At 32.8% G+C, this 143,293-nt stretch overlaps 8 protein-coding genes, 1 long non-coding RNA gene and 2 pseudogenes across 11 annotated transcripts; 3 read left to right on the top strand and 8 right to left on the bottom strand.

Moving 5' to 3' along the window:
- Positions 1 to 12,121: 12,121 nt before the first annotated feature.
- Positions 12,122 to 14,216, bottom strand: LOC120184570 (ras-related protein RABC1-like). 2 transcript variants are annotated; one of them, XM_039188998.1, is made up of 7 exons: positions 13,972 to 14,216; positions 13,460 to 13,528; positions 13,018 to 13,083; positions 12,620 to 12,741; positions 12,409 to 12,537; positions 12,218 to 12,331; positions 12,122 to 12,150 (listed from the first exon to the last, which is right to left on the bottom strand). In XM_039188998.1, exons 1-6 carry the CDS (start codon positions 14,090 to 14,092, stop codon positions 12,224 to 12,226), a joined length of 615 nt encoding a protein of 204 aa, XP_039044929.1. In that variant the 5' UTR covers positions 14,093 to 14,216; the 3' UTR covers positions 12,122 to 12,150; positions 12,218 to 12,223. The 2 variants fall into 2 exon arrangements, with proteins under 2 accessions (XP_039044929.1, XP_039044928.1); XM_039188997.1 differs by having other exon boundaries at positions 12,148 to 12,331.
- Positions 14,217 to 16,747: 2,531 nt separating this feature from the next.
- Positions 16,748 to 33,863, bottom strand: LOC120184569. Its single transcript, XM_039188996.1, has 2 exons — positions 33,855 to 33,863; positions 16,748 to 17,801 (listed from the first exon to the last, which is right to left on the bottom strand). The coding sequence occupies exons 1-2, from the start codon at positions 33,859 to 33,861 to the stop codon at positions 16,801 to 16,803; spliced, it is 1,008 nt and encodes a 335-aa protein (XP_039044927.1). The 5' UTR covers positions 33,862 to 33,863; the 3' UTR covers positions 16,748 to 16,800.
- Positions 33,864 to 43,412: 9,549 nt separating this feature from the next.
- On the top strand, positions 43,413 to 46,204 carry LOC120184579. Its single transcript, XM_039189004.1, has 9 exons — positions 43,413 to 43,620; positions 43,895 to 44,070; positions 44,177 to 44,434; positions 44,600 to 44,687; positions 44,731 to 44,809; positions 44,952 to 45,071; positions 45,249 to 45,325; positions 45,439 to 45,555; positions 45,738 to 46,204. Exons 1-9 carry the CDS (start codon positions 43,413 to 43,415, stop codon positions 46,202 to 46,204), a joined length of 1,590 nt encoding a protein of 529 aa, XP_039044935.1.
- Positions 46,205 to 48,235: 2,031 nt separating this feature from the next.
- LOC120184580 (probable polygalacturonase) lies at positions 48,236 to 51,645 on the top strand. The gene is made up of 5 exons (XM_039189005.1): positions 48,236 to 48,581; positions 49,001 to 49,121; positions 49,862 to 50,036; positions 50,453 to 50,523; positions 50,643 to 51,645. The coding sequence occupies exons 1-5, from the start codon at positions 48,285 to 48,287 to the stop codon at positions 51,269 to 51,271; spliced, it is 1,293 nt and encodes a 430-aa protein (XP_039044936.1). The 5' UTR covers positions 48,236 to 48,284; the 3' UTR covers positions 51,272 to 51,645.
- A 258-nt stretch (positions 51,646 to 51,903) lies between these two features.
- LOC120184646 lies at positions 51,904 to 52,648 on the bottom strand (annotated as a pseudogene).
- Positions 52,649 to 53,295: 647 nt separating this feature from the next.
- On the bottom strand, positions 53,296 to 56,146 carry LOC120184658 (probable gamma-secretase subunit PEN-2). The gene is made up of 2 exons (XM_039189073.1): positions 55,813 to 56,146; positions 53,296 to 53,647 (listed from the first exon to the last, which is right to left on the bottom strand). Exons 1-2 carry the CDS (start codon positions 56,072 to 56,074, stop codon positions 53,496 to 53,498), a joined length of 414 nt encoding a protein of 137 aa, XP_039045004.1. The 5' UTR covers positions 56,075 to 56,146; the 3' UTR covers positions 53,296 to 53,495.
- Positions 55,911 to 76,454, top strand: LOC120184659. The gene is made up of 4 exons (XR_005522050.1): positions 55,911 to 56,017; positions 68,952 to 68,957; positions 70,731 to 70,747; positions 76,443 to 76,454. It is a non-coding gene; the product is annotated as an uncharacterized LOC120184659 (long non-coding RNA).
- Positions 58,436 to 68,068, bottom strand: LOC120184657 (GDP-mannose transporter GONST1-like). Its single transcript, XM_039189072.1, has 10 exons — positions 67,786 to 68,068; positions 66,385 to 66,537; positions 65,394 to 65,625; positions 65,172 to 65,311; positions 64,190 to 64,319; positions 63,676 to 63,774; positions 59,829 to 59,983; positions 59,452 to 59,568; positions 58,953 to 59,050; positions 58,436 to 58,865 (listed from the first exon to the last, which is right to left on the bottom strand). The coding sequence occupies exons 1-10, from the start codon at positions 67,794 to 67,796 to the stop codon at positions 58,807 to 58,809; spliced, it is 1,194 nt and encodes a 397-aa protein (XP_039045003.1). The 5' UTR covers positions 67,797 to 68,068; the 3' UTR covers positions 58,436 to 58,806.
- Positions 76,455 to 78,121: 1,667 nt separating the features above from the next.
- LOC120184644 (ABC transporter I family member 10-like) lies at positions 78,122 to 100,052 on the bottom strand. Of its 2 annotated transcripts, none has more exons than XM_039189058.1 (6): positions 81,207 to 81,276; positions 80,926 to 81,125; positions 80,530 to 80,616; positions 78,718 to 78,843; positions 78,497 to 78,619; positions 78,122 to 78,407 (listed from the first exon to the last, which is right to left on the bottom strand). In XM_039189058.1, the coding sequence occupies exons 1-6, from the start codon at positions 81,274 to 81,276 to the stop codon at positions 78,198 to 78,200; spliced, it is 816 nt and encodes a 271-aa protein (XP_039044989.1). In that variant the 3' UTR covers positions 78,122 to 78,197. The 2 variants fall into 2 exon arrangements, with proteins under 2 accessions (XP_039044989.1, XP_039044988.1); XM_039189057.1 differs by lacking the exon at positions 81,207 to 81,276 and adding an exon at positions 99,956 to 100,052 and having other exon boundaries at positions 78,132 to 78,407; positions 80,926 to 81,097.
- Positions 100,053 to 100,934: 882 nt separating this feature from the next.
- On the bottom strand, positions 100,935 to 105,167 carry LOC120184616 (protein artemis-like). The gene is made up of 5 exons (XM_039189030.1): positions 104,866 to 105,167; positions 104,660 to 104,765; positions 103,296 to 103,508; positions 102,002 to 102,706; positions 100,935 to 101,807 (listed from the first exon to the last, which is right to left on the bottom strand). Exons 1-5 carry the CDS (start codon positions 105,052 to 105,054, stop codon positions 101,263 to 101,265), a joined length of 1,758 nt encoding a protein of 585 aa, XP_039044961.1. The 5' UTR covers positions 105,055 to 105,167; the 3' UTR covers positions 100,935 to 101,262.
- A 2,702-nt stretch (positions 105,168 to 107,869) lies between these two features.
- LOC120184652 lies at positions 107,870 to 112,989 on the bottom strand (annotated as a pseudogene).
- Positions 112,990 to 143,293: the final 30,304 nt, after the last annotated feature.

Genomic DNA, 143,293 nt, shown 5'->3' on the forward strand with positions numbered 1-143,293 from the left:
AATACACGTGAAATGGGGTTTATATTTTCTCTTAAAGAAAAATGGGTAAACCATGAGTTTAGTCATTGAATTTCCTATACTTTATAAAATGATCTACCAACTTTACAATTATACAATTTAATCCTCAATTTCTTCCAAAATTTCAATTAAATTCACCACTTTATAATTTCTAAAATTTAGCCCCTAAATTGGGGTGTTACAAACATAAATATGAGTAACCATTTATATAATTTATCCTTATTATTTTCTCTCTATTAAGAAAATAAATCAATTATTTTTTTAAATGATTCCTTATAAAATTATTTTATGTGATAAAAATTAAAATATGAAATTGTCTGTTTTTCTCACTAAAGTTTCAAAAGTAACCATTTGGTCACTAAAACATCAAATATGTCATTGAACAATGATTTTATATTTAATTTATCCCAAAAGCTTAGAAATTGTCTGTTTTTCTTACTAAAGTTTCAAAAGTAACCATTTGGTCACTAAAAACATCAAATATGAAATTGTCTATTTTTTTAATTTTTATATATATACTTTTTAAATTTTAAAAATAAAACTTAGAAATTAACTTTTTTAGACATGAAGCAATCAAATATTTCTAATGGTAAACAAAAATTTTGGAATAAATTAGATATAAAATCATTATTCAATGACCTATTTCATGTTTTAGTGACTAATTTGTTACTTTTGAAACTTTAATGGGAAAAAATGAAAATTTACTCAAATATTAGTGATCATTTGTATAGTATACTACTTTTAATTTTATAAATTTTCTATGCCACATTAGCAATCCATTAAAGGTCTAATGGTAGTTAACCACATCTTAATCAAATAAAAAGTGAAAGTGATCAAATCTTAATTAAATGAAAACGAAAGTGACTAAATATTATGTTTATTGAATTCAGTGAGAAAAAGCATAAAAAACTTAAACGAAAGTGATCAATCATGTAGTTTATCCTAAAATTAACCTACTAAATGATATTCCATAAACATTAAATAGATATTGTATCCATATTGGTCACATCAAAACAAAAACAATTAATATTATTACATTTATTAATTTATGTGAAGTTATTTAAAAACTATAACGATAATTAATTATTTATCAATTTAACTTAAATGATACGAGACACAGAATATGATATTATTAATTTTAAAATTAGATAACAGAATATGATATTATTAATTTTAAATTAGGGAACTCCATCAAATGATTTTAGTGGTAAAATAAAATATTGTTTATCAAATGATTTTAGGGGTAAAATAGAAAATTATTCTTTTTAGAGGTTTTAATTTCAAATAACTATATTCGTAAATTAAAATTTTAATGAAATATTAGTTTATAATTATTCTAGACTATTAAAAAAATTAAAACCACCCAGAGGAAGAAAAGTCAGCCTCACATACATTTTCTTTTATTTTTATAATTATTAAATTAGATTAGATATGTAATGTGAGCTCTCTTTCTACGTTTAATATTTAAATTATCAATTTTATTTTATTTTAGTACTAAAACTTTCATTTGTGTCAAAATCATAGTGGGAGCATCGTTTCATTGTCGATACCATACGTAGATTACATACCATCAATTAAATTATTTTATTAGAAATAACTGTATTATATTAGATTTCAAAATATACTTTAATACATATATTTATAAATAACTATAAAATATATTTTATTAAAGAAATATATTTATAATTAAATTATTTAAACCCACTAAATTTAGTATAAAATCTAGTAATAATTATAATTGAAATATAATAATTTTCAAGGAAAAACACACACCATCAATTTACAAATTTTAAGAGAGGAATTAAGAATTAAAGTCGTAATCGTATTTTTATTGTTAGATAAAATTATATGAATAATCGAAGTAAAATAATTTATAATATAGCTTTTGGTTCCTCAATCATCATTATTCTTTTATATAAAACAAAATCCCAATTTGAATACCTTAATAAATAAATAAAATAGACATTTAAATAGGACGAAAGATGGAAAACAAATACAAAAAAAAAAAGTGTTCGAATGATGTGTATTAAATATAAACAGATTTGATATTTGGTGAAAACCGGTGACTGAAAATGCTTCGAGATGTACTGTTTGGGAAACATCGCTGAATGCGTCCACCGTCAAGGTGATAAACACCGGCTTCACGACAAACATATGGACGTGAAGAAAAGTGGCCATCTCCATAATCATACACTTGTAAGAAGTAAATGCAATTCTTATGAAATTGATAGGGATTTTGCAGTGCAAGGCAAACCCGGGTCCCAAGAATAAGGATCCATTACCCAGATCAGTTAACCTTGTTAAATCCACTGTATCTTGAGTTGTTTGGATCTTGAAAATCTGGAATTTAGCAGTTAGATAATACATGAATATGCTTTCGACGTACTCGTACTCTTCTTCTTCTACTACTTCTACTTCCCAAGTGCTCATGATATCCCATATTTGAGTGACCATTAGTGGTTGACCATTTGATTCCACCAAACATGGCCATCGAGAGCAGTCCTTGTAATACAAAATCATCTGATCGCCATATTCATCATCAAATATGCCAGGGGTGGATCAGGTGTGGAACAGATCATCTTCAGGTTCACGCGGTGGCTTCCTATTGTTATGGAATGAGTTTGAAAAGGAGGTGGCACTACAGCAAAACTGTTCTTTAGCGGCATTTTTAGCGGCGTTTTGAGAGTAAACGCCACTAACTTTAAACATATAGCGGCGTTTACATTCCAAACGCCACAAAATGGTTATTTTGGCGGCATTTTTTTACAAATGCCGCCACAGGTCTATATATAGTGGCGTTTTTTCAATAAACGCCGCAACATATTAGTACTTTAGCGGCGTTTTTATACAAACGCCGCAATAGGGTTCACTTATAGTGGCGTTTTTAAATAAACGCCACAAAAATTATAACTTTAGCGGAGTTTTGGTAGCAAATGCCGCAAATGAATCGAACTTTAGTGGTGTTTTTACAAAAAACGCCGCAATAAAATTATATATGGTGGCGTTTTTCAGTAAACGCCGCAAATGTTTTTAACCTTAGTGGCGTTTTTAATTAAAAACGCTGCAATTGGTTACACATCAGTGGCGTTTGTATTGTTAAACGCCGCAAAGTTGTTTTAAATCTAGCCCTAGGCATTTTTCATCTTCTTTTTTTGTCTACTTTTCGGCGTTTACAACTTACCCAAAAAACTACAGCAGGCATCTCCTTCACTGCGCCCAGCCTTCTTCGCCTCCAACGTCGTCGCTTCCAACACCATTCCTGGTGTGTTCTTCTCCCTTCACATTTGGCATCTCCCTCTGGTAATATCCCATATTATCTTTCTAAGTTTCCCATTCTCTCTCTCTCTTTCTCTTGGCTTTGGAGCACCGCTAATTTTAAGCTCAGCCCTTGTTCTTCGATTGTACACAGTACATATGGGTAAGCTTCATTCTCCATTAATTCTTCGTTCTATTGTTAATGGTGGAAGGAATCAAGATATGGGTAAGCTTTATTTAAAAATTTAAGTGAAAAGAAATAATAAAAAAATTCTTTTGCTCTTTTGTACTGGTGAATGAGTGATAATGATGATGATGATGTTTTTCTCGTATTCCTATTGTTTTTTTGGCATATAGAAAGACGATTAATCCCTTTTTTTATCTCAATTCTCTTCTCTAACAGCTAGATCTGTATAATTTAATCCACAATGCTTCTCTGATTCCATGAAGGTAAGCTTTCTTACTGCCATTGTTTGGATTAATGAGGTGAACTTTTTCTAAGGAAAAAAGTATATTTTATTTAATGATTTTTTACTTCTCTTTTTTGTGTTGAATGATTGAGAAATTTGAGGATATAAGAGGAAGTTGATTTTATTTTCTTCTCCAGTTGTAAAAAGTCAACTGAATTCGTCTACAAAATTGACTCCAGAAGTTGTTTTTTTGTTATTTAACAATTTGATTACTTTAGGAAACTTGAGAACGTGGAAATTGCTTTAAATTTCATCTTCTGTTAATCAATTTTATGACAATGTAGCTATTTCCGTAATTAATTTCTATCTTTTTAGCTCCATTTTTTTATTTTATTTTTCTAATTTCGAGTTGTTTTTTCCCCCTTTCGTTTTTGTGTTTCTTGTGTGTAGAAGCGAGAATTCCTTAGTGAGGTGAAAATGTCGTCGAGAAGAGGATCAAAACCGAAAAAATTAGGTTCAAGCATAATTCTTCTGTTATTATTTTTTGACTTGCTTTGAGTATTTTGTTTATTTAATTGTTCAATGAAGGCTTTGATTGCTTTTGTGGATGTAGTCGGAGGGAAATTCGTCTAGGCGAGGAGATTGCTTGGTATGCGGATGGGGAGACTATTGTTAGAAATGAACATAATTCATCTAAAGCTAAGCATAAGTTTGAAAAGGGAACTTTCTGTTGGAATCCCCCCTGAATTGAACATTATGGAACCTTTACTAGATTTGTATGGAATGTAATTGTAGTCATACACAGTTCCTGTGTTTTACCTTTCCATGGTTTTTCTGATAAAATGTTGCTACGTTGTCCTCACTTGGTAATGTGAATATGATTTTCTGTTGTCCTTCTTTCCTTTTTGGTTGAGATGAAGAAGAGATGCTTTAGGTGTATTTTTTAGGGTGGGGAACCTCCCCCCCCAAAAAAAATAAACTTATGGTTTTCCACTTTCATTTTTGTTAGTGCATTGATTTCATTAACAGTTGCAGGGAAAAGAAGATGAAAGGGAAAGAAAACAACAAGAAGAAGAAATTGAATCAGAGAAAAGCATTTCAAAGAAAATTAAGGTACGAGAGTATCACTTTCCACTTTCTTGTGTGATATAGAGACCTTCAAAAAAGAAAAGAAGAAAAGTAGAACCACTTTTCCATTTTCACCTTTGCATTCCACTTTTCCATATTCTAAGGATTTTTTTTATTTAGAGCTCAAATGTTTCCATCATAGTTGCAAACTTTTCTGGCTTTCTTGTTTGTATCTTTTTCTGTGCTTTAGGATGCTGCTTTAGAACCAAAATGGAAGGCATTCCAGACAGTTATATTTCTCGAGCGGGTAAGATGCCAATCATAATACCTTTGACAAATGAAGGAAGGAAAACTTGAATGCTTTCATGATAGTGGATGCTGAAGTTTAATAATTGGTCTAATCTTGCAGAATCTATCTATTTTTATTTATTTTAATATTTATGTCCTTCACTTTCATCATTTTATTTATTTGATTTTTTTGGGCATATCCAGATTCTTCTTACGTCGAGAATGTTCTCAACTCATTATTTATTTTAATTGAATTGTTGGCATGGAGTACATCAGTTAAGATGATAAGGTGACATGCCCATTTTATCCTCCTCAGGATGATGGTCTCCATGATTCTGATAAAATTGCTGCTTTTGATTTTGATGGTTGTCTGGCTAACACGTCTGTTAAAAGGTAATTCGTTTGCAGTTTTTTTTGCATTTAGTTATGGTTGTTCTACATTCTTACATCCGACATTGCATAAATTTGGCATGTACTGGCATTGGATGAATAAAGTAAATGCTTGTTTTTCTATCAGTTGATTTCACATAGTTGTTAAATGAGATTCTTGAGTTCAACTACTTTTGTTCTATGACATTGCATGCTCATATTTTAACTTATTTTTGGTTCTGAACGATGTTAAACTTTTTGGTTCTATATAATCCAAGCTTGTCGCAACATTCTACTGCGGTGTTCTAGTTGTCTTTACCTTACCTGTTTATTCCTTGAAATTGTGTACTTGTATTTCTCTGTTTCTTCCTGAGGTGCTCTAGTGCTGCACAACTATGTGTTTTGGGACCGTTACTATGTTGTACTAATATTAGTGATGATTCTGGAAATGGTCTAGTGCTGCACAACATTCTATGTTGTATTTTAAAGATGGTATGAGTGATGCACAACTATGCAGGTCTCACAATCTTCTGTTCTTAACACAGGCTTTATACCGGAATCCATGCAAAGCCAAAACCAAAATTCAAATCAGGAGCTAATTGCGAGTCAACTACGGCGTTGAATGTGGAGCAGCGTAACACCTCGGTTCTGAATGTGGAGCAGCGTAACACCTCGGTTCTGAATGTTGAGCAGAAAAATGCAGCAAGTGGTGTCGGGTTATCGTTGAATGTTGGCCTACATGGGTAAACAATATTTTTTTTAATTGAAAGTGAAAGAACCTAGACTAAATTATAGAGAATAATGTCAAACTACAATACATTTAATTGTAATGTTTATAAATTTTAATTTATTTTGTTGTTAAGTATTTTTCTGCATAATGTGTCTTAATTAAAATTTATGGTTGTTGTTAATTAAATAAAGCTACATGATATTAAATTTAGGTGATGTATTACATAAATGAAATATGCAAAATCAATTAATCTAAGCTAAAAAAGGAAATTAGCGGCGTTTGTATCCAAAAAAACGCCGCTATATATCTGATCTTTTACGGTGTTGTTCAAAAAAACGCCGCTATAGATCTGACTTTTTGCGGCGTTTGTTCCAAAAACGCCGCTATAGACCTCAACTTTTTGCGGCGTTTGTTCTAAAAACGCCGCTATAAATCTCAACCTTTTGCGGCATTTATTCCAAAAACGCCGCTATAGATCTTGACCTATAGCGGCGTTTTTTGTTCTCAAACGCCGCTACTTTTAGCGGCGCTGGTATTGCCGGCGCTTCTTGCGGCGTTTTTCCTATCGCCGCAAGTACTTTTAGCGGCGCTTAAAAACGCCGCTATAGGACTAAAAAAACGCCGCTAAAGAACAATTTTGTTGTAGTGTGGATGATTATTATTATTACTATTATTTTCTTCTTGATACAATAAAGTCGAAACGCTGGCATATAGTTCTCCGTCAAAGAAGGTGATACTACCATATGAATATCCCTCAACTAATAGCCCTTCAACGATGGTCCACCCCTTGTCCCATGGCCTACACAGTGCCAACTTTCTATTGTTTGGATGGAGTGTTGCCGCCACGATGCATCGGAGGAAGATGGTTCGATTGAACCTATTATGTTAGCAGCAGGGCTCCGATCATAACGGATGGTAGTGAAACAATCATCAAAACATGATATCGTCAACAACGGAGGAAGCGGGATCCGAGCTCTAGTGATCGGATCAAACAGGAAAATTCGCATGTTACGAACACTTGTGCCCATGGCCACAAAAAGCCAACCTTTGGAGCACCCAAAAAACCAACCTCCTCGTACACATTCAGGGAGATTCAACTTACAAACTTTGCTATCGCACATATCAAAGAAGCTCAAATAATTGTCATCTGGTTCGTAAGGGAGTATCAACCATAATTGTTGTGAGGTTTGCTTTGTATTTCTTCTCCATCGCTTGCACACAAGGTTGAATAGGATGCGATCCGATAAATTCAAACGCTCAAAGATTAAACCCAATATATCATCAGTAAGTTGGTCCCAATGGCCCTGAACCATTATTTGGCGCCATGGCGATACCCTGGAGAAGGAAGAGCAACCGATCAACAGATTAAAACACACAGTTTTATACGCATAAAACATATATTTGATCATCCTCGTCGGATTAATTATCTGTTGAGTAAACTCTTCAATACAGAATATATAAAAAGAACAACGATAATTGATAATTGATAAAAGAATCAAAGTACAATCAAGATTTTAATTTCTAATTATAGATAAATTTTTAATATATATATATATTTATCAGATATAACTTAATTTAATTTGAAATAAATTTTTATATTTATCAGGTATAACTAAGCTGATTTGAAATAAATTTTTATATTTAAAAAATAGATAATTATTATAATTATCAAACTCTTCTAAAATATTTATATATTTATTTTCAAAGTATAATCAGGTCTTTAATTCTTAATTCTATATAAATGGCATTTGTTCAACAATAGAGTATCTCGTGTAATACTATTAAAAAATAAAATTAATAATAATATATATTATTTATTGTAGTTAATCATGTATATTCTTCAAAAAGAAATTATATAAATATAACATCAATAATATATAATTAACACTTGTGGTCTCTAATAATAAATTCGGTTAGAAATATGGATGGTAACTTACCGCAAACTAGACTCGTTTATGAGTAGGCTAAGTGATTTTTTAATAAAGAATCCACAGTTTTTGAATGCCTATTTTAAAAAGGTTCTAGAATAAACTATTTAAACGAAACTTTTAAATTTTAAATTAAATTTAAATTAAATGTTAATATTTTGTTTTTAAATAAAAAATAAACAATAAAATTTCATCATAAATGATTTAATTTTAATTATTTATATAATTTTATCTAACAATCAAAGTACGATTAGAACTTTTACTCTTTTTTCCTCGTTCTCTTAAAATTTATACACACTTGTGGTCTCTAATAATAAATTAGGATAGAATTATGGGTGGTAACGGTTTTGATTAGTCAAGTCGAAGTCTTAGAATTAAGAGAGTCATACTTTAAGGACATATGATGCAATCTTATTTAAATTATAAAATATATAGTACAAGCCAAGCAACATCGATAGTAAATGATAGGCCTGTAAATGAACTGAACGTTCAACGAACCGTTCATGAACCGTGCGGCGGGAAGTTCGTTTATGTGCGTTTATTTATTAAATGAACGAACATGAACAAGATTTTTTGTTCGTTTAATTAAATGAACAAACATGAACATAGGTCTCGTTCGTTCATTTACGTTCGTGAACGTTCGGTTATGTTCGTTTATGTTCGTTCGATTATGTTCGTTTATGTTCATTCATTTATGTTTAACACAATCTTCTTAAATCAATTTTGGTGACCAATGTGTAAGTATCTTAAAAATATTAATCTGATATTTTGATGACCAACTCCATAATTAACCCAATTTTATTTGGAGATTAAATCAAATATGTTAACCTGTGAGGCACCTCGCACTTATATTCATTTTCCCCTTTTTTTCCCAAACCTTATTGTTCACTGGAGAGTGGAGACGATCTCTGAAAGATTCAAAACAAGTTATATTATAGTGCAATATGAAGTTTTACATGTCTGTTTTCATCTCTTTCTCTGTTTTATTTGACTTAATAGTTGATATGTAAAGTTATTGTGGGTATCTTCACATCTAAAACTCAAGAAAACATAATACTTCTTTCTAGAAATAGATGGGAAGATAAAGGTAAAAATCGGAAGTATATGAGCATCAGTAAAAAGAAAAATATATAGAATTTGCCAGAAAACAAAAAAAGGTTTCTATGCAATTTCTGAAAAAGAGTGTAATAGCGGAAAATGATTGTTCATATGTAATCATGGAACACTAAGATAAATGTTATAGCATTAAATTAAAGTCGTGTGAATCATTTAATATCTTTAAAAGATAGATCGAAATATTTGATATCTTCAAACATTTCATCACTGCTAATAAGCTCTTACGCTATTTATCACTGTAGATTTGGTTGATTTGCATTGTCGACTATTTTTCATGAAAGAACAATGGAAGGTAGGGTCTCCAACGTTTATGTTCGTTTATGTTCGTGTTCATTTATGTTCGTGTTCGTTTATGTTCGTTTATTTATTAAATGAACGAACATGAACAAGTTATATTCCTTAATAAACGAACATGAACAAAAAAAAATTGTTCGTTTATGTTCGTGTTCGTTTATGTTCGTTTATTTTTTAAATGAACGAACATGAACATACCTTCGTTCGTGTACGTTCGGTTCGTTTACAGGCCTAGTAAATGAGAATTATTTTTGAATAGATATTGCTTTGTACTTATCCCAGATTATAAATTTCAAGTGGGGTCAAGTTATTTGAGTTTTTGTTTAAATTTAATTGTAAATTTTTGTAATATTATTGATATTATTTAATTCAAATTTAAACTTACAATATATATATATTTCTTCATATGTTATATATATATATATATATATATATATATATATATATATAATACATATATGAGATACTCGACCCAAACTTAAAAATAATCCACTAATTATTAAAAAAATTGAGTTATTCGATTTCTATTTATCACTCAACTCGAATTTAAAAAAAATTTCGAGTCGAATCAAATTTATAAAAATAAAATTTGATTTTTTTGAATCGAGTCGAATATAGTTTTGTTCACCCTTACGGTTGGATCAAATTCAGTGTCAAATTTGACTTGAAACCGACAGTATCTTCTACTTTTAAACCCTCATTTCTTCGAATTTTCACTTCCTTCTAAAATAAGAAATGATTTTGGTCCAGCGATTTGCTCTTAAATACGCCCAAATCTGCTTATTTTAAGATTTTATCAATCTAGTGTTACCACTTCACTGTTTTTGTTACTGAATTTGGTGAGGAAAATAACAGCAATTTTGTCATTAAAAAGAAAATTTGAAGACGAAATTGCTGCGAATAAATTGATTGATTGTCGAATAAGAAATTTACTTGTCCGTATATTTTAAACATCTTGTGTTATTGAGACTTAAGAAATTCAAAATAATTATTAAGTATTGAACTTAAGAATTAAGATGTTATGATGTTTATTGTGTGTGAATAAGTGAATATATATATAATAGAAGAGGTTAGAAGATGTTGAATGAAGTTATAAAGTATAAAATTTACTTTTTTTTATCAAATTAAGTTTTATTTTTAGATTCGGATATCTAGATATTCGCTCTGAAAATTCAGATATCCAATTTTTTAGTCAAATATGGATCATAATTTTAATGATATGAATTTTCGGATATTTGATTTTCAGATCAAATAATATCTCATATCTGAAAATGCACACTCCTACGGTGTAGTCTTTGCTTGAGAGTTGTTGCAAGGCTTTTATCATAAACCATTATTGCAGGGGCTGATGACTGGTTAATGTAAGCTCTACCAGTCATGCATCATAGGCTCATAACACATCTCTCCCACTGTAAATGAGATGCAAGAGCCAACACTCCCCATTGTTGAATGTTAAATTTTCATATTTGGTTTCAAATAATAAGACACGCATAGAATTGAAGCTTCATAAGAAAATGAAGTTCACCGACCGAGAATGACTCTCTTATTGCGTTAGTGGATATTAGGGATAGACTGAAAGGAGGGAGCGGGAGTATTTGGTTTCAAATTTTTAATGTATTTTTGTTGAAAATTTGTTCTTGCCCTGAAATTTTATAAGTTTACACCTAACATAGAATCCTATAACCTACTCGGCGGACATGAACCCTTGAGGTGTTGCTTAGCAGAATTTACAGAGAGCTGTCCCTTTATTATCCGCGTTTTCTATGCATCGAGCTTCGTTTCAACCTGAGCAGGTGGAGCCCTTGGATAATTTTCATCGAGGTTTGCCATTCTTTCTTGCAACTCCTTAAAAGCTAAGCACACAGTGCAACAAATAACCAGTCACCACTCACCAGCCCGTGCAAAAATGGTTTTTGATAAAGCCATGCAACAACTCTCAAGCAAAGAGATTGCATCAGTTAGATCACCACGTTAGCAGCGGCTGGTCAACGTGATTGTCTCGCCTCAACCAGTCTAGTAAAGGGATTGGGAGTCTTTAAAGAACGAAGTCAAACATCCGGTCAACGTGATTGTGTCACATGGCCAGACGCGACATCAATATTCTTATTACCTCCTGTAACGGTTGTTAACAAAAATTGACCGATTTATTATAAATTGATAACGTCATTGACCATTTATGTAGTTTACCCTACAATTATTTTCCAATCTTCACCCATTGGAAATTGGGAATAACCAAGGAAAGTTTAGAGGCAGCGTCGCAAGGTACTCAAGGCTCATGTATTTCATTTCTATATCCAAATCAAAGTTTTATAATCTGCTTACTACATTGGTAGAAATAGTATGAACCACTGTAAGAAATACTTCTAGAAAAATTGGTGTTCCATAAAATCTATTCATCTTTACATATTCAATCTATTAATGAAAAAAATAAAACTTATTTATTAAATCCTCAGTCTTTTCACAATTTGCATGGCTATATGGTAAAACTACAAGGATAAGAAATATTAAGAAAAATGAAAAAAAATCATTCTTTTTTAGGGCACAAGATACAAATATATAGCACAGGGAAGGGCTCTCATGGCTTTATTGATAGACTACAGAGCTCTCCTACCATCATTTCAAAAAATAAAAATTCAATTGATCAAATGAGGATTTTCAACATGCTATGTTACATTGAAATTAGGTTTCATGTGAACAACTGAAATCAAGGGTAAATAATTATATATATATTAAGTAAAAGATGAATATCAACAGCAAGCGCTTGCAGCAGAATCGGGTTGCGGCGGCTTCTGGCTTAACATGTTCTTTTTCACACCTTTGGAGCCCTCGGCTAAAAGGCTAGGTGTATCAACAATCTTCACAAAAGGTTTATCAGTTCATTCCTTTCCTATGAAAATTAATAATTTCAAAATATAATGGTTAATTTGAATACCTTTAGAACAAGCTCATCAAAGCACTGTTGTACGTTAGTGTGTGTTTTAGCACTGCATTCAATGAAAAGGCAGCCATATTCTCTTGCAAACTCCAGTCCCTCTTTCTTTGTCACAACCCTCTGACTTTCCTGAATTTCATACAAACAGCAGATGCATGATTGATTAGAAAAACCCTTGAAAGTTTTGTTTAGATGTCAAGGAATTTCTTACCTTGTCAAGTTTGTTCCCAACAAGCATCTTGATGCAGTCTTTATTTGTAGAGTAGAGTTCGAATTCCTTAGTCCAGACTTCTATAAGATTTGTAAATGTTTCCCTTCGTGTTACATCGTAAACTGTTACATTATGATTCTCCAACATGTTAAGAGCATAGAAGATGTTAAAGATCTCAACTCAAAAAGTGCAGTTTATGTTTGCATAAACATGGTTTTATCAGTTTAACAATTTCATGGTAGAGGCAAGACAGAGTTTACTTCCTTTCAAGGGTTTGACAAGAAAAGATCTACAAGGAATTAAAACGGGAAATTCCTCAAGAGAATATAGAATAAAGGGAACAATGCTTGATATTGTACAGTGCTACACATGTTAGAAAAAGAAGTTGAAATAAATACCCAAAACCACCCCTTGGGCGCCTCTGTAATAAGAACTTGTCAATGTTCTGAATCGTTCCTGCCCGGCTGCATAATCCACACATTCAACATATTCAAGTTAGATCAACTAAAGGAAAACTCACTCCCAAATTTAAAATATAAACTTAAACAAGTCTTTAATTGTGCAAAAACTAGTTTAGTAGATTATGTGATTAACATTTCCACAACCAATTCAGAACAACTTGTTGATATTGAAGTGCTCCATAAAGAAGAATCTAGAGAGAGAAATCATACATCTTGATGAAGTGAAAAGAGTAATTCTAGATCAATTTCTCAGATGAAGTAATAATCAAAAACCCACTTCAATGACATTAATACTAAAAATAAAATAAAATGGAAAAGAAAAGAAAAGAAAAGAAAAGAAAAGAGAAGAAAAAACAGATTATCGAGCTTTAAGTTTTACCTGTATCCCAAATTGCAAGCTTTAGCTTCTTACCTCCAGCAGTTACATGTTTCACCTTAAAATCAACACCTACATAACCAAACAAGTATTTTTGTTTGCATAAAGAGAGGCAAGCAGATTAATGATTCTGATAATCAGTTTAATAGGAAACGATATTTCACATTTGGTAGGCTCAATATTTCCTCTTACTGTTCATTCATCATATAAATTATATGCATTCTTGCTTTAAGATGAAAGAAAAGAAAAAATCATTCCTCTCGCTGTTCATTCATCATATTTCCTGTTCTAAATTATAAAACAATCTCCAGAAAGGCAAATGTAAGTAATTGATCATAAAACTATAGATAAAATATCCATGAAAATCACTTATTAAACGAAAAGTCTGTAATTAATTTGAAAATTTTCATGCATGACAAATAATAATATTATGAAAGAAGCCTAGATCAAAACAATACCATTAATAAATTATTTGAGGGGAAAAAATAAAATAAAAATTGTGGATGAGTACTGACCAATTGTGGGAGAGAGTTCATCAAAGGTACCGGCAGTAAAACTTAAAAGAAGACTACTCTTTCCAACACCTGAATCTCCTATCATCAACAATTTGAACAAAAAATCGAACTCCGTCTCCATTTTCTAATTATTTTACTTACAGTAATATCTTTAATTTAGTCCTTCAAAATTACGCCAATTTTTTAGGATAAAATCTCCCAAATCCGGCTCTCTGTTCTTTTATTTTTCACCTCATCCAAGAAATCTGAACCTGAAAAATAACATAGTATAAAATCATAAACATCGATTCGTAAAGCGAGATAAAAGATTGACGCTAAAATGATTCTAAAATTAAATTTCACAGGGAAAATGGAATTAATAAAAAAAATAACAATAAAGGATCTCGATCATGTGAAAGATTACCTTTCCTTAAAGAAAGAAGAATGAAATGAAATCGGAAAATGGAAATCGGGAGAATTGAGGAGCGTGGCTCTCGCCGAAACCTTATAAATATAATAAATAATTTCTATTTTTCCTAAATATGTATTCTAAGGCAAGTAGTCACCTCATTGGCAAATTCTCCTCTATATCTTTATATGTTTATGCAAATTCGTCGTCTAAAAATAAGTCCAAAGTTTCCGGAAACCTTATTTACTTTCTCGCGCTAACCCGTTTGATTCTCCTTAAAAAATGCACATAATCTCAACATTTAAAAGTTGAAAGAAAGGCCGAGACAAAACAAAACTATTTGTATGGTTTATTTAAGCTAAATGCATTTGGAAGAAGGAAGATAATGAAAAGTCCAATAAAAGCTTATTAAATAAGTATTGAGCTGAATGTACATTATGCAAGTGAAGTGAGTGTTGAAAGCATTATTTTGAAAACCGGACCGGACCGGCCGGTTCAACTGGGAACTGTTGTCTAGTCTGGTTCAATCTAGATCGATTAAACTACTACTAGTGAACCGGTCAGAACCGCTAAAACGTTCAAACCGGACCGGCTGAAAACCGAGAAAAATCGAAAAAACTCGCCAATTTTGTTTTTTTTTATAAAAAAAATTAAACCAAACGACATCGTTTGTTAAACGAGCCAAGTCGAACTCGAGTATTGCCGAGCTCGACTGATTCAAACTCACGAGCTAAAAATTATGAAGTTTAACTCGAACTCGAAATATAATATTGAAACTTGAATTCGAAAAGGCTTGAACTCAAAAAAAAATTAGAAGCTCGATTGAAGCCTAAAATTCGAGCTTGATTGAAGTGAAAGAATAGTTCACTCAATGCTTACTAAAAGGTTTCATGATTTTGAATGTCAAATTACCTCTATTATTTATAGAAGTTAGTTGGGATGATCTTCTATGTTTATTAGCCATGTGGGATTGTTTTTAAAAAAAAAATTAAATCAAACAATATCATTTTGTTATGATTTTTTTAGCCCCAAATTTATTTTTTAATTATAGTTATATAATTATATTTATTATTTAATATGTTTTAGCTTAAATATTATGTTGTAGTTAATTTGAATCATTTTATTTCACTTGATTTTATGGTTTTTAACTTATATATGTTGTGACTTGTTTTGAATATAAATTGTGATATAAAAAATTATTTTTTATTAAATATTTTTGGTATTTTTATTTAATTTTTTAAATAATTATGACGTCGTCTGGTTTTTTCGACCGGTTCGACCGGTTGAACCAGTGAACCGGTAGCATGACCGATTCACTAACCGGTCCGATTCTGAAAACCATGGTTGAAAGTGGATCTAATAACATTACCTGGAATTAGCTCAACGGAGAGGAAAAAGAAGCGGCGGAAACGTGAGAGGTAATGATAGTTGAAAAACGTGGAACCAAAACGGCGGTAGCCACCATGTTAGTAGCACTGCTTACCTTTTGGATCCTCATGACGTTCTTGGGACAGTGGGGTGCCTGGTTGTAGTCATTAGAGGCGCTGTTAATCTTCTTTCTTTTATATAATTCTTTTTAATAAAAACTAGTGTAGGTGTATATCTCTTCAAATATAATAAATACAATCATAATCACAATTTTCTTTAAAAATAATTAATAAATTTAATTATCATCTCTATTATTATGATTTCTGACTGTATTAATATCGTAGATTCATCGGATTCTAACTAAAATAATATGTTTTTAAATGGTAGTTAACATTATAGTGTATTTATTATATATTTAATAAGAAACATTTATGATCTTACTTGATTCAATGAGATTAGTTTCAGTTTAGATTGTTAAATAAATAAATAGAAGATGATATAAAAAAATACACTATTTAAAAATTTAACATAAGATTAATAAATTTATATATAATTATTTTATCATTTCACTAAAATAATTTTATATGTATACATATATTATATATAAAATACTTTTATTTATAAAAAAAAAGGAGAACTACTCATATTTAATAGATATGAGCTCATTAAATAGTCTCAATAGTTATAAAGAATATTATTATTCATAAAGATTTTTTATTTAAATAATTGTGTCTCTGTATATTTTATTAATAATTAGAAAATTTTAAATAAATATTATTTTATAATCGTTTTGTACTATTAAAGAAAAGATATAAATTCATCCGTTGTATGCTGTTGTTATCACCGTTTACTTGGAGGCTGTGCTTGGACAATACATGTGCAGCCATATTTGCATGACGTCTAGTGTATCGGAAAAACGTAGCAATCACACTTCTCTGCTATTAGAGGAGCTTCCTCAAATAATGCATCCGATTGGAAAGTATATGTAATTTTAGCTTATTTATAGAACCCAAGGAATCATCCTCAATTTCCATCTTCTTCAAAGCAAAGTCAAACTTATTCAATAGAGAAAATTACACATGAAATTGTTCAAGTTGGACATCCTTGGCCTTGAGAGGAACATACTCCCCAAGATAAACTTCGAGATGATCGGCTAAAGAAGACTTGTCTATATTCTCATGGTGATACGATTTGCACACGAAGTAGATGACCGTTTGAGCAACGAGACCGAACAGCATGACGCTAAACAGCATCACGAAGCAAAGAATCGGAATCCCGATTCTCATTTCTACGCTCATCGACCAATAAAACAACACGCTGATCTCGAACACGGCTTGGATCCCGATAAAACCAACGACGAGCACCAGAAACACGGCGGCCGCCACCCCGATCTTACCCTTTATCAACGCCTTGCTCTTCTTCACGGCTTTCATCCCGTAATCCTCTTCCAACACCGAAACCACGCTGGCCAATTGCCAGACCAAGGAAACATAGACCAGTCCCGCCAAGTAGGGGATGAAGAGAAGAACGAAAACAGACATCCCCAACCCGCCGAATCCCAAAACAGCTAGAGGCACCAACAACACCACGCCGGAAGCGACGTCGTAGAAGAAAACGATGGCGAAACTCCACAGGAACGTCACGAAAAGCCGCTTCCAAACCTTGGGTACGACGCTGATGACCTTCTTGAACGAGGTTTCCTTGCCTGTGTAAATGCATGCGATCGTGTAAACCACGGCCGACGTTGAGAGGAGTGAAAGGATGAGAAGGAAAGTGAAATACGCAGCTTTGAAGAGCCAAAACGAAACCCATTCAGACGATATTACATCAGACAATTTATCGTACCCAAGCGTCCCTGCTTGTGTATAGTTCAAGGCGTCTTGGTTATTCAAAATATTAGCGAAAATGAGCTGTGAGATTTGGATGTGAGCTAGGAAGATGAAGGAGAGAGGGAAAATGAAGGAAAGAGTAATCTGGGTGAAGATTTTTCTCCATGAACATATGATCTTCAATGATTCTTTCAATATGCCAAAGAAACCCAGGAATTGAAGCTCTTCCTGCTCTCTATCCATGATAATTACACGACTTTGTGTGTGTGCGTTTTTCCCCTCTTTTATTCTTAAATAAATTGAGTGATGAGGGTGGGAAGCTTGTGGGGGAATAAGATAAGATAATGGGGTGGTGGTATTTAATAATAATAGACTGATTCAAAGTGTTCATTGCCCCTTCTCTTTGAACTAAATTACAAAACTTGTTTGTATTTTCTTTTTTATTGTTGGAATTTTACATGTATTCACATTTTATAGAATGTACATATGAGGATATTTAAGTGAGTTAACAAAGCATTCAATGCGAATAAAATTCGTGTGGAGTCGTAGTCTTCACACCCTTTTTTCCGTTCTTAAGATTTTGTTTTGAGTAATTTAAACTGATTCGAGTCGTACACCTAATTTTACTGGATGAATATCTAAAATATATTCAATTTTGGAATATATATATAAAAAGATTGGGAATAATAAAATTTAAGGTAAAGAAGGGGAGAATTGGGGATATATTGGTAATTGGAGTGGAGGGTGGGCTTCTTTGTAACGGCCAATAAAAGTAAACAACTTGGTTTGGGTTTATTAGAAAAAATCGGCAGTGGAAAGTTCGTGGGTAGAGGTTAGTTAAAGCGTCTTCTTTACTTGGGATTTGAGTTTTGAGGTCAACGCCAATACAAACGCAAACCGCGCATTGCGTTCGTTTTCTTCCATTCCAAGAAATGAGGTGTATTTTCTCATTTTATAATATTCCTTTTTTTTTTTTTTGTTATACTCCCGATTTTAAGACTTCGCACATCTAATTTTGGTGGATGAGTTTACCAACATTGATTTTATGTATACACAAAAATTTAAACTCGATACCTTATTTAAACTATATCAAGTTGTCTACCACTTAAACTAATTTCAGTTGATTATATTATTTTATTTTTAATATTTATAAATGAATTATTTTTATTATAAAGATTTCAATTTTTTTGGGGGTTTTAATGTCATATTTCTCATATACAATATTGTCTATAATTATACATATATTTATTATTGATGATAGTATATTTTATTTGTTATAAATTTATTAAAATAAATAAATAAATACTTTTATTATATTACTATTTAATTTATATTTTTTTGTCAATTCCCTTATTACTTAAAACTTTGAAATATTTTAATTACGTTTTTATTCCATTCACTTTCCAATATAAAGTGGTGTAATGCAGTCATGTAGATAAAATCAATATTCTCTTAGGTCCAAGTCAACTGAAGCAGTATTTGGTTAGTGGATGGAAATTAATATTATTAATTAATATTTTGATTCCAGTATCTAAACTTCAGTTTAGTAATTTTAGTTCATATCATTATCAACAATTTTAAAGTCGTTTTTCTTTATCAAAGTCCAAATATATTAAATATGAATACACCGTTTTTTTTAATTAATCACTGGTATCCGATCTATTGACTGATTAATCTAGTTCGGGTACTGCAGAGGCGAGGGAGATCCTCCCAATCCAGTTTGCTCCATTCGCAAACGTGAGGAGTCGAAAGTGACATCATCTAATACATTTGTGAAAACTCATTTCGGATAATCAAATTGAAGCTAAATTGGAGAATTGCAATTTAACACCCATTTAGCTAGAATATGTCGTGTTATTTGCTTCTCGATGGACAAATTTAATAGGATTCAATTATTGTTTGTCAAAAGAGACACCTTTCTCGAAGATGAAGGTCCTGCTTTGGCTTGACGGGCTTATTAATTAATTATACATGTGACATCTCCTTTAACCACAATTGAGCCATAACCTTTCTCCACAGCTAGTTTGATGCCTTCGGTGAACGCCTTTGCTTCCACGACTCCGGGGTTAGAAACACGACTCAGTTTACGTGCATGTCCAGCCATAATCATACTTGCATGATCTCTAGCTACCACACCTATAGAAATTGTGTGTAAGTCTGCAATGCATGCACCGTCCACATTGATTTTTATAATGTTTACTGGAGGTTTAGGCCACTTGTTGCTCCGTCTGGCCATTGAAGTTGCTATAATCAGGCTTGTCCCAAAGGAATTGTAGGCATTGTGATACATTTTAAAACGAGGTTATTAAAATATTTTATAATAAGGATTAGTTTGTCAAATTTAAAATTATGATGGAGCTACAAGATTTTTTTTTACTAAAATTCATCGTAAAAAATGATTAAAGATATTGTCAAAATATATGCTTGCAACTTTATCTGTCATTTTCCCGAGAACCAAACGAAAATTTTGTTTTTCCTTTGAACAAAAATGTCGTTAGGGCACAAAAATTATACACAGACATGTCTAAATGGTGTTTATGGGGGAGGCCCCCAAATTTTGTGGCCCTGTGACATGTCACAAAATACACATGCAAACGAACGGGCATGACTATAATTACATTGCATTAACTGCGAAGAAATATAATGGAGATTGTGGGCATTAATCATGAAATCATTGTAATGACATTTAATTTATCTTATTTATTAATATAAGATATTGCTATTATTGTTTCACTTATTATTCTATGCATAAAAATAAACTGAAGTATAATAAAGTCATGAGAATAATGTGATGGTTCTTAAAGGTATTTAGTCAAATATTATTGTGACCTTGGACAACAATAATGCATAAGATTAATGTGTAGTTGATTGATTACAAAGTTTTTTCATTAACATAGAGATGTCAAAACCAATATATATGAATGTGCTGGAGAACAACATATTAGACTAGTTCGTTATGAGTAAGTTTATTGGATCATTATGTGACAGTAACAACATTACTCATAGTGATAACTTCATGTATGATCTTCAAATTTGATATCATCATTCTCCCAACATTGTGACTCGTATGTTTTGATACAATTGAACATGTGGCATAACTGGTTGAACTATAAAGACTAATGTTGGACATATCATAATCCATGTAGTGGAATATACTTGATCAATATATGATTTATCCCTCTTATACAATTGAAGTAATATTTTAGACCGCTTGATTGAATGAGACTACAAAATACATAATTATATCCAATTAGCTAGAGATGCATCCGATCATCCTTATCTTTGAAATTAATGTAATTTGAATACAACATAACACTTATATAAATTCTCGTATTTACTTGGTAAATTAATATAATACATGAAAATGTTAGAACCAAACCATAATAAATATGAAAACTATCTAGGATCTAATCATGTCAAACCATCAAGAATAAAATAAACTAGATTTGCGGAAGCGTACCTGAATCCATTGTTGGAGATTATCTAGAAGGTTGATGTAACACTATCAACCCGTATCCGACTCAAATACGAGTCTGAGATGTCACATCAACTTTACAAATCATTTTCTTGTATCAAATGGAAAAATATTCAAACTCAATTTAAAACATATAATTTACATATAACTACTCAAAACATTTACAAAACGGTTCAGAGCTTATACAATTTAATCCTTTAAATACATGCCAACATTATATCTATATATACATATTACAATAAAAGACATACTAATAGTAATTCTTCTGATCTGATCTTCAATGAGGTTATGTTGTCTCCACTACCTATCTTCTCTTAGTACGTCTTGGATCCTACGAGTGAAACAATCACACGCTAAGTCATAGACTTAGTGAGACATGTAAATAAATAATGGATTTATAACTACTTAGCAAATGCATATACATATCAGTCAACACAATACTTACATATACACATATATCATCATTAACATGCTAAACATTAATTATATTATTGTCATTAATTCTTTGTTATCATGTAAATATGTACTTATCATTTCTATACACATCATAAAACAAATAGATCATATTACAATAAAGGACACATAGTATCAAGCCAAGTTTATTTATTTATTCACTTTAAAGCCCATGTATACTTCTGAGAACATAAGGTATGTGAGTACATAGAGGTTGTGCACATATGATGTCACCACAACTCGTATAATTCCCACTAAGGGCACTTAGAATTTGTCCCGAAGGACCACTATATCCCGAAGGACCACTCCTTAAGAACCATATATATAATACAATAGACCAAATAAGTGTATCGAAGTACCACATATATATTCCATAGAATTACATATATGTCCTGAAGGATCACGTAGAACACTCGACTCTTAGCATGCCAACTATACCCCTAGCTCTCATAACACAAAACATGGGCGTTTTCATTATATTATTTCATATATTCATATAATCACGTGGTTCACTTACAAGTAGCACATTTTTCATATAATTCACTTTCACATATCTTATCACATATACTTATACTCTTTTTCATATCATGTCTCATGTAACCACATATGTCCTATCTCATATCATATATCTCTTTACCTCATAACTTCTGTCACATGTTCACATTTTCTTGTATTCATATAGCTTATATCAATTTACACATATTCACATAATTTAACACACATACATGTATTCACATAAATCATACACATAGAGATGTACTTACATCTAGACATATGCAAGTCTTAATTCTATAACCTAACTACATTTAATATCATGTACTCACCTTGATTACTTGCAAATATCAAGTTCTTGTTCTCTCTCACGAATCTTACTCTGTCAGTCTATTTGAACTTTTCTTCCGATCGATATCTACACAAATACGAAATTTAATGAATGTCGATATTTTAATTACTTGATACGATTTCATATTAATGCAAACCAAATAAAACTCCAATTCCAACTTTCCAACTTAAGTGATATCAACTTAAGTAGTATCGGTACTACCCTTAGTAGGGATGTAAATCAGACGAGACAGATCGTGAGCTACTCGAGATCGACTCGATCAAGGCTCGATAAATACTCGGATCGAATAGACTCGAGCTCGAGCTCGACTCGAGTTCTTAACGAGCCGAAATAAGCTACTCGATATTTGACTCGAAAAGCTCGTGAGCAGCTCGAAAATATAATATATTAAGATTTTATTTTAAAAAAATAAATTATTAATAATATTAATATTCATGTATTGATTTTTTTTAAAAATACAATAAGATTTCATGTATTTAAGGTTCATGTTTGAGTTTGAGTTTGAGGCTTCAATCGAGTTAAGTTTAAGAATTTTTTTTTCATTTCGAGCCTTTTCAAACTCCTCACGAGCTTCAATTCAGGATTTCGAGTTCGAGTCGAGCTTGAAAAAATTAAGCTCGCGAGTTTTCAAGTCGAGTCAAGCTCCATTTCAAGTTTTTGAGTTGAGTCGAGTCGAGTCGAGCTCAGCAATACTCAAGCTCGATTTGGCTCGTTTACACCCCTAACCCTTATGGTACCGTTACCTCTATGCTAGGGTACTGATACCCTATCCTGGTACCAATACCAAAATTAGCTTCGATGTTCCCTGGTATTGATACCCTCCACATAGGTGTCAATACCTCCTCTATATGGTATCGATACTATTCATACAGGTATCGATACGCCATGCATCAATTCCTCATAAATTGTCTTGTAGTATCGATACCCACTCAACAGGTACCGCTACCCCTCACCCAAAAAATGCTTCTTAGCCTGAAAATTTCCAACACTTTACCCCAAACTCTAATTATTTACCTCTCCTCATACCCTTAAACTTATCTATACATATATAAACCCTCTTTAAACATTATAACATTTCATTATCTTAAATATCTCACTATAACTCTTGAATCAAATAATTTCCTCAAACTTTCCATATGTTCTAAATTCATTTCTAATGCTTCAATCTTCTTAATCCTTCTAATGACAAATCAAATTCATCAATAGAACTTCAAAAACCTCTTTATATCAAAAATTCTTTTCTAAACCTTTAATAAAATTTCCTTTCTAATTATCTCTTCTTGATGTTTTAAGCTTATATAAGCTTTCTTAAGCTTATATAACACTCAAATACTCAAAACCAACTTATAAATCCAAGAATTAAACAGCAAAATTAAACTCACCTTTAACTGAGGCTTACGGGGAGAAGAAGACAAGAAGATAAGCTTCCAGTTACTCCCTCACCCCACATGCTTATCTCTTAATAAGAGATAAATATCTTTTACATGAAAGACCACATTACCCTTCATACTTTCATTCCTCATAATTTAATCCAATACCAGAATATTTCACTTTCAATCCCTGAACTTTTAAAGCCATAACCCCTTTATATAGCTGATTTAAGAATCAATTATTGTTTGTACTTATAACTCTGTCCCTCATTGAATTATAAATACAACTTTAATAGTATCTACACTTTTACTTTCATGACACTTCTAATACCTTATGACTTTATAACATAATTTGCCACTTACTGTTAGGATCGAAGATGCTCAAATGACAAACGAAAAAGTTTACCAAGAGGGGTTGAATTGGTTATTGTGTTTAGGGAGTAAGGATATTAGAAAGATAGACAAATTGCACAACGATTTATAGTGATTCGACTTCTCAACCAAGTCTATCTCCACTACCTTAGCTCCTCACCAAGGATTTTCTAACAAATTCACTAATTTGTTCTTTCTTTTTATAGGATCAAGAGATAACCTTTACACTCCCTAGTTTTTCAATTGGAAAAAATAGAACCAATCCCCTTTTACAAAGAAAAAGAAATGTAAACAAGAAAACCTCTCTAAGGTAGGTGTTTACAAAGAAATAAAGCTAACAAGAACAAAATATTTACAAGAGAAAGTAAAATAGGAATGAAAAACTCTTCTCTTGTGTTTGATTGATTGGATAGGTGTTCTAACCATTGTTCAAGTGTCTTGAACTTGTATTTATATGTTGGAATGAAGTTGGGGTCGTTTCTAGCAGTTGGGGATGTTTTTCTCTGCAAAAATAAAAACTGCACAGTACAAAGGGTATCAGTATGACCTTTGTTATTTTTAAATAAAACTAGCCATCACTAGTCGTTGGGCCTGATGGTATCGATACTAAGCATGTGGTATCGATACTACTATTTAAAGTAGTATTAGTACCCTTTTAGGTATCGGTACCATTTTTGTATTATGCAATTTGAGCAAAGCTGGTAGTATCGATACTACCTAGTGACTATCGATATTTCCCTTACCTTTGGTATTGGTATCATATGAACAGTATCGGTATTATTTTTGTCCAGAAAAACATTTTGTGCTCAATTCCAAGTTAATTGGACTTTGAATTATTTTTGAAAACTTTGAATAAATTCAATTCAAGTCCAAAAACATTTTGCCATAAATTGTTATATCAAAATATAGTTCAACAATCTCCCCCTTTTTGATATAACAAAACATTTGAAAAATTAATTTTGGCAAAACTCTCCCTTAATAAAATATTTAATGAAAACCAATTGTTAGAAAAATATGAAAAAGTTCAGCTCCCCTTTTTCATTAAGAAATTGAATTTTTCAAACCATACTTCTCCCCCTTTTTGTTATATCAAAAATAATTCAACTTTAAAGTTTTAAAATAACATTGGAGAGTAAGTGATAAACTTGACATTAAAAACATTTGAAAAATTAAAGCTCCCCCTCAAAAAGTTCATTCCAAATAAAAATTTGACTTTAAAAGTTGACACTTAAACAAAATTGAATTTTAACAAAGAATAACAAACATGTTAGTAGCACATGAAATGAAATATATCCAAGTTTAAAATACTTTATGCAATACCAATTGTTGAAATTAAGTGCATATGTATAAAGCTTTCCAAAAATGTTATGCATTTGAAAAATAGATATCAATTGTTAGAGATATATCATTTATAATAAATCATTTGCATAAACATTTAAAATTAAGGTTAAAAAATTTAAAATTTGTAAAATCAAAGCATTAAAAAATTGATATCAATTGTTAGAGAGATATCATTTGCATTTAAAACCAATTTTGACCAAAATTCATTATGGTGAACTAAAAAATTATGAAAATCATTAAATCTTTAAAATGTCATCATAAAGCACTTTTCAACATACATGAGATTAAAAACAATGCATAATCATTTAAAATTAAAACTCATGCATGCATAAACTTAAATGAGCAACCAAATAATCAAAATTAAAACATTAAGCTTAGAGGTTACCCATATCTTTTCAAGTGTGGCTAGAGCATTTTAATATCATCACTTTCATCATCATTGCTCCCACACACCTACAAGAGACATTTATTTGGATTTTGGTATCTAAATTGCGTTGGATCCTTAGACGTTAGTTTCAATTCCCCTTGTTCCCTTAGGAACCTATACTTTTCTAATTTTAAAAGATTTTTTATAGGACAAGCATGTTCCAAATGACCGTGAAAATGACAATGTGAGCATTTTGCCATTTTTAACCGCAATGAGTTGTTTTTATAAATTAATTCTTTTTCTTTTGTTAAGATCTCAAGATTCACTTTCAAATCAAAATTTTCTTTTCTAAATCATTGATTTTGACTTTTGAAAGCTCTAAATCATTTTTCAAATTTTCATTTTGATTTTCAAAATCAACTTTTGCTTTTAAAACCAAATCATTTTCAACTTTAAGTTTTGAAATTAATTTCATATATTTGGAATTTATGGACTCAAATTCCAAATATAACTCATTATAAGCATCTTGTAACTCATCAAAAGAATGAGAATTTAATTTATTTGGGGTTAAAAGATACCATTGAATCTTCTTAGATAGCCATGAGGCATATGTTGGCTACTTCATCTTCATCATTCCAAGCTACCACAAATGCCTTTTTCTTGTCTGATCCCTTCTTCTTTAGGAGGGGACATTCATATTTGACATGCCCCGTTCTTTAAAAATTCAAGCACACCGGGGACTATTCTTTTTGCTTGATTTATGCTTCACTTCCTTAGAAGTCATGAATCTCTTGAATCTTTTGAAGAGCTTAGCCATATCTTCTTCATAATCATCTTCATCTACCTCTTCATTTGAATCTTGATAGCTCTCATTGGTGGACTTGAAGGCAATGTCTACCTCCTTCTTTTTCTTGTTTTTCTTCTCTTCATCTTCTTCCTCTTTCTTCACCATCAACTCATGAGTGAAAAGAGAACCAATTAGCTCATCGAGAGTGAGAGACTTTAGGTTTTTAGCTTCGATAATCGCCGTCTTCTTCTATTGTCAATACTTTGGAAGAGAGTAGATCATCTTCCTCGCAAGCTTCTCATTAAGGATTACTTCTCCAAATCCCATGAGACCGTTGACAATCACAAAAAATCAATCTGTCATAGCTTTGATGTCTTCATCGGGTTTCATCTTGAAATTCTAGTAGTTATGGTTGAGAAGACTTATATTGGTTTCTTTCACCTCATCCGTTCCTTCATGAGTGACTTGGAGCTTGTCCCATATCTCCTTGGCATTGGAATAAGAGGAGACTCTTCCATATTTATCTGGGTCTAATGCACAAAAGAGGATGTGCATAGCCTTAGCATTGAGCTGGAACTTTTTCTTATCTCCATTACTCCAATCATCCATCTTATCGAGTGGAGTGGAGTAACCCTTTATAATTGATTTTCAATCTCCTAGATCATTTGCTTGAATGAAGAGCATCATCATATTCTTCATTGAAGTAGGGTGGCTAGTTGATTGGTTGATAATCTTCCATGTAATAAGCACCGGATGTTGAAGTCATTTCTTTGTCGGTTACGTCGGGAATCGGTAGAGCTTCTTCGAGGATAGTATCAAGGATGTGAAACATTCTAACGAGTTAAGCTCTGATACCAATTATTAAGATCAAAGAGGCTCAAATGACAACCTAAAAAGTTTGCCAAGAGAGGTTGCATTGGTTATTGTGTTTAGGGAGTAGAAGATTAGAAAGATAAACAAATTGCACAGCGATTTATAGTGGTTCGACTTCTCAATCAAGTCTACCTCTACTAACTATTTTCTAACAAATTCACTAATTTGTTCTTTGTTTTTACAGGATCAAGAGATAACCTTTACACTCCCTAGTTTTACAATTGGCTAAACTAAAACCAATCCCCCTTTACAAAGAAAAAAATGTAAAAAATGTTTGGATCGAAGAGGCTCAATTGAACAATCGAAAATTGCACAAGGGGGTGAAATGTCAATAATTTGTTTAGGGAGTAAGGAGAGTAAAAAATAGAGAAATTTTTCACAAGGATTTATAGTGGTTCAACTTCTTAACTAAGTCTACATCCACTACCTAAGCCCCTCACTTAGTATTTTCTAACAAATTCACTAATTTGTTCTTTCTTTTTCAAGGATAAAGAGATAACCTTTACACTCCCTATCTTTTCACTTGGCTAAGATAGAACCAATCTCATTTTACAAAAGGTAAAAAGAAGTAAACAATAAAACCTCTCAAAGGTAGGGTGTTTACAAATTTAGCTCACTAAAAACACAAATATTTACAAGAGATATGAAAATAAGATTAAAAAATTCTTCGCTTGTGTTTAAATGCTTGGATAGGTGTTTTAACCCTTCTTCAAGTGTCTAAACTTGAATTTATATTTTGGAATGAAGTTGTGGCCATTTCTAGTCGTTGGGGATGATTTATAGCCGTTTGGGGATGAAATCTCTACAAAATAAAACTGCTAAAAACAGAGGTTATCGATACTCCTAAAGGGAGTATCGGTACTACCTTTGTTTATATTTAAATCAACTAGTCGTTACTATTCGTTGGTCCCTGATGGTATCGATATTATTCCTATGATATCGATAGTATTGTGCAAAGTAGTATTGGTACTTTAGGTATCGGTACCATTTTTGCATTCTGGAATTTGAGCAATGTTGGTAGTATCGATATTACCTAGTGAGTATCGATACTTACCTTACCTTTGGTATCGGTACTATATGAACATATCAACACTGTTCTTGAGGTATCGATATTGTAAGAACAATATCGGTACTATTTGTCCAGAAAAATATTTTATGCTCAATTCCAAGTTAAATGTGCTTTGAATTATTTTTGAAAACCTTAAATAAATTCAATTCAAGTCCAAAAACATTTTCCTTAATTATTATATCAAAATATAGTTTAACAATCTCCCCCTTTTGATAAACAAAACATTTGAAAATTTGTTTTTGGCATAACTCCCCATTAATAGAATATTTAATGAAAAATATACCAATTGTTGGAAAATATATGAAAATGTTCAGCTCTCCCTTTTTCATTAAGAAATTGAATTTTTCAAACCATACTTCTCCCCATTTTTGTTATATAAAAAACAATTCAACTTTAAAGTTCTAAAATAACTTTGGAGAGTCAGTGTTAAATTTTATCTTAAAATCATTTGAAAAATCAAAAAGCTTCCCCTCAAAAAGTGCATTCCAAACAAAATTTGACTTTAAAAGCTTGAAACTTAAACAAAATTGAATTTCAACAAAGAGTAACAACCATGTTAGTAACACATGAAATTCAATGTATCCAAGTCTAAAATACTTTACGCAATACCAAATGTTGAATTTAAGTGCATGTGCATAAGCAATCCAAAAATGTTATGCATTTGAAAAATATATATCAATTGTTAGAGATATATCATTTATAATAAATCACTTGCATAACCATTTAAAATTAAGGTCAAAAATTTAAAATTTGTAAAATCAAAGCATTTGAAAAGTTGATATAAACTGTTAGAGAGATATCATTTGCATTGAAAATCAATTTTGACCAAAATTCATTATGATGAACTAAAAATTATGAAAAATCATTAAAACTTTAAAATGTTCATCATAAATCATTTTTCAACATACATGAGATTTAAAAACAATACATAATCATTTAAAATCAAAACTTATGCATGCATAAACAAAATGAGCAACCAAATATCCAAAAATAAAAACATTAAGCTTAGAGATTACCCATTCCTTTTTCAAGTGTGGCTAGAGCATTTGAATATCATCACTTTCATCACCATTGCTCATATACACTTATAAGAGACATTTATTTAGATTTTGGTATCCTAATTGCTTTGGATCCTTGGACGTTAGTTTCAATGCCCCTTGTTCCCTTAGGAACCCATACTTGTCTACTTTTAAAAGATTTTCTTTTCTTTATGGGACAAGTATGTTCCAAATGACCATAAAAATGACAATGTGAGCATTTTGCCATTTTTAGACATAATGAGTTGTTTTTAAAAATTAATTCTTTTCCTTTTGTTAAGCTTTCAAACTTAACTTTCAAATTAAAATTTTCTTTTTCTAAATCATTGATTATGACTTTTGAAACCTCTAAATCATTTTTCAAATTTTCATTTTGATTTTCAAAATCAACTTTTGCTTTCAAAACCAAATCATTTTCAACTTTAAGTTTTGAAATTAATTTCTTATATTTGAAATTCATGGTCTCAAATTCCAAATACAACTCATTATAAGCTTCTTGTAAATCATCAAAAGAATGTGAATTTAAATCATTTGAGTTAGAAGATACCATTGAATCTTCTTCGATGGCCATGATGCATAGATTGGCTACTTAATCTTTATCATTGGAGTTATCTTCATCACTCCAAGCTGCCACAAATTCCTTTTTCTTGGATGATACCTTCTTCTTTAGGAGGGGACATTCATACTTGACATGCCCCGTTCTTTGACAATTGAAGCACACCGGGGGACTCTTCTTCTTGCTCGATTTATGTTTCATTTCCTTAGAAGACATGAATCTCTTGAACTTTTTGAAGAGCTTTGCCATCTCTTCTTCTTTATCGTCGTCTTCATCCACCTCTTCATTTAAATCTTGATAGCACTCATTGGTGGACTTGAAGGCAATGCCTACCTCATTCTTTTTCTTTTTTTTGCTTCTCTTCATCTTCTTCCTCTTCCTTCACCATTAACTCATGAGTGAGAATAAAATCAATTAGCTCATCAAAAGTGAGAGACTTTAGGTTTTTAGCTTCAATAATCACAGTCTTCTTCGATTGCCAAGACTTTAGAAAAGAGTAGATTATCTTCCTCACAAGCTTCTCATTAGTGATTACTTCTCCAAATCCCTTGAGACTGTTGATAATCACGGAAAATCTATCCTTTATAGCTTTGATGTCTTCATCGGGTTTCATCTTGAAAGTCTCATAGTTATGATTGAGAAGGCTTATCTTGGTTTCCCTCACTTCATTGGTTCCTTCATGAGTGACTTGGAGCTTATCCCATATTTCCTTGGCATTGGAATAAGATGAGACTCTTCCATATTCATCTGAGCCTAATGCACAAAAGAAGATGTGCATAGCCTTAGCATTTAGTTGGAGCTTCTTCTTCTCTCCATCACTCCAATCATCTATCTCACCTGGTGGAGTGGGTAACCTTTCATGATTGAGTTCCAAGCACCTAGATCATTTGCTTGAATGAAGAGCATCATCATATTCTTCCAATAGGCGTAGTTTTCTCTATTGAGGTAGGGTGGCTTGTTGACGGTTGTTAATCTTCAATGTAATAGGCACCGGAGGTTGAAGCCATCTCTTTGTCAATTGCGTCAAGAAACGGTAGAGCTTCTCCTAGGATCGTCTCAAGGTGGTTAAACCTTCTAATGAGTCAAGCTCTGATACCAATTTTTAGGATCGAAGAGGCTCAATTGAACAACTGAAAATTGCACAAGGGGGTGAAATGACAATAATTTGTTTAGGGAATAAGGAGAGTCAAAATTAGAGAAATTTGGCACAAGGATTTATAGTAGTTCGACTTCTCGACTAAGTCTACCTCCACTACCTAAGCTCCTCACTTAAGATTTTCTAACAAATTCACTAATTTGTTCTTTCTTTTTCAAGGATAAAGAGATAACCTTTACACTCCTTATCATTTCACTTGACTAAGATAGAACCAATCACATTTTATAAAAGGTAAAAATGAAGTAAACAATAAAACCTCTCAAATGTAGGGTGTTTGCAAATTTAGCTCATTAAAAACACAAATATTTACAAGAGAGATAAAAATAAGATTGGAAAATTTTTCTCTTGTGTATGAATGCTTGGATAGGTGTTCTAACCCTTCTTCAAGTGTCTTGAACTTGTATTTATATGTTGGAATGAAGTTGTGGCCATTTCTAGCCGTTAGGGATGATTTCTAGCCGTTTGGGATTGAAATCTATGCAAAGTAAAATTTCCCAAAACAGAGGGTATCAGTACTCCTAAAGGGAGCATCAGGACTACCTTTGTTTATATTTAAATCAACTAGTCGTTACTAGTCGTTGGGCCCTGATGGTATCGATATTGTACCTATAGCATCGATACTACTATGTAAAGTAGTATTGGTACCCCTTTGGGTATCGGTACCATTTTTGCATTATGGAATTTGAGCAATGCTGGTGGTATCGGTATTTCCCTTACCTTTGGTATCGGTACCATATGAACAATATCGGTACTGTACATGAGGTATCGATATTGTAAGAACAGTATCGGTACTGCTTGTCCAGAAAAATATTTTGCGCTCAATTCCAAGTTAAATAGACTTTGAATTATTTTTGAAAACTTTGAATAAATTCAATTCAAGTCCAAAAATAGTTTGCCTTAATTGTTATATCAAAATATAGTTTAACATAAAGTCTCTCTAAGATAGGTGTTTACAAAGAATTAAAGCTCACAATAACAAAATATTTACAAGATAAAGTAAAATAGGAATGAAAAACTCTTTTCAAGTGTCTTGAAATTGTATTTATATGTTGGAATGAAGTTGTGGTCGTTTCTAGCCGTTGGGAGTCTTTTAGAGCCGTTGGGGATGTTTTTCTCTGCAAAAATAAAATTGCCTAGTACAGAGGGTATCGGTACTCCTATAGGGAGTATCAGTACTATCTTTGTTATTTTAAATAAAACTAGTCGTTGGGCCAAATAGTATCGATAATAAGACTATGATATCGATACTACTATGTAAAATAGTATCGATACTATTTTTGCATTCTGGAATTTGAACAAAGCTGGTAGTATCGATACTACCTAGTGAATATCGATACTTTCTTTACCTTTGGTATCAGTACCATATGTGTAACACCCCCAATCCGTACCCGATCTGGATACGAGTCTGAGGTGTCCCATTGACTTTTCAAAACATTTTTCTTTACAAATTGGTTAAAACAAATTCCAAATTTCGAGAAAGTAAATGATTTTCATTAATTAAAACATTTGATTTTACAAAACCTATCAGAGCATATTCAGTACAATTCTTTTAGTAGATGCCAACTACAATTAATATAACAATATACATAAATTTCCAAATATTTTCTTATATGAACTTTCGTATAGGAGTGACTGACCTGTCTCGCTCCTCTTAGCTTCTCTTAACGCTTCTCGGAACCTACGTGTCATAAAGGTAATTCTAACTACTTAACCATGCATGTACATATCATATCATGTTATCACACAAAACAATATAACATTACATATAATCAAATGTACACATAACACATCATTCATCATTTCCATCATTAACCTTATTTCACTATCAATTATATTATCATATCATAATCATATTCTCATGTACCTAACATTTTTAACCAACATAGACTCATTTAACCACGTAATACACATCATCATTTACGTTCATCACCTTATCATATATTATTATCTTTAATACACATACACATCATATAATAGTATATCACCCAAATAAACATATAACATCACATATAATTTTCTCATATTACATCTTTAATAGTCCATGTACACGTGTGAGAACTATAGATATGTGAGTCTATAGAGGTTGTGCACTAATGATGTCACCACAACTCGTATAAATGCACCGAAGTGCCACGTATAATTGTACCAAAGTGCCGCGTAGAAATGCACCAAAGTGCCATATAAAATGTCCATAAAGACCACATAGAAATTCCTTAAGAATCATATACATATTCTAAGGACCAAGTATGTGTCTCAAAAGACCTCACAGATGTTCCAAAGGATACATATATGTCCCGAAGGACCGCGTAGACCCTCTACTCTTGGCATGCCAACTATATCTCTTGCTCTCGTGAAACATAACATGGTCATTATTATTTATTTCATTTCACATATTCACATAGACACATAATTCACTTCCACCTTTCACGTATCTTAGGTCACATAACTTGGATCACATATACATATAATCACGTAGATCAATTTTACACAACTTATATTAACTTTACACGTCATTTCACATTTCTTATCACCTTGCTTATATCTTATTCTTATGTCTTCTCATAGACATATATTCACATGATCATATAGTTCACCATCTCATCATAAAAATATGTACCCATTTCATTTCATATATAGTCTCATAATTTATCCTAGTATAAATCATATAACATTATTCCAACTCATAGTCATATATATTATATATATATATATATATATATATATATATATATATATATATCATTTACCATACTTGTATTCACATGATTTATGTCTTCTTATCATAATCACATATCATATTTAATATCTTATAATCTCATATAGCTTAAGCTTCTTCTATTATATTCATAATATATAACATACTTATAACACATATCACTTCTATCACTTATATATTAATCTGATCTATTTACTTAGTTCAATTTCATATACCTATATGTCATAATTTTAAAGCACATGAGTTTTCCCCTTATAGCTTATCTTATATGTTCGTATTATCACTTATGTTCAAGCTTCCTAATAATATACTATTCCATTTCATTCTATAGTCAATCTTATTAGCTTATCTCATTATTAAATCATATAATTCTATACTAATTCATATAAATGATCACCTAACTATGTACTTACCCAATCATGTTTCTATTGTTCATATAACTTTATACATGCTTACCCAGTTCATATCGCTTCTCAAACTGATTTATCATATCCTATTTTTACCTACTCTATCTTATAGACATGTATTCACATAGTCTCATATTTCATTATTATATGGATTATATTTTATTCTCTTATTTCTCTCTATGTACATATATTTACACGTCTCGCCATTTATATGTAGTTTACATTACATTTTTATATATCACATAATAGTATTTTTACATATATCATATAGCACATACAAAAACATATCAATACATATAATCATGAATACATACAAATCAGGAAATTCACATACCTATATTCATGACTTAATGCACTACAACTATAGGAATTAGACTTATCGCAAGTCCAATTTCCACATAATCCTATATTAAAATAAGATGCACTCACCTGGCCTCACTAGTCCATATTGATTCTTATCTTTCCTCGATCGATCGTACTTGCCCAATGTTCCGGAACTTGTTTAGACTCAATATCTACATAAATACAATTTTCGAGACAATTATCAGAATCCTAAACCTTATAACTTGATGTTAATAACTTAAGCTAATTTAACGAACCAAAAATTCACTTTTTCCTTTAAGTAGGGTATCGATACCCTCATGGCATTCTGTGATTTTTCGTTAAGGGGGGTATCGGTACACATTCATAGGGTACCGATATCCTCTGCTCAAAACAGGCTTTTTCACCCGAAAATTCATCAACTCTTCACTACTTATTCTCATACAAAGCTCATTTCATACCACCAAATTTAACTACAACCATTTTAACTAACTTCTATCATTCTCACACCTTATTATCTACCATATATCATTCAAATTCTTAAAACCAAGAATCTTACCAAATTTTCCACGTTATCCAAATTTAATTCTAACTCTTATAACTTCTTATTCTCATAAATGACAAGTCAAATTCAACCTCCAAATTCATTTAAACTCTCTAATTCAAATTTTCACTTAGACACTCCATATCTAAAATCATTCATAACTCAAAACTCTGAGTTTCTAAGCCTATTTTTCCTTCCATCATCTTTCCTAAAGCTTCATTAATCAAAACCATGCTTGACTCTTAAGAATTAACCAAAAGGAAACCAACTCACATTTGCCTATGGCTTCACGGTGAAGAGAAGAAGAAGAAATGAGAGTTCTCTGGAAACTTTTCCCTCATTTCCCATGTTTATATAACCTACAAAAGAAAGATAAAAAAATATTTCTTATTAAAACCATTTTACCCTTGTTTCTTTCAATCTTTACTAAACCATCCTTCACAAAATATTTTTAATTAAGTTCCTGAACTTTTAACTTATTTCAAAATTGAGCACCAAGTTTTCAAAATTTGCATTTTAGTCACTGACCTGACTTTTGGGATATTACAATATGAACATTATCGGTATTGCTCATGAGGTATCGACACTGTAAGAACAGTATCGGTATTGCTTGTCCATAAAAACATTTTGTGCTCAATTCCAAGTTTAATGGACTTTGAATTATTTTTTAAAACTTTGAAAACTTGAATAAATTCAATTCAAGTCCAAAAACATTTTGTCATAAATTGTTATATCAAAATATAGTTCAACACTTACTTTATGTCATATTTTATGATAACAATATACATTAAAAATATGTGCCCGTAATTATGGATTTGAATCCAACAATCTCCCATTTGGGCAACATATGTTTCCTGATAAATGTATAACCTTATGAGCTCAAAATTATTATCATGAAATAGGTATTTTATAACAATCTCATCCATCAACTATGTCTATATAGGATCAAAGTGTCCTTTTCCATATCAATCATGACCACACCCATCAAGGGTCACGTATACAAACATAGTCAAATGACATAGATCAATCATGGAGCGTAGCATGGAAATTACATGTAATGTAAATCGTACATGTTTATTTCTAACTAGTCCTCTTTAGTGAGATCAAATTTTACCAAAACCAGAGTGTGGATAAACCAAGACAAACTTTTTTCTACAGAAAATAACCTTAAAAAATATCCTGAAACTGAAGTAACTAAAATTTTGTTTATAACCAACGAGCATTTAAATTACAAACTCCCACTAAAATTGAATATCCTTAAATGATATTACACCTACATGAGTAGTGTGTTCATAAAATACCTAGGGTGACAGTTCCTTAATAAGCGTGCAATAATGAGTTTGTATCGATATGCTCTATAAACACATAACCACTCTGTATTTTCTTTAACAATCAGAAACACAATATATATGTCCTTAGACTTTAAGGTGTTTCTGTTGTATACTGAATAAAGGATTTCAACTTTATTGTCACAAAATAACTCAAGTGGTCTTTTTTATCAATCCATAATTAGTAGTTCATGTGACAAAATTTTGCATCCATATTCAAATAAGTCGGAGTCCATAAACATGATGATCTGTTACTTACTAGACCTCCGATATGTGAGCATGTAATATTTTTGTTCTTAAACATATTGAATGAATCAATTTGGATGTTATCCAATGATTCATACCTAAATTGCTTAAATATCTACTTAATATTCCAAAATCATACGCTACGACTGAATGCGTACAAATCTAAGTATACATTAAACTCTTCATTTATTTATGAAGTATAATGAACCTTTTTGCATTTCCTTAGTTTCAAAAACCATTCTTAGGGCATCAATCAATACTAAATGTGTTTCCTTTAGCAATAAAGGGTATCACTTGATTTAATCCCACAGAACTTGTAGTTTATACAATAGTCAACCAAATTTATCTCATACCAAACGAGATAATCACTTGTTGAAATTTGTTATACAATTAACGGGAGTCATACTTGCACTCATAAATGGATTTCCTTAAATTGCATATCATTAATTTTGTATCGTTAGACACAATTTTCTAATTGTACCGTATAAATCATCCCATTAATATTACCATTGATAAACGTAATTTTGAAATCCAACTTATGTAACTCAAGACCAAATATATGAAACAAGTATCATGATTATCCTGAAAGAGTCATTCAATGAAACCAAAAAGAAAGTCTCTACAAAATTAATACATTCTTTCTGAGTATATCCTTTAGATACAAGATATGTCTTATACCTGTCAACATCACCTTTTGCATCCATCTTGGTTTAAATATCCATTTACGACCAATCATCTTTGCACCTTCAGGTAATGGGACAAGTTCTTAAAATTTATAATCTTGTATAAACCTTATACTCTTCTTACATTACATTAATCCACTTTTGAGAGTCATAACTTTTATGACATTACAAAAGTAGATTATATAATCTTTCATCATTCCATCATCATCCTTATTTCTTGTAGAAAAATAATAATCTAAAATAATATTTCTCCCATCCCCGTAAATTTTCAAAATGACACTTGTTCTTTACGGTTGTTGAGTTTGTTCTTTTGTAACAATTTCTAATCTTAAATGGAGAGTAGTTCATTATTATCTTATTGAGGTTCTAGATTCACTTCTTGATTAGTGACATGTATGAACACATGGATATCATCAAAAAAATGTAATGAAAATTTAGTTATAATTCAATTACCCCTCAAAAGAAAATCTATAAACCTTATTTTCCCTCCAAACTCAACATCCTCAGAAATAATGTTATAGATCTCATCTTAAAAATATTCCTAATTATGAGATCATAAAATTTATAACCCTTGGATCGCTCAGAATAACCAAAGTAGTTGCTTATTGTTTTAGAATTTAATTTCTCCTCATATGTTCTAACTTATCTTAAAAAACAACCTTTTATAACATATTGTTGTCTCTTTTGAGTTGGACCCTTAACAACTACATTCTGATTTCATTTTGGCCCTTATCTTTATATGCACTTTTCAAATGAATACTTTTAAACTTATTATACTTCAACATTTCTTCCTCTTGAACACAATGAAAAAATGAGCTCATTTAGAGTTCATTTCTCCCTTTCAGTCAATTAAACTTTATATGCAGTGATACTGAAATCAGAAGAACAAATATTTCTTCAGAAAAACTCAGTCTTAGGTCCTTAAATCTTGAAGCAATATGAAACATATCCATAATGTACTCCCCATATTTCCTTGACTCTTATATTTTATGGACATCAAATAAGTAAAAAATGATGTCATTTAAACCTTATTATTTTTAGGAAAACATTTCTCAATTTCGTCAAGAAAATCATTGACCTAAGTAATCTTTTCAGATTGTGTGCCCCTAAAGGCTTCAAAAAAATATTTTTGCTTCATGACCACTAAACTCATGCAATTTGAACAAATTTCACCTCTAAAAAACCGTTATACCAATTAAGGATGAAATCCCCCATGAGAGGTGCAAATTGTTCTTTCCTTAGTGCAAAGTCTATGTTCATACAATCAAAACCTTATGTAAGTGTATCTTTTCATTCCTTGAGATTCGTTTTTCTAAGCATGAGCATAGCAAGTATAATAGCAGATATTGTGATAGCAATAATAAAACATAAATAAAATTGAAGCTCACATTAATATTCTTAAATAAACAAATAAATTCAAAATAATGGTTAATTCTCATCACAAGGTACCAAACACTACTTCAATATCAAGTCTTTGGATAATAATATTAATAGTAAAAGGTACTCTTGTTGTAGTAATCAAACATTGACAATACGCTATGTCGAACAAGACTAATCTTTGGACTAGTGTAATGCTCACATAAAATACCTTGTAATTGTCACATATTATTACCACAGGTGTCGCTTGAAATCTGGTCAAATATTAACTTTCTTTTGGGTCAATTAATAAACACATGAATTACAAGAAATGAAAAATCATCTTGATATTTTTAACAAATCAGCATACACAAAAGAGGTCACTTTGACGACATTTTGTTTCAACTAATCTACCAAAATATTAGACCTAGCCAAAATATGAATTGATTTGTCTCAATATATATTCTAATAACCAAAAATCAAAACTTAAATTTTGATTAAACCGAATTGAATATATATATATATATATATTACATTAACAATATAATTTTAACCATATAAATATTATCAACCAATCAATTTCTCTTAATTTTATCTTTTAAGTAAAAGATAACCAAAAATAATATTAAATTTGAATAACCTTAAACCTCATCTCAAGATATCAAATATTCCATTAATATTTCATTTATAGATAAAATATTCACCTTAAGTGACATCTGATGTGATAATTAAACACTGATAATAAGAACATGTCAAGCAAAATATCTTCCTTTGGACATATTTATTACTCACACATCAAACCGAATAATTATCACATGTTTATTACCAAAGTTGTACATGCGATTATGTCAACTATTAATCTTCCTTTGGGCCGATCAATACGAACATATCCTAAGTTACATATGCATAACCTTCATATTTTAAAACTAAAATATTTTCCACAATAGAGGACTCTTTAAAGACTTAATGCATTAATTAAGTCCTCTTAAAATAAATATCAGTACTCAAATTTAATATTTCTATATCAATCAAAGTTTAAAATTGAAATTTTTTATTGCACTACAGTATCCAAAATAACCCAAAATATGTTCCTAAATGGTGCTATAAAAAATCGAAAATTCAAGTTTTGATTGTTTCTGGAAAAATTTCTTAAACATTCATTTAATTCATAACTTTATAAATTACCAAAGGCAAACCGAATTCAAAATAATCAATATTTTAAAACTAAAATATCCTAAGTTACATATCCTTTGGGCCGATCAATACTAACATATCCTAAGTTACATATACATAACCTTCTTATATTAAAACTAAAATATTTTCCACAATAGAGATCTCTTTAAAGACTTAATAAACTATTAATCTTCCTCTAAGCCGATCTTACTATCTAAGTACATATGCATAACCGAATTTAAAATACTTTATAAACTATTAATCTTCCTTTGGGCCGATCAATACTGACATATCCTAAGTTACATATACATAACCTTCATATTTTAAAACTAAAATATTTTCCACAATAAAGGTCTATTTAAAGACTTAATGCATTAATTAAGTCCTCTTAAAATAAATATCAGTATTCAAATTTAATATTTCTAAATCAACCAAAGGTTAAAATTGAAATTTCTGATTGAACTACAATATCCAAAATAACCCAAAATATGGTTTCCTAAATGGTGCTATAAAAAATCGAAAATTCAAGTTTTGATTGTTTCTGGAAAATTTTCTTAAACATTCATTTAATTCATAACTTTATAAATTACCAAAGGCAAACCGAATTCAAAATAATCAATATTTTAAAACTAAAATATCCTAAGTTACATATCCTTTGGGCCGATCAATACTAACATATCCTAAGTTACATATACATAACCTTCATATTTTAAAACTAAAATATTTTCCACAATAGAGATCTCTTTAAAGACTTAATAAACTATTAATCTTCCTCTAAGCCGATCTTACTAACATATCCTAAGTTACATATGCATAACCGAATTCAAAATACTTTATAAACTATTAATCTTCCTTTGGGCCGATCAATACTGACATATCCTAAGTTACATATACATAACCTTCATATTTTAAAACTAAAATATTTTTCACAATAAAGGTCTATTTAAAGACTTAATTCATTAATTAAGTCCTCTTAAAATAAATATCAGTATTCAAATTTAATATTTCTAAATCAACCAAAGGTTAAAATTGAAATTTCTGATTGAACTACAATATCCAAAATAACCCAAAATATGGTTTCCTAAATGGTGTTATAAAAAAACCGAAAACTTAAATTTTGATTGTTTTTGGAAAATTTTCTTAAACATTCATTTAATTCATAACTTTATAAATTACCAAAGGCAAATCGAATTCAAAATAATCAATATTTAACTAAAAATCAATTTCAAAGTACATACCAGTGGATTAATCTTTAATCAAACTGAATCGAATATATTAATGCCAAATATATATTCTATAATCCTTAACAATCAAAAAATAAAATCTGAATTTTCTAATCACATCATGATTTCCGAAGTAACTCATAATAAGGTTGTTTAAATGATGCCATCAAAACTAAAAACCTTAATTTTTGACTATTTTTCAAGACTTTCTTAATCATGGATTTACTAAATTGAACTAAAAATAAAAATAAACGGTACATAACTGTAACAAAAATGTCTTAATCATGCAATCCATAATTAACCTAAGTTAATAGGTTCATAGTGTCGTTCATAGTGCAAAAAACAATGGCTTCTACCATAACCTTAAGAAACCCTCCATGTTTAATGAATATCAATAAAGGAAAAGTAAATGTTTTAATACAGATATAAACACCCACCGAAAACATGAATTCTCTCTTGAGAAAAACATAAGAAAATAACTACAAAATATATATGGAACAAAATTAATATTAATTTTCAATCCCATGAAAATTAATATGACTCAAACTCTGATCAATTGTACAATCTTATGAAAACATTATACCAACACTTACTAGCAAAGTCATTAATGGTATTCGAGAATTTCAATTCCTCGAAACGTAAAACCATAAAATAATAGCCATGCTAATTCTTAATTAAACAAATATATAATTTAATTCCATAACAGTAGAAAATGGTAAGCTCTAACCGTAAATCCCATAATTGGAAATTCCATATTACCATTCAGTCAATGATATTAAACCCTCAATTACCGAACATAAATTTACAAAATCATGTGATTCCTTAACTCAGATGCTCGAATAAATAAATAATATATAAAACATATAACCAATCATCTTAAATACTGAATTAATCGGAAAAAATTTATAGAAAATCAACGTGTTTTTAATGATTCAACATGATGAGGCGATGATATCACTTGTTAGAACCAAATCATAATAAATATGAACACGGCTATCAAAAATAAAATAAACTAGATTTGCGGAAGCGTACCTGAATCTATTGTTGGTTATTATCTAGAAGGTTGAGATCTTGAATATTGTCTTAGTTGTGATCTTCTAAGAAGATAGAATTCTCTTGAGCATAAATTCTCTGACGAAATAACAGAAAATACGAAATGATCTATCTCTTGGACCATAACCTCTATAGTTGATTTAAGAATCAGTTATTATTTGAATATTACGATGCTTTCACCAAAATCTATACGGATAATTTGGACTTGCATTAAACTTTTGTCTTTTCTATTTGTTTGCTTATATTAATCTCCTTTCTGGTTCTTTTTACAAACCACAGTTGATCGTATCGTCAAATGGATCTAACTTCTACTTTCACATTCCACTTTTTTTAATTAAAAAATCTATTATTTTCTTTGATCATATAATCAAATGCAATGACTTTACAAACTTTTTTTTATTAATTTAAGATGATTACATGGGATAATATCTATGTTAAATATTTTTAATCATTTGACAATAAATGTTTAAATGTCTTACAGTCGTTGATGCTCGAACTCAAAACTTCTAGAAAATAACAATCATCTCTTCAACCAGACTTTTATAACAAATTATTATCTTTTAACAAAGCAAAGAATTAATTATTTTTGAAAGAGGAAAAAAAAAAGGAAGCAAAAGGAATAATACTGTGAAACTAGCCTTTCTTGTTATTCAACCGAAAGGCATTTTCAAGGCCCATGGGGAGAGATGGTCCTACTAATACCATCCGTATATTCGCACTAAAGAGATTGGGGACGGTGTTTGTTTCACCGAGGTTTTATTACTTAAATATATCATTCTAAATTATTTAATAATATAATATCATTCAAAAACTATTTATAAAAATAACATTTCATTAAATCTTTGAAGAAATTAAAATTTTTTACCTTTATCGTTTTATTTTTTTAAATATTGATTAAAAGTTTAATATTTGTAAAAATATTATTGTTTGCGAGATTATTTTTTATTTTTAATTTGTAATCTATTTTTTTATTAAATTAAAGTGATTATAAAATAATATTTATTCAGACTGTTCATGAGGGAGCTGTCACATTAAACTAACATGGAAGTAATCCTCCTATTAAGAAAGGAAGACGCAGACCAACTAAAGAGGGTGGTAAAGCTACTATGGGAGGATCTAGGAACAAATTTGAGATTCTTAACTCTATTGATCCTGAAAGTTTGTTGCCTATTGAGGACTTTGGTAGAAAGCAGAGAGTTGCTTATTTTGGAGTGGCAAAAATTGTTCAAGATTTAAAGTTAAAAAAGGAGCATGTTGAAAAAGTTAAGAAATTGGAGGACAGAGGTGGTGCTTCTTCCTCCTCCATTGTCCCATGTTAGTATGTTTTTGGAATATAAGAGGATTTAATAATCCTCTTAAGCAAAGAAAAATGTTGTGATGGGTTGTTAGTTGCCAAATAAGTGTTTTATGACTGCTTGAAACAAGAGTTAAGGAAAGTAATTCTATGGATATTCTGAATCAAAGGTTTGGTGATTGGGAATATTGTTGTAACTATATCATGTTGTTAATGGCCGTATTTGGGTGCTTTGGCATAAAAGTTTGAGTTGTGCTATTTGTTCTGTTTTCTATCAAAGTGTTTTTATTAAAGGTGCATTTGGGGGAAAGAACTTTTGCATAACTGCGGTCTACGATTCAAATGATGGTAGCACTCGTAGGCAACTGTGGAATCAATTGAATTCATTGGGATGTACAGTGGGTAATATGCCTTGGTTGATAGGATGTGACCTCAATTTAATCTTAAGTGCTGAGGAAAGCTCGGTTTATGTTAGTGCAACTATTGCTGATATTTCTGATTTTCAAAACTGTGTGGAGGAATAGAGAATTTTTTATCATCCTTTTTCTGGTACTCTGTTCACGGTCGAACAAACAGCAAGATACTAACTTGACTCGTAAATTAGACCGTGTGCTTGTGAACTCGAATTGGATAGAAACGTTTCCTGAATTATATGTTGAATTCCAAGCTCCTGGTGATTCGGATCATTGTCCAACTTTGGTTTGGCTACACAAAGAAGCCCCTATAGCTAGATATAAACCATTCAAGTTTTTCAACTTTTGGGCGATGCATCCTGAATTTTTGTCTATTGTCGAGAAGTCTTGGTCGACCCCGATTGTAGGAAATCCAACTCAGGTACTTTTTTAAAAGCTTAAAAGATTGAAATGCTTCCTCAAAGAGCTCAACCGGGCTCGTTTTAATGACATTTCGAGTCAGGTAAAGCAAAAGATATAGGAATTGATAAATATTCAACTTGCAAATTTAAATTCTGATTCTGCTGGAAACAACATAAATACTAAGTTGGAAGTTGAAAGGGAATTGAAAATTCTTGAGGAGGCTGAATTGCTTTTCTACAAGCAGAAAGCTAAAGTCAATTGGATTAAAGAAGGTGATCAAGGGACTTAATTCTTCCATTCTATGGTGGCTAGCAGGAGGAAGAGCAGCACAATTAGGGTCCTTTATGACCAAGCTAGAGCTAGGCTTGACACTTTTGAAGACATGTCCAACGAGGTTATCAAATTTTTCCAAAATCAATTCGGGGTGATTGACTCGAATGTCAAGGACAGTAAAGTCAAAATAATCAAAGACATTCTTGATTATTCTCTACCTATGGGTACTGCTGATGGTTTATGTATGGAAGTGTCTGATGTAGAAATAAAGGAACCATATGGGGGCAAGGAAATGACAAATCCCCTGGACTTGATGGCTATAATCCTTACTTTTTCAAGAAAGCTTGGCCGATTGTTGGTGAGGATTTCAAAGCTGCCATAAGGTATTGTTTTGACAAATCTTTTATTCTCACTTCTTTTAATGCAACGGCTATAGTCCTTGTGCCAAATATGCTTAATCCTAATATGGTCAAAGATTTTAGACTTATATATTGTTTCACTGTGATTTATAAGACAATTACAAGAATTCTAGTAAAGCATTTGTCTTTTGTTTTCCCTAGTATGATTTCTAAGAACCAGACTGCTTTTGTAAAGGGGAGGAGCATTGCAGATAACACGCTCCTTGCTCAAGAGCTTGGTAGGGGTTACAATAGGAAGAACATCTCCTCAAGGTGTGCTCTGAAATTGACTTACAAAAAGCATTTGACTCTTTAAATTGGGAGTTTATTGCAATTGTTCTGTATGCTTTAGGCCTGCCTGATAAGTTTATTGACTGGATTTGGGCATGTTTTACAAAGCCTAGCTACTCTGTTGTGTTTAATGGTAGCTTAGTTGGTTATTTTAGAGGTGCTCGAGGTGTAAGGCAAGGTGATACCCTTTCACCTTATCTTTTTGTCCTTGCTATGAATGTTTTGTCCAGTCTATTGAATGTGGCAGCTTTGAAGGGAATTTTTAATTTTCATCCCAACTGTGGAATGATTGGGCTAGTGTAGAAGGATTGGGCTAATCACCTCTCTGTTTTGCTGATGATCTGCTTATATTATGCAAAGGCTCTATTGACTCTATTATTGGTGTTCAATCTGTTTTAGATGTATTTTACACTATGTCAGGTTTGAAATTAAATGCCAGTAAATGTGAGATATATGTAGTTGGGATTTATGTTGAGCAGTGTATTGATATAAGATGGATTAAAGGATTTAAGATAGGGAAACTTCCTGTGAGATACTTGGGAATTCCTTTGGTGACTAAAAAGCTTGCAGAGAAAGATTGTCAATGCCTTATTGATAAAATACAGACTAAGCTGAATTTATGGGTTAATAGGCAACTGAGCTTCGCTGGTAGATTACAATTGGTTCGTGTTGTTTTATTCAGCATAGCAAATTACTGGTGTAGACAGATTATGCTACCACTAGCGGTAATCAAGAAAATTGAGCAGTTATGTTATCGGTTCTTTTGGAAGGGGGATGACTTACCTGCTAAGGTGCTTGAGTTAGTTGGAGGCAAATTTGTTTGCTGAAGTCTGAAGGAGGTCTCGGTGTAAAAGACATAGGTGGCTGGAACAAAGCTTGCATTGTGCAATTGATCAGAAACTTACTGGCAAAGGAATAATCTCTATTGGTGGCTTGGATCTAATCTTATGTGATTAAAAATTCTGAGTTCTGGAAGATGAGTACCCCTACAAATGTCGGCTGGAGTTTCAAGTATATATTGAAAATGAGGCCTGATGTTTCTCACTTAATTGTTGGTCCGGTCAGAGAACTTAGCACGAGACAAATTTAGGAGGACATGCGCATCACGGCTCCAAGGGTCTTTTGGCACTATCTGGTTTGGTTCCCTGAGCGTATCCTAAAGCATAGCATAATCCTGTGGATGGCTATCTTAGATAGGCTCCCTACTCGGGTAAGGCTACTACGGATGGGATTAAACATTGAGAATGACAAATGTTTTCTTTGTGGTACTGAGGCTGAGACTAGAAATCATATATTCTTTGAGTGTGGTTTTGTAAAAGCATTATGGGGGGCTATACTTTCTCTATGTGGTGTCAATCGTAGAGTCGGCCACTAGGATAGAGAATTGGCATGGGTTATCCATTTTTTCAAAGGTAAGTCTCTCATTGTGAGAGTGTTTAAGCTCCCTTTGGCTAGTTATGTGTATGGCATTTGGAAGGAGAAAAATAGTAGACTGTTTGGGGGAAATCCTAGGCTGGTGGATGATGTGCTGGATGATATTAGAGAAACCATCCGGATTCGATTGAATGGCTGGACTATCAACAGAGTTGACTCGAGAAATGCTACCCTTTGTGTAAGTTGGGGTATCTCGTGAATTAGGGTATTCTTTGTTCTCTTGTTTCATTGGTTGTTGGTTGTATAGTAGCCGTTAACTTGTTGTTTATGTGGTAAGCTGGTTTCTTGTAGCATGTTTCCTGCTTGTATAGTAGTCGTTAACTTGTTGTTTACGTAGTAAACTGGTTTCTTGTAGCATGTTTCCTGCTTTCTTAGGTAATGAATATGGAATTATCTAAAAATAATAATATTTATTCTAAATATTTTTAATCATTTGATATGTAATCATTTATACTCGAACTGATAACCTTTAAAACGACAATAATTTCTTTAAGCAATGGTTTGCGTATTTACAATCTATTTTTAAGTTTGCAGCTTTCCTAATGATTTCATCGATGTTAACTACTAAAAAAAAATCTGGTCAAAAAGATAGTCTAATTATGGAGTATTAACAGTGAGGCAATGGATTAGAGTACATTTTTGCCACACGTATACGATCATGATTGCTCCAAAAATTCATAAGTAAAACCCTCTATATGCACCCGCAAACACACAGCAAAACCTCTTTAAATATTTTTTAATTACATAAAAAACAGTTGAAACAACTTTGGAAGACCCCGTGAGGAGCGGCATGAGACAGGCCCTTGTTCAAAAAGACACGCGTTTCACCAGTATTACACTTTAAATTTTACATGTGGCAGCTAACCATTGGTGGGATTGTTTCTTCTGGTTTTCTCTTTGGCTACAACTCTTGTACCCGTACAAATCGGATCACGAAACTAAATTTTATATTGGGTAAACTACCTGTTTGGTCACTTACTTATTACTTAATTTCTGTTTTGGTCATTTAACAAATCATATCTAATATTATGTTTCAGTTCTGTTTTAATCAAATGTAGTTAAAAATTAATAGTGATTTTGATGTGATATTTTTAAATTCTTTTAGATATTGATATGATATTATCTTATAATAACACGTCAAATTTACCGTTAAAATTTTAATAATGGGTGATCAAACATAAACTACGTAATATATAGCTGACCAAATAGGTAGTTTACGCTTTTACATTTGAAAAATACTTTCATAGATTAAGCCGCGTTGCTATAATACGCCCTCAGACACCGCCCTTCTCCCTCTTCATCATCCTTCCTAACGTGTATGCAGAATAACACAGGACAGCCCACTGTTTTATTCCTCTATCTCGTTAGAACAAACATTTTTTTTCATTTTAAATCTTCGATTCTATTTTGAATCTCAATTTTTTTTGGAAATTTTTACCTTTAATTCTTTCAGTTTACAGCAATCGAAAAAAAATGGAATCTGAGAAGCCAAATTATGGTGCAATAATGGTTTACTTCACAAAGCCTTCATGGGCTTTCCTTGTTCTACTCTTTACAGTCATATCAATCTTCTCTCTTCAAATCTTTCCAAAATCTATTCTTCCGTTTCCGTTCTTTCCCGTTTCTGGATCATCCGGACCCCACTTCGAATCCAGTTTTGATCCCGGAAGTTGCGCCGCGTTTTTCGGGGAGTTTCCGATCAGGAAACACGTTATGTCGTTGAAGGACTTCGGGGGAGTTGGCGATGGCAAAACGTCTAGATATTACCTTGTAATATTCCTGACTATTCAAAAAAAATTGAGATGTTTTCTCTTGTAGGCTTCGTTGATTCTATTGAGGAAAAGAGAATGCCATGAATGTGTTGATCAAATTAGGTTATGCATTTGTTTTGGGTTCATTGAATCAAGTTGGTTGAGTTAGAAACTTGTTTATCACTCCCCAACAGCTTGTTTAATGAAATAGACATATAGTTGGACATTTTAATTTATATCTGTCATTCCATTAATTTGTTTATCAACTTTGTGCCTAAGATATAAGTGCAATGGAGGTCGATTATGGTTTATCACAGTTCTGGTCTACATTTATTATAAATCTTGAAAAAGAGGAAATGTTTTAGTGTAGTTGTTTATCATTTATTTAAATTTGTTGCTAAAACTACGGATTTTTAATTTTGTGTTTATGAATGATAGGACCCTGAGGAATGGCCTATTGTAGAGCCATTGCCTTCTTATGGTAGAGGGAGAGAGAGATTGGGAGGAAGACACATAAGCCTTATTCATGGAAATGGTCTTACCAATGTTGTCATTACAGGTAATTTTATTTTGATTTCTCGTGATAACATGAAAAGGAAAGAAGAGTTGTTTTTTACATAAATGATATCAAGATGTTCTCATTGCCCGTAAAACCAAATATGGACCCCCTTTGTTTTAGTTCTCCAGTGTAAATGGACTCCCCTGAGTGCTCTTTTAGTTGTTCTTCATGTCCAGGATACATAAAAGCACAAGGTTTACCTTGATATCATTTTATATGGAGAGTGAAGTAGCATTACATTTATTTCCTGATGTGTATGTTATTCTTTATTGTATTTGAATTAGCTAAAGCTACCCCAGAATGGTATTATGGATTTACATATTGCATTCGCATTCATTTGAAGAAAAAGAATTATTAATTCCGTTTAGCTGATCACCGATAGAAACATCATCTCCTTATTCTGAATGTTCAATAAATATTCAGAGGGATCTTAAGCAGCTAATAAATTGTTAATGGATGGTAATTTCAATGGAAGCCACCATAGGACTCCTTTTTTTTTTTGGTATGCCCTAGTTGGATTGAACTAATCAGGCACATATTGGTAAAAAAGTTAAATCCTTTTGATTTGCAGGCTTGTGCCTTATATTGAAAAGCAAATTGGCGCTTATTTCTACTAGACTAGTGACGTCATTTACCTTATTTAGAAAATTTACCATTACTACGACAACTTCTACCATGAAACTTGTACCTGATGTGTAGGTTTTATTAATTATGTGTGATGAGTTGTTCTAATGCTGTAGGGAATAATGGGACAATTGATGGTCAAGGTCGAATGTGGTGGGAATTGTGGTGGAACAGAACACTAAACCACACGAGAGGCCACCTTGTAGAGCTAATGAACTCTCACAACATTCTTATCTCTAACTTAACCTTCCAGAATTCGCCGTTTTGGACCATTCATCCTATTTACTGCAGGTATGACATATCTTAATTTGTAGTAGTTCATCTAGTTTCATTTATTTATCCATTTATTTTGTATGCTTTTATTTTTTTGAGCTTGAATATTTAATTTTATTAAGGTAAAAGTGTCAACCTCTTTTGATCCAATGTGAAGGTGAGATGCATCCCCTGGCACTTGATAGTGTTTGCAAAGCCGGAAAAAATAATTTTGGCTGCAAAATCAGTTTTAAGAGAGTGAATATTAATATCTTAAGATTTCCCAACTATGCACCTTCTCTCATTTAGACACTTACACCCCAGAATTACTTGTAAGACAACGAAAAGAACTGAGAGATTCTGTTATGTATCCAGATGTTACTTCTCACAGTTTTCTCGAATATTACAATTATAAGAAAGTAACTAATCGTTAGTTTTTCTACTTTTTCTTTCAGCAATGTAGTTGTTAAGGGCATGAAAATATTGGCTCCACTGAATGCCCCAAATACTGATGGAATAGACCCAGGTATGTCAATCTCATTCACCGTCTTCGTGTGTGCCTTATACAGTATTGCATCTAATATGAACAACCTAAATCTCATAATAGAGACATCTTTTCCGACATCCTCATCGAACTGTGTGCAGACTCAAGTACCAATGTATGCATTGAAGACTGCTATATCGAGAGTGGAGATGATCTTGTAGCAGTGAAAAGTGGATGGGACCAATATGGCATCAGAATGGCACGACCAAGCTCAAACATAAAAGTGAGGAGAATCTCAGGCACTACACCAACTTGTTCAGGTGTTGGTATTGGGAGTGAGATGTCTGGAGGGATTTTTAATGTAACTATCGAAGATATGCACGTTTGGAATTCGGCAGCTGGGGTCCGTATAAAGACTGACAAGGGAAGAGGGGGATACATTGCGAATATCACCATAAGAAATATAACTATGGAACGAGTCAAAATTCCTATTAGGCTCAGTAGAGGCTCCAATGATCACCCAGACGACGGATGGGATCCTAAGGCCATGCCTAAAATAAAGGGGATTTTCATTAGTAACATTTTTAGTTTGAATTCAACAAAGGCTCCGGTACTGGCTGGTATTCACGATGCATCATTTGAAGGGTTATGCTTCAAGAACCTTACCTTACTTGGACTTTCCCCAACTGCAGCATGGCACTGTGAGTTTGTTTCCGGTTGTGCAGATTCAGTGTTCCCATTGCCATGTCCCCACTTGCAGAACAATGGCTCCTCAGCATGTTGCTCATAGGCTCAAAGTTTCAAGGTGAGTTCCTTCCCGAGTGCATATGGAATTTTCACCCATGGACACAGACACTTCGAACAAATCAGACCATAAAGGTGAACCATATGATAAAAATGACAAGGGTTTGAGTTGCTCATGAAATTATGGTCTGGATGGAGGAGATGGTCCAATTTTGTGAGATTAGATATGAGATTCATGCATACTGCATTTTTGTCAAAATACATATCATTCATTGAGCAGTTGGGTTGCTTGGGTTGACAGTTTTTTTTCTGGTTTTGACTGTATTACAGTGTGATGTTAAGTGTTGATTTATATTTTTTTCACACGTGTAACAAAATGTATCTCATGTGTATGGTGGTATATATTATTTATTGATATTTTAATATACATAGATTTGATATTTGCATTTTTAAAATTTTGATGCATAGATTCTGCAAAAATAAGCTAGTTCGAGAATGTCGTTTTTTTAAACTAGAGTTTGAGTTTTAATTTTTTATTTCGAGTTCGAGTCAAACTTGACAATTTTAAATTCGCGAGTTTGCGAATCAAGCTCAATTTTAAACATTTCGAGTGGAGTTCAACAATACTAGAGTTCTACTAGATTCATTTACAGCACTAATAATCCAGATTAATTTCCGGGTGTTTTACGAAATAAGAGCATAACAATACAAGGAAAAATGAGAAAATTAGGTACATGATTGAGGTAGAGTGGAAGGTTTTTAAGTGAAAATTACATTTGGGATCTCTTCACCATTTCCAGAAAACATTGGAACCGCACTTGTATTTGTACTTTCTGCAACCAACAAACGAAATTCTCAACCTAATTTAATCTCATCATCAACCTAATAAACTTGTTGAAGAAACAAGAGAACGAAAGTTGGAACCTTTAGTTTTGCAAGATCTTGGTACCCAGTAAAGTCCTCAGGGAACTTGCAGCTGCCTAATTCAACAGCGTATGCTCTCGCAAAGTTTGCTCCAGTTGTGGCTAACCTCTTCTTGTCATTCAATTCCTGCGCTTCCCCAGCTTAATCTATTTTGAAACCTGAAGAAACCCCCCAACCATGTTTCCACTATCTTTTCAATTTTCATAGCAAACATACCTTGTTAGCTTTGCTCTTTTCGATTTAATAATCGATGACACTGGCATTTGCGGAAGAAGCGGCGGCTGTGGTGAAAAGGGTAGCTGCCAAATACCGCATAGTAGCTCTTCTTCCTTCACTGCCACCTGATTCTTTGGTGTCTTTAGTCTGTTGAGCTCTGATCACACGCGACCTGTGACCACCAGGCACGACCGTGGAAGCAACTGATGGTGCCTTGGCACTAAGACCAGATGATTCACCGCTCAAGATTGCAGGCTAAAACGCTGGAGTTCATGGCTGCCATTGCTTACTACAGAAAATAAACCTTACTTTTCTTTATTATTTTATTTTTGTTTTTATGAAGTAATTGAGTATAATAATAGGATTTGTGATTGGGGATATTTGAAAAGGAGTGATGTACTATGATTTGGATTAATGATTGTGATTGATTGTGATGGAATGTGGATATGGTGAGATTGCCTTTTATTGGCAAAGTTCACTCTTCATGGTTTATTTGGTTCCATTTAAAGTATGTGGCAAGCCAACCTTTAATTTCCACTTTGGAATCTAAATTTTGCGGTGCTTTCTATTCTCAGGCAGATTGAGGTTGAATGTGTTACTTTTGCCACTATAAAATTACGGTATAATTTCTTTGGCTTGCACTGTTGCACATATTGTTTAGCAATCTTTGTATTCTCTATCTTGCTAAAATCTACTGTGAATCATCATAATTTCAACCTAGCTTCTCTTGCAGATTATGTCCCTATAGAACATGAACGGGGGGCAAAGCTTAGCCAATGACCTTTCCGGTGTGTGTTTGTTCGACGAGAGATTTTGACGTACACCCTAAGGTTATGGTATATAATTGAGGTATAGTCCATGTACCAAACAAATATTTAATCCCCAAAAAAGCTCTCATGCTTGACTGCATTGCTTATACATATCAAGCTCTTAAGCCTTAGAAAGTCTGACAATTTTGATTACAAAAGCAGCAGCTTTGGTTCAACAATCAGAATATACACATCTCGACTTCAAATGAATGTTTTTAAACAATTCATTCCACATGCCATCTCTTTTCCCTTCTTTCGAGTTTAGGGATTGATAATGCAAAGCAAAGGTTAGCAGCCATAACTTTTTGAAACGGAAGATGACTAACTCCAACTTGTCAAACCTAACCGGTCTGCAACATTATACATTACCAGTTGATCCGAGGTAGGACCGAAAAGATGTTCTCCTCCTATGGCAAATGTCAACACCCAAGCACACAAAAGAGCTGAAAACCCAATTGCTGATGCCACAACATCTGCAAAAATAAATGTTTGTTATAACAAATGAACAATAATCCTAGACTTCGCAGGGGGAAAAAGATGCAAAGAACCTGGAAGAACAATGTGAGAAATCTAATGATTGATTTGGTTCAAACAAAATCATGAATATCAAGATGTTTCACAATATCACCCCATCCACCCAAAAGAAAAGTTTATTATGCCATCCTTTTTAATGTCCCAAATGTAAATTGAAGAAGATATAAAACCAAAATCTTCTAACAATATCAACAATTTATTTGGAAGTGTGTATATTTGTTTGCCAAGAGAAAAAAGGTACACAACTTTTGACGGAGAATAAAATTATTAAAGGATAAATTAAGATGAAAAACATTTTAAGTCGAGTATTATCATTTAAACTATCTCAACTTTCACCCAAAAGAATAAAAAAAAAGGATAAGTTGAACAAGATCTATTATCAAGAGCAGAAGGCACACTCTAAGGTACTAAAACCCTTCAATTGTCCAGGGCACAAAAATAACACACTCATTGAGTGAAGTAAGAGCATATATAAATATCCCTTTCTATAGAGATTAGATATTGTCCTTCTTTTACTAAGATAAGGATTGAGAAAAGAAATGCAAAAGAAATCAAAGAGACTTTAGTTAGATGAACTTTCTCAACGCTTCACCTAAAAAACCTGCACCCAAGTACACATGGCATGTGCCTGATCACAAGCAACTCTTCTAGTTCTTGCTAGGTACATGATGCTTATTATTTACTGCTGCACCTTAGCATCAAGGCATATGCCTTAACAACTTACTGGGCCAACTGAAGCCTTTCCTAATTTATATTCAAAGAAAACACTATCCTACACAAAATTAGTTATTGCGGTATTTGTCAAAACAAAAACAAAATTGGATTAAGTAATACATATGTGTCAAACTGTCAATGCCAATTCCACATGATTCTTATCTAAACGTTTATATTTCACTGTTCATAAATGTATCCTTCATAAAGATAGTATTTTCAGTTACTTTTACCAACCAATCTACCAAAGTGACCAAAAGACTTCATACTTGCAGAAGCTTTATAGAGCATTCAGTGGACAGAAAAATATTTTGTTAAAGAACATTACTAAAGGTTATATTGTTTGCTAATACAGCTTTACACTGTAGAACCCCTGTTTAACAAGTGCTATAGAGGACCAAGGAACATAGCTAGACATGATAAGGTGCAGCACTAAACAAGAAATGCACCTTCTAAACCTCAAGGTGAGGCTCCTTTGATAACTGCATGCCTTCTGGTACCAAAATCTTACGTAGCAAACCGATTGTACCACAAATTAACTGGATGATGTACTTCATTCCCATACATGTACGGTGAATTGGTACATATCAAGTTCCTTGTAACTATGAGCAATACTGAATAGAACTAGTTCCTTGCTTCTCCATAGAATACAGGCCAAGAGAACGGAAGAGAAAACTGTTGTTTGCAACACCAAACTATTTATCTATCCATCTCAGCAATGGCAATTATGGAGCAGAATAACTGAAAAAGTTAAATGGTATAACTTTCAACTTTGCCTGTAAGTAATTACAATTGGCAAACCAAATTCTCAGCGATATTCCAGATTGTGATGTCAGACCTCAAATAAGCTTATTGCATTTCAATGAAATTGTACGGAAGCTCTGATTTATTTGGTTCAGACTACAAAGGAATAATAGCTACTTACTTGCAATTATGTAGGCCAAAGCAACTTAGATTAAAAAGGGAAATGATTATCGCAAGATCATAGAAGTATTTAACAATGACAAATCCATTTCTTTTTTTCCTTTCACTAACAAACTGTGAACTTAAAAATAGATTAAATTCTATTAGTCTAAATATTCTAGTGATTAGCAAATAACTAATTATAACATACAATCATAATCGTTCAATAGAAAAGCAAAATCATATAAAATTAAGTCAGCCTTTTTTCTTCACTATTATGCCATTTAGAAACATAAACAAAAATGCAGATCAAGCATCAGTAAGGAACCACATAAAATTTACAACGAGAGGGGAAAAACAACTAATGCTGAATCGTGATCAAGTCGATAAATGCAAAGCATCAGCAAGAACTTGGAAAAGAAATCGAAAATTTCTAAAATAAAATAAGTAAACGAAATATTGAAGAACACGAGTAAGAACTGATAGTTACAGGGGCGAAGGCGAGGGAAGGAGCGAGAGTGACAGAGAACGGGCCAGAAGTAGAAGCAATTAACGGCCCAAAGCAAAGGGAGAAGCGAGTAGCCGAACTTATAGAACCTCAGAGCGTAGGATAACGATTCTTCCTCTGATAGGCCCAAGGGACCGTCGATTGTGGGCCATACCGGCGTCGATGACAGTATAGAATTGCTATTGTTGTTAGGATTGGAATTTTGTGGTGCGTTCGTTGATACCTGCGACTGTGAGGCTTCCATTTCCGATCTACTATCCCTAAACGATGTCGCTGGAGTACAAACGCTGCGACTTGCTTTCGTTAGAAGAACTAACCAACCAAAAGAAAATGATTTTTTACGCACAAAACCTATATTAAATATATATTAAAATAACCTATTCCATAAATTACTTGGGAGAAAAATGGTGAGTGCGTTTTAATATAGGCTATAAACAAATTCGAATTCGGAAAGAAGTGAAGTGAGTACGTTTTATATACTAGCATATTATGTGATGTATTAAAATTTAACTTGTATATACGATTTTTCTCTTCTAGTTTTTTTTTTCATTGATACGATGTTCGTCTATTTTAATTTTGTCTTGCGGCAACTTTAATGTTGGTTGTCGATCGTGAGTATTCTTTATTATTTTTTTATTTTTTTTCATTTTTTTATTTTCAATAAGTATGTCTATATGACATATTTTTCTATGCTTTTATGACACGTTTTCTTCTTCCTTTTGGTATATTTTTAAGTCTATTTTGGTCGTTGTTTTAACTTATCTTTTTTAAGGGTTAATTAGATATCGTCACGGCTGATCAAGATGACATTTATCTGCTATATTGTTAATATTCCTGCTTTGGACTCTCAGATTGGAATTGGATACCCGTTATGCGTTCGTGGATAGCTTTTCATGTCGCTCGAGTCTGATTTGCAGTTTGTCAGTGGTCTTTCAGTAGCTTAATCCCCTTTTGTGGTTTGTTTGCCGATTCGATCAAACATGTTTGTATCTATCTATGTTCGAATTTTCTTTGTTAGATTTTAATCTTTCCTTGTATGGTCCTTATGTGATCTAAAGTTACTAGTTTTGTTTAAATGATTATAGGAAATTGTCCTAATTATGTGTTTAACTTACGATTATGATTGTAAATTTTTATTGTAATTTAGGATATTTCCTATTTTGAATAAAAGTAGTGATTTGTTTCAACAACAAAAAAACCTTGTATATAGTCTCTTAAATTAGTTGAAATATAATTAGATATATGTACTATTGATTTAAATAACTTAGATGTTTCGTATTTATGTTCCGATGTAAAATTCTTAAATCTCAACTAATTGGATGAGAATATCTTGTATAAGTGTTAATGATATGGATGTAAGATAATGAAAAAATATATTTAGTATGCAAACATGTATGATATATGTTATGATGATTGATATATATATATAATTAAAAGTATGCTAACTTAACTAATTTGACTATATAAATATGCTTCATTTATCTTTGTGCCTATAAGTTATATGGAGGGATGAAGCCATTTTTTGGGTGAAGGGGCTATTCCCTTAATATTTTTGGTATAATAATATATTTAGATCCCTGTTAGTTTAAATATTAATTAAATGAAAATTTTGTTTTAGATCGTTGTTCTTAGTTAATGTTTGATCCTAGCTCCGCCCCTGATTATATGTATATATTGTGTACAATATATGATATGTTTGTAACATTAGCATATGATGTTTGAGCTAAATGATATGTTTCAAACATTCTTGACGTGAAAGCATGTATGTATGTCTATATGATATGACTGAAATATGAATTATATGCAAAAGTGATAATATGTACATGTTTTGGAAACATATATCTAAACGAATGAAATAAGATTAAATAATAAATACAAAAAAAATGGATGTGATTTGGTTATAAAATAATTGAATATGTTGTTTTGTCTTGTGTTCTAAATGGTACGAGTGTGATTATATGACAAAATACATTGTCATTAAATCTAAACGTATATATAAAGTGAAACCGTCAATTCAAAAAAAAAAAATTGAAACCGTTGATAGACCTCAATGGTAAAAGAAAATGCGATTTTTTCTTAGAGGACCCGGATTTGAACTGTTGTGTCTATAAGGTTTGTGTGTGTTATCAATGATTAAGAAATATTCGAACATTTTTAATTTTTGATAATTTATAATTTATGATTTTATACCTTGTGATATTTTTAAAATTTGTAATAGTGTTTTTTAATTTTTCTGTTTTTAATTAACTTTTAAAAAATTTAATTTTGTATATTTATGTACATATTAAATTTTAAATAATTTTTAAATTTTTCTCTTAAAAATTAAATGAACTCTTTAATTTCCTAAAAGAATCAATTAAATCTTTCTACCATATCACATCATCTACTATAACATCAGTAAACCATTATATCAACCTAATGAACCGACGTATTAATATCTAATAACTAACTACAACTTTTGTTAATCAAATAATCATATCAATTTTTTCCCACAGTTTACAGATCACATTAGATGCAAAATAACTTAACGAGTCGTTCATTTTTTCTCAAATAATTGAGAGAGTTATATACCATTAGGCCTTTTTTATATGTATGTGCAAAATAATTGAGTGAACCTTTTTTCCCTATTTCAAATTGAAGTTGGCTCAAGGTTGCACAAATTACAATCAAGGATACTAGAAAAATAAAGGTAAAACGAGAAGAACAAGATCCCCCAATACAAATACAACATAAGAGCATAAAAAACAGATGCTAAACTCAAAGCAACTCCCAATTATCGGTTCCCCACCATCCTCACAGCATACAAACTTCTACTGGGAACTAATTTTCCACCACCCCATTTTGCTGTCTTCCATGAAAACTGGTTGACACTTGAACAATGCTCAAAAGCTGTCACAGGGTGTATGTTACTTGCAAACCTTCACTCACAGGATGCAAGCACCGTATACATACATACATATTGCTACAATAACGCTCTTAAGATTGAGATTTCTCCCGCATTTTGGCTCTCGCGAAAAACACTCCGGCCAAAAGACCTGCGAAATGCAATGGCAATGACATCTTATAAAAGGGTTTGACTATAACATAGGCAGAAACGTAGTTCCATTCCTCTGAGTGCTTACCAAAGAAAATGCTAGCAGAGTTTTCCAAACTAGTGGGGACCTTGAAAAGAACAATTCCAGCTATAGAGAGAGGGATTTTATTCAACGATCCCACCAGGCTGCAAGATAACGAAATAAGTGAATCCATCTACTTATATACTTTTTAACCACTAGTTACACAAGTACAAAGTCATTTCAGGGATATGGCATTCTAATTCCATACACCGGTTCAGTTTAAGGACTACTGATTCTTTTCCTAAATCCATAGCTTAAAGAATTCAAGCTGTATTCAGCTTGCAATAACAGGTCGAAGTGCACGCTACAACACGATTAACTTTTCGCAAATGATGGGCCAATAAAAGAACATTGCCTCTGCTCTAGCATAACCCAACTTCTAAAGAAAATGCAGTGTAACACTGTTAATCTCAAAAGCTAGAAACGTTTGTTTGATATTTCAGTCTAATCATACAAAGCTAAATGTAACTATGGGCATTGGCCTTTAGGTCCTTTTTCATCTTACCTGTACGTGGTAGCTCCTGTTTGATGAAGAAACCACATTGAAGTGAAACTGATCGCTAGACCCAAAAATCCACTTAAAGTCGTTATCAACCAGAAGTCCGGCCTTCTTAGAAGTGGCCTGTCAAAGTAAGTTGAAGGGAGTGAGATGCCAAAGAAATCTAAAATAAGAAATGTACCAGAATCCATAGTTAAGCGAAAGTAAAAGCTATTCGTGGGGTTATTTGCTTGATGGAATGTCTTCCATTGTGAATTAAAACATCAGACCATGAAAGAGTGGACGTCTATATTTGTCTACAATACAAATTATAATAAAGCAAATAAATACAGGATTCTACGAAGTTGTAACATGAACAATGATAGGGGAATAAAAACACTCACGTTGTGTATAGATAATCGACCTCATTGAAAACAAAAATAAGAAGAATCCCCAAGGGCAATGAAAGTGTATTATTTAGCAAGACCATTGAGAATTCGTTCAAGTTTCCAGATTTGGTGACCTGCTTTGCAGTATCCATGACCCTACGCAAAGTCAGCTGCACCAGTAATAATAAAAAAAAAATGAACAATCAATCATTTATGATTTTAGATTTAGAACAGAATGAATGAACTAGAGATGAATCCAACAGACTGAACTTGCAACTATTTCCTGGTTCACTTTTGAGAGTTCAAGGCTAAGAATAGAAATTCAAGCTTCTCTCTAGTTTTTTAGGCGTTTTTTTTACAGCTCTTTCTTTGATCTCTCTTTTTGTCTTATGATGGCAAGTAAGGTGAATAGTCTGCTGGGAAAATTTGTTTTACGGTGATCATTTCAACATTCCAGAGCGTCTTCATCATAAAGGGCTTTGGTGTTATCGATAAACATGGAGAGGTGGTCGATTCTTTCATCCCTAACAAAAGAAGCAAGGGAGAAGTAGGTTTGGCTTTGTTCGTTTTACCAGATTGGAGGACGCAAGGCGGCTATCAACTGTGTTGACAGATCTAGGATTCGCGGTAATGAAGTTAGAGTTTTTTTGGCCAGATTTCACCCCGGGAAGCTTTTGGAGAAAGAAGTTTTCGGGTTTTAAAACCAGCCGAGATCAAGAGTAAAGGGAGGATGTTGGGCATTTAGAGGCTCCCATTGTGGGTTCTGTGACGAGGACAAGCTGCTATTTGCAGAGGCAGCTTGGTAGGGTGGTGCAGAATTTTTTTTAATGAATGAGTGGCTGCCATAATGCATAGGGCATTTTAGGCCGAAAAATCATGAGGCTAAGCGGGTTAGCAGTTCTAATCATTTTTGAAGATGATGAGAGTAGGGATTTCACGCTGAATAATCAGATGGGGGCATTGAATAAATGTTTTGGCAAAGTAGAAGTGTGGTCGGAAAACTTTCATTGCGCAGCCGTCGGGCGTGGCTTTCGTGCAAAGGGATCCACGTTTTTGTGGAATCCCTCCACCTTCAGAAGCATTGCAGACAAATGGGGGAGAACTTATCTCCATTGACGAAGGATCTGTGAATCCAGGTTCTTTTGAAAGGGCTTTGTTTCAAATTATTACAAACCGTCAATCTCTCTTTTTGTATTATGATGGCAAGTAAGGTGAAAGTTCTGCTGGGAAAATTTGTTTTACGGTGATCATTTTCAACATTCCAGAGCGTCTTCATCATAAAGGGCTTTGGCTGTTATTCGTAAACATGGAGGTGGTCGATTCTTTCATCCCTAACAAAAGAAGCAAGGGAGGAAGTAGGTTTGGCTTTGTTCGTTTTTACCAGATTGGAGGACGCAAGGAAGGCTATCAACTGTGTTGACAGATCTAGGATTCGCGGTAATGAAGTTAGAGTTTTTGGCCAGATTTCAACCCCGGGAAGCTTTTTGGAGAAAGAAGTTTTCGGGTTTAAAACCAGCCGAGATCAAGAGTAAAAGGGAGGATGTTGGGCATTTAGAGGCTCCCATTGTGGGTTCTGTTGACGAGGACAAGCTGCTATCTTGCAGAGGCAGCTTGGTAGGGTGGTGCAGAATTTTTAAGATGATGAGTTGGCTGCCATAATGCATAGGAAGGCATTTAGGCCGAAAATCATGAGGCTAAGCGGTTAGCAGTTCTAATCATTTTTGAAGATGATGAGAGTAGGGATTCACGCTGAATAATCAGATAGGGGCATTGAATAAATGTTTGGCAAAGTAGAAGTGTGGTCGGAAAACTTTCATTGCAAGCCGTCGGGCGTGGCTTTCGTGCAAAGGGATCCCACCGTTTTGTGGAATCCCTCCACCTTCAGAAGCATTGAGACAAATGGGAGAACTTATCTCCATTGACGAAGGATCTGTGAATCCAGGTTCTTTTGAAAGGGCTTTGTTTCAAATTATTACAAACCGTCAAACGAGAATGTGCTGGATCAAGGGGCTAGAGAGTCAGTTTTTGAAAGCAGCGAAAGTTGTATGTCTACACGTGATAGAGAGAATATTGGATTTTTTGATTCATCCAACTTAGGTGATCGGTTAAAGACAAAGGTGATGAAGAACGTGATTAACATTATCAAGAGTCGTGCTATTAGTAGTTCCAAGGGGTGGAGGCCCACCAGGATGGGGATGCCAAACAGGTTGGGGGGTGGTTGACAGCGGATGGCAGAGATATATCGGGTTGTAGAGAAAGTTTCGGGTCCCCAATTAATGGCCTGATACAGCCAATCAAACAGCAATAGAAGGTTCAATGTGAGGGAGATTTGTCTGTTCTGGGAGCCAGATTATGATTCCATTTTCCAGCTTTGGAGAGTCTATAGTTTGGTTTTTGCCCTCTTCGTGTGGATGGAAGCTCCTGGATGTTTGTGTTTTTTGTGGATACTATGGTTTGAGCCAACTGTCATTTTTTGTCACTGTTTTAGGAGTTCTGTTTTCTGGTGCTCTCCGAGTCAAGAGTTAGGCTTTTAGTTGGGTTAGTCCTTTAGAGGCTATTGTGGTTGATATTAGGTTGAGCTACTGTTGCTGCTATGGGGGTTTTTGGTGTTTGTTTTATGTACGGGGTCGATATCTGGATGTATTTTGGTGTTCTTATGTTCAATGAAATCCTAAGGCACTCTTTTCCTCCTTCGCTGATTAAGGAGCTTCTCTTTAAGTCTCTAATCAAGAAAGAGGTTTTTAATGAGGCCTTCAATTCCTATAAAAAAAAAGAATAGAAATTCAAGGCACAACTTATTTTAACACTTGGGATGCACAAGGAATTGAAATTTCAGTAAAACCCCTAGTGAATCAAAATAATTTCAGATATTAGATCCCAATAAATATGACACATGGATGTCTTAAACATCTCAAGTCTCACTATCACATTAGCATTACTTTAGGTGCACGATAAACCTTCAGCCAGAAGCTTGACCAAGAAATTTCATTTATGTAAGGGGTCGATATCTGGATGTATTTTGGTGTTATGTTCAATGAAATCCTAAGGCACTCTTTTCCTCCTTCCGCTGATTAAGGAGCTTCTCTTTAAGTCTCTCTAATCAAGAAAGAGGTTTTTAATGAGGCCTTCAATTCCTATAAAAAAAAGAATAGAAATTCAAGGCACAACTTATTTTAACACTTGGGATGCACAAGGAATTGAAATTTCAGTAAAACCCCTAGTGAATCAAAATAATTTCAGATATTAGATCCCAATAAATATGACACATGGATGTCTTAAACATCTCAAGTCTCAACTATCACATTAGCATTACTTTAGGTGCACGATAAACCTTCAGCCAGAAGCTTGACCAAGAAATATTCATTTACTTGACACAAGCTACTGATCTCACTTACACTATGGTTTTTAACACTTCCCATATCATAGACTTGTTATGCACATGATATTTTGCACTATATAAGCAAAGACAGTATGAGTAATGGTATGTTAACATGATATTTGCTTTATTACCTAGTGATATCTCTTTTTAATCTCATAGTATATCATTCCAAAATAGATAGCCCAGAAATTCAAGATCCATATAAAAAACTCTAAAGTATTAACTCATTAACTTGAGGCAAAAAGGCTGATCCTTTATTAACTTAATGTATTGTCTGCATGTAGATATTTAATCCGATAGCCGCAATTTGACACTTTTATTAACCTTTCTTCCTACAACAAGTAGGCTTTCATTTTGCAGACACCAAATGAAGCTTGAAACATCAGCAATTGATTTATGAACAGAAATTTGGCTAACGGAGTTTATTATATTAAGCATTAAACACCATTTCATATTTCACACAATCTCATTATATATACTCACAGAATATGATGCAGTTAAGAAGCAGTTTATAATCTGCCATGCATATCCAATGGCATGAAATGACAGGTCTGTTATCCCTCCAGAAACTGCTGAAACAATCTGCGCAATACAGAAGCAAGATCTTGTTATGCTCATTAATCTTTATAGCAGAGCATGTAAAAAGTGACAATCTTCTAATATTTCTTTTGGAAACAACTTGACAAGTGCTCTACAAGTAATAGCAGACCAAGTTCAATAATCCATGTTATGCTGATTACTTGGCAGACTATGTTTAAGTATCTCTATGGTAGATAAGACCATCATAATAAAGAACCAGGTTCTTTATAGATACTCCAATTAATGGAAAATTCTTTTGAAGTTACATAAAAGGACAAACTATGAGTATGCATGGATATTTGGAAATGAATATTGGTGGAAAATAAATGTGATTATACCAAAATGAGATAAACTATGAGATCCAGTATTCCCAGTCCCGTATTCTCTTTTCTGGAACAAACCGATCCAATAAACATACCATTAAGAACAAAGCAGTCCACACTCTGCTATCATGATACTTCTTGAACAAATACATTTCACCTACTGCAGTAATTACGTTAGTAACATTCTTCAAGACCGTGACCATGGCTACATTGATATATTTCAAACTGCAGAAAGCAATAAAAATCACAGTAAAGCTACAATATAGATGAATTTACTATGTTGAGCTTTCACCAATCATTCATGACAGCTTGTCTTTTATGCAAATAACCTTTTTAAAAAAGTGCAACGAGTGGCTATGCCCTAACAACTGAATGTTCCAACTACTTCCACCTAAGTTAATCTCAGGAAAAATAATAAGTAAAATTGCTATAGACCATATTCTGGGATTCTTCAAGAAATTATAAAACCAAACATCAAAATCAATTACTGAGTATATAGAGTGCATGTTTAGTAAAATAAGGAACTACGGTCAAAGATGTGATCAAATTTAAACATCAAGTGATACCAATCGCATAGCACTTTAAGAACCTAGGGGCGATAATTCAATGTCATAATGACTGATGGAGATACTAACCATACAATTAAGGCTCGGTGGCCTAATTGGAGAAGTGCACCAAGGGTTTTGCATGATTGCAATATCATTTGTGTTTGAAGGGAGGTTCTATTGGACAGCAGACCTACTTCACTATATGGTATGAAATGTTGGGCTAACAAGAAGTAACATATACAAAAGATGACTGTAGTTGAAATGCACGTGCTAAGGTAGATGCGTGGCAAGAGAAAAAAAAATGATAGATTCAGAAATAAGCATATTTGTCTTGAAATTGGGAAATCACCTAGGGGTGATAAGATTAGAGATTATTGAGCACAGATATATTTAGATACCAAATTCAACACTTACTAAGTCCTATAATGCAAAATCAGCCATAACAATGAAATGCCACGATGATGGAAATATAAAAGTAACATCAAACACAGATTCAATTAGATGACCATACTAGAAATGCATTTCATACCTGAACATGCTTGTAAGAAGCATTCCAACAAATATGACATTCACAGGTAACCATACTTTAATCAACCTCCATGTTAGAGGCTCTCTTGATATTACGCCCATAGAACTCAGTATAGACACAATAACAACCGATATAAAGTTCTGCATCACGTGTAAAAAACTGCTGCTATGAAATTAAGAAAAAAATTCCTAACATAACGATTGAACAGTTTCAGTAAAATACCTGGTATAGCATCAAGGATATCCCAGCATTGAAATCATAGCCGGAGAGCACAAACTTGTTTACCAGTATCATGCTGCATGAGGATAAGCAATATGCAAGTCCAGCCAATAAGGCCTGATTTTGTATCTGAATGGCCTTGCTACTGCGTACTGTTTTATTCCTGTCCTTTTCCAACTTACCATCCTCCAAATCCATATCATCATTCTCAAGAAACTTTACACCAGATAACGACCTATATCAGTAGAAAATTTTATCAAAACCATCATTAATAATCTCACTTCATTTTGTTTTCCAACTATTACAGAATTATAGGCTAAATATTAGGGCTGATATCTATTGTATTTAATATATTATATTACTTTATTAATGTAGGATATTACTTTACCTTATATATACCCATAATGTTGATGAATAAAATATAAGATAGCATTCTATTTCAAATTCTACACTAGAAGATGTATTAAAACAATTTCAGGGTTTGAAAATTGGGAAATTTCTGGGTTGTTTGGGTATCCAAAACAGGGGGTTAAATGCCATTAAGGGAAAGGGTTCTCTACGCGCTGATGTGTGAGAGCCTGTGGGAGAGCTTAATGCCATTTAGATGCAGAACCTGATTGGCAACTAGAATGAAGGTTATCTTTCAACAGATGTTCCTTCCACTTTCTATCCTCTTTTCTCCATACCCACACACAATGAATGGGAAAATCTCAAGTAACAAAGCTGTAAAGTTCACTAAAAGAAATCTCTGCACTTTTCATGCATTAGGAGAATTTTCTGATAAGCAATATACAGGGTGGAATCAAATAAATGGCTGAGAGTGAGAAGGAGAAAGAATTTCTAAAAAAAACATACATTATCCACATTCAAAATCTTGAATTTGGAGAACTATAAACTAGAAATTTGTAATATGAAAAGCTTTCTTAGAAATACAAAAGCAAAATAAATCATGCAAGTGCACCCAAAAAAAAACAGTTAAATAAATAAATAATACCAGTTAACATCTCTTCTTATTGGACTAGAGACTTGATGACCCTGATCTGGCACCCCATTTGGCTCATGAAACTTAAGGGGAACCATATTGCCGTTTTCGGTGACATTCCTTTCAAAATGAGCATCAGAAGAATCTAGAGATGCTGAGAAAGATCTTCCAAACAAAAGAAATATCCAAGACTCAGTCTTGAGCTCCAAACAGAAAACTATGTATTACATAATAAAGTATAGGCAGTAACCATAGCACAAAACAATGGTTAAGTACTCATTTGTCTATTTTTCATATCATACAAACTCCAGCACCAAGAATCAATTGCTGCTAGAAATAATGAAACATCTTGAAAGCATAATGAATCAAGAAAAAAAATAAAGGACCTATAAACCCGTTAGAAGAAGCCGGGAGGGAAGAGGTGCTTCAGTTTCCTATTGTAAAAGATTCTGATGGAAATAAAGTAGCATATAAATAATAATATTTGTAGAAGTGACAAGCCTACTATACCATCATTTCCAGCTTCCTTATTGTTTTTGGGGTTGAAAATCATATTCTAAGTTAATTTCATTTTCTTTTTTTCAGTATAATAACTCCAAAATTATTAATAATACCTGCACCATTTTCTTTTCAACATTTTGAGATTCAGCCCCAGCAGATGGGAGAAATTTGCATAAAATGGATACATACTGATACCCCCAATAATGGTGATCCATTTGCTAAGCGCACAATGGAACTATAGGTTCCTTAACTTATGAGTTTACCAACAAGAAATCCCTTGCTTTCAAAGGCATAAACATAGTAAACCTGCCATTACTTTCTATCCCTTATGTCTATAATCAAACAAGACCTAAATAACATGCCCAAACCCAATTAAGCTTTATCTACCTTCCCCTTTTACACGATTATGAAATATTTGATAAGATAAAAGAATAAAATTGTAGAACCAAGTCAACTTACACCTACAAACGGAGCTAAGCAACAAGATGTTTAGAATGAAATAATTACCACACCAAGTTTCTCATACTTGGTCTTCCCTGTTTCAGTTATGAGCTGATATGACTACAAAAGAAAAGCCTTTTTCTTTATAAGAAACTGGATCAGCTGGTATAATTTGTTATCAAGCACAAAGGGTAACTTACCAAGTTAAGAATTATCTATGGAAGTAGCATTAAAGGTAACATGCACTTTTAAGTACGGATTAGCTCCTTGTTTTAATTAAAAAATACATATAAATTTATTATCCGCATCTAAAATTTATAATTCAACACCAGCTGGATAAAACCCAAAGCTAGATAATCTACCTACTTGATGTTCCATAAGCAAAGAATCAAACTTTTGTTTGTTTGTTTTTTTTCAGATTATAGAGGAAACAAAATAGGGAAAATCCCAGAAAGAGAAAAGAGAAAATACCTTGAACCCATCAAGCTCAGCAGTTGATAGCTTGGGAATTTGAAGGCATAAAAAGCATTCAAATTGTATATTGTAAAGGAAGAATCCACCAGTGAGAAGCCAAAGAAAGGAGTAGATTTGAGAAACAAATAGAGAAATAAGATGAGACCCTTTTGAGATATGAACGAGAAAAAGCATAGAACAAAAAGGAGAACATAAAAAGGGGAGAGAGAGTTGAGAGTTTGTTTAATAACGTATACGAAAAAAATACAAAACAAACAAGTGGCCTTCCTCCCAAAAAAAAACTTCCCCATAAATCCTTATTATTTGACTTAAAAAGATTGGATTTTTGAAATTTCTTTGATTTCGCGTAGGGTAGTTGAACTTGTAACTAGAACCTGTGTTTTTGTGACTGTGGTCTTATTCCCTGGACTTGCCTTCTTCGCTAGTTTAAAGTAAAATTCAATGTTTTTTTTAGGTTAATTGATTGCAAAAACTATTTGTTTTTTACGTTAAATTTTATTGAGACTGAACAAAAGAATTACAATTGATAAATTTTGACTCAAAACAACTCCAAATGGTAAGGATCAAATTAAGTTGACAAAAAAATGAATTAGTTTGAGATAAATTAAATTTGGAACGATTTTCATCAAAATAAAATGATATTTTAATAGTTTACCTCTAAATAGAGCATATCACTCAATTGAACGTAGTTAAAGGTTTTTAGTTACACTAAAATCTTAAAAGGATTATAAAAATATCGTATAACTATATATATAATTATCGTCTTTAACTTTTTAATAATACTATTTTACAACTTACGTTGTGGTTAAAAAAATCGTTATTATTTTTAGAGGTCATGAGTTCGAACACCCGTCACTGTAAATGTGATTGAATATTCATTGTCAAATAATTAAAAGTATTTAGAACAAATGATATTTTGTAATCATCTTAGCTTAATCAAAAATAATAATATTATTATTTTAAAATTTAATATATATATATATATATAATTATAATTTATCAATTAGGTCAAAGAAATTGACTTTTTTTGTAATTTATACTTATGAATTTGGGCTTTCACAATAGTATGCAACTAGTGATGTATCAATTATTGACAAAATTAATGGGGTTTTTTTTTTTGTTTTGTGGGTTGTGGATGGTGACCTAAATAAAGTAGAATAAAGTGGGTAGTGGCCTAAAGTTATAAATATTCATCCAACTCTAAATTTAAGTTTGCGAGGCATCCTCCAATTTTGACCAGGTGAGTGAGTGGTCGTTTCGCTAGGACCAAGTCAAAGTGCAAAAGGTCCCTTTGGATAAAAAAGTCGAATTCAGTAATTGATATTAGTGATTAAGAAAAGTTTCATTTATTTAGAGATCATGAGTTCGGATAACCGTGTTTACAAGTTGTACATAATAATTAAAAAATATTTTAAACATATACTTTGCAATCACCTCCTACCATTCAAAAAAAAAAAGATTCAAATTAAATCTTTAAACAACTTAAAATTAAAAAAACTATGGATTTCAAGAGTTAATTTTTTCTTCAAACAATTAAAGAAAAGCAAATGGGAGAATATAGATAGAAGAGCTTATTTATTTGATGGAGAAAATATCAAATACTCATCGCAACGTAATTATATATTTGTACTATGAAATAAGAACATGATATTTGAACATAATAGAATAACTCACAATAATTTATTTAAAAAAAAGAATATTGATTAATTTCTAAATGATGTAAAATACAAATAAGGTGAATCTATTTATAAGCTAATAAAGTCCTAAAATCAATTTAGGTGTAATGCATAGAATTTTATTTGAACTAAACGAGAGTGATGAATAAATAAATAAATAATAAATGGACAATTAAATAAACTAATAGACTAATAAAATAAATTTCAAAATAAAATAAATAATAAATATAATCCCAAATTATCTACCATTTATAATAAAGAGTGATATGTTAACTTCAATTATAAATAATCATTAAAAATATTGAAAATTTATAATAATTAAAAATTATGAATTAGACTCATGAATTTTTTTGATCGTGTTGTCTTCGTTAAAATACTTGTATCTTGAGTTCCCAACTTTTAATTATGAATTAGACTCATGAATTTTTTTGATCGTGTTGTCTTCGTTAAAATAGTTGTATCTTGAGTTCCCAACTTTTAATTTAGACTTTTTAAAATACGTTAGAAATGTAACCGGTTGTTGATCAATCTAAAAAAATACATCTTGACCAAAAATACTCATATCTTATCATAAAATTATCTTAAGTTACTGATATTCCGACCTTCAAAAACAACTTTACGTTTTTATCCAAAATAACCTTTTTTTTTTAATTATTTTATGCACATATCATTCCCTCACTCCTACTTGAATCTAAAATATCAAAGAGAGAATAATTACTAAACTTTTTTTTTAAATCTAAAATATCATTTACTAAACTTGTTGTAGTGTGTTGAATAGTGTGTGTATAGCTTCAGTCCTATAGTAATTATTCTTTTTTGTTAAATAGAAATTGAGAGGAAAATAAACACTACAATGTTTATATCTTAGTTTGAAATAATAATGAAAGAATAATTGTATTAAGTTGTATTTTAGATTAGATTAGTTTCATTGTTTAGTCCACTTGTAGGAATTAGGAATTATCTATCATAAGTATTAAGGTCTAAATATGTAATTATGTCATTTTTGTTAATTGTCACGTTAGTTCCTTAGTTAAAAGGCAGCGGCAAGTGACTTAATCGATACCATTTAAACAATTAAGTTGTCTGATTGATAAAATTAAAGATAGATTGTCAAAATGAAAAGAGACCATAGTTAACACGACTAAATTAATCATTCATAAGTATAGTTTACCCTAATTTAAAATAATTTAAGAATATACAAATATTAATTTAAGAATATATTAATTAATTTCAGTCTAATTTTATCCATGTTATAACACGCTTAAGATTTGGTTTAGGGTTGAGTGTTAGGTTTTTTTTCCCTTTCCTTAGTTTGCATTTTTGTTTTTCTATTTTTTCCTTCAATATGTGATGACACATGTCATATTTTTATTGGATAGATCTAAAATATTCAATGAGATTAATTTAAACAATATTATAAATAATATTAAACTAAATTATAAAATTAAAAATAAACAGGGATCAATCCCTGTTTAAATACACTTTTTAAGGAATAAATTGAACAAAAATAAAATTTGAAAGACTTTACATATTATTTACATTTTTTTATTAAAGTTAATCGATCAAAATTATCATGCGACACACTCTGATTAACCAATTTTCTAATGATGTTAAAAAAAATAAGATAATATAAATAAATTTTAATAATTTAAGGAATAAAACATAAAAAAAATATTTTTAAAAACAACTCCAACAAAAGAATATACTTTAAAATAAAAATTAACCAATTTTATTTATTTATTATGAATAGGTGGTCCGATTTTAAGAAGTATAACAATCGGATATTTTATAGTTTGCCAAAAAGGATCTCTCTTGACTTAGGCCTTCTTAACTCAAATTTCCAACATAACAGTTAATAACCGGCACACACTACAATTCAATGCAAAATCACATCGTCATCACCGGCTTCACACTTCACACCACAAATTATTTTATTTGCATGTACAAAAAGACAAATTTTAATAATAAATAAATAGAAATGATTTAAAAACAAGTTTGACGAACGTAGCGCTTCTTTCTTTTTTTCTTTTTTTCTTTTTCTTTAGAGTTTATATCGTTTATTTATAGATTAGGTTAACTTTTTTTTTTCTTTTGTTTAGTGGGTGATAAAACTATTTTTGAAATTGATTGTCGATCATTGTTTTTTTTATCTTTATTTTTTTTTATTTTCTCATGGTTGGATTTAATGACTGATCAAGATGACGTTTATTTGTATTACAGTTGATCTTCCCTATTATGGACTTTCATATTGAATTTGGATACGCGATTTTGTGATCGTAAATAGTTTCTCATGAGTTCGGCTTTGATATGCGGTTCTCAATGGTCTTTCAATAGGTTAATCTCATTTTGTGATTCGTTTGCCGATGCAGTCAGATTTGCTTATATACATTTTTTTCTCGAGTCTTTTGGTTGAGTTTTTAACATTTTTTCATGTATGCCCTTATATGATCTAAAGTGACTAGTTCAATGTTATAGGAAAACGTCAAAATTATGTATTTAGTTTACGATGATAGTTGTAAATTATTATTATAATTTTGGATATTCGTTTTTTAATAAACCTAACAGCTTCTATTAAAAAATAGAAAAGATTTTTTCATTCTCAAGATATTTAGAATTGAGGTTTTTAGATTTATTTTTTGATCTAATTAAACCTATCTCTTATTAACTTTTTAAAAGTTAAAATTTTCGAACTTTGACCATGAGTATTTTTAATATTTTAAACAATTAAATTTTATAAAATATATATTTTAAAACTATTTGATTGAATATTTTTAAAATATTTTTATCAATAATAAATTTTAAATAATAATGAGTCAAAATTTTTAAAAAAGTTGCCAAGGAAAAATCAATAAGAAATAGATTTAATGAGAAGATAGAGCAATTTTTTCTCATTTTCTTGTATCGATGTTAGTCTATTTCTTTTTTATCTTTAAGATTGACGACAATATCAATTTTAATATTGTTTGTCGATAGTCATTATTTTTCTTTTATTTTATTATATCGTTTTTTCTTTTTTAAATTTGTTTTTATGAATTTTTTCCTTTGTCTTTATGGTGTATTTTTCTTTGTCTTTATGACACGTTTTTCTATGGCTTTTGGTACGTTTTTTATCGTTTAACTGTTATTTTCATTCATCATTTTTTTAGGATTGGGTTTGACACTGCCACGATTGATCAAGATGTCACTTATTTATTATCATGCTGATCTTCCATGTTTTGGACCACTGGATTGAATTTAGATACGTGATTTGCGTTCGTGGATAGTTTCATACATTGCTTGATTCTGATTTGTGATTTGTATGTGATCTTTCAATAATTCAATCTCCTTTTGTGGTTCGTTTATCGATGCAATCTAATTTATTTGTATCTATATTTTATTCGAGATTATTTAGTTAGGGTTTTAATCTTTTACTTATATGGTCATGTGTAATCTTAGATGACTAGTTTCTTGCGTTAATAATTATAGGAAAAATATCATTTTTATATGTTTAGTTTACGGTTGTAGTTGTCAGCATTAATTGTAATTTAAATATTTTATTTTTTTAATAAAACTATAAGCTTTTTATCTTGTCACTATAAAGAGAAAAGATTGTTTAAAATCAAATTTGTAGCTAATATAGATAATAATTAAAATAATTAATATTCTGATATATTATAAATTTAATAGACAAACACATAATATTACGTAACCATTTACATGTAAATTGAGCTACATATATTACACATGATATAATTTTTTAATTGAGTTAATTAACAGAATACTCCATCTGGTCTTGAATAATAAAAAAAACATTTTTGTTTGAAGGAATCAGCTAAGACAAGTCAACCAATGAAAACTGATAAAGCAGTCACTCCTAAGAAACTTCGAAGCAACAAAAGTGAGAGTGCCCCATACGTTGAGTTCGATAAGTACTAGGGATTTTTTGGATTCTCAAATATTCTTTCTTTGCCACACATAAGGTGATGATTGTGTTTAAAACCAGGACCGATGCAGTGCAAGATTATAAAATTTTACGGGATACAGAATTAAATTTTCATATAAAATAAAAATAAAATATATATTATTAAGAAAAATAAAAAATTTTAAGATGTGCTACTGCACTCCAACACCCTCCGATCTATTCCTGTTTAAAACTTCAGCTAATGCTGAGGGTTTTGCATTTCTTTCTCCGTTAACCAAATTGGAGGTTCCAATGGAAAACAAGAAGGGAATGAGATTGTGTACCAAAATTAACCATGTTGTTATGTTTCTCATTTTAATTTCTGTTGCATGATTTCTACCAGAGGTAAGGGAAGCAAAGATAAACTATATTCGTCGTCGTCATTATCATCATCATCCAACACCCCTCCGAGACCAGAAATGCCCCATCATCATCATCATCCACCACCCCCTCCGAGACTAGAAACGCCCCCTCTGAGACTAGAAACGCCCCCTCCGATACTTGAAACGCCCCCTCTGAGACCAGAAACATCATCATCATCACCATTGTCATCCCATTGCCTCTTCAAGTCAATACAGTGCCAGCATCACCTTTTGGAGGCGGCCTGCATTATGCTTGTCATATTGGGACCTTGACATATATGATTTTTGATGCATTTGATATTTTATATCACCTGCAGGAGTTAATGTAGCAGTAAAAATAAAAGAAGCTTCATCTTCTAGTAGAAAGAAAGAGAGCTGGATTATATAAGACGTCCAGTTTGATTATCAAATACTTGTAATAGGGTTGTCGTGTGGATTGGTGTGAGCCAAATATTGTCTTTATGTATAATCTATGTAAACAAATGGTCAGGATTAATAAATAAGAGGGTAAACTACACGGGTGACCATTCAACTATCACCTCCTTTTATTTTGACCACCGATGTTTTAGATTTTGTCAATCAGACCATTTAATTTTTTAAATGGTTCAAACAAGCTACTTGTCATTAAAATTTAACGGAGATGATGATGTGATAGTTAGATTTTTTTGGTATAATTACTCATTTGATCCCTGAACAATTTAACGGCATGAGGCTTGATGAATTATTTAAATAATTGGGTGGTTTGATTAATGAAATCAAAATATCGGTGGTCAAAATGAAAGAAGACAATAATTGAGTGGCCATCCATGTAATTTACCCTAAATAAAATAACTTGTCCTTCAAATATTTTTACAGAATAAAACCTCTTAAATTCTCTTGTATAATTACTATATATATATATATATTCTTAAATAAAACTTCATTCATAATAAAGGACAAAATATAAAATAGTGAGATCCCAACACAGAGAAAAGAAGGAACACTTGTCTCGGAGGTAGAAAACCATATAGGGCTTATCATCATCATGGTGAAAGAGGTTACGGTTGAAGCCAACCAACAACAATCGCAAACAAAGCAAGAATTAAGCTTACAAAATGAGATATCAATCATCATATTAGTGTGCTTATTTTAAAGTTCACTCTCACAGTCACGAGGAAAAAATTTGGTCGATTATGTAAAATAAAATGATAAAGGGAGAACTTATATATATATATATATATATATATATATATATATATATATATATATATATATATATATATATATATATATATATATATATATAATTATGGGAGGAATATAAGGTAGTATATTTTACAAAAAACTTTCAACTATTTGACAATAAACGTTCATACTCCTGACATACGTAGTGTTCGAACCCATGATTTTAAAAGATAACAACAATCTCTCAACCACCAAAGTTGTTTGGTTTGTGCACAAGAGAGAGAACTTAGTTTATCAAGCAGGGGAAGAGTAAAGAGAGAAAGTGAGAGGAAGGTTTAATATTTTTTATTTCATTTTTAAGACGGAGAAAAAAAATAAGGAGTATTTTTACCTTTGGGTATTAAAATCATTGTATATATAAGAACTTGTCAAATGCCCTAAGAGGTGAGGGAGAAAGTTACTCTTTTTAAAAATTCTGAATTTGAACAGTTATATTTTTAGAGTGTATGTACGGTTGTTAATTTGTTAAGAAAATTTGACTAGCTTTTTCAGAAAATAAGATACATTTCAAATATATAACTTTGGAATTATTACACATTTTAATTATTTTATTGATTACTTGTAATTAAATCTTATAAAAAAACTTTAATATATATTTTAAGTAATTTAAGATCAAATGTATAATTTATTTTTGAATTTATTTTCATAGTCGAAATTGAAATTATTTTGTGCCATAACATAATTGTTTTATGCTCAAATAAAGATATTATTGTCTCTCCAACCATATTAAACATTAATGTTTAAGATACTAAAGTTTTGTAGGATTGTTTAAGATACTAAAGTTTTGTAGGATTGTTTAAAATAAATATCAGGTTTGGATCGATTGGATTTGAGTTTAGGATAAAAAATATTTTGACCTGACATTAAAAAATAATATAATTATACCTTATAGATTCATGGACAATTATAATAATACACCTCTATTTTATGTTTTCAATTATATCCCTATTATATCAAATAAAATTAAGAATTATATATATATATATATATATATGTCGGGTTGAATTGGGTTGTGTGTGAATTTTATCTCAAAAGACGGGTTAAATTTCGAGTCGATGAAGTCACTCTAAACCTAAATTAAGTTATTTCTCAAGTGGAGAGTATATTTTAATCGAGTCGGGTCGATTCGAATTATCTAAAACCTCGACCCAACCCCACCATAAACATTCCTATTGCGGGATAGTGATCAAGTCAGCAAAGTCAAGTCAAGTCAAGCAAGTATTGCCAAATTTACCATTTTCCATGGACTTGAAGTTTCAAACGAAAACCGGTAAAGCAGTCACCCCTAAGAAAATTCGAAGCAACAAAAATGAGAGTGCCCCATACGTTCAATTCGATAAATACTTGGGATTTTATAGATTCTCAAATATTCCTTCTTTCCCACACATAATGTGAGGCTTGTGTTTAAAACCTCAGCTAAAGGAGTTTATAAATAGGCAGCTAAAGCTGAAGGATTTTGCATTGCCTTCTCCATTAACCAGATTGGAGGTTCTAATGGAAAACAAGAAGGGAATGAGCTTGTTTACCAAAAATAACCATGTTGTTATATTTCTCATTTTCATTTCTGTTGCATCATTTCTACCAGAGGTAAGTGAAGCAAGGCTAAGCCGCCATCATCATCATCCAACACCCTTTTTGGGACCAGAAACACCATCACCATCACTTCCTCTAAGCCATCATCACCATCACACCACCACCACCACCACCACCATCATCCAACAGCATCTCTAGAACCAATAACACCATCGCCAGCACCAGCAGTGCCCGTATCACCATATGGGGGGGGCGTGCATTATCTGCCTCCTGATCGCTACTAGTAAACTTTAAATAAGCTTGGAAAGGAGAGAGTTCGAATATACATGAAAGTCTAGTTTAATTATCAAATACTTGTAATAGGGCTGTCTTATGAGGGTGCTGTGAGTCAAATCTTGTGTTCAAGGACAATATATGAAAACAAATGGTGCAGACCATCAATAAATAAAATTACTTTTATAATAACTTTCATAACTCTCCCTTTCTCAGCTCTATCAAATATTCTTTCAAACATAGTTTAATCCAAATATAGTTTTTAGTCACCTATAAAATGATTATTTAGTTTGGTTAATTTCCTAAGTGTTATGCCTACATTCGTCCATGTCCTAGGTTTAAATCTCATTGATTCATTCTTTATTTAAAAATAATACATTGTATTAACTATAATTTTATATATATGTGTTTTTAATAATGGGTTGTGTTTATACTCTCCCCTACGTCCTAAGATCATGTCCCCCTCTTGTTCTTGCTTTCTTGACTTTCTACCAATAAGATATAGTTTAACCTATATATAAAACATTATCAATTATTAACCAGTTATTGGACTTGGTTTAGTGATTAGGTGCTCCTCTCCTCAAAGATTAAAACCTTATTGTCATCCTTATTTTTCTTCATCAATAAGATGGTGAACATGTCTTCTTATTAGAGGATTAAATTTGAAAAATTATTTCTAATTAAAATTATAACCAAATTAATAGAATGTATAAATAATAAAGATCAAATGTGTTATTATCCTAATTATGACCAAATTGATAAAATATATAAATAATGAGGACCAAATGTATTATTATATAAATTTACTTAATTATCATGTCATCAATTCCGTTAACAAATAATGATTGGTGAATTGATTAAAATCAAATTGAAAGTTCAGTGATCTAATTGAGAAAAAAATTGGTTTAATGGCCAAAATAGAATTGAGACAATAGTTTAGGACTTGGGGTAGCCCTACATATTATACTTGAAAGTGATTTAAAGGTAAAATTAAGAGCAGTCCGTCCAGAGTAAAGAGGATTTACTATAGCACTCACTAAATACCGTAAGCCCTTCTGTGAATAAAGTTCCATTGGGACAGTGCCTACACTAATAAGAGCTTTCTCAAAATCAAAATTGACCCAACTTTAGCCTTCTCTGTATGTTCCAATCGTAGCATCTACTGTATTGTTAGATCCAATCATAGAACGGTGAATATTTGGTCACAGTAGCATCAAAATCATAACTTGATAACAAGCTTTTACTTGATTCAAATATAATCTTTACCTTAAAACCATAGTACAAATCATGCTCAGACTCGCATATTCATAAAAGAATATACATTTGCTTTACCACCACAACGAAAGCTGACATCGTAATTTGTAAACTTTTTATACAAAACAAAATCAACATAGAGAGTACTCAACAATTTACACGGTTAATATAAGAAGATTGCTTGGCTTTGATAAATTTCCTTATTCGTGCTGCATCCCCATCCATGATAACTCTTCCATCTTCCATGTATATTGCACCGTCTGCGTACTCGAGTTCTTCCAAATGATGGGTCACCCACAGTGCCGTGACTTCTCCCGATATTTCCAAAAGATTCTGAACTGCTTTTATCACCCCCATCTAATCAGGTCATACAAAAAAAGCTCAAATTATAGAGGTATATGTAACTGTTTGCTTATAGAATATTGATATAATATCTACTAACTCACCTGGTCACTTTCATCCAAAAAGGTTGTAAGCTCATCCAGAAGCAAAACTTTACATGCTTCAGCTAAAGCACCAGCAATGTCGACTCTTTGCTTTTGACCACCACTAAGAGTTTGAACCGGCCTCTGAAACAAATTCAAGATGATAAACCTTGAATAAACATTACAATATTCAACATGATGTATTATTATCCAAAATTTGTTGAATACAAAATCTTACTTACCTCTAGGTATTCAGACATGCCAACCGCGTCCAAAGCTTTTGACACCCTGGATCTAACTTCAGAATTTGTTAAGTTTAATTTACCAAGGCCAAACGCAACATCTGCTTCAACTGTAGGCATCACAACCTGCATGATGAAAGATGCCTCTGGTGTTTGTAAACTAGGGATAGTTCCTTTAGAAATATAACAGCAATATAAAAGATTGTTCATATCAGAACTGTCAGCAAATTCATTGTAGACATAAAATTTTGTCCAACACATTGGCATCAGCAAGAATGCGGTAAATTAAATTGAGCGCACAAATTATGAAGGCTGCAGCAAAGAAGCAAAGCTTCAAAGAAAAGTAGCAGTTATTAAGATTGCATACCTATTAAAAGTTAATTCTTCTCTAAGGGGGAAATGAATTACAATCACTATTCTTCTTTTTAAGATGGAAAACCTTAGGAAATAGCTATTGTCATGTTATACAATCAATGCAGGACTGAGCATGGAATGGATCCTTTAGAGTTGGGAAAAAATGGATACAAAGTCATAATTCTTGTGAAAACAATGGACCACTTTCATACCAATCATATCATATACAAGAAACCAGACCAGACACCTTCAGTTAGCTGTGTACATTGTGGTTTAACTGCAACAATTACAGAGAGAGAGAGAGAGAAAGACAATTAAAAGCTAAAATGGAAAAAATTAGTGATAAACCATTTCAAGAACCAAATTGATCACCAAGTTCTCCTTCTTCTAATTATTATTACTATTCGTATTATCATAAATAAATAAACTTTAATAAAAGAAAGGCATTTTCTTCCTCAATTCTCATGTTCTAACTTTATATGGACATTTGACAACCTTTAAGGAACATGTCGAATCCACAAAAATGTAGAATAGTGGGAAAGAAAATTATACTCTGATGAGCATTCATCATTTCTTAAGCTTCGTGCATGTCGTCTACAAAGATGTGGTATTATGCAAATGAACTGTAGCAGATGGTGCAGAGATACCCTGTATTCAAGGTTACTTGAAATCCTAAGTCTAGAATTAGAAAGCATAGGAACCCTCAACCAGGAAAACACCAATTTCACGCTCTTCCTACATGGGTACAAAGTTTTAAATCGAATTGACAATGAAGAAGGCATTAGCATTAGAAAAGCTATGCAGAAAATTTAGTTCAACTACAAGATTACAAGAACGATATGACCAAACACTAAAATGGGAAGGATTGGAGTGGAAAAGAAGGCATACTATGTACACCTGACCTGTGAGTCAGGAAATACAGGAGAAAAACCCCCTCTTTTTTTAAAAAAATAAAAAATTCATGACCGATTGATACAAAAGCTTCAGGAAGGCGTAACTATTGAATATATAGCTTCTGTAAGAATGAAAGAAACTTATAAAAATATATCTTCATAGTCCTTAAATTTCTCAAAACATATACACACAATCTATTATGGTTGCAAGTAAATGCAGCCTCAGCAGCAGAAGCTTCTTACAACTGAAATTCAGATGATCCTTAAAAGTCTAAAACTACTTCAAGCTTCAATAAAAGCTAAGCAAGTCTGTTTCTTCTAGTTTTGATCATCAAATATGAATGGCAATAATCAAGTCTAACCATCTAACAAGGCCAATATGGTTTTCTACAATGTTATGGTCAAATCTATGTTACTGAAACCATAACATCCCCATGATAAGTGCCTCCCAAAAACAAAAAACCATTAGCCGAGATATGTAACTCTTGGGCCTGATGGTAACAAAAGGAAACCAAGAACAGAATCCAAAACATATAGAATTGTGTGGCTATGGAAAAGAACCAACCTGATGGTCTGGATTTTGGAATACATAACTATTCGGCCTCCTAACGAATAAACTTCCGTTTGTTGGGGTCAGAATACCTGCCAAGATCTGCATTACTCACAACACAACCAACGCATGATAATCCAGGCCGTATTTTCAAAACCAAAACAGAATAAAAGGTTTATCAAGCACACAATGACAGCCCACAGTATTCTTATATGATCAATTCTATTTACCCCATCACCTTAACATGGCATATATTGTAAAATGAAAAATACAATGCAGAAGTTCACAAATTCAAAAGGAAATTGAGGTTGAACCATTATCGCGCCAGTTGGGGCAAGTAGCATTTTTTTTATCGATGCCTAATATCTATATTCTAATAGGGAAAAAGGGAAAAAATGAGAGTGAAGGTACCTTTAAAAGGGTAGATTTACCACAACCATTAGGTCCAAGAAGCATCCACAGCTGCCCCGAAGGAATCCGAATTGAACAATCCTTCAGAATCGGCACTATTTTGCCCTGCCTTGTATTAACCGAGAAGTTGATATTACGACCCTCGATAGCAACATTCTCAGTTAGATTATCCCTGCAACCAAACAACACAGACTCAAACACTCACAACAAAGAAAAATGAAAAAAAAAACATAAACTGTTCGATCAAATGCGTAGCTGAAAAGAATTTGATGGTTTTGAACCTCGTAAAGAAGTTGAGCGAAGAGGGGAGTGATGAGGCAGAGATGTAGGAGAAGGAGTAGAGAGATTCATGCTGTTCTTTGCTCTGGTTATGTTGAATGAGTTCTTTTTTTTTATGAGAATTATCTATGCTATGGGGAATTTTACAGTCAGCGGCAGCTGCACCAATGCACTAGGCTAGGAAGAGGTTGGTGGGTTAAAAGGTCGAGTAAGAGAAAGGAAGACTGTCCACGGAATCACACTCCCCGTGACGGCTCCAATGGATTAATTAAGTCTTCGCCCAATAAAACCGGCGTTTCTGTAGCCGCCGGTGGTGGGAGAATGAGGTTTTGTTTTATCCACACGTAATTCGCCACGAGCTAGCAAGGATTTTGGTGCCCGTGTTTCTGGCTGTGGGTCTTCCGGGTTTTCGGGTTTCGATTCGGATTCAGGGGAGAAGAGAGGGATTCCTTTGCCTAGACCATCTGTCTCGAGTGATCATGTTGTCGGTTTTGGGATCTGGGTCGTCTTCCGTTTGTAGTTTTAGCTCTTCTGGTTCTTCCGAAGATAATCAGATTGAAAATGATCCGGTTCAATTCCTTGCCTACAGGTATTTTCCCCTCTTTAACGTACACTGGGTTCTAAATTTTGAGAAAAAAATATTTATTATTAGTTTTCTGAATTAATGGTAGCAATTACATTATTTTTTTAATAGAAAGTATTTTTTATTAATTATTTTTATAAAAAAAATCTATCTTTTCTTCTATGTCAGTTCAGTTTATTTTTCCTCATAATTGTTGGAATATCCATTTGGATTGCATTCAGTAGGGCTCTAAAAAGGTTACTCCAATTACAAAACTGAAAGAAATTGATTTGAGTCAAAATTATTTGTGACTGGGTGAAGATGATCTGTAATATTTTAAATTTTATTTAGTGATTAAAGTGTAAATTTTGAAACTTCAAAAAATTTAAGGACTGAAATTGTAATTATTAAAAAATATATATTTTAGCCTGTAAATGAATAGTTTGAATTCAAATAGATATTTTAGTGAGAAATCATATTTTGGTACAGGAATTTTGTTAAAAGCTATAGAGCAGTAAAGTTCGGTATTGAAATAGAATATCGGATCAAATTGGAATTTTACGAAAATTTAAAGGATGTTATAGAATGGTAGGAAATATTATTTTAATATTTTAGATCAGAGAAATTTGGCTCGAAAATGTGTAATTTTTTCAGATTTGACTGAAACTATGGAATTTAGTGACTAAAATGTAAATTTTAAAAATTTCATGGCAAATTTAGTAAGTCAAAGTCAAATTGGTTCATCTTTGACTGTGAAAGATGATAAGGTTGGATGGCTTGGTATTAATGTAAATATCAAGTTCATTAAGGGTAAATTATGAAAGATATTTTAATTTTAAGGGTAAATTGATAATTTAGCTTTTAATAAATTAAAAATTTATTAAATTATAATGAAAATGAAAAATGATTGAGGATATTTTTTCATCTTAGTTGAAAGGTTGTGGGTTTCTCTCAAAGGTAAGAAAAAAAATTTTCTTTTCTATTTTTGAGTAATTTTCTTTGGATTTTGAGTTGTCGTAAAATAGAAAATTGTTCTATATGAAATTCTCTATCATTTGGTACCAAAATTTCATGGTGAAGATAAATGTGATGAGATTTTATGATTTGGGGTTATGAAGAGTTTAGTGATTTTAAAGAATTTGTTGTAAGAATTGATGAAGAACTTAAGGATGCAAAATAAGGAAAGCAGTTTAGATTTTTTAATCTGACAATGAGTTTGAAAATTCACCATAAATTATATAAAATGATTTGGAGGTTATTTTTATATATTATGTTCTTATATCAATCTAGTTTCGTTTGAAACAAACGGAGATCAATTTCAAGGTATATACAAAAATATATGGACTTTTAACCGAGGAAATGTTAGAAAACGGGGCAGCAGTTTCTGCACAAAACATTGTACAAAATGAACTATAAGGAGTTCTTTATATGGATAGTCGTATTCGAGTCTAGTTTTCATAGGAAGAAACGAAATTAAATTCCAGTGTGTATATAAATACAGAATACTGATTCTTTAAAGGTAGCGTGAGTTGTCTGATTTTGGAAATTATTTTAGAAATGTATTTATGCTAGTACAATACTAACATATGTACCGATATAAATTTATGATTTTGTACAGATCGTGATTGACTCTGTTTTCAAAGCAAATAGAATATAAAAAGGACTAAATTAGAGCATAGTGGAGCAAAATCTTTTGGAATTATAAAGTGTCAAGGTGAGTGCAATACATGCATGACATTGTAAATAGATGTTATATACATCATGTACATAGATGTTTTATACATCATCAAGAAGACATGTGATAAGTCTACCTTATTTTATCAGCATTAAATTTTGACATGAATGTTATTATGGGTATGAACTGCCCTAAGGTTTGTTTCATGGTTATATGTTGCCATGGATAATTTAATTCATGACTAAATGCCCAAGTATGTTATTGAGTTTCAGTGATATTAATGGCATGCTATAGAGTCTAGCAGCTGTGAAAATTTAAGTAGTACTAATGTGTATAGTGAATACACATAGTACAAGTTAGCTTAGCAAAACCCGACCTCAGCACTACAGTGCAATTTATTAGCTGAGCATGGCTCGACCTTAGCGTTATTACGTAATTTTTGACTCCTATACCGGGTTCCTCATTGATTAATAAATTGGGCTATAGTTATTGATTTAATGATTATATTTATAACATGTCGTGTTGATTTTGGCAGGTAAGAAAATCTTATGGTTTTGATGATGGCATTCAAATTTTATGCATGAAAAGATTGTTTATTATTTTTAAATTGTCTCACTAAGTATATATTTAGCATGTGATGATTTTCACGCGTAGGTAAATGTTAGGAGTAGAAGTAAGAAGTATTGGGCAATCTCAAGCATCGAGGAGTATAATACAATATCAGTAAGACATCATTTGATGTAATTATGACTTATTTAGTGGCAGGTACTTATAAATGTTTTAATTGCTTTGTTAACTATTTTGGAAATAGTTGTAATAGCTAAACTAAATTGTTTTACTTTATTTCATCATGGAATATATTATTTAGTATTACTTTTATAAATGGACATATTTGATATTTAAATATTATAAAAAAATGTGATTTATTATTTTATATTTTCTATTATAATTGAAAAAAATTCAAGTCACTTTTGAATGGGGAAATGTTTTAAGTAAATCATGTGACATCTATAACATGTATTGGTATAAGTATACGGGTCGTAGGTGTTACATGACCCGAAACCGATTTGAATTCGAATTGGCGTTAACCTGAACCTAAGTTGAATCTAGAAATTGTAGATCTGAACCCGACTTGCACCTGGTCTGAGAACGACCTGAACCCGAATTGAACCGATAATATAATAACCAAATCCGACTGAATTTGATCGATATGAACCCCAACCCGAGTTTAACCTAGTAAATAACTGGTATCAACCCGACCTGTTATCAACCTGACCTATTATCAACCTAACATGTAATTGACTCAACATGTAAATGATCTGACTTGTTATCAAACTGATATGATATTTACCTTACTTATAAGTAATAAGTTACAAACAATTATGAGATTTTAAATTTATGAAAAACTTGTGATAATTAAATTAATATTATTACTTTTTGAAATTTAAAATAAATTATTAGTTATGATAATTACATTAATAAATTTACTTTCATGGTGTGCATCAGGTCTACGAAGGCATCGTTGGCCAAAAGAAATTCCGAGCAGTGTGCCTGTACCAAGGTAATAATCTCTTCTACTTTCACAATCTTTCATAGTGTGCTTTATTCCGAGCATGCCACAAAGCCACAGGGTTACCACAATTTCAATGTGTCTTGTTGTTGTATTATGGGCGAAAAGCCATTTCAACCATTTAAACAATGATGTATGTATCATAGAGGTAGGCCAATCAATGTGCAGCGCTAACCAAACTAACTGGGATAATTTGTAATCATGTAAAATATGGACATCTGATTCAACAACGGTAACGCAACAGGGACAATATGGATTATTTAATATGCGTTTTGTGTGCAAATTCTGACGAGTAAGATAAAAATTGTATGCAAATTTCCATACCTGTAACTTTATCTTTCGTTGACATGAGCAATTCCAAATATGTTTAAAAATCGCCTTATAAGATGAATCAATTTCGTCATCTGACAGCAACATATGATACCCACCTCGTACACTATATATCCCAGATTTCTCATCACACCAAACCCTACAGTCTGCTTGGTCATAGTTAGACAATGGAATATCCAAAATTGCCTCTGCATCAACTTCATTAAATAACTCCTTTATCAAATCAACATTCCAGACTCGAGTTTGTTCATCTATCAAATCGGCCACAGCATTAACCAAACTCTTTCTTAGGGAAACAATATGAAATGACATTTCGCTCGGAGGCCAAAAATCATTCCAAATGGAGATAGAACTGCCCCTCCCCACCTTCCATCGTAATCCACTCAAAAGGAGGCCTTTTGCACTCCAAATGCTTCGCCAAATATAAGATGGTGAGGATCCCAATCGAGCATTCAACAATTCTCCCCCCCGAGGTAGTATTCTGCCCTTAGCACCCTTCCCACCAAAGAAGTAAGATTGGAAAAGAGTCTCCAACCCTATTTCGCCAAGTAATGTTAAATTTTTCCAAAATCTCGAAAATCAAGCCCTCCATAATCTTTAAGTGGCATAAGAATTGCAATGAACACCAGTGAATCCCTTGCTTCTTTTTCGATTTCTGCCACCAAAATCGAGCCATAATGCTCTCCGACTCAGAGCATAGGCTTTTTGGTAAAAGAAAACAAGACATTGCAAACAACGGAATGGCTTGTAAAAGATATTTTATGAATACTTCCCTACCTCCTTGTGAAAGTATTCGAACACGCCAGTTATGAATTCAGCCCAAAAATTATCCTTGAAATGCATAAAAGCACCTCTTTTATTACGTCCCACAATTGCAGGGAGACCGAGGTACCTCTTCGGATTGGACTCATTAACTATGCAAAAAAAAAACCCGAATAGCTCTTCTATTATCATCAACGACATTCGTGCTAAAAAACAAACCTGATTTATCAAAGTTTTTCTCCTAGCTAGAATTTCCCGTATAAATGCGTAAAGTTTCTTTTATTTGAACTGTCTTTCGCACCGTAGCCTCTCCAAAGATGAGGCTATCATCTGTAAATAGAAGATGGGAGATCAAAGGGGCATATCTGTTTAGCTGAACCCCCTGAAACTCCTTCAAAGAAGCCGATCGTTGAAATAAAAAATAGATACCTTCACTGCAAATAAGAAATAAATAGGGACTAAGGGGATCACCTTGTCTGAGATAAACCTGTCACTCACCAAGCCATTTATAATAACAGAATGGGATACAATGCACACATATTTTTGAACGAAATCAATTCATCTTTCTAATAAACCTAATTTCTCCATTACTGCCCATAAGAAACTCCACTCAACTCGATCATATGCCTTGTATTTAATTTTAGGCCAAAATAACCTTTTCCGCCTTCACGTCTTTTTTGAAAAGAATGTAGCATCTCATAAGCGGTGATGATGTTATCTGTAATCAAATGCTCAGGAACAAAAGCACTCTGCGTCTCGTCTATACAACCCTGTAAAAGCGGCTGCATCCGATGCACCAACATCTTGGAAATAATTTTAAATAAGAAATTACAAAAACTGATGGGATGGAAATGGCGAAGAGAGCTTAGAGAAGTTATCTTTGGGATAAGGACTATATGAGTATGATTTATTGTGCTCATATTAGCTCGACCATGGAGAATGTTTAGACAAAACTCATTAATCTCCTTTTTAATTAGGTGCCAAAAACGTTGATAAAAGAATGCACATAAACCATCCTCACCCGCAACCTTCAATGGACTCAAAGATTTTACTGCAGTCGTAACTTCTTCAAACGTGAATTCGTGCATGAGGGTCAAGTTTATCTCATCAGTAATACGAGGGGCAATACCATCTAGAATGCAATTATCAATAGGTGCATTATTTGAGGTGAACAAGGAAATAAAATACTCTCTCGCTAGATTCTCCATACGAACCTCACTATCAATTTGGTGCCTGTCATCTGCATCTAGGGCCATAATTCTATTCTGGCGCTGTCTCTGCGAAGAATATATATGAAAGAAAGATGTATTGTTGTCACCCGACCTTAATCAATTTGCCCTCGCTTGTTGTTCCCAATAAAGCTCCTATTTGTCCACTTCAATGTTTAGTTACAGCTTTGTGTCCACAATTTCACCCAACACTTCATCACTCGAAGTTAGCTTGACCAACTCGGATAGTCTACGTTTATGCTCCACGGCTGTTAACTGTTTCTGGCGGTAGATTTCGTTGAACCACGTATCTAGTCCTGACAAACATAATTCAATTTCTCCAAAACCGAGCCTGTCGCAACACTTCAGAGCCTCGTCACCTTTTCGTCACAAGACTCCTCAAAAAGCCAAAATGCTTCAAACTTAAAGTGCCACCTTCTCACACAATTACTACATGTATATGTATTTAATAATAACGGGCAATAGTATGAAAAGGAATGCACCAAATATTGAAGAGAGTAACTGCTTCTAAGAAATCGAAGCTAAGCCCATATTCAACTGTTCTCTGATATTAGTTGTGGCACTTCTTCCTCTTTCCCAAGTAAATCATTTTCCTGAATAGCTAATATCTGATAATCCACATTCATCAATCGCATCTCGAAATTCTGGCATTTGTTTCTCCCTTTGAATTAAGCCACTCTCCTTTTCATAGGATAACATTATCTCATTAAAATCTCCAATGACCAACAAGGGGATATCCGACATATCATTTAATCGTCTCAATAGGTTCCAGGGCTCCAATCGATTCTGCTCCTCAGGTGCCCCATAGAAACCGGTACACCTCCATTTAAAACTTATTGTGCCATCTATAATTTAAACATTTGGACACTAATCTTAGTTGAACTACATTCATAAATTTCCAAGCCAAACATAAACCCCAACAAGTCCTTCAGGGTTCCATCTCAATGCCATAGGAAAAATCACAAGACTTTTTTTACTTTCTCCATCCTCGAATTCTGCAACTTTGTCTCCATGAAAAAAGTTACAAAGGGATTAAAATCTCTCAGCAAATATCGGAGACGACGGACTGTCCGAGGCATCCTCAATCCTCGGATATTCTAACTTATCATTTTCATTGTGACTGGCTGGCCTGGTGTCGCAAGCCTGCCGATATATTCATATTTCCAGCCACATTTTCCTCAACTTCCTTCGGAGTTGTTGGTGCGCTTTTCAATCTCTTTACATTCCCCTGCTTCCTTAAAGGATTATCCTCGTCAACAACTGTCATCACAGTATATGTTCCTTATACTTTACGACGATATACCTCATAAGATATGAAGGTATTTTCCACCCATTTCTTTGTATGACGGCTTAAGTCCAACGCAGAAGGTCTCGAAGTACCAAACTGCCCACTGTCAGCAACATCTGATCTAAAAGCCTCATTCACATCCCTCAACCATGGGCACAAAACAACCTCCTTTTTCCGTGGGGAAGCCCTAATGAAAATGTCTCATTGTGCCACTAGTGCTTCCTTATTCTGTAGAACCCGCAACGGGAAAAAATTTTCACCATGCCCAAGCTTTCCACAAAAGAAACAAAACAGTCGTAATTTTTCATATTGAAAAGATGCATAAACAGTTGAACTATTTGTCAAAGCTATTTTCTTCTTCCTTTTCAAAGGCTTTCGAACGTCAACCCCTACACGAATTCGAATACTCCCTTTATAGCCCAAATTGACTGCCTTTGCATCATAATCCGGATAAGTGCCAATAAAATTTCCAAACTGTCGTGCTATCTGTTCCGAAACAAAGCTCACCTGCAAGTCATTCACTAACATCCAAAACGTTATCGTAATCAGCTCCACCCTCATGGGATTTTCTCTAGGTTTCAACCTTTGCATAATCAGCATGTGCGAATTAAAATACCAAGGGCCTTTGAAATCAATTTTATCTACGTCCATTTCATGATATAAGCGGAACAGATATCGCCCCTCATCCAAATCTGTTATGGATGTCCCCTCAATCGGTCTCCAAACAGTAGCCATAGTGACTTTCATCGCTTGGAAGCTAATCATTGTGGCAGAGAGAACTCAGTCAACAAGGCAATACTTAATATTCATGGGTAACGCGATTCTGACTATCGCAACGAGATTCTGACTATCGCAACGCGATTCTGACTATCGCAACGAGATTCTGACTATCGCAACGCGATAATACGTGATCGCAACGCGATTCTGACTATCGCAACGCGATTTTGAGTAACGCATCACTGAATTTCAAATTCGCAACAGGTTTTAATTTCGCAACACAAATGTGTATATAACTACTACGCAGCAGCATCAACTCATAACCTAAATCCCTAAATCGCAACTCATTCCATCTCCATCTATCACTCTCTCCGGCGACATCCGTTCCTATATCCAACGACATCATTCCCCATCCGGCAACAGATTTTAGTTTCACAGCTCGTTTGTTTAGTAAATTAATTTACAATAATGAAATCATCTAATGTTGATCATGTTTGGATAGATTTATGTTTTGGAGGGTCATGGGAGAATGTTCATGGTGTTTTACAATATATGCCTTTACCCATGAATCTTCAACTAAAACTGTCATTAAAAAAGTTAACTTATGAAACTCTAATGTTACGTGTTGCAAATAAATTGAATTTAGAGCCCTTAAGTAGATTTAGGCTATCTTATCAGAGAAAATGTAAAGTTTATTTTTTAACCGACAATGAAGATGTTGAACGATTCATTGCTTACATTAGTGTTTCGCAAGATGATGTTACATTGTATGTTGTTGAACCTAGAAGTGGTGAAGTTGGGTCAGTAGCGGGTAGTAATCAACTAAGTTTTTCAACCCCAGTTTATGGTGCTCAAAATTTAATGGTTCCACTACAATTTCATCACCAAGCAAATTTTGTTTCACCACATTTCCAATACCAAACACAATCTCAAAACCCACAACCTTTCCCTAATCCAAATCCCAATCAACTTTAAGCACCAAATTCCGGTTTTCGTATTAACCAGTTAGACGATGATGAGCCAACAGAAAAAATTGTGAGTACTAGTCGGTATTCGAAATTTGATCTTGGTCAATACCCGGACTTTGATCTTGGTCAATACTCAGATTTTGATGATGTTTCAGAAGAAGAAACAGACCATACGTGTAATGATTTTGATATTGGTCAATACTCGAATTTTGATGATGAAACAGCCGATGTCGAGGAAGATGTTGTTGATGATAATGAGGAGGAAGTTACGACTGTGAATGAACATGTTGAACATCTATTCTGTAATTCATATAACCCTGAAGAAGAAAAAGAAGAAGAAGAAATCCCCGAAGAAAAGTCCCTGAAGAAAATGCCATGGGAGTATAACTGGAATATGCCAGAATTACTTCAGATACCGGAATAAGAGTTGGTAAAAATAGCAGTTGATTGTTACACAAAAATTCTTCGTATCAAGAAAGATGATTGTTTTGATACAAAGGAAGACTTGAAGATAGCTTTGTATACGAAATGTGTGGAAGATGGCTATCAACTAAAAGTTAACAAATCAAGAAAAGATCGTTTCGAAACAAGGTGTATGATTGACAAAAACTGTACGTGGCATATGATTGCAGAGAGGATAAAAGATTGCAAAATGTTTCAAGTTAGGACTTTTATTGATAAACATACATGTTCAAGAACCCAAGTTTTTCCTCGCCATAGACATGCAAACAAAAAGGTGTTGGGTAGTTTTCTGGCTGAGTTAATGTTTTTGAATGGCAGGGTATATCGGGGACATGAAATTATGACTGACATGAATGCTCGGTTCAAGATTAGTATCTCATATTCTCAAGCTTGGAGAGCCAAATTTTATGCCTTGGAATTGTTGAGGGGGTCGCCAGAAGCATCGTTTGCCCAACTGCCGCTTATTGTCACAATTTAAAGCTGAAAAATCCTGGGTCGGTAACTCATATCAAAACAGATAGAGATGGACGCTTTAAGTTGCTGTTTATCGCCATTGGTGCTGCGGTTAGTAAATCAATATAATTTTGTTGACTCATTTTTGTTAGTTACATGCATTTCACATTTAAATGATTATATTTCTTGTGTATATGATTTTGTAGATTCGTTCGTTTATTATTTGCATGCGCCCTGTTATTATAGTTGACAGAGCACATTTAAAAGGTCAATACCTTGGAGTAAACTTATTAGCAGTAGCCATGGATGCTAACAATGGGATACTACCAATAGCTTACGGGGTTGGTAAATCTGAAACCTCTGATTCATGGACATGGTTTATGGGGTATCTTAGGGATTGCATAGGTCCTATTAGCAATCTGACAATCATATCCGATAGGGCAAACTCAATTGATAACGCTGTTAGAAGGTGTTTCCCAGATGCTTTTCATGGACTTTGTGGTGTTCATTTATATAGAAATCTAAAATCAAGGTCTGCTGGTATAAAAAAATCACAAATGGACATACTGGAAGGCTGTAAAAGTTTATCGGGAAGTGGATTTTAATAAATATATAAATTGTTTAAGACGTGTTTTGCCTCAGTGTGCTCAAACACTAGAAGATTTCGGGTTTGAAAGATGGTCAAGAGTACACCAACTTGGAGCAAGATATGGTTTCATGACGTCTAATAGTGCAGAATCAATCAACGCTCTAAGTCGTCATTCCCGAAAATTACCCATTACTATTTCGAGCCTCTATTCAACAGTGGTACTATAAGAAAAGAAACCATGCATGTATTATTTCTTTAAATTCGTAACTTATCATATAATTTACTAAGTATTATTTATTTAAATTTACAAGAACATTGGAACATCGTGTTACACCATGGACTGAAAAAAAAGATAACGAAACGTGTTGTGAAGTCAACTTCATGGAGAGTTGAACCATGTTCAAACACTTTGTTTGAAGTACTGGATAATAACTTAAATGGGCTTGTCGATCTAAATGCAAAGACGTGTAGTTGTATGAAATGGCAAACATCTGGTTATCTGTGTGGCCATGTTATAAAAGTTACTCTTAATCTAAACCAAGATGATTCAAACGCATATGCTATGGATTGCTACACTACAGAAGTATATCGATAGACTTATGCCGAGATTATCTACCCTATTCCACATCCTTCTGAGTAGGACATACCAGATGACTTACAAACAGTTTTGCCACCAGCCATGGACAGAAGGCTACCTGGCCGACCAAAAAAGTCACGATCGTATATCGTCTAAGGGTGAAGAGAAGAAGAGATCGACATGTAGTCGGTGCAAGGAAAGTGGTCATACAAGGTTGACATGTGGATCACCAGTGCCATCACAATCAAAATCGCAAAAGGCAATTTGACTCGCAATCAAAATCAAAATCCCAATCACAACCGGCTTCACCTTTTGGGACTATTAACTTAGGTGATTTTTAAATGCAAACGTTGTATTATGTGTATTTTATGTGTAAACTTTTAACATTTTCAGTTAGGCCCATGTATATTAGTAACTTGAGTTTGAACATTGCTATGATTTGTTCAGTTGTTATCACTTATTACACATTCATTTGACTATCGCAACGCGAATATGACTATCGCAACGCGATTATGACTATCGCAACGTGAATTTGACTATCGCAATGCGAAAATGACTATCGCAACGCGAATTTAATTATCGCAACGCGAATTTGACTATCGCAACGAGATAATCGCAACGCGAAATGACTATCGCAATACGAATTTGATTATCGCAACGGGAATTTGACTATCGCAACGAGAAAATCGCAAAGTGTATTAGACTATTGCAACGCGAATATGATGCAGATTGAAATCAACAAATCAACTTTTACATTTCAATCAATTAAACAAGCACAAATAAGAATTATTTACACATCAATAATCAACTTTTAATCAATTAAACAAGCACAAATAATAATTATTTACACATCAATTAAACAAATAAGAATTATTTACACATCAAATAAACAAATCAACTCTTATTATATTATTTTTCTCATCAATTAAACAAGTAAGACTTTTAAGAATCAATTACAATAAAAAAAAGTGTACCCCAGAGAGTTGTTTATGCACATCAATTTCACGCAGCTCACTTCAGGATTAACCTGCAGAAATCAAACATTTGCTCAAACAACACTTTCTATACATCTAAAACCAACAAACAGCAAATTATATTGAATTCTAGGTACTTAACAACACTTGCATTTGACTTACCAATTGTTTATGGACACTTTCATAAAGCGGATGCAGGTAGGCAGCGTCTCGCATATATCGTTCTAGCCATAAAATGCCGAAACCACAAGCCTACTACACCTCTATCTCTATCGGTGGGAGGTAGAAACTCTGTACTTCCTGTCGTCAAACGCTCCAAGCACATGCATACAAGAGGACCACAATCCCCTCTAGCTTCTTGCGTTTGTTGTGGCGCAGTCTCGTCTCTGATAACTGTAATATTAAACTTCTTTGGCTTCTTGTTTCCAGAATAAGTCCAATAATTAATCGCATCCAAGAATTTAGCCAAATGAGAGCTCCATCCCTTAATAATATCTCTCAAATCAGACAATGATATGTAATTTATCATGCTGTCATATACTATTGTCTTCAGGGATGGAAGCTGAAGCTCGACGAGAAGCCAATGAGTATGTTCCAAAACAGGGATAAACACCTACAATCATAAGTAATAATTCAATTGCGCACTTATTTATAAACACCTTTAAAATATTTAAAAAATAAATACTAACCTTATCGACCTCCACCATGCAGGATAAAGTTTAGCTTGTCCATTAGCCAACACATATGATTCATGTCGTTGATTCTTCATGTGAACTACGTGAAAAGACGTCGGCATAGTTGTATATCGCGTATTTTTTTATTTTTCTTGATTTTCCTTATTATTAGAAGACGTGACACCCATGCATCAATATGCTGTTTACAAAAAAAGACATATATTAGTGAATTACATAAATTTTTAAAAAAATTAATCAAAATGAAATATAAGAAGAAAAATATAAGACTTACCCCCCCATCGAAATAGCCATTGTCTTCAACCCCTAATAACACACCCCACCAAGACTGATCAATCAACAAATGTATATCATCGTTGTGTTTGTATATGTCAGCGTAACACCCCTGGCTCCGCTCATGTAGATAACAATCAACTGCGGTCTTAGCCCAAAGGGTATTATCCGGAATTGTTTCCGATAGTTTTTTCCTCTCCACTTCATCTACCGGAATGGTACTGGCCGGTAACTTATACGAAAGCCAACAGTCATCCATCATGTCTGGCACGAGAGGGGGTTTCTCAATAATTCGATATAATATGCCGTGTGAATCGGGCTCTAGAATGTTGGGAGGGATCTCTTACACGATGACAGGGGCCTCTTGAACAGTGGGAGGGGACTCTTGAGGGATGATAGGGGCCTCTTGAACGAGGTGAGTCGGGTTTCTTCTTACGGAGTCTTCGCACTATTGGGGTGAACGGATACTTAATGGCACGTGCACGCCGTCTGATGCGTGAACCCCGTCGTGCAAGAAAAACCCGACGTAAAGCATCCACCTTATCGGGCCGCTAAAAATAAATTAATACATAAAATCAGTAAATAAACAGACATGATATTAAACAGTGAAAACAAAGACAAATATGTTTCAAACTTGCACGGTATTCACCCAAGTCATTATTCTATCATAGTTCACAAAATGCATCAGATAACATTCCGGACGTAAGCACTTATATAAACATTTAAAAGGACAATATATAGGTTTAGTGCATGTTCAAGGACAACATAAAGGGTAGTAGTTTATTCTTCAAACTTAAATTTGCAACACTGTGAAGTTAGTATTTGTCTTTGTCTTTTGGTTGAAGTAATGCAATCCATTCAAGTTTCAATTTGCAGAAGAAGAATATAGTTTCTGAAACTTAAAATCGCAACACGAAACTTAAAATTGCAACACGAAAATGATTATCGCAACGCGAATTTGACTATCGCAACGAGATAATCGCAACGCGAAACTAAATTCGCGTTGCGATAGTCATTTTCGCATTGCGATTATCCCATTGCGATAGTCAAATTCGCGTTGCGATAGTCATTTCCGCGTTGCGATAGTCGTTTTCGCATTGCGATTATCCCGTTGTGATAGTCAAATTCGCGTTGCGATAATCATTTTCGTGTTGCGACTATTCTTCTTCTGCAAATTGAAACTTGAATGGATTGCATTACTTCAACCAAAAGACAAAGACAAATACTAACTTCACAGTGTTGCAAATTTAAGTTTGAAGAATAAACTACTACCGAATGAATTTACTAAGCAATCCAAAAGACAAATATGAATTTACTGACTTCAACCAAAAGACAAAACAAAGACAAATACTAAGTTATTTTAGAACTGTTTAGCAGTATTGGCAGCAACCGAATGAATTTACTAAGCAATCCAAGTGAAATGGTTAATCTAAGTGAAATTACGAGTAAATCAAGTTAAATGAAAAATCTTAAACTTACCTCGTTGCGTAGAGTATGAACCTCATTCTGCAACGATGCTACCATCTCACGTAGAGCCGCTACCTCACCACGTAAAGTAGATACCTCCTCATGCCATTCACCATTGTCATCGCGTAAAGTACTGACCTCCTCACGCAAGGCATTGACCTCATCACGTAACTCCCCTAACTCATCCCGTGGAGGTGGAGAACAGGGAGATAAATGTCGTGGCATCTTTTCCGGTCGCCTATCATGAGGTGATGGTGGAGAAGAGGCTCGATGATGTGATATAATAGGTGATGGCTCTCGTTGTAGAGGTGTATAGTGTGGTCGATCAGGTGATGGCTCTGGGTGAGTGATGGCTCTCGAAGTGGAGGCTGCTCATCATCCGTGCCATCAAAAAAACGCTTACTAGCTTGCCACCAATCAGTGGCAAGCTCGACTCCGTGGGTGTCAGCCTCTGTAATGGAGTGTTGGTCTCCTAACAATATAAAAGCTCAAATAAAGTTAAACGTGTACTAGTAATAACTTGTTTATATATGATAGTATTTGTGTTAACTTACATCATTTATTATCGTATACCGTAGTAACTCTTCCCAAATCAACAGCCACCGTTTCCTCTTCCAGGAAATAGCCCTAGGAATATCATTTGAAGTTTTGAATGCATATGTCTGCATGTTGGGAAAAGCCTCAAATATCCAAATCTACAAACAATATAATACATAAACATTAGTAATTGTTAAAATAATTATTTATAATTTTGGAAACATTATATAGAAATTCTTACCTTAAAGGCCCAAATAAAACCTGACAAAGTGTATTTGGAACCATCGCCACGCAAACTTTTGCGGTCATCAAGGACGACAACTTATTCCAGGTAGCTTTCCATAGATACGAACCCTACAGAAATAGGTTACATGCATTTAGGTCCTCTACCAATAATATTAGGTCCTTAGGAATAGGTTGTCTGCCCCCTCTGCCTAAAAAGCCGGCATGCAAAAGTACTAAAAGGCATACTCGGACAACATCGACGTCATCCATCCGAGTAAAACCATCTTTCTTATTAAATAATCTCGTCAAGTCGTCGACGTGTAAATTCGGCTTCTCCATTTACAGCTCAGGAAAAACCCGGGATAACCATGATGGGCGGGTAATATGACTAGTGTATCGACCTACATCATCGTGTCCGAAGCGTAGACTAGTGATTAAGCAAAACTCCTCCCGCCCAAAACACGTATACGCCGGTAGAAAATGAAACCATATCTCTTCATTACCACGTTCTATACTCTCGGGTAGATCGCGTGTCATGGTCTGAAGCCACAAATGGGTCAACATAGCATCTCCACTCGGATGTTGTACTTTCAGCCATGGCCCGAAGTAAGTATCCTCAAACAATTGTCTTTGTACAGGTGAAAGCTTCGACGCAATTGTAGTGACTAGGCTTATTTTATTCCTTAAGGTCAACTGAGCCAAAAAAAGTTCTACAAAAACAATAAACATACCAAGTTAGATATACCAAAAACTAAACTGTGAAGATATACCAAAAACAATAATAAACATAAAGCGTAGTAGTTTATTCTTCAAACTTAATTTTACAACACTGTGAATTTCGTATTTGTCTTTGTTTTTTGGTTGAAGTAATGCAATTCATTCAAGTTTCAATTTGCAGAAGAAGAATAGTTTCTGAAACTTAAAATCGCAACACGAAAATGATTATCGCAACGCGAATTTGACTATCGCAACGCGAAATGGCTATCGCAACGAGATAATCGCAACGCGAATTTTGTCGTTGTGATTTTCATTTCGCGTTGCGATTCTCGGTTTCAAATGGTCATTATCTAAAATTGAAACTTGAATGAATTGCATTACTTTAACCAAAAGACAAAACAAAGACAAATACTAACTTCACAGGGTTAAAGACTAACAGTAGCAGTATTGGCAGCAATCTATTATTGAAATTACCAGTAAACTTATCATTAATTTCAATATAAAAAACCTAATAATAATGCAAAAATTTCAAAATAAAAATAATTAAAAAAACTAACCCTCGGTGGTTGATTTGGTTGATTTTCCATTTCTGATCGTGAATGATTGTGAGGGTGGCTCTGAGAGATGGAGATAGACGGATTTCGCAGGAGATGGGGACGGATTTCGCCGGAAATGGGGACGGATTTCGTCAGAGATGGGGACGAATGTCGCCGTAGAGAGTGAGAGATGGAGATGGGATTGAGTTGTGATTTAGAGTTTTAGGTTAAGAGTTACGATTACGGGTAAATATTCGTGTTTGGAATTTGAAAATAAAATACGCGTTGCGATACTAATGGCGCTTTGAAAATCGCAACGCGATAGTCAGAATCTCGTTGCGATAGTCAGAATCGAGTTGCGATCACGTATTATCGCGTTGCGATAGTCCGAATCGCGTTGCGATAGTCAGAATCGCATTGCGATAGTTAGAATCGCGTTGCGATCACGTGTTATCGCGTTGCGATTTATATATTCGCATTGCGATTATCTAAAATCGCAATGCGGATTTCGAAAATCGCAATGCGGATTTCGAAAATCGTAATGCGATGGTCAAAATCGCGTTGCGAATCTGGAAACTGAATTGCGATAATGGAGATCGCGTTGCGATTTATAGATCGTATTGCGATTTAGAGATCGCATTGCGATTTTGTTGGTCATTTTGGCAAATCGTAAAAAAGTTGGTTAAAATCGTATATTATAAGGAATTTTCGGTCACTGAGATTATTTTCTCATAAAACTCTCCTCATGTTTTTAACTTTTCTTAAATCGTTGAATTAGCATAGGATGTTTTGGAAAAGAAAGATCCAACAGTGGGTAATAGTAAAGAGTGTAAAATATTTTGCAGTTGCGAATACTTCTCATGAAAATCAAAGACCAATTGTAATTCAGAACAGTTCGGACCATCTGTTATGTGGATGCTTCTCATTTTAATTATTACATAATTTGGGTAAATGTCGTGGGAAAAGGGTTTGATGCCGAACTGTTAGATGTGGAAAATTTAAGGAGGGTCCGAAGGGTAATATATAGATTTGATCATTATCTTAGTTGTCACATTTATATTTTAAATCTTATTATTTACTTAATATTTTTTTATTTTTTTATTTGTTATGAGTTAATATAATATTCTTAAGAAATTTATAAGTAAATACAAAAATAATTAATGATGGTAATTATGTTTATGTATTAATAAAAATCTATAAGTGTTACAAAATACTCTAAAAATCATTAAAAGTGATTTTCTACAATTATTATTATAATTATTATATTTTATAATGAGTTGTGCGAATTTAAAAAAAATCACGTCCGCGACACCCGCAGTGACTGCAATAGCCTCTGTTACGTCCGCGGCCGCGATAAACGCAGCGCGACCGAAAACGCGACCGCGACTGCAATTTGAATCCCTGCATACCATAAAAAAAGCTATATGACAGCCAAACCGACATAGAAAAACCCTAACATAGAGAGTTTTAAACCTATCTAAACAAAATTATTTGATTGTGTTTTTTTAGTTTATATATATATATATATATACTTATATTATATAGTTTATATTATATATATATATATATAAAAGTATATATTTATAATGTATGCATAAGTATAATGTACATTATATATACATGTATCATATATATATATATATATTATAATTGTTTCAAATTTTTTCTCAACTTTTGAAATGGATGCAATTCAGTTCATTTTGTAATTTTTTTATCACATTCTACAATTTTTTTTATCACATTCTACAATTATTATGATTTGATCATTTTATGTTGTTTAATTTATTTAAATTTTAATTTGTAATTTTATATGTATTCTATTTAGTATTTAAAATTATATTTGTATCTGAAATTTTACGAGGTACCTTTAAAAGGGTAGATTTACCACAACCATTAGGTCCAACAAACACCCACAGTTGTCCAGAAGGAATCCGAATTGAACAATCCTTCAGAATCGGCACTATTTTTCCCTGCCTTGTATTAACCGAGAAGTTGATATTACGACCCTTGATAGCAACATTCTCAGTTACATTATCCCTATAACTAAACAACACAGACTCAAACACCCACAACAAAGAAAATTGAAAAGAAAAAAACATAGACTGTTCGATAAAATGCATAGCTGAAAAGAATTTGATGGTTTTGAACCTCGTAGAAGAAGTTGAGCGAAGAGGGGAAAGATGAGGCAGAGATGTAGGAGCGACAGTAGAGAGATTCATGTTGTTCTTTGCTCTAGTTATGTTGAATGCGTTTTATATATATATATATATATATATATATATATATATATGAGAATTATCTATGCTATGGAGAATTTTACAGCCAGCGGCAACTGCACCAAAGCACTAGGCTAGGAGAAAGGATTATATGAATACTTTTACATTTACAAGTCATTTATGTCTAAACAAAAATGGAATAACAATATATACAGATATAATCATTAAAATCAGAGTATTCACAAGAAATTTAGTATTCTTCTTCTTCTTCTTAACGTTACATGCGTTGTCTCTGTTTTGTGACAACTCAAGATCATCCTTGCAAGATGCAGCTGCCACGTTTGAGATCTTGGGTGCATATATTTGGCAAGCCAAGTAAGTTTACTTTTACATAATGTGTAAGCTTTGTCACTTTCTATAGTTGAAACATAAATGGATGTTCATTGTTCATGCAAATAAGGTAAAAGCCTCAAAGATTCAATGTGGTGAAATTGTGAAATGTGAAGTTTTTATATATAATGAATATCCGCTGAGTGGTAAAACCGGCACTGCATGCGAGCTACTAGAGAAACGGCTGCGCTGCAATGTAAGCTAGAGTCAGTGTTTGTGAAAAACGACAGAGCTTAAAAAGATTTTTAAATTGGCGACCAAAGTCAATTAGATCGAAAACGTTGGGGACTATTCGTATAGTTTTCCCTAAGACAAAACATCAAGATGTATTGATTCTACTTTAATCCTTGTTTAGTTCCACATACAAAAGTAAGCATTGATGCTATTTTAGTCCTTGTTTAATTCTACACAGAAAAAAAAAAATGCTCATTTTTACTTATTTCTATTGTTCATCCCAACTGATAGCCCCTCATTGTCCTGAATAACAAATCAATAGAAAGAAAAATAGATTTCTTACAATGAAGAGATAAAGAATATGAGTGATGATATGGAGTAGTTTCACCCCTTGTTTGTAGTATAAGATTTAAGTGTATCATCAGAAATAATACACCCTTATTATTCTGAAGATAAAGAATGTGTATAACAACAACAATGGTGACCCCACGCCCATGGTAGCTTGCCCAAATTCGCCTAAAACACAGTTGAATCCAACTTGTGATGCAAGAATAACTGGTAGTGTTAGTTTGGACGGTGATGTCTCTGCATCATTCTGCAAGTAACATACATTAGCATAATTGAAGTCTGAAAGCCAGTAGAGTTATGCTATCATAGGATTAGGACCATAACAAATTAAAGTCTCCGGCACCGTTTGGTTGCATTTCTTAGCTCCACCAGAGAAGGAAGAGGTTTAGGCACAGGTGCATACATTGACCTGTACAACTTTCGAAAGTTGTCACTATATCCCCTTGAAGATCCAATAGAGTAAGAACACTTGTTACTAGTTTCCTCGCTCGATAGGTTCTCAGATTGCATTGTGGTCTCATCCACCTGTTTGTTTTCGCATCTGTACTCATGATAAGTATCCCGTCCAATCTCCTCACCTTGCACAAGATGATCAACTGCATCTAGCTTGTTTTCTAATCTTTTCTCAAAAGTTTCCATAGTCACAGAGTTCTCACATTGCAGTGCAGAAGCTTCTGCCTCTATTTTGATTTCCAATCCATTCTCAGAATCTTCATTGGTGTTCTGGATTACAAATACCTGTTTCATTTTATCGACAACACATAGAGGGTTGTCTTTTGTAAATATGCTTTTTTCCTCGGGTAGAAAATTAGGATCATGGAGACTAAGCCTTGCCCGACCAAAAAGTGTTACAGGCGGCCTTTTGCTTGGAGGAGACAAGGTCAAGAGATTTTTCTTGTAAGATGATATGATAATAGGCTGCAGTACAGGTTCTGCACAATTTTGAGTGAGCTCATTAACCTTGGGAGGACAAGCTACAGTTTTGACAGGTGAATTTCCTTGCCCGACCAAAAGTGTTACAGGCGGCCTTTTGCTTGGAGGAGACAAGGTCAAGAGATTTTTCTGTAAGATGATATGATAATAGGCTGCAGTACAGGTTCTGCACAATTTTGAGTGAGCTCATTAACCTTGGGAGGACAAGCTACAGTTTTGACAGGTGAATTTACTGGTGGACAAGCTTTCATATCAATGTCCAGAAGCTTCCAAAGAGAATCATCAGAACTTACATGGGAATCCAAACAATGCTTCCTAGCATAATCCAACTCCATTGCTCGACAACTGGGGGTTGTTGACACAACTCTTTTAGGAGCAAGAATTTTCAAAGCCCACTCTAGTTCATTCCTTGATGAATGCATTGAATAACAGACATGCCAAACACCAAACTGATCCTTTATTGCTTCATTAAATCTCATCTTCCTTCGACTATCAGCTTCTAAACGCTCTTCCTCACATGCATACCACATTGCTGAAGGTCGTATAATGAGGGGCTCATGCTGAAATTTAGCTTGGGCCTCCGCAAGCATTACTGTTGCTCGTTCAGATAGTTTAGGAAAACCATCAAACAACCGGAAACGAGAAGTCGGATCTTCCGAAAGAATTTCAGGAGATATGATACTCAGTGATTGGAAAAAATCAGGATTGGTTGCCTTATCAACATAAATCTTGGACCCAAAGGTTCCAGATACACTGGTAAGAATCTCTTCCTGACCCAGAAGGTCACATGTTAGATACACAATGGGTGCATTTGGATGCTTCCATATAGGATGTACAAACGTCAACAGGAGATAAAGAAATATCATGAATAGAGCCTCATGAAACTATCACCAAGACTAATCAAAATAATGACAAATAACAAGTGAAAATAATAATTTAATTAAAAAATTTAAGAAGTTTAATGCACACCATCCTTTTCTTATAAACATATTTGCTCTCTGTATTGATGATATCATGCTTGTTAAGAAAGTTAACTGTGTTAATTTTAATTTCTCTTAGAATCAAAACACAAAGCAACTACTTGCATGTTTACTTCCACCAGCTTCAGTGCCTTACTAACAAACAAAAGCAATATCTGACATATAATTTATAACAGAAATATTTCATTAGTTTAATGTACAAAACATCACAACTAACAATAAATACATGCAAAGGAATCCACCCCAACCCCTTCCCTTCCCCATTTCAAATTGCAGTAGGCCAGTTAATAAAGAAAGTAGTGTCAGGTTATGGTAGAAAACCTTAGTGGTGTTTCTTAAGTTGGTAATGCATTCACAAGAAATAAAAGCAATGAAGCATTCTAGATTCAAGTTGTCTCTACAACGTTAAGATAATAAAAATGAAAATCACCAAGAAAATAAGGACTACCTGACGGATTGCTGAATGCTTGCTGGGCAGGTTCCGGGCGAATCTACCAAAAGTACAGTCTAGGAAAAGATAATCAAAACAACATTGTGGCTCTTTTCCTTTACTGCCAATATACTTCTCAGGTAAATTTTGGAGGCACTCGAGGGTGAGTCTACAGTCTCCAGTATGCAAGATGTTACCAAAACTGCCTTCAAACAAGAACATAACTGCTCCTGAAATTCATGCGATCTGTCAATAATTTTTTCCCCCAAATCATGATAAGCTATGCATAAAGCTGAAAACATGGAAGAATTACCAAAAAAATCCCCAAATCTCCACACCACTTCATCACAAAAGCAGAAAGTATCAGCTTTAAATGTCTAAATATCTAAAATTCAAACACAACAAGTTCTCAACTATGCTACTTAGGACTCTCCAATTTCCCACAAACACCAAATATGAAACATAACAAGGTACGATAATTCGGACATGGATACAAGGTATGATTCTTCAAATATACTGAAAAAACTAAGAATATCTATGTCATACACATTTCTACATCCAGCACACACCCCGAGTCAGGGTGACATGAAGTTCCAAAATAGAAAAGAGAATACCATCAAGCGAGCAGATCAGATGCTTGAGCAGTTCTTATATCAAAGTTTATCAGTACATGATGAACAGAATTTTTTCTCAATTTCATGAGAATTGTCTGCTATACTAGAAATCCAATACTCTTTATCATAAAAGACCAACTGGAGTACATCATGACAAGTATTGATGTCTAAATGTTATCCTAGAGAACAAGATCCCTAACTACATTGGGAACAATAAAGGAATTATTGCAAACATCAAAATCCTCTTCAAAACATATGCAAACCATAACAAATTTCATTCCATAATCACTTTTGCCACATGCTTTGTATTATTAGCTTTTAACTTAAAAAGAATTTGTTAAAAAACAAAAGCAAAATGTAAAATGGCCAAATTGTAGAACTGATTGTAACATAATTGTTTCAGATAAAAACCAAAACACTGTTTTTATAAAAAAAAAAAACAAGTAAATTAGAATTTTAACAATCAACTATAGCATCCTAACATGTTTCCTTGTTTTGAATGTTAAAAGAAGAAAAGAATTGACAATCAAACATAGTCTTTTTAAAGCTTTGTTTGCATAAGCAAAGACAAAACATAAACTTCTCCACTTAAAGCTATATCACATAATTATCGTCATAAGCAAAGACAAAATCCCATAATTATCGTCATACATTAAACCCAATGCTGAGAAATAATCAACAAAAAATCCCCAGATAAAAAAATAAATATAAAAACGACAAAATAGACAAAAAAATTGATCAAACCAATGAAAACAAACACGAATTACCGGGACAATGATTAGCATCAAAAGCTGTAACCTGAAATTCCCCATCCGGGTCATCGATAACAATGGATTCCCCAATTTCAATTCCCACGAACAAAGAATCATCAAGCTGGAAAGCCACCAAAAGAAGAAGAAATAAATCAGATTTAATAAAAAAGAAAAAGTTTATACAAATTCCAAAACAATGAAAAGAAGAATAAAGGCAAGACCTGAGGGTAGTTTATAAGAACAAGGGATTTGGTGAGATGGGTAGAGTAAATTGGATAAGAAAAGTGAGAGGAAATGCCAAAAGTGTGGTCTTTATGAGCATGGGTCAAGAAATGGTGTCTTTTTCTCTTGGAAGATGGAGTGAATGTGTCCACTGAGAAAGGCAGCCCTTTGGGCATTTCAATCGGCATCTTTGCTTCTGGGTGACAACATTCATGTGAATTTGGGGCTCTTTTTATTTGGATTTTCTACCCTTAAGGCTTCCAAAGGAAGACAGATAAAGGGGGGAATGGGAATTTTCCTTTTTCTTCTGGAATTGGGTGGGAAACTAGAATTTGAGAATCGAGAACCGAAGAAGAGTATATTTATCAACAATTTATACTTTAGGGTAAACTATCGCGTTTGGTCAATTAATTATTACCGCTTTTCTATTTGATCAATAAACGTTTTTTAATTTTTCACTATAGTTACAAATTTATAATTTAGGGTAAATTTCCTTGGTGGTCCCTTAATTATTATCTTTTTTATTTATTCAGTAAACGTTTTTAAATTTTCTCACTAAAGTTACAAATTTCAATCATTTTGGTCACTCTTAGAGTCAGATACATTTTTAATTTCATATACATATCAATAATCATTACATATGTAATACACTTTTATCTAAATATTTTTAATTCTCACTAGATTTGTATCTAAATATAGTTAAGAAACATCATAAGTTATTCACATCAATACACATATATAATCATATTTCAGATATTTTTTAAACGTCACTTTATATGCTAGCTTATTAGACAATGTGCAAGGGCTTGTGAATAATCCTAAGAATTATCCAAAATATGATTAGATGTGTGTATTAATGTGAATAACTTATGATTTTTTCTAACTATATTTAGATATAAAATTCATAAATCTCAACTAATTCATTAAGAATATTCTATAATGATATGATTGTATGATAATGTAATCATGTTTAGTATGTATGCATGTATGATATAAAAGTGTATGGCACCTATAATGATGATTGATATGTATAAGAAATTAAAAATATGTTGTAGCGATCAACGTTTGATTGTGTAGGTCAAATGACCAAATTAACTTTTTTTCTCAGTTTAAGTGTCACATTGAATGGGAAAAAAGTTCATGGTTCACAATGATTTTTACAAATACATGGAAATAGCTTTCTCCGCGTATGAAGGGTTCAATGAACAATACATTCAACATTCGAGGGACTGAAATCAAACGACAATGGACTCCACCTTCTCCCAATATTGTCTATGGGAATACAGCTTTTAAGAATGACAAGGAATCTGCACGTATTATTGCCATAGCAATGGCCAGTGGAGCGATATTGATAGGAACCTACGCACAAGCACTAACAAAGTGATTGTTAAAGCCATCAATGGCAAGAATTGTATCTCGTGGGATATTGCATATGTTTCTCGTGATGTTAAAGCTTTCTCCTCGACATGGAGGAACATCTGTTTCCGTTAATATCCAAGAATTTGTAATGTTGTTTGCCGATAGGATTGCCAAAAGGACAAGAAGAAATAGGTGTCCTAACCAGTGTTGGATATACTAATATATTATAGAATAGAGGCTACAAGCAACAAGTATTGGATCTCGGTTGTTGTCCTAAACTCCCACTCCACCAAAACTTAGCAATAAAATAAAACAAAAAATAATTAGCAAGTTGCCATTTGTCAATTCCTATGCAAAAAACAAGTTTAACCAATTGTCAATTTCCATGCAATATAGTTTAACCTGTTGTCTCGTTTGCAAATGCATCGACACCTAAGCAAATCAGATAAAACTAAACAACAAATTAAACAAATGTATGGCACACACACAGCATATAATATATTCATCATAAAATAGGTTAATGTTATACAAATTGTTGTACTTTCCGATTTTTTTTTGAGCCACTTCTTTATTATTCTTCTTTTGTATATTAAACTTTCAAATTTTCTATATCTTTTTAAACTTTCAAATTTCAATATTCTCCGTACAGCTACAACCTTTTAACGTAACCTCTAATAGTTTCTCGTGATCATCACCAATCTATAAATAATCATCATTATTATAAACTTAACACCAGCACCAAAAGTATGTATATAAGTCACTATATAATATTGAATGAGAATCTCTCTATTGATCTTTTTGACTATTTATCATCTCTTAAACCTACTAAATAATTATATACGAGTTTCTATCTAAACTAAAAAAGACAAACCATCAAAAAACCTCCGCAACCTCATTTATTCTCTCAACACATAACCCAAACAACTTGAAATTTGAAGGTTAACTTCATATCTCAGTTGGATAGAAGTCAATGTAATCTCACACCATTTTCCCCCCTTAAAAAAGTGAAGAAATTTTCACGGCACGTTATTTATGGAGCCGCCTTTATTATCTGGGACATGATTGCCGACATTGTCTCGTTATCGTGAGGATGTGAAAAGGAAAGAATGACCAAATTCAATGCCCTTTTCCCTAAACTATAACCCCACCCCACCCCCACCACCACCACCCAAACTCGGTAAATGACAGACTTACATGCAAGATGATGGCATATACTGTCAGCAATGTGATATTTGCAGACATCTTAATTTAAGAAGCGTGTCTCCGTACAAAGGCACAATATATGGCCCACACCGGGAGACATACGCATAATTTTATTTTAACAGACATCTTAATTTAAGAAGCGTGTCTCCGTACAAAGGCACAATATATGGCCCACACCGGGAGACATACGCATAATTTTATTTTAAGAACGACGAACTTATAAAATTTTAAATATAGATGAATTTATAAAATTTTAGAAGATGAAAATATATTTTTAATAAAAAATACAAAGAAAAAAATTTAAGGGAACAACCACCTCTACCCGCCCCTTTATGTCCATCCCTGCCCCACCAGCTGCTGTTTCACAATGAAGCTTTCAATCTGTAGGCTAAACCGTTGATGACTAGTTATGGTATTAACTACTTTTTCATGAACCAATAGTATACAACAGCGTCCATTTTACAAATGAGGTCACCACCTTCCATATACAACGAAAAAAATTCAACGATATATTGTTAAAATATTAAAAGAAAAAAGAAATCCTACCATCATCTTTTCCAAGCAACAAAGTCCCCAGATATTCTTCCCCCTTCCCAATAGCCTTAAGTTCAAGTATGTAAGCACTTAATTCTACCAAAATAGGGAGGGTTCCTTTCATGCAACAATTATACTTGATTCCAGTAGCATTTCGGACAGAGTGGAAAACGGTACTTTTATCCTACTGCTATTTACAATAACCCTGAAAGAGGTCTCGTTCTTGGCGGGGTGCCTGGTGTTTGAACTTTTAGTTGTGAATTTTTGAACCAAGGATCCTGAGTGTACCTCGGGTTTGGTCTCAATGCATTCCCACAGAAGTCACCTAAGTTGCGACCACTCTGTCCTACAAACTGATAAGTTGGATGAGGAGGAGAAAGGTAACTCTTGTGTGCCGGACCATATCTTAAGGGGCTTGAAGAAGGAGATACAGGCAAAGATGTGATTGTTCTTGCATTATCTCTGTGCATAAATACATGGTTGGCAACTTACTTTAGAACTTCTTTCATGTATTTTAAGCAAAGAAAAATGAAGGAAAATATGTTACGGTTGTTAGTACCTTGGACTCCTCAATGCTCTTGAAGTTGTAGTCATTCCTCCCATTCCATAATCTCCATCGAATGATAGGATATTATTTCTCTTCGACTGCATTTCTAATATAGGCTGCTCAAAGAGTTAAGATAAGAACAGGGATTTAGCTTAAATCCAGCTTTAGTTATAAGAAAACTTAAAGTACAAGATAATGGTTTAGAAATGTGAAAACAAATCTAGCTCAAGTGTTGAGCATCGCTGTGAAAAGTGCTGCTATTTGTTCGACTGCATTTCTAATATAGGCTGCTCAAAGAGTTAAGATAAGAACAGGGATTTAGCTTAAATCCAGCTCTAGTTATAAGAAAACTTCAAGTATAAGATAATGGTTTAGAAATGTGAAAACAAATCTAGCTCAAGTGTTGAGCATCGATGTGAAAAGTGCTGCTATCTGTTGAATTAAAATGTCAAAAAGAAAATTGCATAAAATAGTACTTTCATCTTCAAAAAGTGGGTTTAACCGTAATACAAGGTTTCTATTTATGCAGTATCCAAGTCCAAAAATGACATGCTTTTATATTAAAACTCAAGACGCTGAATTTGTTCCTATAAGCATTTTATAAGTCAATCAGTTCAGAATGCACTAGAAAAAGTCTTCATTAAATGTATGCAATTCAAATTCTATGCAGTAATAGTAATAAAAATCTTAAGAACGTATACCGGAGTGCGGCTTCCATCGAAAGTGTAAGGAAATGCATCCTTGGTTATGCTTATGTTAGCAACTCTTGTTGTTGCTTGGTCACGAATGAAAGGGTGATCTAGCAGTTGTAAGGCTGTAGGCCGTGCTGATGGGTCTCTTTGTAAGCAAAGCCTAATGAAACTTTTTGCTTCATTAGAAAGGTGATCAGGAATCTCAGGCATATCTTTGCTGTTTCCGATCTTAAATATTGCAGCCACCTGTTGAATCCAGAAATATCAAAAGGATTATTCCACAGCTCAGAGCGAGCCAAAAAAATATATTATCTGAAAGATGTTTGGAATTAGTATGTCCCACCCCTTCATACCGACTCCATGGTGGTTTTGATGTTGCCATTTCAAGAATAGTACAGCCCAAGCTCCAGATATCCACCGCAAGGTTATAGCCATTTGTGTTCATTACAACCTGAGATCAAAAGCCATCCCTAGGCTTCCTGAACGAAAGCATTGTACCACAAGCTGTTATCTATATCAGAAAGAAGGAAAATTAGTGGTTTGTCCTGATCACTAACTGGGGAAAAGAAAGATGCTAGAAAGGTGGGAGAAAAGATGACTGACAGTCTTAATTTTCAGCCCATAGACGGGGAGAAAAAGGAAGCAGGTTTCTAGTTTTAATTCACTGACTGCCATTTTCAGTTTTGATTTGAAGTATCTAATTTGTTAAATTTACATCAAAGTCCTAAATTTTTCAGCCTGAAATACATTCAGTTCTGTAAAAGGAAGAAAAGAATAAATAAGAAAATATCAACTTTCAAGTTAAATTAAGGTTTAAGGGATCATCTAAAGGAAAAAATTCTACAGAAAAACACAATTTTCTTTACAACAAATCAGCATCCTATCAACGCCGTTTAGTAGATAGTTAATATATTAGCCACAACTATTTTTTGAGAGATATTTGAAGCTTCAGTAATAAAACTACAACCATCATTCAAAGATGACATTAGGTAGCATACATGTTTGCCATGCCAAAATCTGCCAACTTGATTTCACCATTAGGATCCACTAGTATGTTTGCTCCTTTTATGTCTCTGCAATATGAAACTCACAGCTTTAACACATAAGATCTGAAGCCTCCCTAAAACATACAGCTAAGCATCCATAACTAGAACTACATCCAAGTACCTGTGAACCGTATTTCTTCCGTGCAAGTAAGCAAGCCCAGAAAGAATTTGTCTTGTATAGTTTTGAATAACAGGTTCCTTGAAGGCACCATATTCTTGAAGCAATTTGTGGATTGAACCCCCAGAGACATATTCCAAGTAAACAGAGAGTGTTTCTTCACCCTGTAAAATAGCAGTTAGATTTACCATGAAGCAAGGTCCTTTTAATTAGTACAGGAGAAGGATTCCAATAATCATTTTCCCTTCCCCTGTGTCTGTTATGCAAGTAAATCTTTTGCATGTTATATCTCTAAAGATGTATATAGAACTATACCAGATCACTTCCATAGTATCGAACAATGTTTGGATGAGATAGCTGACTCAGCAAATTTATCTCCTGCTTACATTAAAAAGGATTAGAAACCAAACACGGCAACTTGTTAATGGTTTCAATATCAACTGGTACAAAGATACTGAAAAGTTATATCAGACGGATGCTTATACTTTGAATAATGTTGTACTCAGAGAGAACCATACAAAACTATTACCTGGTTCAGTTGCTTGAGGCATTCTTTTGATGTCTGATCATCAGAAACAAACCTGACTTCTTTTATTGCACACATCTGCCCGCTTTCACTGACAAACATGGATATACAAAAGTTAGAGAAGCTTAATTGGAAAAAAAACTACAAACAAACTTGATTTAAATATTTGGAATCTGAAGTAATAATGCTTGATAAGCTATTTATTTTCACTGATAAATTCTCTTTTTTGAGCATTATGACTTTTACAACCTTACAGAAAGCAAGTCCTACCTATTAAATCCAAGATAAACATGTCCAAAAGTTCCCCTCCCTAATAGTCTCCCTTTACGCCATTTCGATAGATTGCAAGATGAGTTCTCACTCATTCCACAAGTTCTTGTGCTAGACAAGGCAGAAGGACTAGTTGGAGAACCAGGTGGAAGAGGCAACTTATGACACATAGATTTCCCATCGTCCTTCTTCCCCGTTGGAGAATCGAGACTCACTCCAGAGAGTCGATGATGAAGAGGTGATGTTGGGCTGGTTGGCCCTCTCGACCTTGGACCAGGGCTTCTCGACCCCATGTTGCTTCTAGTTTCACCTTGTCCTCTCGTATCAATATATGACCTGTGTTTCAGTTTATTACAGAAATCCTTTATCTTTTTTCCACAGAGCTAAATACAATATCACAATTTTGAACTTTCACTATAGACTTATGCTCTATTGCTTATAGGTTTCAGAATCCACCAGTATATCAAATCAAGAATCACCTTCCTTTTGCAAACACGGTAGTAAAGATTTTGGTACCGAAAAAAAATCTCAGATGTTGAGAAAATAAAGTATAATTCCTGTATTCTAATTCAAACTGAAAGAAGGGGAAAAGTAAACCCAAAACCAGCGAAAACAAACTCTTACAGCAAAAAAATAATAAAGAGACAATTTCAGTTCCAAAAGCTGAAAAATTTAGCTGATGGCAGATCCAAATGGATATTCCGACAAAATTATGAGGAAAAAAATAAAGCAATCAAACTGAACTAACACACGAGAAAAGAGAGGTTTTTTTTCATAAGAATAATTAATCAAAAATGCTTTCAATTAAAAAAATAATGTAATTGCTCCCTTTAATTCAGAAAAAAATAATAATAAATATTTTTTTCTCAAAATTTAGAACCCAGTGTACGTTAAAGAGAGGGGAAAATACCTGCAGGCAAGGAATTGAACCGGATCATGTGCAATCTGATTATCTTCGGAAGAACCAGAAGAGCTAAAACACAACGGAAGACGACCCAGATCCCAAACCGACAACATGATCACTCGAGGCAGATGGTCTAGGCAAAGGAATCCCTCTCTTCTCCCCTGAATCCGAATCGAAACCCGAAAACCCGGAAGACCCACAGCCGGAAACACCGCCACCAAAATCCTTGCTAGCGCGTGGCGAATTACGTGTGGATAATACAAAACCTTATCCATCATCGAAGCTGCTTTGTTCTTGTTATCGAGTGTTGCAGCTGCTTCTTTCATTCTCCACCACCGGCGGCTACAGCAACGCCGGTTTTATTGGGCGAAGACTTGATTAATCCAATCGGAGCCGTCACGGGAAGTTTGATTCGTGGACTGTCTTTTGCTCTTACTCGACCTTTTACCCCACCAACCAGGCATGGCTCTTGTTTGAAGAAGAAGAAAGTTCTGATTTGTAAAAGAAATGGGTGTTTTATATGGCGAGAGGAAACCAGAGGAAAGAGAGAGGAAACCCGAAAACCCGGAAGACCCACAGCCGGAAACACCGCCACCAAAATCCTTGCTAGCGCGTGGCGAATTACGTGTGGATAATACAAAACCTTCTCCATCATCGAAGCTGCTCTTGTTCTTGTTGTCATCGAGTGTTGCAGCTGCTTCTTTCATTCTCCCACCACCGGCGGCTACAGCAACGCCGGTTTTATTGGGCGAAGACTTGATTAATCCATCGGAGCCGTCACGGGAAGTTTGATTCCGTGGACTGTCTTCCTTGCTCTTACTCGACCTTTTACCCCACCAACCAGGCATGGCTCTTGTTTGAAGAAGAAGAAAAGTTCTGATTTGTAAAAGAAATGGGTGTTTTATATGGCGAGAGGAAACCAAGAGGAAAGAGAGAGAAGAGAAAGAAAAGTTTTTTTTTTTTTGGTAAATTGATTTAAATTTAATTAAAATTGGGGGAGTGGGGCACAGCTACAGTGAGAAACAGGTAAGGGTTGGATAAAATGGGTGGGGATGACGTGGCTTCTTTTTATTTTATTTTAATTTTAATTAATAAATAAAATAGTTAAAAGGGCATGAGGGTAGTTTTTGTGTGTATGAATAAGATTGGTTTTTGGCTAAAAATATTTTTGGTTCCCCGTATGGTTTTAGAAGTTTTTGTCCTTGTTAATTTGTACAACAAATCTTTCAATGAAGATTTTAAGCATTCATAATACCTTAAACTCGAAGTATACTTCATCTATGTCAAACTGCTTGTAACTTTATTTCCACAATGGAGCCATCACTCTTTTTGAGTTTTCAACAATTGGGATTAATGATGATTTAATTATCAATTTATTAACCTAAAATAAGTATTATCAATTTGTTACTCTTTAATTGTTTATTTTAATTTTAATTTTCTTTTTATTTTTGTCAAATTAACTTAATTGTAATAGACCAACAATAATGACATCTTTAAATTTACGATATCCATCTTATCTTTTTCTATCATGACATCAAAACTTAAAAAAAGAAAAAAACATTGAATTTATCCTTATTTATAAGTTAATTTTTATAAATTTTTAATATTTTAGATGATACTAACATTTCAATAAAAATAAAATAATGCTATTTTTCGCCGTATTGCGGCTAATTTAATAAAAAAGAGTTCAGGATAAAAAGGAATACAATAATAATTTAAAGACTAAAATGATTAAATTGATAAAGCTAAAGGATAAAAAAATATTATTCTACCCAATAAACATTGCCTTAACAAATGTCGGTACACATCTTCTTCTTCTTTTAGGGGCTGTTTGATTAAATCAGAATGATTAAGCGTTGAATGATTTAATGACCTGAATAATTCAAAGGCTCTATATGAATTAGTTCTGAATGTGACATGATGTTTGATAATGATTCTGAATCATTCAGAATGTACTTTAATGTTGAATCATTCAGCAATGTTTTGTTGAATCATTCAGCACAGTCTTCATTTAAAGGTGAGAATCAAATACGCTGAATGCTAAACGGTTTAGCATTCAACACTGAATGATGAACGGTTCAGCATTCACATTGAATGGTGAACGGTTCAACAATAAATGGTTTCATTCAGTAATAAACAAATAACCCCTTATTTATTATTTCAAATAAATAAAATCAACCACCACCGATGAGAAAATGTTTTTAAAAAATATGATAACAAACATATTTTTCTATAGACGAAGATGCTGACTGAATTTTAAGACTATTAATATGCATGATTCAGCTTATCTTTTTTTTTTTTTTTAAAAGAATAAAACGAAAATTTGAATCATCATATTTGCAATTTTTATAATTTGTATTCTATTAGATTAATTTTACTTTAGGATACTGTTATTTGGAGCGAAACCCGTTTAGTGTTTTTCAATAAACTTAATCATTTTTTTTTATAAATTTAGGGTGAATATAAGGTACTATATGTTCAAAAATTCTCAACTATTTAATAATGAACGCTCACATTCTTTGTATATGCGATACTTGAACCCAAAATTTTAAGAGATAATAACAAATTTTTTAATTACTAAGGTCATTTGTTTCGCGTTTGCAATTCAAATTTTATTTAAAAAAAAGGGGGGGAATTTAAAGTAATTCTTGGGGTTCTCATAATAAATCAATTACATTTTATATTAATGATGATTGATAATCATTGATCTTTTTTGTTCAATGATAATAAAATTAAGTTTAAAACAAAGTCTCTGAATAATTAAAGAGTGTTTATGTATACTATCATTAAGGAGAATGTCAAGGACAATGATTAAGGTATTGTTTTAGAAAAAAATAGTAATATTTAGTGTATTATTTTAACTAAAATATAAGATAAATTATTTATTTTAATCCAAGAAGATCACAACTTAAATAATATACTTGTATACAAAATACCAATAGTTTGTTTGGTTTAATGATTAAACATTGTTTCCCTCTACTCCCCAAGTTCGAACCCCCTTAGAATGCATTTAATTTTTTTAAAAAAATTTACATCCAGATGAGCATCATTTTTAGTGGTACATCTAGAAATATTTTTTAGAATGTGCACGTATATATCAATAATATAAATTTTTGTACGTGGTGGACACAAATACAATTTAAGGGTGGGAATCATAAGGACAACTAATAAGTCTAATATAAAAAAATTCAAAATTTCAGATGAACACATGCCCACCCTAGATCCCATGTACATCTGTCATTGATTATCTTATTGGATGGTTAAATTTATTTGATTATTAAATTATTTCTAATTAAAATGTGCATCAAATTGACATATTTTTAAATATTAATAATTTATTAAATTATTTCAAAATATAATCAAATTGATAAAATATACAAGTTTTAATTAGTAAAACTATTATTATACCATGTTACATCACATTCTTTATTAAGTTTTAATAGAAATTTATCGATCGGTGACAAAAATAGAAAAAAAAACAAAATAATAGGGTAAGTTACATGTTTAGTACCTAATTATCAAATTTATTTCGTTTTAGTACCTAAACTTTCATTTGTTTCAAAATCACATGTAACGTTTACTTTTTGTTTCTTGTTAATACCTCATCGTTAAAAACATAACGTAACTGTTAGAACTTTTTAAGCTTTTAATTTTTACTATTCCAAATTGCATTTTTTTCTTTAAGTTAATAAAGTGAATGATGTTCTATAAAAAATGGTAATAGATCTTGTACTAATTGTTGAAGTATGTTGGAAGAGCATGCTGGTACTCTCGTGCATGGTCGTTACTGGCTAACGTTCGTGGAACATTCTAGTCACATGTGCAACAGGTTGCAATTCTGAAGTTACAGTAGTTAATGTTGTTAGTCAGTTTGAGTCTTGTTAGAGTAGTTATAGTTCAGTTAGCTTCTTGTAGCCTTGTTGGATCTTGTAGCTTTGTTAGCTATATAAATCATGTAAAGATTGATGGAAAGAATGAAGAAGAGCTTTATTATTCCAAGCTGTTTTGTAAAACTCAAGGGTGTTGAGCTCTCTCAACATGGTATCATTTACTCCTACGTCCTAGGGTGTGCTTTCGTTGTTCATGCTGCTATAGATCACAGTACGTCGTTTACAACCACGTCTATGGAGTTCTCATCAAGAAACACTAATGTATTCACCAACAAAAGGGTGAATGTAGTTATTGATGAAACTAATTTCCTACTGTGGAAACAGCATGTTCTGCTCACTGTAAGGAGCCATCGCCTTGAAAGAATGCTTAATGGTACAATGATGCCGCCTTCAGAAATAGTGGTTGGTGAAGATGGAGTTGCAGCTGTTAATGAAGAATATGAAGAGTTCTTGGCTCAAGACAGTGCATTGGCTTCTTGGCTATTTTCGACGGTTAGTCTTCATTTGCTCCCACAGTTCGTTGGTGCTAAAACATCTGCCCAGGTGGAACAAGGTCTTACAGTTCTTTGTCAATCGCTCTATCACTGTCATCATGAGCTTACATTACAAGCTCCAATCCCTCAAGAAAGGATGAGATAGCATGAGAACTTATCTCACAAAAGTAAAAGAGATCACTGATGCTTTGAACTCATGTGGAAGTCCAGTATCAGTGTCTGAGCAAGTTGCGAGTATCCTCAAGGGCCTCACAAGGGAATATCAACCCTTCATCGCTGTTATATCTGCCATGTGTGACACACTGTCACTTGATAGCATATACACGATGCTTGTTGATGCTGAAACTCAGCTTGAAGGTTTCGATTACCAACTTGATTCCTTACCTGTCAGTGCCAATCTTGCACAAGGAAAGGGTGAGTTTAACTCTTATAAGAACCAAGAAAAGCAGCAACCTCGATCAAACCACTTGTCCTACACGCGTGGGAGATCTCGTGGCAGAGGCAGAACACGACCTAGAGTTCAGTGCCAACTATGTGGTAAAATTAGCCATCTTGTCAGCCAATGTTGGCTCAGATTCGATGAGGATTTTTTGTATATCAATTAATGATCACACGTCTGGTTTTGACTCCTCAAAAGCATACTATGATGCAAATGGAAACAATGAAAGTGGCTTGTTGTAGTCACAGCAGCACACATCATGATGATAGCATGAGTAATGCGAAAAGCCAAACACATGCAGTGTCTGTTGGCCAAGACCAGTGGGTAATTGTCTCCGGTGCAACACACCATGTCACCTCCAACGCAGCCTCGATCACCCCTCACTCAAACTATAACAATCCTAGTAAGTTGATGGTAGGAAGTGTAGACTACCTACCAGTTCACTTGGTTGGTAAGGCTGAGCTGACTACTTTTCTAGAACTTTGGCCTTAAGCAACATCCTACATGTTCCTTCAATAACTAAAACTTTCTTTTTGTTTCTAAGCTTGCTAAGAAAATAGTGTATTCCTAAAATTTCATGCCAAAACGTGTTATGTTCGAGATGAGGCCTCCAAGATAATTTTTGCAAGGAGAAGAGTGCAATGGACTATATACCTTCAAAACAAGTGGAACTCGATGCAAAAATAGTGTGGTTGAAGTACAGACTGCTATAGCTTCCTCCACAACCTCAGAAATCTGGCACAAAAGACTGGGTCATCCAGCTTATGAAACACTTGCTAAAATTTGTAAACAAATCAATGTAAAAGCATTCATGATGTTAATAAGAATTGCATTGCTTGTCATCTTGGTAAAAGCCACAAGTTTCCATTCCCTTGCTCGGACAATATATACAACAAACCATTTGAGCTCGTGTATTCTGATATGTGGGGACCTCCACACATGGCATCTAATGGCTTTAGGTTCTATATCTCTTTTGTTGATGCTTCCACACGATTCACCTGGTTATATACTAAGAAAAAGGTTGAAGCCTTAACTGCATTTCACCTATTTCAAAAGCTAATTGCTACACAATTCGGGGAAATAATCAAAGCACTCCAAACTGATTGGAGAGGATAATTTTGACCTCTGTCCGATGAATTAAGCAAAGCTGGAGTCATTCATCGCCTCACCTGTCCCTACACGTCCGAGCAGAATGGAGTAGTGGAACGAAAGCATGGACACCTAGTCGAGATAGTCTTGGTGTTACTTGCACAAGCCTCCATGCCTATTAAGTATTGGTCTTATGTCAATCAAACCATTGTCCATATCGTGAATAGACTGCCATCAAATGTGCTTCTAGACAAATCCCGATTTGAGATGCTATATGGGAAAAAACCAAACTACAATAGACTGTGGGTGTTTGGATGCATGTGCTTCCCGCATCTAAGACCATTTCTGTAGCACAAGCTCGAGTTCAGATCCCAGCTGTATACATTCTTAGGATACAGCACGCAGCACAAAGGATTTCAGTGCTTAGCAAGCAATGGGCGTGTTTTCATTTCCATGTGGTATTTAATGAAAACATATTTCCTTTTGCAGGAAAATCTGGTCGAACTCCATTGCAGCCTCAATTGAGAAGACTTCTCAATCACTTAAACTGGTCACTGATGTTGCCAGGTTGGAACCATCACAATATGGTAGTAACATGTTATCCTCAAGTGATTCCAGCAACAGTTCAATGAGTAACCTACAAGGTCCAACTGCCAGTCATGATGTGATGGGAACTGTGGCTGCTTGAGGTTCCTACTGTTGATACTCATGAATATCATCAACATGAATTACACTCAGAACAAAATGTGCATAGCTCGCCCATAAATGATGGCACTAAAATTGAAAACGAAATGTACATAGCCCGACCATAAATGATGACGTTGAAAATGAGGTCGCTCGGGTCAATAATCATCCAATGATGACTCGGAGCAAATGTGGTGTGTTTAAACCCAAAACATACCTAGGAGTTGATGTTGATGATATCCCATGCAGTGTGCATGAAACACTTAAGTCTCCAGATTGGAAGATAGTTGTTCTTGAAGAGTACAATGCCTTACAACACAATGGGACCTGGGAATTTACCAAGCTACCCGAAGGAAGGAATGTGATAGGTTGCAAATGGCTATTCAATATCAAGAGAAATCCTGATGGCACCATCCATCGTTACAACGCACGATTGGTGGCTAAGGGATTCTCTCAAATCCCTGGCTATGACTTTCGGGACACATTCAGTCATGTAGTCAGGTTCAACATATTGAATGTCATCATGTCATTGGCTATAACCAACAACTGGACCTTAAGACAAGTCGACGTGAACAATGCCTTTTTGAACGATGACCTTCAGGAGGTAGTATTCATGCAGCAGCCACCAGGCTTCGAACAAAATGCCCCCGATGGAAGTAAACATGTGTGTTGTCTAAAAAAGGCGTTGTATGGTTTGAGGCAAGCACCAAGGAGTTGGCGTACCAAGCTACGATAGCTTGTTGAGCATTGGGTTCAAAGAATCAAGAGCAGATGTGTCTCTGTTCATTAAGAAGGAGGGCATGCACTATGTGTACATGTTAGTTTATGTTGATGATATCATCATCACAGGCCACTCCAGTGCTAGAGTCGATGAAGTGGTTCGGTTACTGAGTGACAAGTTCTCACTAAAAGACTTGGGGCAGCTCTCGTACTTTCTGGGGATTGAAGTCAAACGAACTAGTGACTACCTTGCAATGTCACAGAAGAAGTTCATCATGGAATTCCTTGAGAAAGCTAATATGTTGAAAGCTTCTGCAACACCAACTCCCATGGTAGCAGCCACCAAGCTACGTTGTGATGATGGAGACCTCATCACGATGCCCACTTCTATCGCAGTATTGTTGGAGGATTGATGTACGTATGTCACACAAGGCCTGACATTGCCTTATGTGTAAACAAAGTAGCCCAGTTCATGCATGCTCCACGACAGTTGCATATGGCTGCAGTTAAGCGAATCTTGCGATACTTAGTTGGCACAGTGAATTTTGGCTTTGTATTCATTACTGTTGGAACTGGTGTGAAGGTGGTTGCCTTTGTTGATGCAGATTGGGGAGGCAATCTCGATGATAGAGGTCAATATCTGGACACAGTGTGTTTTTTGGGAACAATTTAGTTGCTTGGAGCTAAAAAAACAAAAATTCGTGTCGCGATCCACCATGGAGGCAGAGTACAAAAGCGTCACTGACACAGCTGCATATGTGGTATGGGTCGGAGCCTTGCCGACTGAGCTTGGTGTCTGTCAAAAAGAGGAGCTTGTCATATGGTGAGACAACACCAATGTTGTGGCTCTCAACGCGAATCCAGTTTATCATGCCCACACCAAACATGTTGATCTGAACATGCATTTCGTGCGCGAGAAGATTGCAGCCAAGCTGATTCGAGTCACTATGTACCTGCTGCTCATAAGATTGTTGATGGTTAATTAAGCCTCTGGCTCGAAATGTCTTTGAAGAATTTCGTGAAAAGTTGTATGTGAAGTTGTGCTGAGAAGAAGGAGATGAGATAAAGTAGGGAGAATGTTGAAGTATGTTGGAAGAGCACGTTGGTACTCTCATGCATGGCCGTTACTGGCTAACGTTCGTGGAACATTCTAGTCATATGTGCAATAGGTTGTAGCTTCTGAAGTTACAACAGTTAATGTTGTTAGTCAGTTTGAGTCTTGTTAGAGTAGTTATAGTTCAGTTAGCTTCTTGTAGCCTTGTTGGATCTTGTAGCTTTGTTAGCTATATAAAGCATGTAAAGTTTGATGGAAAGAATGAAGAAGAGCTTTATCAGTTCGAAATGTTTTGTAAAACTCAAGGGTGTTGAGCTCTCTCAACACTAATAATATATAGAAGATTATCTTTGAAACATATTGCCCATACTGCTTCTTTTATATTTTTTTTCTTCTGATTTTAAATTTATTGTTCTTGTAAAATTGAATTATTTTCTTTTGATGAAAATGAAATCATTTCTAACCAAAACAAAAGTCCCCCAATTGTCCAACTCTATTGAGCCAAGTGGCAAGGAAAAATACATAATGTTGGACGTTGAAAAAAATAATTAATGATAAATATAATATTGTAGTTTATATGACGTAATTATCTTTTGGGTAAACTACACAAGAGACCATTAAACTATAGTCAATAATCAATGTGACCACCGAACTTTCAATTGAATCAATCAGACAACCCAACTAGTTAATTGATTCAATCAAACCACCGGCCGTTAATTTTTAACAGAGGTGGTGACGTGTCCATTAACCTTAATTGGCATAATTATATGTTTGGTCCTTAATATTTACATATTCTATCAATTTAGTCACTATTTTAATTCAATTAAATAAATTTAACTATCCAATTAGAACGTGATATGTGTCAATATATGATTGGAAGGTTTTATTTATGAATTTTAAATTATTTAATTAAATATTTTTTTATCTAATCAGGTGGTGACACGTGTCACCACCCAATGGAAGTGAAAATTAAAGGGAAAAAGTTGCGCTCCAAGGGAATCAAACCATTGGACCAAAGGTCCCCAATGGTTTAAAGTTACAATAATTTGTATTTGTCTTTTAAAGGTTTGTTAAGGATAAAAAATTAAACAAATTATTTGTTTAAATAAATTATTCGTGACTAATAATTTTCAAATAAATTTTGGTTCGATTGGTTAAAGAAAAAAATTGGTTAATTCAGTTCGGTTAATTGAACCAAAATTTATTTAAAAATTATTAACCGAACCGAATTAACCGATTTTTTTTGAAAATTATAAACCGAATTAATCGAAGAAAAATTTGGTTAATTTGGTTCGGTTAATCAAACCAAAGTTTATTTTAAAATTATTAACCTAACCGAATTAATTAGAAAATTATTAACCAAACTGAATTAACTGCTTTTTGAAAATTATTAACCGAATTAATTGAAGTAAAAATTTGCTTAATTTGAAAATTATTAATCAAACCAAATTAACAGCTTTTTTTTAAATCATTAATGGAATTAATTGAAGAAAAAATTTGGTTAATTCAGTTCAGTTAATAAAACCAAACTATTTGAAAATTATTAACCGAACTGAATTAATTTGAAAATTATTAACCGAACCGAATTAACCTAATTTTTTCTTTAACCATTAATCGAATCGAAATTTATTTGAAAATTATTAATCAAACCGAACAAATTTCGATTAATTCGGTCAATTTTTGAATTAACATTTTTTTTAATTTTCTAATTTATATAAAAATTGAATATTTTTAATTCAAAAAACAACTTACAATTAATTTAAATAATAATTTATTTAAACAAATAATTTTTTTTGACAATTACAAATTGTTATAACTTTAAATTATTGGAGACCTTTGGCCCAATGGTTTGGGTGCATGCTTTATCCTCCCCCCTGGATCATGGTTTGAATCCCTTGGAGGGCATTGTCCCTTTAATTTTCACTTTTATTGGGTGGTGACACATGTCACCACCTGATTGAATAAAAAATTATTTAAAATAATTTAAAATTCGTAAATAAAATCTTCCAATCATATATAGTTATGTGTCACGTTCTAATTGGATAGTTAAATTTATTTAATTGAATTAAAATAGTGACTAAATTGATAGAATATGTAAATATTAAGGACCAAATATATAATTATGCCAATTAAGCTTAACGGACACGTCATCACCTTTGTTAAAAATTAACGGCCGATGGTTGATTGAATCAATTAAATAGTTGGGTGGTCTGATTGATTCAATTAAAAGTTCGGTGGTCATATTGATTTTTTATCATAGTTTAGTAGTCTCTAGTGTAGTTTACCCTTATCTTTTTGGGAAAATGCTGAGTAATGTCTATTGCATAGAATCGGTGAATTATCATTTATAGAAATAAATAAAACAATAGACATAATGACCAAAAATCCCAGATAATATACGATTTTGATCAACTTTTTTTGGATTTGCGAAAATGACCAACAAAATCGCAATGCGATCTCTAATTCGCATTGCGATCTCCAACTATCGCAAATTCGCGTTGCATTTCGCGTTGCGATTTTCCATTTCGCGTTGCGATAGTTGAAAATCGCGTTGCGATTTTCCATTTCGCGTTGCTATAGTTGAAAATCGCGTTGCGATTTTCCATTTCGCGTTGCGATAGTTGAAATGCGTTGCGATTTTCCATTCGTTGCGATAGTCTACAATGTGTTGCGATTTTCCAAATTCGTTGCGATAGTTAAAAAAAAGATTTTGTTTCTTAAGAATTTTCTCTAAAAAGATAGTATCCGCGGGACGTGTCGAAGACACGTATTACCACGACCGACCACGACCCGACCCGAGAGAGAGGGACGGCGGCGGCGCGCGAGAGTCCCCCTTGTTCTCTATCACTCAACAAGGAAGTGGGAAAACCAAGCCTTAATACCATTCCCAATAGTGTTTCCAATACTATGTGGGATTTGAGCATTACCAACACTTTCCAATACTATATGGGATTGAGCCTTAAATAGTGATATTATTTTTGAATGTTTTGCTTAAAATTGCAATAATCGCGATTGATTGTAGATTGACTTTTAATTATGACATATTTAATTGTATAATACTAATGCAATTGGTTGCTGATTCAGTTGTTTTAAGGTGCATGATTGTTAATTGTTTCTTGAATAATCACATTGTATTGGAAACAAGTGTTGGTAATGCTCAATCCCACATAGTATTGGAAACACTATTGAGAATGGTATTTAAGCTTGGCTTTCCCACTTCCTTGTTGAGTGATAGAAACAAGGGGACTCTCGCGCGCCCGCCGCCGTCCGTCTCGTCTCGTCGGGTCGGGTCGTGGTCGTGGTAATACGTGTCTTCGACACGTACGCGCGGATACTATCTTTTTAGAGAAAATTCTTAAGAAACAAAATCTTTTTTTTTTAACTATCACAACGAATTTTCGCAACGAATTTGGAAAATCGCAACGACAACTGTAGACTATCGCATCGCGAACTGAAAAATTGCAACGCGATTTTCAACTATCGCAACGCGAAATGGAAAATCGCAACGCGATTTTCGCAACGAATTTGGAAAATCGCAACGACAACTGTAGACTATCGCAACGAATTTGGAAAATCGCAACGACAACTGTAGACTATCGCAACGCGAACTGGAAAATCGCAACGCGAAATGGAAAATCGCAACGCGATTTTCAACTATCGCAACGCGAACTGAATCGCAAAATCGCAACGCGATGGAAAATCTATCGCAACGCGATTTTCAATTATCGCAATGCGAAATGCAACGCGAATTTGCGATAGTGGAGATCGCAATGCGAATTAGAGATCGCATTGCGATTTTGTTGGTCATTTTCGCAAATCCAAAAAAAGTTGATCAAAATCGTATATTATCTAGGATTTTTGGTCACTGATGTTATTTTCTCTTATAATTATATAATAATTAGAATTTCGGTGGTTAAAGTAATCGTTGTTGTTTCTAAGGTAAATAACTTAATTAATTTTATTGTCAAATGACGGAAAATCTTTAAAACATATATTACATTATGATCACTTTAGATTAATAACAAATAACTTAAATTAATAAGTTTGTAAACTTATCTTTATTTAAAATCAAACATAAATGTTATTTCGAAATCATATTACCAGTTAAAAAATATGTCGAAATTAAATGAAATATTTTTAGTGAAAAATATATTTTAATTATTATATTGATTTAAAATTATATTATTTTTGAAGTGATTAAATTATAATTTTATTTTTCTTGGGAGAGGTTAAAATATAAATTTATGATTATATTAAATTAAAATTTTATGAAATATAAAAGGATTAAACCTCTAATGCGGTCCTGTTTAGAACTGATAAACATCAGTTAAACAATCTCGTGTACGTAAATATAATTATAGTTTGTAATACTCACATTTTAAAAATGATAAAAGGTGCAAGAAATATATATGATAAATTGATAATGATTGATAAGTGAGAACAAATCCACCTACCTAAGTGATTAAAGTAATAATTGTTATTTCTTTGCAATCATCTTAATTTAATAAAAAACGATAATAAAATGAATAAAGTACACAAATGATCCTTCAACTATAAGACATTGTTTTGTGGAGTCCTCTGACAATTGAAAGTTACAAAATGATCATTTGATTGTAGGATGTTGCTTTGTTGAGTCCTTTGACTATAAAAAATTACAAAATAGTCACTCAACTATTCATATGTTCCAAACTCATCCTTTTTTTGTTTAAAAATTGATTATCGTCTGAGTTGGACGTTAACCTGCTGAATGTGATATAATAATATTTGATCTCAGAATCATTTTAATTGTATAGTCGATTAAAATTTTAAGATCATATTTTATCATATCCAACCAGTAGGTTACGTCTAACTCAGATTGTCATTAATATTTTAACAAAAAAGAACGAGTTTGGAACATATAAATAGTTGGATGTCTATTTTATAACTTTAATAGTTGAGGGGCTTAACAAATTAACATCCTATAATCTGAGAAATATTTTATAACTTTCAATAGTCATAGATTCAATAAAGTAATGTCCTATAATCGAGAGATCATTTGTATACTTTATCTTAATAAAATTTAGAGATAAAAAATTTAACATTTCTTAAATAAGATTTTAAATCAAAATTTATGAATTAAAAAAATAATATAAGTAAATTTTTTAAATTTAATCGAACTTAACTTCAAAGATAACCAGAGCTCGTACAGTTATCTGAAAAGTTGGGACCAAAAAAGGATAATGATTGAATGAGAAGGTTCATGATCATGCGGTAAAAAAGAAGAAAAAGAACACAATCTTCATGGATTATTGTGTTCCCTTTTTCTGTCGACAATAAAAAGCAGATAAAAGGGCAAACGGATTACTCACATGCATGGACGCAGATTTTATATTAGAAGTTATAAATTTATAAAATTTTAAAAATTTTATAAAATAAATAAAATTTTAAAAATTTTAAAAATTTTAAAAATTTTAAATTTTTTTAAAATAAATAAAATTTTAAAAGATAAAAATAAATTAATAATAAATATATATATATAAACAAAATTAAATATAAAATAATTTAAAAATTTTAAGGAGATACTATCCCACTCACCTTTCTCGATCCATCCTGACAGCACACACATACTTCAATATTACAAGCAAAGGAAAGGTGTTCCAGCTATTGGTGCCCTACATTTGTTTTCGGTATTCACTTCCCATGGGAAAATATTTTGTTTGTTTCATCTTGTTAAGTATTGTAGGACCATTACCTAATTAATACAATTTTAAATTATGAGAGCATAATCAGTTACAAAAATTGTATGGGAGTTCAACTGATTTTTTTAAAAAAAGTTATTTTATCATTAAACTTAAAAATAATTAATTATGTAAGATAATTTTTTTAATAAAGTATTAATGATAAATATGTCGAAATATATGTTTAGAACTCAAATCTGGAATTATTAATGTCGGGAGGAACGAGTTCACTAGTTAAAATTTGGAGATGCTTTAGGGTGTCTTTAAGCTTTGCTGGTATTTAAATATATTAATGAATCTAATTAGTAACGGAATTAGAAATATTTTTTAGGATTGATATATATATATATATATTAATAACAGAAAATTTTTCATATAGAATGGATAGAAATAAAATTTTAGAGAGAACAATATCAATAAAACAGACAACTAATATTAAAAAAATCAGAATAAATATCCTAAACCTCACCTACAATGTCACTGAATCTAATCATATAATCATAACCATCTAACATATCTTCACCAAGGTCCAAGGATTTTCTTAAATAATAAATTTAAGTGCTAAACTTAGCTCCATGTTTTATAAAATTTTCGGTTGTTAGGTACTTGAGTGGTGCTTTTACAAAGAAACATGTACACATACAAAAGGAAGTGTTAAGTATTTGCCTGCCAATCAACTTTGTAATTTATGTATATTTTGTTGTTTATGAAAAATCTTAATACGTACTTCCTTTGGATGCCCTTCATTAATTTAATAATATTAGGGTTCCAATGTTGGGATAAGATAATAAGAAGTTGAAAAAATTGTATACATGTGTTTGAAAATCGTGGCTGGATAGTTTATATGTTTCATAGCCTACAAATTGCACAAGTTGGACAGTGTGCGTTTTATATTAAGAAATTGAAACTTGTACGGATTGTTTTGAAAATTTCCCCTAGGATAAACTAGAAGTTTAATATTTAAATATTATTTTTATTCCGTTTTGGCATCGAAATTTTATTTTTTAAAATCATATATAACGGTTAGTTTAAGTTTTAATTTAGTATCCCGTCGTTAAAAAAATAACATAACTGCTAACATAATATTTTTTACCTTTTTAATGATGACCAACATCGGATCCTGAAACTTAAAAATAAGAGTCCAAAATTTTAATATTATTTTCTTTAATAAAATGGGTATGTAAATTTCCTTATTTTTTTCTCATTCCATTAACATATTGAACTAAATTTGATAACTTATCTAAAATACAGGTATGCACTTGGCACCTTATAGGATCAAGTGCATCCACCCTTTATGATTACATGATATTATCTTATGGTAACAAGTCAACATCACTGTTAAAAATTTTAACAGTAGACTATCAAAATGAACCCTAAACTAAACGTTGAGTATGATTTTGAAAAGATTAAAATTTAAGTATCAAAACAAAAGTAGAGTAATAGTTTAAGTACTAAAGATAAAGTTTACCTTTCTTCTATGAAACAAGTGACTCTGACCCAGCCTAAAATGCTGTGGGCATACCATCAGTTTCAATCCAAGTCAACCAAGTAAATGCATATTTTTCTCACACATATACGTAAAAAAATGGATTTAACTTTAAAAAAATAAATTAAGTCTTTTAATTAGTAAAATTTATCAATTAAACTTATTATAATCGATTTTTATTATTGTTCGTTATTGTGTTGACGTAATCAATAATCATGTTGACATAATAATTATTGTATGAATGATAGTACGACAGGAATGATTGCTTATTATTTTCTAAATATTGAGAGTTGGCGCGAATTTCAGTGGTTTCGGTAGTAAAAATATTATTGTTATTCTTTGAGGTCTCAAATTCAAGCATCAAATATTAGGAGCACGAATGTTAAATAACAAATAGTTGAGAACTATTTTTGAACATATATTATTTGTACTTACTCCATATTATCAAAAAATAAAATAAAATTGAGAATTGATTAACTCTTAAGTAATTTCTTAAATAGTTAAACAATAGTTAAAAATTTAATAGTGTTTAAACAACTGAAAATATATATAGAAATTATTAAAAAATTAATATTTTTAAAAATAAGAATTTCAATGAAGCATTAAAATAACAAAATTTTAAAAATATTTAAAAATTAATCAAAAATTTTTCTATACAAATATTCACTCTTGTAATATTTCATATTTCAAAAATTAAAATAATGATGATCAAACACATGAATACGTCAAAAAAATGGTTGTCCATTGTTTCCATATGTATTGGGATAAGGGGGAGGTAAGATAGTAGGCTGTCCCAACACTAGGTTGAGAACAGCTTCCGTAGGAGACCTCCAAATTATGAAATGTCCTCCATGGGACTTGATCCCACGACCTCAAGGTTAAGATATTTATAAATTAAAACACATGCAGGCACAACATTCAATTACAAAATTATTAAATAAATTATATCGTTATGATGAATTTTACAAAACGCGAAATAAATTCTAAATTTATTAAAACTTATACAAATAAATTATAATAACATATAATAGAAATGTAAATATAAAAACAATAGTTGCAACTTGGCAACTCATAGATAGATAATCTAAAACAACACGTGGTTTCATTGTTTACCCTTAGAGACTTTTTTTTTAGTGTTTTCCATGTTTTTAACATAATTTTCTATCAATATTTTTGTTCCGCTCTTTTCTCTTTGATTTTTATTTAACTGGCAATAACATTAATATTAATATTGGTTACCGATCGTCTATGATTATTAACTTTCTTGTTCTTTTTTATACTATGTCCTTTATTTTTATTTTTTTGAGTTTTTTTTTTAAATTTTAGATATAATGTTTACCATTGTGACACGTTTTTCCCTGTTCTTGTGGTACGTTTCTTATGATTTTTGAAACATTTTTCGCATACATATGTGGTTGTGTTAGTGCGCACACAAGATCCTCACGACATTTGTTTTTTGATTGGTTTGTTGGTGGGTCACGTATTGTTAAATCTCCTCTTTGGTAAAATGCCGTTTTACGACATAATCAGAACTGTGTAGAGAAGCAGCCTGCCAAATTATTCGTTTTGCTTACCACTCCTTTATCACTTCATAAAGTGTCTTGTTCGACAGAGATAAGGAATTTTATGAAAGTTACTGGGTTCTTTTGATGTTGGACGTCATTCTCAATGAAATATTTTGTTTTTCTTCATATCTTTGGGTTGAATATTTATGTTTTGTGTATGAATTTTTGGTTATATTGTTCTGATTTTTCTTTCTATGCTTGAATGCGTTATAATTTAGATTCTTTCTATTATTTTTATTAATAAAATCCAGTTGCGATTGTTTAAAATAACACATGGTTTATGTATACTAGATTTTACCATATCAAATCAAAGACTCAATTAGGTTTTTATTATTATGAAAATTAATGATATTAACTTGTAACTTTGATAGACAATTTTTGTGAATAATATAGGGTGATTACAAGGTTCATAATTTTCTTAATCTATTAATAATGAGTACTCATCCTACTTGAACCCAAGACCTATAGGAAGATTAACATTTTCTTTTACTACCAAGATCACTTGATGGTCATAGTAATAATATTCTTTAAACTAAATTTTAATGGATAAGAACCAGAATTTCATGATAGCTAAGAAAGTCATTTTCTTAAATAATATACCAATGGTTGATAGGAATGAGTGGAATGGACCACATGACATAATAATCTACTATAGTTTAATTTTGTTGATAATTATGTCTGAATGTAATTCTCTTAATACGGTTGGAGTATTTTAATAAAAAATAGAAAATAAAAATTCTCTTTAAATTTTTAAAAGTCGTAGAGCTTTATTTTCATCGTTGATCTTAACTTCAATAACTTTTAATTCAGTAACAATATGATTGAATATAAATTCTCTTGCGTATCAACATTTTTTTGGTGTTCATTTGCCATAAATCAAATTTAATTATTTCATCAAATTTTTATGTCACATTTCATGAAAGTTATCATCATAATTAAATATCATTTGTGAATAATATGCTATTTAATTGTTAGGAAAGGAAGGTAAATTACTAAAATATTATGCCTTTCCTAAGCATAACTTTTTTAGACATACACTTGTACGTTATCACACCCCTTTCTAATAACAACCAATCAAGAAACCATGGACAATCTCCAAGTAATTACATTTATGATGTTGATGTAACCACGTAGATAAGAAAATTATCACACATTCTATCTCGATCTAATACCAATCGTTAAGAATAAATTATATCAATTCTCCCTTAAAATTATTTAGTTAAAATAGAGAAATAAACAATGAAATATTACAAAACACAAAAAGATTATGTGGAAACACCTTAAATAGAGAAAAACCATTATCGTTATCAAAGACAATTCAATAATTACTATGTGAAAATCGTTTCAACGTAAAGTATTCTCATAATTTCGACACCTCAAGTAAACTAGAGAAAATATTTTTTTTTTATCAATTTAAGGTAAGTATAAGGTAGTATATGTTTTAAGATAATCCTTAATCATTTGACATTGAACGCTCACACCTCTAGTATTCTTGGTGCTCGAACCCATGACCTCAAGGTATAATAACAATTCTTTTACCACCGAAGTCGCTTGGTTCGTGTCTCTAGATATTTAAATATTGGAATTTTGTATATAAATAATCTCAATATTTTTGTTTATTGTTAATAAATTTATTTTAAAAAAATTAATTTATTTAATTTTTACTTATAAAAATTGAAATTATTATTAAACCAATAAACTTAAAATAACATACACACGATAATGATGTTGTTGAAGATCTCACCACTAAAGAAAAATATTTTTTTGGAAGCATTGTAAGATTTAAAGACTTCGATGTCTATTTTAAATGTGACATCTTTTGTGAATTGTTTTCATCGGGAGACAATTAAACACATAGACTCCTATCAAAATTTCTTGAAGAACCAATAACATATGATCATTGCACAATTAAACACATAGACTCCTATCAAAATTTCTTGAAGAACCAATAACATATGATCATTGCATGTAGGGATATATGTAAAATTTTATATTGAGGACGAATGTTCAAAATTTTAGAGGAAATGAACTTCTAAATTTTCAGAAGGCAAAAATCTATTATAAAAAGAAGTTAATAAAAAAAATTAAAATACAAGAAAATTTGAAAATTTCATGTTGAGACTATCCCTACCTGTCTACCTCTGTCCATTCCTAATTACATGTACAGAAAAATACTTGTAAGGACCAAACTTAGGTACCATATAATGTTTTTTTTGTACTAATATGGGGGAAATAATGATAGAGTAGTTGATTTGTACTCCAAATCAATTTAAAATATGTTTGTAGTAAGCCTGACACACGATTAAAAATTTCTACTAGGAGATTCATCCATCAAAATAAGGTGTGCAACGCAAATCGATCCGGATTAGTCAAGGCAAAACCTTGTAATCTGGAGGATTTATTTTATAATGATATAATCACTTGAGTATGTTAAGTATATTTAAAATCTTGTATTTTTATAACTAACTCAGTCTCCAATGGGAAAATTTAAGAGTTTTATTTTATTATTAATTAGTGTATTAAAAAGACTGATTAGTATATTACCTTGTATGAACTTAGATCTTTGTTTGACCCTAAATATTTAACATAAATTTAGTTTTAATAATTAAAAAATACCAAATGTTTTTCAATTTGATATAAAATTTATTATTTAGTATAAAAATCAACTTGTTAACATATGCATGTATGATGGTTTTCCCTTCATTTATTTACCATAAATAATAAATGAGATTAGATTAGATTAAGTCCTCTTTAACAAACTTGTGGTTAAGGAGACAGCAATAGATGGGGCAAATGAGCTGTACCATCACATCATCATTATCTTCTTTGGTTGCCATCTATAAAGTGTCTACTTTTTGTGGGCCTAATGATTTGCACCCACACAAGCATGATATACATGATTATTAGTATGACATCATTTTCCATACATCATCCTTTTCTTTTACTTTTAATATACAATTTCAGTTTCAATCAATTCTACAATGATCTAACGTAATATGGGAAAGTACATAAATGATCATATTTGAGGATGTTTCATATTATAGAAGGTTAGTTTTGTTAAGTATCTTGATTGTTAAAAGTTATAAAATGGTCTTCAAATTATTAAGAGTTATTTTGTTAGGTCTTCGACTGTTAAAATTATAAAATGATTATCTAACAATTCATATGTTCAAACTCATCTTTTCCGTTAAAAACTGATAGTTGTTTAAGCTAAATATTAACCTGTTAACTAGGATATGATAAATCAGATTTTGATGATGTTTATGAACACTATCGTTGCTTTTAAGCACTGACTCGACGACATAATATAAATGAAAAATCAATTCATAAAATACGTTTCAAACGATTCTAAGATAAGATTTTATCGTATCTCAATTAATAGGTTAACACATTCAACTCAGACAACCATCAATTTTTAACATAAAAATAATTTGGAACATATGAATAATAAAGAGACCATTTTGAAACTTTTAATAGTTAAGAGACTTAACAAAACTTCCTATAATTAGAATATCATTTTGTAATTTTTAATAATCAAGAGACTCAACAAAAAAACACCTTATGGAGAACTATTTGTATACTTTACCTAACAAAATAATAATATATTTAAACAAAACCACAACCAATTTTTTTTTTAAATCTACCTAATCATAAAATTTAATTTAAAACTTTAAATTTTAAAAATAATTATTTAATACATTAATTATGAAATAAGAAACTCTACATTTAATGTTACCTGTGATTTTAAATAAATAAAATATGAAAGGAATACACGTAACATCCTAAACCAACTAATGAAGTTTTATTTATTCTGTATCAAATAATAACTAAATTTTAAAATCATCATTATCCTACTTCAATTCTATTATAATTATTAATGCATTTTTTCATTTAATACAAAATTCAGCTAACCAAAAAAGTAATAAGCCAATGACAGTGTGACATGTTTCTCATCAAATGATAGGAATTCAAACAGCATTTTAAAAAACAAAAACAAAAATAGAGTAACATTTAAAAGAAATAATAGAACACATAAAGAGTCCTTTGTGAGCATTTCTTTGCTTGAAAAATCATATAATTACTAATAATATAACAAAGAAATTTAAAGAATTATGTGAATCCTAGTAATCGATTTTCCTCTAATATTTTCCAACAATTTCACCTTTGCACAAAAACTAATAGCAACTTTGCTATATATATATATTATATATACTATGCCGAAACGATCCTTAAGTTTTTTTGGGCTTTGGCGGGAATCGATTCCAACTTAATTTTGGGAAAAGGTTGGGTTTAAAATAGATAAATTTGGAGTCGTCATAGACCTTTGGGATAGATAGGTCGAATACCTGAAAATACATTTTAAAAATAATTTTGAGAAAAACAATTTTAAAAGATAAAAAAATTGATATGCGTTTAACCAGAAATTCGTTTTGAAAAAGGTTCGGGAGTCGATTACGTGTGGGGAATGATTATCACCCCCACAATGCACGAAATCGGTACCTAAGCAATTATACATCATCTAAATATTAAAATTGACAAATTCGAATAACAATTAAATTATGATCCTTTTAGAAAAATAAAAAATATTATTTTGTACTAACAATCCAAAAAAATACCTTCCTAGTCAATTAAGAGGGTATTTTTATGGATTCCTCGTACAAAATAGTATTTCCATAAATTTTAGATACAATAAATATATAAAAATAGATAAAAATAAATTCATTTAAAACATAAAAAGTATTATTTATTCGAGCAATTCTTAGAAACACACTCCTTATTTGTTAAGGGGAGTTTCTTTAAATTCCTCGTATAAAATAATATATGACAATATTTCGATTAACAATAAATTTATAAATATATAAATAAAGGATTAAAATAATAAACATGATAATTTCAGGGATTAAATTATAAAACTAACAAAGATCAAGGCCACCCATGTAAATATTTTATATGTTAGGCACTTTAAACGTAAATAAACAATAGTATTATTCACAATTAAAATTAAATTTAAGGATTAAACTGTAAAATAAACAAAATTAATGGCCATAAATGAAATTAACAAACAATAATGGTACTGGAATTGTAATTTAACCATTATCACTATCAAGGATTAAAATAGAAACCACTAAAAACTAAGGACTAAATCAAATATTTACACAAAATGCGTATAAATACGGCCAATAACTTAATCATAAATATGGAAAAACAGAAGCTCAAAATAGAAAGATAAAACTTTAATTAAATGATGAAAACACAAAGTGACAAAGCTCCAGAGACCTAAAATATGATTAACCCATACACAAAAATGCTCTCAGGTCCCTTGCTAAACGACGTCGTTTAGCATAGGGTATAAATACCCATTAAACCGACCTTTTGGCCCCAACCCCCATTTTTCTTTTTTCACTCTATCTCTTCATTTTTAAGAGAGAAAAATTCTTTCCCTTCTCTCTTCCTCTCGCCCGTTAATGTGAACCTGACTGATTGTCGTACATCGACGCCGACGACCACCGTCTATGGTGGCTGAAAATTTTGAAAAATTACCCAAAATGATCCCCAGCCTTTCATTTACCCGAATTCGAACACACTTCCCTTAAAAATAATCCCACTATCCTAGATCTAAAAGAAAACGAAGGGTTACCTTCAGTTTTCTAAGGCTTTTTCTAGTTTTTCTCGTAGTTGTTTATTGTTTGTTGGTTGCTGTTGTAGTTGTTGTTTTTGGTTGTTATGTTTGTTTTAGTTTTTGTTTTGTGGTTGTTATTCTCTATTGTTGATGGTTGTTCCTCTTTTTTTTGTTGGCTTCGTCAAGTTCCTTTTATAGGACTCTTTAGATTATCATTCAGACTAGTATGAGGGGAGGAGCACTCTGAGTCACCGGGGCTATGATACTGGTTCTTAGGGGCGACGCCGATTTTAGGTAATGCACCCATATATTCTTTGATTTGGCTGGTGCGGCGACGACTGTAAAGATACTAGGGTTAAAACCCTAGTTTGATCTCATATGAGCTGTTGGATTGGCCACATATCCAACGACCTTCATTTGGCGGTGCTGACTTGTTAAGGGTAGTAAACCCTAGCTGTTGTCTTGTATGTGGGCTTGATCTGCTAGGCCCGAACCAAGTGGGTTGCTTCATGGGCCTTGAATGGGCTCACCTGCAGGGTCAGGCTTGTCAACCCGGTTGGGCTTGGATACTTACCAGACTTGAATTTGGACCCTAGACCACCAGACCTCTGATTTTGGACCCTGCAATAAATAATAATAATAATAATTTAAAAAAAACGTATATATATTTCATAATATAAACTCATATTATAATATATTTAATTATTTCAACAACTAAATTATTTATATACTTATATTTATATTTGTTTTCAAACCATATATTATGTTTTCTAAAACTATATATATATATATATATATATTTCAAAACTATATTATATATACGTTTTTTCAAAATTATATATTTATTTTCAAAACTATATATATAACCAAAACAAAACAAAGATAAACTAAACAAAAGTAAACTCTAGGATGAAAACACATGTCTACAGCTGCCCATTTTTGTCCATTATCGTACAACGAAAATAGGACAAAGATAAAGACACAAGTTTTCATCCAGAGGCGACTCATCCTTTAACGGGAAATCCGCTCCACTGTAATTTCAGGGTGGATCGAACTTGATATGATCCTCTTTTTCGGGTAGTTAGATCTGAAAATTTTGATTCACTTTACTGTTCTTCAGGGAAAATTGAATCAAGATTGATTTGTTTCACTGCTCTTCAGGAAGATCAAATATGGAAAGTGACAATCTGCTCTACTACTCTTTAAGAGAGATTAGATCTAAGGGAAGACGGGTCTACTCCACTACTCTTTAGGGGAGATCAGACTCAAGAAAAATTTTGATATACTTCTGCTCTTCAGGGAAGATTGAATCGAACGTGATTTGCTTTACTGATCTTCAGGAAGACCAAATTGAAAAGAAAGAGAATTTGCTCCGCTACTCTTCAGGGGAGATCAGATCTAAAGGAAAACGGCCTGCTCCACTACTCTTTAGGGGAGATCAGACTCAAGAAAAATTTTGATCCACTTTGCTGCTCTTCAGGGAAGATTGAATCGAACATGATTTGCTTCATTGCTCTTCAGGAAGACCAAATCAGAAAGAAAGAGAATATGCTCCGCTACTATTTAGGGGAGACCAAACTCGATAAAAAATTTGATCCATCTTTTTTGGGATTTTGAATTGGTTACTCCTATATTGAAATTTCAATATCTTCAACCTTTAGATTTCTTTTGGGAAACATGTAGACACTTAATTACATTTGTCACCATGCATTTATGAATGTTATGATCCTATTTATGCCTAAAATATGTGTAATGACGCAATATTAATGTATTTTGTTTTTCAAATGAGAACCCTCTCTCGTTGGCCATCTTGTGACTCGATTTCATCTTAGGCACAGAAAACATGACCGGTTTACCCCAGCTGATAATCTTGATCCCATATTCTTTGGTCGGACACGATCATAGTTTTTTTCTTTCTTGAACCCTACCAGTATCAGTGACCAATCACTCGATTGGTGACAAATATTTTAGGTTATTCTCAAATGGTTGAAACTTTCTATGCACTCCAAGGTTTTAATTTCCATGTATCACGTCATTACGTAAGCTTACAAGTTAAAACCATTGTCAGCTTCATAACACCTACACTTTTCCAAAACTTTTTGCACAATAATACACCATGATCTCATATACTTCAAGTTAAACTACATGTTTTTAATTTTCAAAATAAGATGCTTGCAAAAGGGAAGTTAACAAGGAAAGACTTTTTTTTATTTATATAAATGTAAAGAGTTTTTGAGTGACTACATGACAAACTTTTAACTTAAAAATGTAAAAGGAAAAGAAGTATGCATCCTCAAATATCAATAGTACAAATGCTTTTGAATTGGCACACCACAGAGTGACTAAAGTATAGCTTCTGTTAAAAGGATTCTGAGAGTTGTGATAATGTGTAAGGGTGTGAAGTTCCTTCTAGACTACCAAATCTTCCGATGTTTAGTGCCATCAACCAGTATTGAATCTTATATGCACTCAATTTCTCTCGTGGTTGCTATAATCGAGACTTTTTAATCCTAACACAGATCACCACTTTATATTATTATCCAACCCAGGAACCTTTTAATCTATGTAATGAATCCATGACCTCCACCAAGCACGAATCCTGAATTTAAATAACACCCAAGCCACTCTTTGCGGGTTTTCAACTTGAGACCTCCTTTAGCTTCAAGACATCTTTTTCGGATTTTCATATTAAACACTCATTTTATTTATTATTATTTTTTTCAAGCAAAATATCTCTTAACTGCATCGGAGTTCACTGGGTAGGGTAATTCCGGCCCATCCATCTCAGTAAGGACTAGGGTTCCTCTATAAAAGGTTTTCTTCACAACATAAGGTCCTTCCTAGTTTGGCATCAATAGATCGGCCTTGATCATTTGACCCCACACCCAATACATAGGTGATTCCACCTTGCTAACTTTCGTTATAATTTTCTTTCTCTTTCCCTTAGTAACTGCATTGATTCCCGTACATGCGTGGTTTAGCAGTGGGTTTTAAGCCACATTTGGTTGCTCACTGTCACCAAAATTGATGGCGTTCTTTGTTCTAAGGCTCTGGATGACTTTCTTGAATACAATACAGTTCTCAATAGAATATTCGCGAACCCCTACATGATACTCGCATTGCACTCTAGCATCATACCATTTAGGGTATGGAGGTTGTATAGGTGATACGTGATAGGGTGACACTATATGTCTGTCATATAATATCTGGAACAACTCTTTATAGGTCATAGGAATTGGATCAAACTGGGGCTTCTCTTTCTGGCCTCGGCTCCTTGCTTTGCAAGGTTTTGTGTAGACGATCATGTGTCTTGAGGTCGACACAATGATGTTATTAGATTCATATTTCCTCACGTTATTAACCTCATTCTCCTATTTGATTAGTGGTTCCTTGCTAGATTCACCACCATCGAGTCTCCCGCTCTTAATTGCCATCTTAATCATCTCACCAGCTGTGACAACGTCAGCGAAACTCTTAGAGGAATTCCATATGAGGTGGGTAATGAAAGGAGCTCTTAAAGTGTTTATGAATAGTATAATTGTTTCTTCTTCTTCAAGGGGTGAATGCACTTGTACAACTATGTCTCTCAATCTCTGGGCATACTGTCTATAGTTCTCATTAGATCTCTTTTTCATGCTCTGTAGCATAAGTCGATTGAGCCTCACATCTTTCACATGCTTATATTGTTCAAGAAAAACTTTTTCCAAATCTTTCCATGACTTGATATGAACCCTGCCCAATTGGTTGTACAATCGAATGACAGAACCTGCTAAGCTCTCTTGGAAATAATGAATCAATAGTTAATCATCCCCTATATAGCCAATCATTTTTCTGCAGAATATTGTGATGTGAGCAGAGGGGCATTTCTTGCCGTCGAATTTTTCAAACTATAGAACTTTGAACTTAGGCAGTAACACCAAATCAGGAACCAAACTCAATTCTTTAACATCAAATCCATACATACTAGTGTCCTCCTTCATAGACTTAATTTCTTCTTCTAGTTGTTTCCATTTTTCTTCAAATTGTTTGCTTGACTCTTTCCTGGGACATTTTCAGCTTGTTGCTGGTTTACCGAGGTGCAAGATAAATTTATGTGCATTTTTTTGCTATAAAACCATTCCTTGTTGTGTTTTAACATGAGGTGGTGTAAAGCCTGAGGGTATACAGGTTCTTCGGTAATACCAATAATTGAAGTTTTTTCACAATCCACTCGTGGTGCAAAACCTGGAGGGCACAAAGGTTCTTCGGTAGTAGCACCAACAACTGGGGTATTTTCTCGGTCTATACTTCTTCCTTGTAACATGCTTGCAAATTTCTCCATTAGATCATTATGAGATTTCAGCATTTGTTCACACATCTCCTCCTAAGCTTTCTTAAAGCTCTTCTGCATTTTAAGCTGAGTTCATTCGATTTGGCGATTTTTTCTTCCATTGATTTTTTCCGAGTATGGTATGGATGCTTAGAGGTGTCCAATATTCTTCGAAAAACAAAACCCTTTATTGTTAATTCGATGTTTTAAATATGAATGCAAATTATGTGTAAAAAAATGTTGAACAAATGATTGTAAAAGTGCTAATAAAATGCATAAAACAAAACATGAATTGTAAATAAAGTGCAAATGCATGTGGAAAGGCATTGATTCATAAAACGTGACCAGTCTTAGAACAACTTTAATTTAGAACAAAAACATCATCATTACAATACGATTACACTACAGAAAAGGCCTAGCTCTATTATTCAGCTCCATTATCTCTTTGACAAGCCAAATTACCCTTTTTCCCCAAATCTGATGCTAGATTTGTATAGCTCTCGATGAATCTTGCTTGGATATCCATCTCTCCTAGCTGTTTTGCAACAAGACCTAATTGATTCATGTTTTCAATTATTACACGATTCAAATTTGTTTTCCAATTCTCAAAATGATTATTTTCGTTCTGCTACTGCCGCTTGGTACTTCGGATAGTGTGCTCAAAACCAGTGATCTGTACATGAAATTTCATAAGGCATCCTCTAGATCATGAACATTTCTTTGCAAAGTGTTATTTTCTTCGAGGCAAACCTTTAGATCTGTCGGCCCGTGCTGACCATTTTCTGTAAATAAGGAATTTTCGAATTGCAGAATTTAAGCATTATACTCTTCATTCTTTGCCTGAGCTAACTCTTCCTCATGTATTGCTTCTATTTCTTGATTGAGGACCTCTATTCACTCGTTTTTTGTCCCATATCTTTTTATCCAAAGGAAAACTTCATCCTGCTTGCCTTGTAGCACATGATCTCGATGTTGGCTTTCTAATTTCAATTCTTCACTGCTTCACCTTTTCTCAGCTACAAGTTCATCTATTCTTTGTTTGTCCTCCTCTATCTCACTTAATCTGCTATGATATTCAACTTTCAGCACTATAATCTCATCTTGCAAACCCTGTACTTTATTCAAAAGTGAGTTCATCTTTTCGCTTCTTGCTCAGGGAGTGCATTTGTCTCAATTCTTTAGCTTCCTTTATTTCACCACTCAGTGCACAAGCCCAAGACTTCTTCTCTATCTCAAGCTCTTGCTCTTTTTTCTTCTTCTCTGCCTCTAGTTCTCTAACCTGACATTCTCTTTCAGCTCGGGCGTTCTTAACTCAATAATCCTTTTCAGCCTTGAGTTCCAACTTCCACTGCTATGAAGTTTTTCCTAATCCAGCAATTTCCGAGGCTCGATTTATTTTTCGGTAATCTTTCTATAAATCCGCGAAATTAACATCAACCTCATATTTCCTCTTTCACATGAGCTCAAATTGTTTACTATAGAATCCATTATCAAGGTCTAACATGAAATTATGTTGCCGAAGACTTTTATACTCTTTTTCATTCCTGACAATTTCGTCTTCATACTCATTCCTCAGTATTTCGAACTCAGACGACATGTATATGAATTGTTCTTCTAAAGGAATAACTTGATCACGACCAACTAAGGGGATGATGCCATTCTTCCTTATAGCTCTCCAAGCCACATAACCTGGTGTTAACATGACCTCAGCTACTATTTCTATGCATCTGACATTAAACGAACGGTTTTCTTCTAATTATCTCAATGGTACACAAATTCAGACTTAAGCCTAAGGTGGCTGGGACGAATTATCAGGCCCCATATTGCCTTAACGTTATTAGTGGAACATAACATACTCTACCTTATAACCCTAACAAAGTTACTCAATCAGAATGCCCACATTTGTACAATATATCAACAAAGGCCAACCAGGGGACGCGCCACACTATATCGTGATCTTGTAAATCCTTGAAAAGTGAAACCCAATCTTTTCTTGTGAAATGCTCAGGCCAATCTTTGGAGAGGAAATCCTTCAAGGGTGAATAGACACTTGAGAATTGACGACTGTATTCCCAACCAAGCTTCCAAAAGTGGCTACTGATCCACACAGTAAGCAACTGAACGCACCCAATGAAGCAACTACTCTATGCTCTTTTACAACTGTTAAACGACCTGAATGTTTCCACTAAGACTGCAGGAACATGATTCACTTTCCTTTCTACACGCTCAAATAAATAAACCATAGCGGATTCTATATGGAAAAGAACTTTTGGGAAAATCACTAATCCGTAAATTCCCAAAGCGAACATTTCCATACTCTTCTCAATATCACTGTGTTTGAAAATAAGTTCCTTAATCCACGACCAAGGAAAACAGTCAGACTCTCATTTCTTTTGGATTTGGTCAGCTACCAATTTCTCCCTTATTTCGGTAATCTTTGCGAGCTTGCTTTTGAAAGGTTGCACTCTTGTTGCCTTTCAGTATATTCTATCCAAGTGTATCATTTCGAAATGAAACATAGAGGTGTACTCTTCCAGCGTGGGAGTCATGTCCTCCTTGTTGAAAGTTAAACAACTATATGATGGATTCCAAAACTGGATCAGAGCTTTAATCAAGGGTTCATTTACTTTCACATACAACAAAAGAGTTATGTCACCATACTTTTGTCAAAATGTCTACCGTATCAGATTTCTAGCTCTCCCAAATTTCACATAGACCTTGCAGATCATTTTGCTTCAGACTGACTGGAACGATCTCTGGTAGCACTGATATGTAGTCTTCAGTCATACTATCCACTTCTTTCTATGAATTTCTTCAGACCATGACCTCACTTCTGCATTTCCTTGTTATGAAAACTCTTGCCCATTTTATAACTGCTTTCTATTCTGATGACCACTTCGTGAACCAATATCTTTCTTAATGAATGATCATGCAATGCAACAATACAAAAACAGAAATAGAACTGTGTTAGTATATACAATGAATAATCAAATAATAAGAAAATATATCATAAACATTACCCACATGTAATCTACCTAACATGATATTTACTTTAACGCTTTTATTTGACAAATAAACCCTAACCAAATTTTTTCTAGTCCACATGCTTCGTAAGAAAATATAAAACCTAACCGCAAACTCTTCTAATTCTCATGTTTTTTTTTTGTAAAATAAATAAATAAATTTGATGAAAAAGTTAGAGTTCCCCCTTTGTGACTTTTGAAAAACCACAAACAAAAATTCAATATAAACTGGGCAAAATTTGGTACTCGAATTATCCTTTGTTGGTACCCCTTGAGCCTACCAGACCCTCGATCCTCCCCTATTATAGGCTTAAACGGATTGAGTTCAATTCGAGAGGATGCATTTTCCCATATCCATGCGAGGAAACTCGATGTTTCACTCGTAAATATGAGGCATATGTATCCTAGAGGTTTCTTGCTAAAGCCCACGCGGAGAAAACTAATTTTTCTCACGTAAGTGTATCGTTCACCCCCTACCTAACGGGGAAGAGCACCGTTTGATATTTAGAGCCTTCTAATTGTGCTCTGCTCCGTTAGGTAGGGGTGAACACTACGCTTACGTGAGAAAAAAAAATTTCTCCGCATGGGCTTTAGCAAGTAACCTCTAGGATACATATGCCTCATGTTTACGAGTGAAACATCGAGTTTCTTCGCATGGACATGAGGAAATGCATCTTCTCGAATTAAACTCAATCCGTTTAAGCCTATAATGGGTGAAGATCGAGGGTCTGACAGGCTCAAGGGGGCACCAGCAAAGGACAATTCGAGTACCCTGTTAATAGTACTAAATTTCTACCTATTTTATACTAAATCTCTGTTTGTGGTTTTTCGAAAGTCACAAAGGGGAAACTCACTCTAACTCTTTCCTCGAATTTATTTATTTTGCAAAAAGTATGATAATTAGAAGAGTATGCGGTTAGGTTTTATATTTTCTTACGAAGCCTGTGAACTAGAAAAAAACGTGGTTAGAGTTTATTTGCCAAATAAAAGCATTAGTGTAAATATCATGTTGGGTAGATTACATGTGTGTAAGGTTTATGATATATTTTCTTATTATTTGATTATTCATTATATATACTAACATAGTTCTATTTTTGCTTCTGTTTTTCTATTGTTGCATTACATGGTCATTCATTAA

Source organism: Hibiscus syriacus, unplaced genomic scaffold (assembly GCF_006381635.1).
Source record: "Hibiscus syriacus cultivar Baekdansim isolate YM2019G1 unplaced genomic scaffold, ASM638163v2 tig00112925_pilon, whole genome shotgun sequence".
Lineage (NCBI taxonomy): Eukaryota > Viridiplantae > Streptophyta > Magnoliopsida > Malvales > Malvaceae > Hibiscus > Hibiscus syriacus.

Coding starts and splice junctions, on each gene's coding strand:
- LOC120184570 (XM_039188998.1), bottom strand. CDS start 14,092: ATGGAGACGGAGTTCGATTTTTTGTTCAAATTGTTGATGATAGGAGAT. Junction 12,742..13,017: donor CGCCCAAGGGGTGGTTTTGG/GTATTTATTTCA, acceptor ATAATGTAACAG/TTTACGATGTAACACGAAGG. Junction 12,538..12,619: donor TTGGGAACAAACTTGACAAG/GTAAGAAATTCC, acceptor TATGAAATTCAG/GAAAGTCAGAGGGTTGTGAC.
- LOC120184579 (XM_039189004.1), top strand. CDS start 43,413: ATGGGAGGATCTAGGAACAAATTTGAGATTCTTAACTCTATTGATCCT. Junction 44,071..44,176: donor CTGAGGAAAGCTCGGTTTAT/GTTAGTGCAACT, acceptor TCGAACAAACAG/CAAGATACTAACTTGACTCG. Junction 45,326..45,438: donor GCTCCTTGCTCAAGAGCTTG/GTAGGGGTTACA, acceptor TGTATGCTTTAG/GCCTGCCTGATAAGTTTATT.
- LOC120184580 (XM_039189005.1), top strand. CDS start 48,285: ATGGAATCTGAGAAGCCAAATTATGGTGCAATAATGGTTTACTTCACA. Junction 50,037..50,452: donor ATTCATCCTATTTACTGCAG/GTATGACATATC, acceptor TTTTTCTTTCAG/CAATGTAGTTGTTAAGGGCA. Junction 50,524..50,642: donor TACTGATGGAATAGACCCAG/GTATGTCAATCT, acceptor AACTGTGTGCAG/ACTCAAGTACCAATGTATGC.
- LOC120184658 (XM_039189073.1), bottom strand. CDS start 56,074: ATGGAAGCCTCACAGTCGCAGGTATCAACGAACGCACCACAAAATTCC. Junction 53,648..55,812: donor CTTCCCTCGCCTTCGCCCCT/GTAACTATCAGT, acceptor TTATTTTTGCAG/ATGTTGTGGCATCAGCAATT.
- LOC120184657 (XM_039189072.1), bottom strand. Junction 65,312..65,393: donor TATCCTTGATGCTATACCAG/GTATTTTACTGA, acceptor CACGTGATGCAG/AACTTTATATCGGTTGTTAT. Junction 58,866..58,952: donor CTCTGCTAGCATTTTCTTTG/GTAAGCACTCAG, acceptor TGCATTTCGCAG/GTCTTTTGGCCGGAGTGTTT.
- LOC120184644 (XM_039189058.1), bottom strand. CDS start 81,276: ATGAATCTCTCTACTCCTTCTCCTACATCTCTGCCTCATCACTCCCCT. Junction 81,126..81,206: donor TCGCTCAACTTCTTTACGAG/GTTCAAAACCAT, acceptor CTTTGTTGTGAG/TGTTTGAGTCTGTGTTGTTT. Junction 78,844..80,529: donor TCCAAAATCCAGACCATCAG/GTTGGTTCTTTT, acceptor TTCATCATGCAG/GTTGTGATGCCTACAGTTGA.
- LOC120184616 (XM_039189030.1), bottom strand. CDS start 105,054: ATGCCGATTGAAATGCCCAAAGGGCTGCCTTTCTCAGTGGACACATTC. Junction 104,766..104,865: donor TTCTTATAAACTACCCTCAG/GTCTTGCCTTTA, acceptor GTGGCTTTCCAG/CTTGATGATTCTTTGTTCGT. Junction 103,509..104,659: donor TGATGCTAATCATTGTCCCG/GTAATTCGTGTT, acceptor CATGAATTTCAG/GAGCAGTTATGTTCTTGTTT.